The sequence below is a fragment of the Heteronotia binoei genome, chromosome 16 (assembly GCF_032191835.1).
Source record: "Heteronotia binoei isolate CCM8104 ecotype False Entrance Well chromosome 16, APGP_CSIRO_Hbin_v1, whole genome shotgun sequence".
NCBI lineage: Eukaryota > Metazoa > Chordata > Lepidosauria > Squamata > Gekkonidae > Heteronotia > Heteronotia binoei.
This window is the reverse complement of record NC_083238.1, coordinates 22,805,795-22,949,973: the sequence shown is the minus strand read 5'-3', so window position 1 is coordinate 22,949,973 and position 144,179 is coordinate 22,805,795. Positions and strand designations below refer to the sequence as shown.

The 144,179-nt window shown below is 42.4% G+C and overlaps 2 protein-coding genes across 5 annotated transcripts in view; both read left to right on the top strand.

The window, feature by feature from the left end:
- Positions 1–44,820, top strand: part of ITGB6 (integrin subunit beta 6) — a 76,948-nt gene extending 32,128 nt beyond the window's left edge. For all 4 annotated transcript variants that reach the window (XM_060257151.1, XM_060257150.1, XM_060257149.1 and 1 more), the window contains 8 exons: positions 10,045–10,134; positions 19,138–19,272; positions 25,052–25,469; positions 27,099–27,321; positions 29,764–29,861; positions 38,962–39,081; positions 41,581–41,747; positions 44,533–44,820. In XM_060257151.1, coding sequence (XP_060113134.1) covers positions 10,045–10,134; positions 19,138–19,272; positions 25,052–25,469; positions 27,099–27,321; positions 29,764–29,861; positions 38,962–39,081; positions 41,581–41,747; positions 44,533–44,631 — 1,350 coding nt within the window. In that variant the 3' untranslated portion in view covers positions 44,632–44,820. The remainder of the gene's footprint in view (positions 1–10,044; positions 10,135–19,137; positions 19,273–25,051; positions 25,470–27,098; positions 27,322–29,763; positions 29,862–38,961; positions 39,082–41,580; positions 41,748–44,532) is intronic.
- Positions 44,821–58,274: 13,454 nt separating this feature from the next.
- LOC132585202 (secretory phospholipase A2 receptor-like) lies at positions 58,275–143,954 on the top strand. The gene is given in 20 exon segments (XM_060257009.1): positions 58,275–58,652; positions 62,734–62,856; positions 64,042–64,180; positions 66,852–66,950; positions 66,953–67,030; positions 68,612–68,659; positions 73,884–73,992; positions 74,443–74,449; positions 80,092–80,281; positions 83,631–83,786; positions 95,450–95,543; positions 101,525–101,680; positions 104,457–104,470; positions 105,395–105,457; positions 105,718–105,825; positions 119,566–119,701; positions 123,447–123,574; positions 130,721–130,845; positions 138,712–138,802; positions 143,911–143,954. Coding segments are annotated over 20 exon segments (2,286 nt in total).
- Positions 143,955–144,179: the final 225 nt, after the last annotated feature.

The following is a 144,179-nucleotide window of genomic DNA, read 5'->3' as shown; positions in this document are numbered from 1 at the left end:
AGCGCAGATGGTGGGAAATCCGACTGGACGCTGCGGAGGGAACAGGATTGTGACTGCGAGGTAAGCTGTGTGCGAAAACGGTATTAGTGTGATATGCATATTTTACTGGCTCCAACCTCCAACTGAGCCAGGGTTTTGCACCACTGAGGCCTGCCAACTTCCAAGTGTGGCCTCCTGGAATTACAACTGATCTCCTGACTCTGGAGATTTGCTCTCCTAGATAAAATGGTTACTTTAGAGGATGGACTCTATGACATTATACCTGGCAGTAGTCTCTCCCTTCACCAAACCATGCCCTTCCCAGGATCCACCCTCCCCCCCCCCAAAAAAAATCTCCAGTTATTCCCCAACCAGGAGTTTGCAACCCTATGAAGATTCCAAGTAGTGTTCAAGGGTAGCCCCACATACAACATGTGACAGCACTCTGGTCTCAAGATTGCTGCGGCATGGGTCAATGTGGCCAGGATATCCCGAGAGCTTCAAGGGCAAGGGCAAAACATAACATCATGTGATGCATTGACATCTTATAGGGTTGCCAGTTCTGAGTAGGGAAATAACTGGCAATTTGGGGAGGAATTTGGGAAGGGTGAGGTTTAAGGAGGGATCTCAGCAGGGTACAATGCCATATAGTGCATCCTCCAAAGCAGCCATTTTTTCCAGGAGAACTGATCTCTGTCAGCTGGAGCTCAGCTGTAATAGCGAGAGATCTCCAGCAGGTTGCCAGGTCCAAATCCGGAAATATCTGGGGACTTTGAGGGTGGAGCCAGGACACTTTCCCATTCCCTAAAAATAAATAAATAACAATACGACAGTGCTGTTCCCCTGAATACAGTCTTAATTTCCTAATCCTCTTGTTTTGCCTTCAAAGGGCTCCCCAGCAGATGCAATTCCAGTGAAAGTGAGATTTCAGTGAAAGTGAAAGTCCCTTGTCAGGCTTTGGTAGCATTTCTAAGCATGGCTTTATTAAGGGACACACGCGCGTGCTCACAAAGCAGCCAAAATAGACACAAACAATTTGCAACCCCCACACTTTTGTGATCTCCCTGGGGCAATGGTATACATAGCTTTACTCACTGGAGTTGCTGGATGTAACAATCTGCTGTATATCAACCAAATGACACAGAGAGAGGGCTAGGAGGTGCAGTTTTCCCTGTATCCTATACTTAGGTTCTAGTTAACTTTTTACTGTCCCTTTTACTACACAGCCTCTGAAAGGAATACAAAACAAACAGGGGGATTGGGCTCAGCTTCCCCTCTCTCTCTCTCTCTCTCTCTCTCTCTCACACACACACACACACACACACACATGTGGCTCTTCCTGCTTGCCCTCCCACCCCCCACAGCTTCTGTCTTGTTGAAATTTTAGGGTACACACACACCTTCCAAAACAGAAACAGTTGCGAGCTTCTGAACCTGCCTGAGATCTAAAGGCACATTGTGGCTGATTGGGTGAGGTTTCCCCTTGCCAACCAGCTGGCTGGTGGCAGGGAGGAGCCTGCAAAACCAGGGGATTCCCCACCTGGACCTGAGGACTGGCAAGCCTACGCAACCTCTTGGAGGTTGGCAACCCTAAAACCAGGTAAAAACCTGGATGTGATGTCATTGCATCAAATGACACTCTAGAAATGCTATGGTGTTTTCTGCCTCCAGATATGATGCTGATATGTCACATGATGTCATTTCCTCCCCCCACACACCCTTTTTTCCCATTTCAGGGAGGCAAAAGTAGGTGATGGCAGGGAGCAGCTAGTGGGAAAATGCCTACCAGACAGGGCCAGATTGCCGGCTAGGCGATTCAGGCCATAGCCCAAGGTGCCAACCATCCAGGGACACAGAATTGGAAGTCTGGAGAGAAAGCTGCCTCCACTGAGGCTTTGGTGGGCTGGGATGAAGCTGGTAGCAGGCAGCGGTGGGGCAAGATAGCATCCCAAGGAGATGAAGGCAGGGCCAACGGCGGCTGCTATGGAGAGCAGGATGAGGCAGAGGAGGAGGGCGACGATGAGGTGGTGGTTGTCTGTGTTACTTTGTTCTGCTGCCGCCACCAGCAATGAGTGGCATTCTGGCCCACTGAGTGGCGGAGGAGTGGTGGCAGCTGGCAGAGGGATGGCTGCCCACCCCTCTGGACTACTTGCTGTCCGACCCAGCAATTGCAGTGCCAATTCGCCTCTGCCTGATGACAGCGCCTGTGGCAGCTCCTCCTTGGCTGGCCCCCAGACAGCCACTCAGGGGTGAGGAGCAGTTCTGTGTGGACAGGAAGGAACGGGAGGCCATGCTCCAAGGCAAGGGAGGGCCAGGAACAGAGGGTGGAGGTGGACAGGCAGGGGAGCTGGCTTGGCTTCCCTTGGGCCAAAGGGAGCCTGTCTCCTCCCAGGTGTGCTCGCTGCTTTTCCATGAGGCTTCCTACACGGCAGCAGGAGTTGCTGCAACATGTGCGATGGGCCATCTGCCTGAACTGGGTGGAAGAAAGAAGGAAAGCAAGAGCTGGAAGTACCCCCAAAGGTCATCTAGTCCATCCCCCTCCACAATGCAGGAAATTCACAGCTAATCCCCCCCACACACACACACACCCAGTGACCCTGCTCTGTGCCCATAGAGGAAAGCGCTCTTACTATGGGGCCGGAGAAATAGGGAGTTTGACCCCAAAGCAGACCCACAACAGCAAGCTGTGGCACTCTCTTTAGTTTTCACATGTGCTGTTTACCAGAACCTGGTGGGAGCAAAGCTGAAATGCCCCTTTCCCAGAGAACAGTTTGCCAATATCTGCTGAACCTTTCTCCTCTCCAGTCTTTACTCTCGGGCGAGATCCCGTCTGTTTCCAGACGTGCTCTCCCATTTACATGCCAGGCTTTACAGAACAAAAAAAAGTTCTCAGGAGTCCCTGGTTTGGATCTCAGGAGCATGACAGAACGGAGGGGGTTAGCCTGAAGAGATCCTTGGGTCCATGAGATCTAGTGGTGGAGGGGGAGAGAGAGTAAAGGATGCCCAAGGACTTCGCTCTCTCTCCCTCTCCCCACCCAGTTTTGATGACACTTTCTGTCAATGGCAGGGTGCAGAAGTTACAGAGTTTTTCCAGTGCCTTCAGGATGGCTTCCCTCACCCTTTATTATGAAGGACTCCTAGAAAAAGATAGATTCTAGTACAGTAGTACCTGAGAGACCAAAGGGATCTTGGTCTTGAATATGCTAACAGACTTGAATCTAACTGTTCTCCTGCAGACCAACACGGCTGTTTTCCGAAACCATCTTCTGGAAAAGAGTTTTTCAAATTTTGTGTGTTGTGGTTGAAGTCCTGGAGTTTACTCCGTTTAGTCCAAAAGACATCTTACAGAGTCAGGGGTGTCCAAGGGAGTTCAGCAAATGGGTAGGGCTTGCTTATAGCTGTCCTTGACCAATGGAATTGGATTGGTGGCTGAAAGGCAGGATCTCTACTGAGACTTGGCAGTCTCCATTACTTCTGTACAGCAGTGGGGAACTGGTGGGGTAAGAACATAAGAGAAGCCATGTTAGATCAGGCCAATGGCCCATCAAGTCCAACATTCTGTGTCACATAGCGGCCAAATATACACACACACACACACACACACTGTGGCTAATAGCCACTGATGGACCTGTGTTCCATATTTTTATCTAACCCCCTCTTGAAGGTGGCTATGCTTGTGGCCGCCACCACCTCCTGTAGCAGTGAATTCCACATGTTAATCACCCTTTGGGTGAAGAAGTACTTCCTTTTATCCGTTTTAACCTGTCTGTTCAGCAATTTCATCGAATGCCCACGAGTTCTTGTATTGTGAGAAAGGGAGAAAAGTATTTCTTTCTCTACTTTCTCCATCCCATGCATTATCTTGTAAACCTCTAAGGGTGCTAAGGTTTTGAGGCAAGGTTTTCCTTCCTGTTTGATTCCAAACGCGGGGTCAATTCCTCTGTTCTGGCTGTTGCAGCTGAAGTTGATTTGGTGCTCCAGGATGCTTCAAGTTCAGTGTCTTTGTCCTCAGCCAAAGTGCCAGCTAAAGCAGAAATGCCAGAAATAGGCTTCCCTGCACACACTGTTGGCTCTGTCTGGACCTTGCATTCTGTTTTCTGTCTCTCCTTCCTGATCCCCAGTCTTTGTGGCTTGTTTTCCAGAGATGTTTGATCTCCCAGATGTGGATGACTCTTCTTTCTACAGATGTGGGACTTGTAGCCTCAGCTGTTTTTAGGGGAAGTGCTTGTTCTTGGGTAGATTTTTCTGGAATCTAGCATCCCTTGTTCAGAGGCTTGATACAGAGTATTTCATTGGCCTCTTGTGCACTTTTCTTTAAAGTGTTTTAGTAATTAACACTGATGTTAAGTTCCGCCTCGCAACAGCCTGAGGCAGACAGGAAGGCTCTGACAAGACCTGGGCTATTCAGGTCGGGGAGCAATTTCAAATGTTGTGTTTTTCATTTTTCCCACAATGCATCTGTTTTTGAAAATTGGTTATCAGTGCGGAGGAGGGGGCGGGGTGCAAGCAGTTAGCTTTGCCTAGGGTGCCAAACAGTCTAGGTCTGGCCCAGCTACCAGAAGTGGGCAAATGACATGCCTGTCCCCACTTGAAATCTGAAGCGGTACATCCCACCTCAAAATTGTAAAAACTCCATGTATGTAGACAAGACCTGAAAGGGCTGCTGGGAGAACAGAATGCTGCTCTGAGTTTCTAGGAGGGTGCATAACAAACAACAGATCATGCCTGATGTTCTGAATTGGGAAATTTTAGTAAGTACGGTATTTTGAATGTTACATTTGCATCAGTATTTGATCAAGATGTTCTCCTCCACCACCCACCCTATGATTTTATGGTTCTGTACTGCTTCAAGGGGTATTACTTTTTTTCTTGACTAAGGAAAAAAATGCTAACATTGCAATTGTAAATAGAGGTACTTTTCAGGAGCTCAAATTCAGCCTTATATTACCGGCCAGTTTTATAGATTTATTTTTAGATGAATCAGATAAGGTACATAAAGCATTTTAAGCTAACTGAAATCATATTTTAAATATTTTTGTAATAAAAACACATTATACCTTATACTAAATATCACTGGTCCATCAAGGTCAATATCGTGTACTCTGTATAAGGATTTACATTCAAAAATATCGGTTCTACGTGGTCTTGGGTAGAGATCTTTCGCATCACCTATTACCTAATCCTTTTGGGTATATTTCTGTCAGTCAGTATCAAGAGGAAAGCAGACAGCTAAGGCATGGTAGCTCAGATTCTCGTTCGAAGAAGCAGATAGTGACAAAAAGATAGCAGTTTTTTTTTTTTTGTTATCTCTGTGGTCTGGTCACGAAAATGAATTAGAATTTTTACATCAAAGGAACCCAGGGTTACTTGAGCTATTTCTGTTCGTAAGCAACAAACGCTAAACACCCCTTTGCATTTGTGATATTATATCTTGTTGACAGATGGTGGTGTGCTGTAAAATCAGGAGCATGGTAGCCAGCAAACCTATCCATTATTTATGAGGTGGATTTGGGGACATTTTAATGAAAACTCTATGGGAAAATGAGGCCTTGGGAGCTCAGCCATTTAGACACAGGCTGTGATATTAAGAAACTGAAATCTATAACCCATTCTGCTACCAGGGATGAAGAACCTTTGCTGAATAAAGGACTCGTTATTCAGTAAAGGTACAGTAGCAGATGCAGTTAGACTATAGTTGTCACTCCAGATGTAAAGCGATACAATGGAAGCCCTCAGCGTATCTAGGTGAATGGATTTAGACCGCCATGTGTGAGTGCGTACTGTAATGCTTGCCCCCAAAAGCTCAGTTTCCAGTTGGTGTCAATCAATGTGTATTGTTCCATGGCAGGAGTATTGTACATAAAGAAGGCCATCTTTATAAAGAGCCAATGGTCCTTCCCATACAAATCTTCCCCAGCAACCAATGCAGACCAAAGCAGACTGAACACAGGTAGGGCCTCGAAGGGTCTTGAATCTCAACAGCTTGGAAATGCGCTATTCTGAACATGTTTTAAAGAAATTGTAACTGGAAGCACGGAGCGGATTTCGTTTTCTATAGAATGGTTGAGAGTGATGTGATAGTATAGGTGACACAGAATCCTTCACAATAGTCTGCACTCAAATCAAATGTCCAGTCACTACAACTGTTCCTTTCATTGAATGGCTGAGGCTGAATCAGTGCATTCAGATATTACAAACAAAAAGAAATGTGTTGTTCATAAAAGATGAGCCCTAGCTTGTTACTTGCTTGTTAGAAAACGCTGTACTTCTTTGTCATGCATACAGCATGACCGAAGGCTTCTGGTTGTGGAAATCTTCAGTCCAGCTCCAGTTTATGATGACATCAGACTGCAGGTGCTTGTACACATTTTTATCCCCCAAACTGGGAATTCTGAAGTAAGATTAAACCACAACTCCATTTGTAATTGTTTTTTTGGTACCTAATTGAAATCAAAACCTTGCATTTCAAACTGTCTTACAGGCTTCAGACTTGTTGAGATAAATCTAGTGATTCATATAGCTAGCTATTCTCCTGTGGTGGTCTTCAGTTGAAGTTGGGGAAGGGACTTCTCAAGCAAAGCACTCATTATAGACGATCTTATTTGCTGTGCTTTGTTCACAGAATAATTGTTTACCTGCCCAAGGCTGAGGTTGGAGGTATGAGGCATGGCTTAAGGTGTATTTCCCCCCTTTCTGTAGATTAATAGTTTAAATTGCATCCTTTTACCTTCCTACCCATTATTTATTAGCCTGCAGCTCAGGAGCCACATGTGGCTCTTTCACACATATTGTGCAGCTCTCAGAGGTTAAGGAGGAACTTAACACAGGCTTACTGTCAAGTAAGCATGCTTAGCATTGGGACCTCAGTCAGCATCTGACCACTGACCAATAGGTAGGCCACTATTTCCACCGTGTGTGAAGCAGGGAAGAAGGTGGAAACAGGCAAGCTTGCAAGCTCTTCTCCTCTATCACAGAGGTTGCCTGGAGACCTAGAGTGAGGGAAGAGAGTGCAAGAGCTGCTGGAGCCACTGGAAGGAGGGATGGAATTAAAGAGGGCTGTGCTGGATTCTCCCTTAGTTTCGTAGCTCTTAGAGGAGCTGTATTTACGTACTCACCTTGGTATCAAAGCAAAGAGAGGTGCATAATAATGCAAACAATGGCCAGTGATTTATATGGTACATGCATGTTTCCTTCTCTCACTGGTACCGAAAATAATGCCCTAACCGTTCCCTGTGCCGGTCTTATGGGGACTGTTATTCCCAGCTTTTGGTTTTTTAAAAAGTCTCCTTCCGTCATGATTGTGTTGTTAAAGTGCATACATATGTATTTTATCCTTCTGTGCAAAAAAAAAAATTAAGAGTTTTTATAAAAATGTATGTGTGGTATTTGTTCATGTCTTGGGGCTCTCAAAAATCTGACATTTATTCTATGTGACTCCTACATTAAGCAAGTTTGGCCACCCCTGCTTTAGACTATGTGCTTTCCATTCTTTGTTGCTGCTTTTTTAATCTGAGCTCCTCCACTCAGCTGTGATTAAGCATGACATCTTGGCTTATATTTAAAGAGAAGGAGAAAATATTGGTAGTATATTGGGTAAGTGAAGCTGACTTATATGCAGTTAGACCATTGGTCTAAGTTACTCTGACAGCACTCGGGGGTCTCAGATGGAGATCTTTCACATCACTTTCCTCCAGATCCTTTTAAATGGATATACTGAGAATTACTAAGCAGCTGCAGTACCACTGAGCGACAGCCCCCCCCCCCCCCCCCGCAATCCTGGTAGCCTCAGGATGCTATTCAGCAGGAGATTGCCACATAGGGTTCAAACAGGTAAGATGAAGATGAAAATCATGTGATGGTTCTGCCCATAAAATGCAAATTATAGAATCATGCAGTCTCCCATGTGTTTTGGGCCTATGTAGGGAAGGCATTCTTTCACTTTTCAAAACCAGGCTCCACAGTTGGTTATAAACATTTTAAAGGAGAAAAGAATAAAAACATGGATTCCTCCCTTTTAAAATGTTAATACAAGGAAGGAAGACTTGATTTAAATAGTAAAATCAAGTGGACATTGAAGGCTTAAAAACCCTCTACCATTTCTTCATGGCCCTGAGGTGCAGTGAGGCTGCAGTTTTCAAAGAGGTATTTTATGTCCAAATTTTTCACATATGCGGGGGAGATTGTTCTATTTTGAGGGTTTTTAAACCTAATTTTGAAATTCACTTCAAGCAGTTTTTCATGTAGTGTGTAAAAGCTATAGCTTAGGAAAGGTAGGGGTTTTTTGCCTCTGTTATACAAACGAAATTGACTGTGTGGTTCATTGGATCTCACCTTACAGATATAGAACAAGGTGGAACGTAGATGAAATGTTTAAGCCAGCTGTACAGTTTTCTCAGATGGCTTTCAATATGTCCAATAAGGGTATTTCAAATAGTGAATTCCTGTACAGTAACGCTTCAGCAATGTAAGTTAACTGTCCCTTATGAACAGCTGTATTTTGGAAAAGTACAAATAAAAGGCTACCATACTCTTGAGTCTAACTTCACAATTTATTTACAGTCAATCAAGTCACTGTCTATTTTTCAAAAATGCAATTCTAAGCAGAAGAATTGTCCTTCAGAGTACTAAGTGACAAGATTTTGAAGTGTACAATTCTTTTACCATATAATAATCCTTCAGAGTACTAAGTGACAAGATTTTGAAGTTTACAATTGTCTTTTAGCATATAAAATGTGTGTGATCATGCAAACTTAGCATAGCATTTTAGTAATGTAATGAATGTAAAGTATTTCATACCCTAGATTTACAGTGCAATCATAACACTGTCAGCTCTGTTAAGTAGGACTATGAGGAAATCAAGTATTTTTTTAGACATGTTTGGGGCATTTTCTCAGGCTTTTTGCATTGTATCTGAAATGTCAATATAGATCCTATATGAACTAACATGCACACTGGATTGTAGCCTACACTAACAGCATTCACATATGAACAAGTAGTATGCCAAAGGGCTCAAAATGTACAAGTTGTTTACTATTGTGTAAAAATTCTCTTAGAATGCCTACTTTCATTAGAAGCTTTCCAGTTTTTTAAAATAGCAAAATCTTTCCTTTGCCACAATATTGTATCAACCACTTTGGGCTGATAGAGATTAAATTCACTTCCATGTAACTACTGCTATTAGGGTTGCCTGGTCCACTTGTCTCACCAGCAGAGGGGATTTGGGGGGCTTTCCAGGATGTCATTGACACAATGATGTCACTTGGAAATGTTGTCATCATGTTTGAGATGTTGCATGGTGACACTGGTTTTTGGGCAAAACTCGATAGTAAAACCAGCTTCAAACCATACAATTTTGCCCTCAAACTAGAGCATGATCACCACACAATGTCCTCAACATGGTGATGTCACTTCTGGGTGATGTCATTGTGTCAGGGACATCATGCAGCAACATTGGGACCTGGAGACTGGCAACCCTAGCTGCTATACAGAAAAAATATACATTGGATCTGTAGATAAAAAGGGATGTGGGAGATTACTTGATGAATAGTCTTTACACCGTTATATAGAAGTTTATGTTAGTATGTTTTTACATGTTATCAATCCTAGCAATCCTAACATTCAGTCATGATGAAGTCTCCAACCATTTTTACTATGGAGCAAATCCAATTACCTTGAGAACACTGCATTAAATTTTCACTGACAGAAGGGAGTTTTGTTAGTACAGCTAATCTATCCTGCTTCTGCAGCCCAAAATGATCCTGGGATATAGGAGACATCTAGGAAAGCATGGGGGCCTCAGAAGTCTGTACTGCAAGGAAGGAATGGATGCAAATCACCTCCCTTCCATTTATGAAATTTTTCATGGGGCCCAACCAATTGACCTTAGTTGGACTTATTTGTGATTCAACATTTGTAAGATCAGATTCACATTCCATGGTACTTCTTGTGATTATTTTTCCCAGTTAGTTTCAGTGATTACTTCAAAAGTCAATTTTTAATCAAGTGATTTGTTCATACTCCCAGTACATTAATGTATCATTGATTTTTATCATTTTTAAAATGTAGAACTATGCTGATCTTATTCCTGGGGCTACTGTTGGACTACTTCAGCTGGATTCTGGAAATGTCCTCCAATTGATTATCGATGCATATAAGGTATGATAACAATACCAATGTTGTTTTGAATATGACTTTTGAAATGTAATGCAAACAAATTTGTTTGGTCATATTCCAGTTTTGTGTCTGAGCCATTCATTGTGCACAGATATCAAGCAAGGAAACCATGCAATGAAAAGTTTTAAGCTGGAAAAAGAATTTAATGTAAAAGAAAGCTAGCTAGCCACTACGATGAACTATTTTTTCTTGCTCAAGCTACATGATAACAATTCTATACACCTATTGTAATGTTTTTACTAGGCAGAATGCAGGCAGTTAATCAGGGCTTTGATAATGTTTGTATAGATAATACCAGGAAATGATTGAAAGACACACAAATATAAAACTGGTGCTATCTTTCAACCATCATTGCTGATACAACATGGTTTAATTTCGACTGCGTTTTATAGGCATTTAAGAATAAGTGAGCAGTGGTACAGCCCTAAGAGTTGCATCTATATCCTTCTAACCATCAATCTACCTATTTAATTGGAAAATTTATATGCTGCCTCTTGTCTATTGATCTTCCTCTTTATTTGAAAAATGTATATGCTGCCTCTGCAGAAAACCTGCTCAAGGTGACTAAGAAGGGTTTAACTCTTCATATAATAGCATTCTTGATGGGTTAAACAACCCTGCAGCCTAGAGACAAAATCTGAGAGGTATTGAAGGTCTTCTGTTCTGAAGAAAGGACTAAAGGGGTAGAAGACACCCCTTCCCCAAACAAGACTATAGTACGACTATTGCATTACAGCTGATGGAATAGTAGGATGGCAGTAATAAATTGTACTTAAACAAATTGTATGTAGCCGTTGTTTCATTCTTCCAGATCTGCCTGCTAAAAAGCAAAGGGAGATTTACAACTTTTCATCCTTCTACATTAAACCAGTGAAAGTGATAAACTTTGCAAGCATATCTTTGCCTGTATGTTCAGAATAAAGCTGGCCCAAGGGTTTTTGAATCCCTAGGTAAACTATGACTTTGCCAATTCAACATAAATATGCACAGCACATATTTAACTAAACATCAACCAGCTAATTGCTGGGGCTACAGTCCTAATCATGCTTACCTGGGAATAAATCCCATTGTACCTAGTGTGTGACGTAATTGCACCAGGGACATCCCCACATGTTTGAGGGTCTTTCGGAGTGGTCAGAGGCTAGGGTTGCCAGGCCCAACTCAGAAAATATCTGGGGACTTTAGGGGTTGAGTCAGGAGACTTTGAGCTGGAGCCAGGAAACTTTCCCATTCCCAAAATAAATAAATAAACTGCAGTGCAGTTCCCTGAATACAGTCATCTTTTCCTTGTCCCCCAGCAGCTGCACTTTCACTAAATGAAACTGAACACAGAGAGAGAGCAGGAGAGAGAGAGAGAGAGAAGACAAAATAAAACAGTTTTGCAAATCCACACTTTTGTGATCTCACTGGAACAATTTACTCACTAAAGTTGTTAAATGTAACCTCTGCAGTAATTTCACCAAGTTCTTCAGACTAACACTGGGATATGAAAGGTTCTAGCTTGTGTTTTACTATCTATTTTACTGTGCAAATGACTTCTGAAAAGAATGCAAAACAAACGGAAAGACTGGGTTCCTTCCTTTCCCACAGACTCAGCAGGAAGACCTATATCTCAGCAGAAGGATCTCAGCAGGAAGACCTACTTTGTTTGTTTGTTTGTTTGTTTGTTTGGCCACTGTGTGACACAGAGTGTTGGACTGAATGGGCCATTGGCCTGATCCAACATGGCTTCTCTTATGTTCTTATGTGACACAGAGTGTTGGACTGGATGGGCCACTGGCCTGATCCAACAGGGCTTCTCTTATGTTCTTATGTGACTCAGAGTGTTGGGCTGGATGGGCCATTGGCCTGATCCAACATGGCTTCTCTTATGTTCTTCTGTGACGGTTGGACTGGATGGGCCATTGGCCTGATCCAACATGGCTTCTCTTATGTGACTCAGAGTGTTGAGCTGGATGGGCCATTGGCCTGATCCAACATGGCTTCTCTTATGTTCTTCTGTGACACAGAGTGTTGGACTGGATGGGCCACTGGCCTGATCCAACATGGCTTCTCTTATGTTCTTATGTGACTCAGAGTGTTGAACTGGATGGGCCACTGGCCTGATCCAACATGGCTTCTCAGCCCAGCTCAACCCCAAGTGCTTGCAGGGAAGGGAAGGGAGTGTCTGCCCCTCAGTGCTTTCACTTCCCTTGCTGAGGTGAGCGATGGGGGACTGACTGGAGGGACCATGCATATGGAAAGGGGGGTACGGTGAAGGGGTCTGCCCCCCACCCTCCGTAGCTATGGCCCTGACCACGGATAGTATATTGGGCAATTTTATATCAATATTCTCCTTCCTTTCACTGAAGTTCAAATAGAAATATGTCGTCTTCTTCCTCCATCCCACCCCCACTTCTCCAGATCACTACCTGTCCTACCTAGTTCATGTAACATGATCTAAGGAAGACAAAATTACCATTTTTCCTTATCCCCCCCCCTTTTTATTACAAAAAGGAATTAAAATAATAATTTGCCCTCTAGAGAATAATCATGCAGAAGTTTCTTAAGTAGTTAGGGCTTTCCACTTCAAAACTGTGGCACAAATCCAAGCTATTATTATTCACAGATGTGCTAGCTTTTAAATTCTTCAGAGGAAGTAAGCATATGAGGGAACTCTGAGCTGTCACAATATTTGTTGTAAGATGTTCTCTCATATTCCCTTCTAACGTGACTCACAGCCTTCAGCGAGCGTGTCAGTACGTGCCGTGAGAGGTTAAAAGCTGTAAAATCCTAAATGAATGTTTTGTGTTTTGGAGCCTTCATTTCAATCAAAGTCGATGTGAGAGAAAGGCTGGAAAAACAAGACTCTATTAAATGTGGAAAGAGACTCATTCTTCAGCAGTGGTCCCTTCAGTAGTTCATGTATAAGGATGAAGAGAAATAAGTTAAACTGAAAACCAAAGCCTTCCATGTTGTTCATTCAAGAACTCTTTCAGCTACAGACAGCCCCCCAGGAATGCTGACAGGCTTCCTGAAGCAAAATTTTCCTGCTGTTTGATAACTTTGCAACCAGGAAGCCAGAAAAATTCCAGTGCCTTCCCCATGGGCCTGCTAAGGCTACTCAGAACTAACACATTTACATTCAAAATTGGTTTTCTGGCCTTTCTCACCATTAATATTTTAAAAAAAAATTCTTAGGATAGTAAACGCCCTCCCTGTGACCAAGGTATGATCTCTTTGAAAAGCCAAAGCAAGGACTTATAGCAGCAAAACAGAACCGTCCCAGTTAAAGGTATTTTTTAAAAATGATAATGCAACCACTGTTTAATTTTCCCAATGAAAGGTACCATCCTGGCCACAGTCTTCTGAATAAAAGCCTCTTATTTATTTATTATTCTCACCTTTATTATTTTATTATTATTTATTATACCCCACCTTTTCCCAAATGGGCTCTGGGTGGGTAACAACAGTCAATAATACAAGATTAAAATCAAGTTCATACAATAAAACAGGCATGTCCAACATTTAGGGTTGCCAAGTCCAATTAAAGAAAAATCTGGGGACTTTGAGGGTGGAGCCAGGAGACATTGGGGGTGGAGCCAAGAACAAGGATGTGACAAGCATAATTGAACTCCAAGGGAGTTCTGGCCATCACATTTAAAGGGACAGCACACCTTTTAAAATTCCTTTCTTCCATAGGAAATAATGAAGTATAGGGGCACCATCCTTTGGGGCTCATAGAATTGGACCCTCTGGTCCAATCGTTTTGAAACTTGGGGGGTATTTTGGGGAGAGGCACTAGATGTTATACTAAAAATTTGGTGCCTCTACCTCAAAAAATAGCCCCCCCAGAGCCCCCAATACCAACGGATGAATTCCCTATTATTCCCTATGGGAATCGTTCTCCATAGGGAATAATAGAATGCCCAGTAGACATTTCCCTCCCCCCCCCACGCTTTCTAAAAGGGGGGAGGGCCTCCAAACCAGGGAATCTCCTGCCCCCTCCCTCCCTCTCTCTCACACACACACACACACTTGCCAGATCTTCTTCCGGAGAACTCTTGCTGTGAAAGCGAAAGCAAAAGAAAGGGCGGGGCTGTTCTCCCAAGCCCTTCCTGCTCCCTGCCCAGCCTTAAAGGGGCAGACATTTTACAAACGGCTCAGGAGCTCTATAATGAAGCCTACAGGCATGTTCTCCCCCCCCTCCACCCCCCACCCCCCGCTTCCCACTTCTTGAAGACCAGGAGATGAGGCTGCAAACCCAGGGGACTCCCGCCAGAGCGGGAGGGTTGGGAAGCCTACCAACATTGAACAGGTTGTGATTTATTTTTTCAGGACAAAAGTGCTGGTGATCTACCACCATGAAAATTAAGTTTCAAATTAGTTTCGAATTAGATTTTAACCCACCAAAGTTGGGTTCCACTGCCCCCCCCCATTTACACTGCACCTTCTGTCATCTACTGGTAAGCAAAATAAGCAAAAACAAAATAGAGAGACAAAGATCCAGAAAGAACTGCGAACAGTTTTTCTTAAATTTTTATTGTTATAACTTTCTTTAACTGTCTTAATAACTTTTATTGAGTAATTTGTGTTAAATGTAGGTCAAGTATTGATTCAGGCTGATCTTGCGCAATCTTTAAAACTTCGCTCTTGCTAATTAGTGAGATGTCTGAGCCTGCATTTCATCCACCAGCTTTTTGAAGGGTCAGTGTGAGGGCCAGTCTCAGGGAATCCTGGAGATGTTCATCTGTCATGTTGGAACGCTGTGTACTCTTTGTCATTTTCAGATGAGAAAATGCAGATTCATAATAATAATAATAATAGATTTTATTTCTACCCCGCCCTCCCCGCCTAGGCGGCTCAGGGCGGCTCACAACAATAAGTTGAACCAAAACAGGAGTGTACAGCTTCACTGCATCTTCTCAAGTTGGGAAATTTGTCTCTAGGCACTAGCTTCCAGAACGATTCTTGCTCAGCACGGGTCTTGAGAAAAATGTCATTTTTAAGGGCTACTATTTTGTTTTCAAGAGATGCCTTGTTCAATGAGTGATTTTTACTGATAGCAGCTGCAGTTTCCTTAATGTCCAAATCTGCTTTGAATGGGTATGACAAGTACTCCACAACTTTTTCAATTCTTTGGAAGTCACAGAATCTTTTTTTGAATTCCTGGATAACAGAGCAGATTTCTGCCACATACTTCTCGTTCTGAAAAACAAAATTTGGATATTGTCCCAGATGGTCCTTTCATATTAGGAAAATGATCAAAAGTGTTGTTTGCAAGGTCAGGCATCATTAGCTCAAATTTGCTCTTGTAGGATGAAACTGTACTCATCTCGCCAATGCATTTGTTTTTACCTTGTAGTTCAAGGTTCATATCACTTAGTTCGCCTGTAAAGTCAGCGAGAAATGCCAGATCACATAACCACTCATCTTCCAACTCTGCTTTGTCATCTCCCCTCTCCTTCAAAAACCTTCTTATTTCATTCAGCAAATCATGAAATCTTTGCAGAAATTTGTACCTTCTTAGCCACCTTACATCTGTGTGCAAAATGATTTCCGCTGCCCCTTCATCAAAAGTAAGATTGAAAAGCCGTCTTTAAAGTGATCTTCCACGAACTGAATCTACAATTTTGAAAGTGATGTCCATGACAGTCTTTGTGGTGGCTGGGGTGCTAAGTTAACACTGGCTGAATCTGGTCCAAAACTGTCACTGTCCCAAAGTATTAAAGATCAACTGAAGACCTCTGGATGATGCCAAAACACCACATGCAGTTCTAAAAGTAAAAATAAGAATTCATCATACTGGCATCAATAATCAAATACCACCACACCAAACAATCATCAAAAAACCCCAAACACCTGTCCAGCAAACCATGAGACCAAGTGGGGCTGGTGATCTACCTCTGACCCCTCCGCAATCTACTGGTAGATTGTGATCTACCTGTTGGACATACCTGCAATAAAACAATATACAATCTAAAAGCAATATAACAATCTAAAAACAAACTCCAATTCTGCAGTTGGTGATATCAGTTGCCTCCACTCCTTCCATATATCCCCCAGCTGGTATAAGATAAATGGGTCAGCAGAAAATTATTTGTAATTCACAAGGCTTTTATTGAGCAAGAATGCACAGGAACGCAGTTCCGGCTGGCTTGGCATCAGGGGGTGTGGTCTAATATACAAATGAGTTCCTGCTGGGCTTTTTCTACAAAAAAAAGTCCTGGTAATTCATATGAGTGTTGTGGGTATCTGAGGCCATTTAAACATTTATTATCTATGCTAGGGTTGCCAATCCCCAGCTGGGGGCAGGGGATCTCCCAGTTTGGAAGTCCTCCCCCTACTTCAGGATTATCAGAGAGCAGAGTGGGAAGGGAAATGTCTGCTAGGTGCTCCATTATATCCTATGTAGGCCAGTTCACCATAGGGTGTAATGGAGATTTAATCCGTGGGTATCTGGAGTTCTGAAGGGGGCTTTTTTTTTTAGGCAGAAGCACCAAATTTTCAGCAGTAGCATCTGATGTCTCTCCTCAACCCCCGCCTCCTTCCCCAGTTTCAAAAAGATTGAATCAAGGGGGTCCAATTCTATGACCCCACAGAGAAGGTGCCACTATCCTCTGTTATTTCCAATGAAGGGGATGCATTTAAAAGGAGCATGGTCCTATCAAATGTGATGGCCAGAACTCCCTTTTATCCCACCCTTCCTCCAAGAAGCTCAAACCAGTAGAGACCGGGCTTTTCCACATTCTCACTTTACTAGTTGTTATTAAATTACTGTTTCGGGGGGGGGGGAGGTTTTCTGTTCTGAGTATGTTTTGCTCCCTCCAGTGGTCAATTCAAAATAAAACAGGTTTATTTCCAGTTTATCTCCCTGCAGGTTTAAATTGCAGGGAGGTAAGCTTGAAATAAACCTATTTTATGTCAAATCAACTACTAGAAGGAGCAAAACATGAGTGGAACAGGAATAACCCCCAAAGAATCAAGAACGTAACAAGGGGTAAACCGAGAATGCAAAAAAAGTCCATTGTTTCCTCCTCCTCTGTTTTATCCTCATAACAACCTTGTGAAGTAAGTTAGGCTGAGAGATTGGCCCCTTCCACCAAACTTCAAGCTAAAGGGAGATTTGAGGCTGGATATCCCAGATCTGGCACTCTAACCACTACCACACTGCCTTTTTCACGTGATTAACTCTTGTTTCTTCATATGTTCTTGAACTAAGTTCTGACATAGTGGAAGAGAGAGAACTCAACAGCTGTGATTCAACATAGGCCCTGACCACAATTCTACCCCCCCCAAAAAAACTATGTATTGTTAATTACTGTGAATGGTTTGGCCCAAAAAGATGGGGGTATGACAAAACACTCCATAATGACTATGGATATTCCTTAATGATCCTCAATGGGGGCCAGTTTTTAGGAGATTATACCCAACACAGATTGGGGAGAGTAACTCATCTCCTCTAAGGAAAGGAGGCAAATGAGTGTGAGTTAACAAAGTTGGAACTATGAGCAGAGAGAGAAGGAAGTAGAGCCAGCTTGTGTTCTGGTTGAAGAGGTGTAAGATCTCTTCCTCTGGGGATCTGATATGGAGAAGTGTATATGTTACCTTATAGCAGGGGTGGCCAATGGTAGCTCTCCAGATGCTTTTTGCCTACAACTCCCTTCAGCCCCAGCCAGCATGGCCAATAGCTGGGGTTGATGGGAGTTGTAGGCAAAAAACATCTGGAGAGCTAGCATTGGCCACCCCTGCCTTATAGGATTGTGCCTGTATATTTGTAAAAAGGTAAAGGTAGTCCCCTGCGCAAACACCTGTCGTTTCCAACTCTGGGGTGATGTTCCATCACAGCATTTTCATGGCAGACTTTTTACAGGGTGGTTTGCCATTGCCTTCCCCAGTCATCTACACTTTACCGCCAGCAAGCTGGGTACTCATTTTACCAGCCTTGGAAGGATGGAAGGCTGAGTCAACCTTGAGCCGGCTACCTGAACCCAGCTTCCACTGGGAAGTTGTAATCAGAGCTTGGACTGCAGTACTGCAGCTTACCACTTTGCGCCATGGGGCTCTTTATTTGTACTTTTGTATATTTGTACATAAATGCAATATTATAGAAATATTATAACACTCTGTTGCTGTCTCCTCTATTGACCACCTATCCAGATAGTGCTGCCCTTAGAACTTGTATTCATATAATTATTATATTTAATTCTAAACATTGGCCTCAGCATGTGAATTCTCAAAACCAGGCTATGTACAGATAGTGTCTTTCTACAAGCCTGTGGGAAACCCCAAGTTTGCAGAAAAATGGGATGTGTGTGCAAAAGAAAACATTAAAAATAGATATTGCTTCTGTTATTTTATAGTTTCAATTCCCCAGTGTTTACATATTTTACATTTCATATTTCTTTATGTTTTACATTTTATAATTTTTTAAAAAACAGAAAGCCATCAAGCTCTCACAAAACTTCACTGTAAGGTCTTGGTGGCCGGGGCCGGGGGGGGGGGGGCAGTGGGGGGAGCATTACTTGGCAGCTCCCAAGTAACATTGTTTCCCAGGCTTCAGTTAGTGTCATTGTGATGAAAGGAAAGAAATACGCAGACTGAAAAAAGGAAAAAATGTAAGTGGAAGGTGAAGCTGGAAGTGAGAGGAGCAGAAAAGGGGGAAAGGGAAAGTTGAAGGTGGGGGAGGGGAACAGAAAAGGTGGGGGAGGGATAGGCCTGGTGAAGAAAAAGTAAAATATAACTAGGGAGGAGACAGGGAGGGAGGGTTTGCATGTACTGCCAGGCTAGGCAAAGAAGAAAAGCTAAAAGAGAGCGGGGACATGAGATTCCTTTCCTCTCCTTAAGTCCTTGTGTGTTCTCCCCTTGTACTATAGCATTAGAAGTGTTTTTCTCTGATTTCATTCATTCAGGATAAATAGTTAAGACGGTAACTGCAGTTACTGTCAGACCAACTACAAAGCACTAATTTCCCACTAATATTTTGCCAACTATTTTGTCTTTAAGGCAATCCGATCTGAAATCGAGCTGGAAATGTTGGGAGATACAGATGGACTAAATCTTGCTTTCACTGCAATTTGTACCAATGGCACTGTGTTTCCACACCAAAAGCAATGTTCTCAAGTTAAAGTGGGAGAAACAGTAAGTAAATTCTACTTTCACATGTTTTCACACCATTTCTTATTATGAATAATTAACAGGTAGTTTTTGTAAACGTGTCTCCTACGAGGGAGCTACGCAAGCAATAATTTATCAAGCCAATCCAAAGAAAAACACATGCCGTTTTGTTCGGATCTGTGTTGAAGGACAGTCCTGTGCCATACTATACATCCCATGAGTTAAAATCCACCTCCCACAACCTGTTTTCTGTGCTCCCATCTTCAGACTGTGGTGGGTGGCAGTTAGATATGCAACTGCAATTTTAAAAAGGCAAATGCCATGCTGGGGATTATTAGGAAAGGGTCTGAAAACAAATCAGCCGGTATCATAATGTTCCTCATTTGGAAAAATGATGGTTGAGGGGTGATGTGATAGAGGTTTACAAAATTATCCACAGGATAGAGAAGGTAAAGAAATAAGTATTTTTCTCATTTTCTCATAAGTAGGGATGGGCATGAACTGGAAAAGTGGAGGTTCGTGCTTTGGGGTTTTTCAGAACCCCCAAAGCATGAACTTCCATGAACTTCTCCATTGCACAAACCGGTTCATGCTTCAGGAAGATTATGGAGGGGCCCACCCAGAAGTGAGCCACCACCCTCACCCAAATGAGCTCCAATGACATTTAAATGTCTTTGGAGTCCACTTCCAGGCATTTAAATCTTTTAACACAAAGGCTGAAAGCCATTTAAATTAACATGCAAGGTCTTGTTTCAAGCCTTGATACTCTCTTCTCCTCTGCATCCCCTCAGGTATGTGTAAGTACTCTTGCATGGCACTTCTGTTCTGGGAAAAAAGAGAATATTCTGGGGGTGAAAGAGAATGATCTGTTTTGAGGTGCCATGCATCCTTACAAAGCAGGAAGTGAAGATGGGTTTAAAGTCCTTTGTGTGAAAGTGGGAGGGGACAGCTAAAGCTTCCATCCAGAATGCTTTTTAGTCATTTCTTACCCAGTGGCATTCTGTGACATGAAGAAAACAGGTTTTAAAAGCTATTTGGGTGAGGGAGAAGGGTCACCTTCCTGCCTGCCTGCCTATGCTACACTTTAAATTTCCACATAGTCCCTCTCTCCATTTCCTAGGGATGTGGCAGGGTCTGGGTTGGGTCATAACACACAGTTGTATACCACCCTTCCTCCAACAGGATCAGAGCAGCAAGCACGGTTCTCTCTTCTCTGTTTTTTTATCCTCCCAAAAGCTCTGTGAGGTAGTCTAGGCTGACAGCGTGTTTGACCACTTCATGGCAGTGTGGGGATTTTAATTTGAACCTTGTCTAACACTACACAATAGGGTTGACAGGTCTGTCTCAGGGAATATCCGGGGACTTTGGAGATGGAGCCAGGAGACTTGGGGTAGGGGGGGGGGGGTTGTCAGAAGCAAGGTTGTGACAAGTATAATTCTACAAAGAGAGTTCTGCCCATCACATTTAAAGGGACCATACTCCTTTTAAATGCCTTCCCTCCACTGGAAATAATGGAAGATAGGGTGACCTTCTTTGGGGGCTCATAGGAATGGATCTTCTGGTCCAACCTTTTTGAAACTTGGGGGGAGGATTAGGAAAGGTTCCAGATGCTTTGCTTAAAATTTGGTGCCTCTACCTCAAAAAACAGCCCCCCTCAGAACCCCAGATACCCATGGATTGATTCTCCATTATACTCTATGGGGAACTGGTCTACATAGGGTATAATGGAGTACTGCCCAATAGACATTCAAACCCCCTGCTTTCTGATAGCCCTGAAGCAGAGCGAAGACCTCCAAACCAGAGGATCCCCTGCCTCCAACTGGGGATTGGGACCCTGCTACACAACACTGGGTGCATTTACATGGCAACCAGTTGCAGGTGGATTTTGCCATTCTTGCGCAGTAAAAATTCAGTTGCAAAGCACATTATTTAGCGTGTGTAAATACACTCACTGTCTCTCACCTTAACTCTGCTTACAGCTTGGTAATGGGAAAAGGGAAACCTTTTATGCACATAAATGTACAGAACATACAACAAAATACGTACCAAATATATATTATATATGAGCCTTTTGCCAACAAAATGTAATATAAGTTACTAAATAAATGTGAAGCAAATGCATTAATGTCTCGGGAAACTCCCGCTATCATAATTCCAATAACTTGATCCAATGTACACTGTTATTTTAAATTAACTATAGTGAAAAGACATCAGCTACTCATCACCTAGGAAATTTTTTCCATCCCAACTTGTAGCTACAAGTCAGTGATAGCTAGCAAGGAGTGCAGAACTTCTGCATGCAAGAAGAAAAGCTTCTAGAACTGAAAGGATATTTGTTGACTCAAGCTATAATAACTGCCTGCTGCCAGAGCCAGCAAAAAATATTTTTATATATTACACTTAAAGTAGCAATAAGACCATCTTAATAGGTTTCTGAGAATGCTGTCTCCCAGAGATGCCAGTCTCCAGGTGGGAACTGAGGAACCACAAGAATTACAGCTCATTTCTAGAATACAGAACAGTTTCCCTGGCCTAGAGAAAATGGAAGCTTTGGAGGGTGTCATAGCATTAGTGTGCCGCCTAAAGGTAAGTCCCCACTCTCCACAATCTGCCACTGGTTGCCCAGCCCTTGGTTTACAACCCTAGAAGAAAAGTTAATCCCCTCTTAATCCAGCACTATGATCCTGATCCAAAGTGGTTCCCTTGCTTCTTTAAAGCTTAAAGAGCCAAGATATCCAGTCTACAATGCCTTGCCTAATTTTGCCTTGAATGCTGGGATTTGGCAATGCAATTTTTAAAATAGAACATCTAGAAAAATCACAAGGACCACAGCATAAACTAAAAGTAGGAAATGCTCTGAGCTTAGGAAAACATGAAATGGCTGGGCATTGCAACCTTTCCCCTCCCCACCTCCACACACACACCCTGGTCTACTCAGATTAGCAACGGCTCTCCAGTGTAATATCCCCCTTTGGCTGTGGGTTCCGAGGTTAGAGTACTTACTAGGAACTAGTTCTCAGATCCATTCAGCAGAGACAAACTGGCTGCAAGGACACAACTCCAAGAAGCAGCAGCTTAAGCTGGCCATAGGAATGCTGGAAAATGAAACTGAGCTCCACTCCATTGAAACATATTGCAGCACAGATAAAGTTGCAAAGAAAACATGGAGTTGGTTTTCCATTAAGGTCTCTGGGCCCAGACAGACTTTAATGGAAACCCCATTCTGCATTTTCTTTGTAGCTTTGCAAGCTCAGAAAAGCTTCTTGCTGAAGCCAGCAAAGACAAGGCAGAAAGAGCTGGGAACTTTGGCAGCCCTGGAGCTTGAAAGGATGAGGACAGGAGGGGGAGAAAAGAGCCATGGGTCTGATTAAAGCCCTGGGTGGGATGGTTCTTTCCTGCAGGCTGGACATATGATACCCCTGTGGTAAATATTATTTCCACCTTACAAAAGGGCATGGGGGATGGGCTTATCCTTGACACAAATCACTGTTATTCAGGGCTGTTTTTTAAGCAGGAACACACAGGAATGCAGTTCCGGCTGGCTTGGTGTCAGGGAGTGTGGCCTAATATGCAAATAAGTTCCTGCTGGGTGTTTTCTGCAAAAAAATCCCTTCGCAAAACAATGGTGCCATTAGGGGGTGTGGCCTAATGTGCAAATGAATTCCTGCTGGACTTTTTCTACCAAAAAAGCTCTGCTGTTATTTATAGAGACAAGAAGCCCAATCACAAACATTCAACAGAGGATCTTCAGACATTGGATTAAGCTGGAATTGTTTTGAATATAATACATATAATTTTCTGACTTCCAAATTATAATTCCTCCTCTTAAGAAGTATTAACTTACACATTGGTTACCAAATACAACAATTTTTAAAATTATGAAACAGAACAACTTCCTCAAGTTTTCCATGTGTCACTCCTCAGAACTACCAGTGTTTCCTGCCTACTGAGTGCATTTGTTTAGTGTTTAAACAATCACCTTTGTAGTCCTTGATCTCACCACTCTGATTTAATTCACATTTTTTTTTAGTTTAGATTTTTAATTTTTATTTTTCTTTGTCTGCATCTTGTGTAGGGAGGCACAGACTGAACCATGGGCCTACTTTTTTCATAGACCAGGGCCCAGTTCATTATCTATATGAGTCTAGTGTGTGCCATCCCACCAAAACAAATTTTGCATGACCCCCTCCCCCCCCCGCAGGAGGTTCATAAGGTCTGTGCCAGTGGGGCTTGCAAAAGCAATTTAAATGGAATGCATTCTCTTTGAATGGTTTTTGCAAAGTTTCACAGCATGCAAGTGAAGGTTGAGTGGCAACTTAGGCTTCCCAACCCCCCCACCCTGGCGGGGGACCCCTGGATTTGCAGCCTCCTCCCCCACTCTCCAAAAATCTGGAAGCGGGGGGAGGGACAGCGCTTCCCCCTCACAGCGCCCGCCGCCGCCACCACCAGCGCCACCAGCCCGGACACAGGCACAGGCAGCAGCCGCCGTCATTGGCCTGAGCTACAGGCTGCCTGAGGAGAGCGGCAGAGGGTCTCCACTCCCTCCATCTCACCAGCCCCCAGTCACTCTACAATTCATCCTCCAGTATGAACTACAGACCCCAGCATGCTGCGCAACTTTAAGTCACGCCGGTCTATCTTGCGCCACCATAATCCACTTCAGACCACACTGGATGGATCACACCCCAGACTTCCTTGAGCCAACCCGCCCTTACCCCCTGCCTAGATGCATTCTGGGACTCGTAGGTCTGCGCTTCCCGACAAAGTTTCTCTCTTCTGTCGCCCATGAAGGAGGAAAAGTTTCCACACTCCTGTCACTTGCTGGGCTGGGCAGTTGCTAAGGGCAGCCGCGCGCCGACCAATAGCAAAGGTGCTCTCCAGAGCGGGAGGCGCGAAGAGCAGCTTGACGGGCCAATGGCGCGCTTGGCAGGGACCTTGAGGGCAGAGCGCGAGTCTCCTTGAGCCCCGTGCTGCTTTGCAGCGTAGTCGGGTGCTGCAGGTGACCGGCCGACCAACCTCAGGGCGATGGGAGGCAGCGGTAGCGCTTCGCAGAGAGTCACCTTTGAGGCGGAGGAGAACAACAACGTGACAGTGCTGAAGGGCATGCGGGTGAGCAGTGGGGAGGCTCCCCTTCAGCGCCTCCTGTCCCCTTTGGGTTGCCAATCCCCAGGTGGGGGCAGGGGATCCCCAAGGTTTGGAACCCCCTCTCCCCACGTCAGGGTCATCAGAAAGTGGGGGGGGAAGGGAACGGTCTGCTGGGCACTCATTATTCCCTATGGAGACTGATTCCCATAGGGTATAATGGAGAAGGATCTGTGGGGGTCTGGGGCTATGCTTGTCACAGCCTTGATCTTGGCTCCACCCCAATGTCTCCTGGCTCCACCCCCAAAGTCTCCTGGCTCCACCCCCAAAGTCCCCAGATATTTCTTGAATTGGACTTGGCAACCCTATGGCAGCTTCACCCATCCAGAAGTGGGTGAAGTTGCCACTCAGCCTTCATGCACTGTGCAGCTTTGCAAAAGTCATTTTAAGGGACCTTTAAATGGCTTTGTAGCAGCAGAAGTCATTCCCTTTAAATGGCTTTGTAGCAGCATCAGAAACCAAACAGACCATAACCCTGTCCATCAAACATGGAGGTTTGTGGTCTGGGAGTTCATAAACCTTGAACAGCCATTTTTCCAAACCATGCCCATCCCTAAACCTGTGTGCCAAAAGTCAACAGTGATTAAATACATATATTGCTCCCAATGGCTATACACAATAAATTTTTGACTGACATATATTGCTAATTTTCTCCTCTTAGGTGACTTTCAATGTGACATTGAGTCTCTCTGCTTGTGAGAAAAGTAGAAGGAAGATCATAATCAGGCCTGTTGGTTTGAGTGAAGCTGTGGAAATTGAACTTCAGCCAGAATGCAGCTGTAATTGTCAGAAGGAAGCTGAGACCAACAGTTCCATGTGCAGTGGGAGTGGCTCTCTGGAGTGTGGAGTGTGTGCTTGCAACCCTGGTTACATGGGTCCTCAATGCACATGTGGTGAAAATGACTCTCCGAGTTCAGATTTCTGTAGACATTCTCCAGAGCAGAGCTCTTGTAGTGGCAGAGGCGACTGCTATTGTGGACAGTGCATTTGCCACCTATCAGCATATGGACGTATTTATGGGCCATACTGTGAATGTGACAACTTCTCGTGTGTGAGATTTAGAGGACTGCTTTGTGGAGGTAGGTCACTTTATTTGTATTTTTTTTTAAATGTAAATGTATCTCATCATAGCAGTTCAGAATGTAAGTTGTATGGGTTAGGAGTGATGACCTTCTCCCCAGGCATCCGAAGAAGAGAAAGGAATTGACAGACACAGCTCTTCCTTACCACCATCAGCCTCTTTTCAAATCCTCCCCCTCTTTCTGCTTCTTAAAGGCAGTTCTAGAAGTATGTGCCTCTTCTACATCATCTTGTTCATAAGTACATATGAACATATGAAGCTGCCTTCCACTGAATCAGACCCTTGGTCCATCAAAGTCAGTATTGTCTTCTCAGACTGGCAGCGGCTCTCCAGGGTCTCAAGCTGAGGTTTTTAGTAATTAGTAATTGTTCATATTATTATTAAGAATGTAGCACATAAGGCACCTATCATACTTCTTTCAACCCTATCTTTTTAGTCTCTCCTTTAAGGTTACCAAACTGCAATTGGGGTCTCAAGTTCCCCTAGCATTATGGCTGATTGCTAGACTACAGAGATCAGTTTGATGTACCACAATCCTCCCCTCCCCCATCTCTGTCCTCCCCAGGCATTACCCTCAAATCTCCATGAGTTTCCCAAACTGGAGCTGGCAACTAGGGTTACCAATCCCCAGGTGGGGGCAGGGGATCCCCGATTTGGAGGCCCTCCTCCCGCTTCAGAGTCATCAGAAAGTGGTGGGGGGGAAATGTCTGCTGGGCACTCCATTATTCCCTATGGAGACTGATTACCATAGGGAATAATGGAGAATTGATCCACGGGTATCTGGAGCTCTGGGGGGGGGCTGTTTTTTGAGGTAGAGGCACCAAATTTTCTGCATAGCATCCAGTATCTCTCCTCAAAACACCCCCCACGTTTCAAAATGTTTGGACCAGGAGGTCCAATTCTATGAGCCCCAAAAGAAGGTGCCCCTATCTACTTAATTATTTCCAATGGAGGGAAGGCATTTAAAAGGTGTGCAGTCCCTTTAAATGTGATGACCAGAACTCCCTTTGGAGTTCAATTATGCTTGTCACAATCTTTCTCCTAGCTCCACCCCCAAAGTCTCCTGACTCCACCCCCAAAGTCCCCAGATATTTCTTGAATTGGACCTGGCAACCGTACCTTCCTCTCACTTTGTTACTTTGTTAACATTAGCTTAAGAAAGAGTTTTGTCAAACTCAAAATCCAGTTTATTTCCTTGTGGTATTGATACATGATACTTTTTCTGTTTGGATTTTGTCAAATAATGTATCTTCTTGGGCAACTAATTTTATAATTGTTTGCAAGGATAAAGGCCAATGTTCTCTCTAAGCTGCAGAGTCTCGTGAGCAAATATTCTACTTTGTGATGAGCTACTGGTATTAAAGTTTTGAGCTACTGGCATAATGGTCGTGAGCTACTGCATAAATTATTGTGCTCTGGCCATTTTTCCTGAGCTAAGACAAAAAGATGTGAGCTGGAGGCTAAAAATTTGTGAGCTAGCTCATGCAAACTCAGCTAAGAGGGAACACTGGTAAAGGTAACAGTTAAACAATCTGGAGGCCTCGTATATGAGAGAGGGATTGGGGACATCTGTGTCTTGGAAGGGACTAAGATAGAAATAATATGTAGTTTCTTTGGTTTTCTTCAGGCAATGGAGACTGTGACTGCAGTGAATGTATCTGCCACAGTGGCTGGACGGGTGAATACTGCAACTGTACTACTGACACTGAAGCATGTATTTCGGATGATGGCACTATGTGCAGTGGGAGAGGCAAATGCGTTTGTGGAAAATGTGTGTGCTCAAATCCTGGAGTTTCAGGCAGCACTTGTGAAAAATATACTACTTATGTTGATCCTTGTAATTCCAAAAGGTGAATGAATGTTCTAAGGAATACATATATATTTTGTTTGTCTTATGTTTAAAGGCCTAGTAATATTTTAGGGAAGCTCAGTTCGGTTTATTCCCCCTCCCTCTATTCTCCCTCTCTATTTTCTATGCAAATAGTATCTTTTCCCATAAATATTTTACACACTGAGCCATATAAACTTCTGCTATGTCTTCCATATGTGTACCTCACTTTCTCAACTCTTAAATGGAACGTGATGGGTTGATAACAACTTTTTTTTTTTTACTTGGCTAGATTATCAGTTGCACTCTTCTCCGTATTTAGCATTTAACACAGCAGGGTTGCTGCGAAGACAATTGCTCAGAAAGAAGTGAACAGTTCTTTCCAAATGTTAAAATTAGGTTTATAACACTTTTCGGTTATGTAAATAGTAATATTGAAAGTGGGTTATGATTTACTGTAACAGCAAAAAAGAAACAGCACTTACGTGTATGATCAAAAGACTATAAAACATAAATACTATAGCATGACTGCATTTTGCATGATTATGTTGTATAATGTGATAGGCAACCTTGAGCTGCATTCCCACACAAAACCATTTTGCTTGGCACTCAGAACCAGCTCTCCACCCAAGAAACATAGGTACTGATAGCAATATGCTGCCTATTTAGGTTAAAAGTAAGAGTAATTTTTCTCAAAGTGGTGTATGGCCAACCTCCGTACAAATTAAGGCTGTATCCATAGATGGCTGGCAAGTACACTATCATGCACTAGAAGCAATCATTAACAATGGTATTTTCTTCTCCACACAAGGTAATCAAGTTGTGAATGACTGCTATAGGGAGAGATCTTAGCAGGTCTACTGAGTAGAAAGTCCATTTTCTTCTTAGAATTGAAGCCATAGAGCGACAAGTCTCCAGTGCTCAGCCCAAAACTCCAAGAGGAATCAGCCCTGCCTTTCCCCTTAATACTTTGATCTGAGCATTTGATCGGCAAAGTTGGTCTTTGGGTGCAATCACACGAGAGATTTGGCCCAACCTAGCTATGCCTCCACATGCACACACCTGCCCCCCCACCCCGAGTCCTGCCCATACCTACCTTGTCTTAGGACAGGCTGGTATCAGATTAAATAGCTATTGGGAAGTTCCCTCTAAAACATATGCAGGGCACGTTTCCTGGATGTCAGAATGGCCAGGGCATGCGATGCACCTGCCCCACACTCACACAAGCAGTCTGAATGCTCCTCTTGTGTGAGTGCAGCCCATGCCTCTCCTGGCAACAGGGCGGGGGCTGTGTGAATGCCATGGCGTGGATCAAAGAGAACTGGCTTTTTCAGAGCTGGGATACCGCCATGCCAAATCTCTCATGTGATCACAATCACAGTCAGCAACTATCACTGCAATACCATGATCTGCAATAATTAGGCAATGACTCAAATAATGATGTTTTGTGAGCCAATCAGTCATTGTGCCTTGTATGAAACATGTTTGCTGGAATCGTTACTCATAGAGTGAAGCTGAACAGCTTGAACTCTACTTGAATTTGAACTTCCACACAACTTATTGAGGTATTAGTCATTTTTTCTAGTACATGGTATGAAAATAACTTTCTTATATTAATGCCATTGATTATTTTCCTTTACTAGGGAGCCGGAGCTGGCTTCTATCTCAGATGAATCATTCAGTACCTTTCTACTAACTTATGCGGATATTAGAACAATTCATAGTTTTGTTTATCTTTTAGGCATTCGGTGAATTAAATTATGCTGTTCCAGAGTCACTTAAATCCCTTTTTTTTTTACTGACAAATATAACATACATAATATCTTAGTGAGATCTATTAAGAGAACCATACAATTTTCTTGAAAACACTATGGCATTATTCCAGTGATGTTACACTTGAGTAAATTAGGTTTGATGCTAAGTAAATCAGAAGCTATGTTCCATAAGGAAAATTAGGTGCAGTTAACCCCTTTCATTTCCAGTGGGACTTAAGTAGGCAGAAATGTGGGAAAGATTATCAATGTAATCCTAAAAACACTTTCCTGGGAGTAGAACATACTAGGAATTGGAGTAGATCAGCTTATGATTGCTCTCTGTGGGTGCAATGAAATTTGGAAGAAATATATTCCACTTTAGCTACCTTCGGTTTCATTGAAGACTTCTGTATAAACCAGTTAATAATACAAAAATATAATGCAAATTAAAAACGGGTGTTATTTTCCTATAACCACATTCATGAATGATGTTGCCATGAGTTTGTTTTATATCTAATGGGAGCCTGGAGAGACAGAAAGAACATAGAACATCTGGACCACACAACATTTATTCTGCTTCTTAAATACAGTTCATGTATTTAAGATCTTTTGCAAAATACTTCTTAAAGATGGAGACTGCATATTTATTCTCTCTTTGTTCCTGCGGCCTTATAACTGAGATTGATGAGCTGTTGGATCATTTTTCACAGGAGCTGTGTAGAATGTTATTTAGCTACTAATGATAAGTCACAGGAAGAATGCACTGAAAAATGTAAACTGGTTGATGTGACCATCAGCAGCAATGAAGGTTAGTATATTTATTTATTTATTGCTCTGGCTATGATAATTTAGATTTTTTTAAAAAAATGAAGCCTTGAAACATTTCTTAATATCTCGTCAGATTGTTGAGCATTCATTTGGTCCACCCCACACAGACTTATTCTTTGCTTAGTATGTTAGTTAGAAAACTGCATGTGTGTCCCATGTACAACCCAAAGATTAAATTAAGAGCCTGAATTTGTATTATTTCTTTGATAACTTTTTGAGTTGCTTTAGCTTGCTTCATATTCGTGCTTAAACTGATATACAAATATAAGAATACACATTAGAAATATAAAGCATGAAATCTATTAAAACAATGAAAAGCACAAGCTGTAGCAAGGGAACTACACCCTCCCACATCCCTCAGAAAGTCCTTAATCTATAAATATCCTGAGTAGTAGTGCTAAATTCTGGCCACAAAACAATTAAGCTGCAACTCAGAAGTAGGGATGCCAATTTTTACTGGTCCTGTTTCTGTCTCTAATGGCTGCCCAACAAATAGAAATTAACCCAGCTCTGAATCTGTTCCTGTTATTTTCTTCCATGTCGTAAAAGTATTACTTGTTTCATAGCATTACTGACTCTTATTTTGGACATACATTTTTTTTTCACCAAGAGAAAAGGCTATCTTGCCTATTACACCTCATTTTTGTTGAAGTGCACCTATATGGAATACCTGAACACCTTTTTCTAGAGGTCTCCCGGCAATCTTACTACTTTGGCATATTTCCACATTTCAAGAACTATGCCACCTGCTTAGAAGCATAAGTAGTAATTCTGGATCAGCTGGAATCCCTGTGGTCATGTTAATGGATATTCTGGCCACTGGACTGGAAAAAGAACATATTCTGATTCCTCTTCTACCGCTTTCTCTATTTTGACCAATATCTCATAGATACAAGGATCTCCAGGCCATTCCATACTCACAGGTTGGTAATAGTATATATATTGCAGGTAGTTGTACCTCCAAGGAGACCACCAGTTACACCAGGAGTGTCCTATAAATGTTCGACAGAAGGGTATATAGCCATCGCACTTAGGTCAGTAAGAACAACTCTGTTTCTGTTGCTAACAACTGTGAACACAAAACATTACTGTTATGCAGTCAAGGATGCTATTAATGCTGCACAGACATGACCTCATCTTTATATCAGACAGATATAATAAAGTTATTAAAAATTCTATGTACTTAGCATGTTAAAGATGGCTGCCCAGAATTACTAAGAGATATATACCAAAGGCATCACAAATATAAGCACATCTTCAGTGGTATTTATAGTCTGTTCCAATGTCATTATTAAAAACAAAATATTTAACAATATTGTTTTTGAAGGTCAAGGTATATCTGGGTGAAGGAGGGACATGTATCAAGTTTTAAATATCGTGTTCTAGATTTCTTTTGTATGCCTAAATAAAGACAATGGTTAGTTTTAAAATTTAAAATGTTACAAAGTTTAAATGTTACAACATTTAAAATATTATACCAACTAATATTTGTTTAACAGACTTTAGATTTGCTTATGAATCTAGTTTGCTGTCTTGTGGTTACCTGCAACCTTCTTCCTAATTTCTGGGAAGCTAAGGGCACTGCTTTGGTCATTTTAATTTGCTTCCTAGATACAATATTAATAAGGATGGTGGCCAGGATTTGTTCTTTGAGTAATACCAACTTTGTGGCATGCTCTGCTAGAAAGAACCATCTAGATAACATCCTTACTTTTCTTCCCAAAGCATTTGAAAACACTTACTCCTATTATCTCTGCTATTTGCTGACCTGTTTAATTTTTATCTTTTATTTCATGGTCTTCAAGTATTTTATATTTTATGTAGGTTACAGTGAATATTCTATAGAGTAATTACTAATGATGATAATGATTGGAGAAATAATGGGTTTAATCCAATGCTTTCCTGTGATGAAGGTTTTAAATTTTTTTATTTTATTGTTGTTTTAAAAACCCCACATGTGAAACCCCAGTGCATAAAATTACAATAGTTACTCAAGTTAAACATTAATAGATATCAGAAAGAAGAACATCAACCTAACTTTCATATAGTGAATACAAGAAAAGTAAAGCGATACAGTTTACAACGATATCAAATCAAATCAGCTAAACATTCATCATTTGCATAAATGGACTCCAAATCTCATTAAAACGACACATTTGTCTACGACCAGAAAACGATATTTTTTCAAAAGCTGCAAGTTTCAATAAGTCATCTTCCCAAAGAAGAATTGGAATTACATCATTTTGTTTCCAGTGTTTAAGAATTTGGCGTTTTGCTATCAACAGAGCCCTTCCTAACCATAATTTTTGCCCCTTCTTTAATTTCCATTCTTTCGGAAAAAAGTTTAGTATTAAGTGACTATCTTGCCATGGTAGTTGACGTTTAATTGTATCCTTTATTTTCAATAACACCTGTTGCCAAAAATTCTGAATCACCTCACAGTTAAATAGCATATGTGTAAGATTCGCCTCTCTACTCTTACATCTCCAACACTCTGCTGAGGATAGCATTGCTCTCTTAAACATACGAAGTGGGGTCCAATAAACTCTATGCAATACTTTCTGTTGTATAGTTATCAACCTGATGTCCAGAGTGGACTTCCTAATTTTATTACAACAATCTTCCCATTGGTCCAAGTTCACGTGACATTGAACCTCTAGATTCCATTTTTGATTTAGTGCAGATAGGTCGGGTATTGTAATCTCCTTCAGTATATTATACAACACTAAATTGGATTTCTTCTGCTCAAATGCCTCAGACAGTTGACCAAACAATGGCGGGCACTGTGATGCCGCCAACGCATCAGGCCCGAACACAGTTCGCAAGGCTTGTTTCATTTGCATAAAATTCCACTGATATAATGGTAAAGATGTTATTTGAGTTGGAAGTTCATAGTGTGCAATAAACTCATCCTCTTGATTTTTTAACTGATCCAAAGAAACAATACCGGCGTGCATTCACCGAAGCCAAAAAAACGGCTTATTGCCTATCTTAATTAAAGGATTGCCCCACAAAGAGGCTTTTTCATGCGAGAAAGGGTCAGCGTTAACCAGTTTCAGTGTCAGCTCCCATACTTTTCTAGCTGAAGTAATTGATCTCAGTGGGTGTTTTATCACAGAGAACGTCGAACCTAGTGCATAGCATCCCTCCAATGGAAATATCATTGCGCCCTCAAGCGATGCCCAGGTCGGTGCGTTATCCAAGCTGACAAGATTCCACCATTTAACTGCAGCTAATAAAAGGGCTCTGTGATATAATAACAGGTTCGGAACCCCAAAACCACCTTCCTTCACCTCTCTCTGAAGCTTAAGCATAGAGATCTTAGGTCGACTGGAGCCCCAAATAAACTTAGATAAGATCCCATCGATTTTATTGAACCATTTCTTAGGGATTAGAATAGGAATGCCTCTCAAAATATAAATTAATTTTGGAAATATGCACATTTTTAAAGTATTAATTTTCCCCCATAATGACAGGGTCAAGCCCTTCCACCTTTCTAGATCTGTCGTTATATTGGTTAATACCCTATCTAAATTAATCTTAACTAGCTGCGATAGATCGTTGGGCAAAAAAAGGCCTAAATATTTCACCTGCCCTGTTGTAACTGCTAACTGGAAAGAGCTATAATCTAAACTTCCACGCCCTAATGGCATCAGCTCAGATTTAGACCAGTTTATTTTATACCCAGCTAACTTGCCGAAATTGTCAATTATTGTCATTACAGCTGGGATAGAATGCTCAGGGTTCGACACAAACAGCAATAGATCATCTGCGTATAAAGCAAGTTTATATTCCAAACTCTTAAATTTAATCCCTATGACGTCCTTAGATTTTCTAATGGCTGCCACTAAAGGTTCAATACACAAATTGAAAATAAGAGGTGAGAGAGGACACCCCTGTCTCACACCGCGATTTAATCGAATAGGAGGTGATAAATTATCATTAATTTTTAATCGGGATGATGGATTATGATATAGTAATTTAATCCATTTTATCAATGATTGAGGAAAATTCAAATGTGATAAAACCGAAAAAATAAAGTTCTTATGGATTGAATCGAACGCTTTTTCAGCATCCAAAGAGATTAGTGCTGAGTTTTCCATAGAATCTCTTTGCAGATCAATTATGTCTAATGCCAACCGGATATTGTCTTGCCCATTTCTGCCGTACATAAATCCTGTTTGGTCTTTGTGTATCAAAGATCCCGCTACTCTCTTAACCCGATTAGCCAAAATTATTGCTAAGATTTTTATATCAAGATTAATTAGAGAAATTGGTCTGTAACTAGTACATTCCAACCGATCTTTATTGGGTTTCGGGATCACGATTATCAAAGACTCATTCATTACTTCTGGTATAGAGTCATTTTGATACCAAGAGTTATATAACTGATGTAACTTAGGAATCAGCACATCCTGAAATTCAAGGTACCATTCAGATATAAAACCATCTGGGCCAGGGGCTGTACGGCGTTTTAAAGAATCAATTGCGACCTTAATCTCTAGACTAGTTATTTTTTGCGCAAGATCCACTTTTTGTTCACTATTTAATTTACTTAGTTCTACCCATTTCAGAAAGCTAGATATTTGTGACTCTTCTGCTATCTGTGGGATATTATATAATTGTTGATAGAACTCAAAGAAAGAATTAACAATCTCCTGTGAATCTATGCAGATCTTATTCTGTCTATTTTTAATCGCAATGATTTTTTTATCAGCTTTTTCCCTTTTTAATTTATTTGATAATATTCTTCCTATTCTATCACCTGACTCCCAGTGCTGATGACGAGATTTGTACATGATTTGCTCAAGTGTATGATATTTTAATAAATTAATTTGATAATTCAAATTTTGAATCAATTTATAGGATAGCACATTTGGGCTTTGATACATTATTGTCCAAGCCTGAGTTAACTCATTCTCCAGAGATACAAGCCGCTCTTCGCTTGTTCTTTTTTTATGTGCAGTATAGGCAATAACTTTCCCACGGATCACTGCTTTAAATGCTTCCCATTCTATAGATCTAGAAGATGACGAGCCTTCATTTATCTCAAAGAACTCATTGATTTCACTTCGCATTTGTGATACAAATGTGTCATCCGCTAACAAAGTAGCATTAAAGCACCAAGCTGTTTTTGGTTTTTCTTGAAGAGCCAAGTGAATATCTAACAGGACCATATTGTGGTCAGAGATTGTTGAATGGATTATCTCGCAAGTATTCACCTTTGAAATTAAATCGGGAGATAACAAGAAGAAATCAAGTCTAGACATCAGGTTATGAACCCTTGAATAAAATGTGTATTCCCTGAGTGTAGGATGTAACAATCTCCATATATCAGTCAACCTCAAATCCTTCATATAGCCACCCAACACTGCTCTAACTTGTGGGAGTCTATTTATATTAGCGTCGCTCCTATCCAGAAGCGGGTCCATAGTTACGTTGAAGTCACCACCAAAAACAATGTCATCCCACTCCATATTCTGGATACTTTCTCCTATTTTATGAAGAACAGCAGGTTGATCACGGTTTGAACCATATATTGAAATCAATAAAACCTTTTTTCCATACATATGAGTATGCAACACAATATATCTTCCTTCTGGATCTGAGATGACTTGTTGAACTGACACATTAGCAATCTTGCGTATTAGAATTGCCACACCACGTGAATTAATATTATAATCGGTGGAATAAACCTGAGTTCCTTTCTCCTGACAGAACCAACTACATTCCGAACTTAAGGTATGGGTTTCTTGAATAAATATTATCCCTACACCCATGGACTTACACGTTTGCCAGAGCAACATTCTCTTTTTTGTAGTCCTAGCGCCATGTATATTAACCGTTAGAATCTTTACCATCTTAAATCACCCTTATTCTTAATTATGAAACATGTAAACAAAGAAACAATACTTTCAACTTAATCTTGTATATACCATAAATTATAATATTAGATGAGTGCCTTCTTTCTTGTTTCTGTCCATTTCTAGAACTTAAAGCTAACCATATAGTGTTTAAGCCTATCAATTTCATTTTGTTTAATACATGTGTGTTTTTCCCCCCCACCCCTGACCCACCCCTGTGATACTCCCAAGGACTTCCGATTATATGGGGTGCTTCCGGGATCTCTGCCACTCCCTACCCCCTTAGAGAAGTATCTATAAAACCTCCAGCTGTTTAGCTGTTTTTTGCTGCCCAACTCATACACAGAAAAACAGTTCACACCATATATATGTATATTTCCCCGCTACTAGATCTGCCACACTCCATTTTAAATTAGAAATCTGCTTTCATAAATACCCATTTTCTTTTACCCAACCGGCAACTTAAATGCTTAATTAATTTAATTCATTTGCCCTCCACATATATATACATATAACAGTTTTTACACTTAATAACAAATCCCTAGAGACTCAGAAACTCAAATAATTAATAGATTAATAAATTAATAAATGAATTAATACTCTCATTAGTTAGACTAAGGACATGTTAAGACTGGTCCTTAATCTGTTGCAGGTACTTTTCTGCTTTTCTAGGACTGGAGAAGCGCCTAGTCTCTTCTGCATGTGTGATTGATAGGACTGCTGGGAAGCCCAGATAATATTCCAGTCGCAACTGACGGGCCATGTCCTTCGCTAGTTTGAATCTTTTCCTGGCCTCCACAATATGTTTTGCATAATCAGGAAAGATCATAATTTTCCGTTCATTTGCCCCCCAGCACAGAGGCTCCTTAGCAGTATACTGTCAAAACTTAGCCAAAATATCGTCTCGGGTTGTAATTTTGAGAAATTGGACTGAAATAACTTGTATTCCCTCCCCCTCACGATGGGGGGAGAAGAATCTATTTACTTTTTCAATGTCCAAGGGGTATGCTTGGTCCAACTTGAAGACTTGCCTGAAAAAAAGGTCCATGAAGTCTACCCACTCGGCGTTGGTTCTTGCCTCCACACCAATCAACCCGAGTACCTTGAGAGAACGGCGCCTCAGTGCAGAGTCAAATTGATCCACCCGACTAGTTAATGAGGCAATTTTTTCATTGCATGATGTCTCGTGGGTGGCAAGTCTTTCCTCCACTTCAATGCATTTGGCACTCACTGACTGGAATTTTTCTTGCATGGCAGAAAGTTCAATTTTTAGCTCTCTGATATCAGCTCGAAGCTGTGTAATATAGACTGGTATATCTTTCAAAGGCTTGAGTTCTTGCCGCATAGTTTCTAACATGGCCGCTAATGAGTCAAGTGTAGCAGAAGGAGCTTCAGCCGCCTCCCCAGGCTTATCTTTGTTGTTTTTCCCCATTCTGGCTGCGCTCCTAGTTCCAGACGCCACCTTTCCAAGTTCTTTCCAGGTTCTTCTCAAAACCAAGAACAGAAACAGAAACAGCCACCTCACTGGGTCTTAACTCCAACAAGGACGAGTCAAACAGCACAAACGGCCAGCTCAGAACACAGGAGCACAGAAGCACCAGAGGAAATTTAACAGCTCACAACTTAAACAGGTTGCCAGGCGGCTATAAATCACCAAATAAGCGCAACTAGGCACTTAAGCAATTCATCACTTGTAAACTGTGAGCAAAAAAGTTCAATGTTTTCTTTTCGGGCAGTACAGCTGGAGAAAGCTTTAAACTTTACCGGAGCAGGGAGTAGACGCGTCCTTCTCAGCCCGCCATAGACCGGAAGTCCTGTGATGAAGGTTATGTTAAAGGAAGAACTTCTCTAGCTGAAGATTCCTTGTGGTATTAGTGCAAAGGGTCCCTTCTGCTACGTAACGAGTTTTCTACTGGAGAAGACCAAATTAGTTCTTTCTTTTATAGACAATTCCACACAGAAGGAACTACTGGAACTAACCCACCTTTCCCCCCAAAGCTTGCACAATACATTTTCCTTCAGTTACATATGTAGAGAGAAAACTAATTTTGGAAACAGGTAGTATTTTCCTCAAGTAAAAATTTAATTTTCGTAATCAGTTTGACTTCTGTTCCCTGCTCCAAAAATTAACTGATACAGACTCTGAAAAATAATTATATCTTAACTAATGTTCTATCAAAAACTTTATTAGAACACTAAATTTTATGAGACATAATATTTTCAGAAGTCTTTATAATGTAACTAACTATTTTCTGTGGAATTACCCTAGTAAGGCACCTTCCTGAGTTTAGCTATAGATTTCACAGGAACTTTCAGTGATGGCTGCTATCTGAAAAGGAGTTTGTGAGCCGGAGCCTCAGACAAGACATTGTGGCTCTGGTATTCCTAGCATTAGAGCCAGCAGTTTCAGATTCCATATGGCCTTCTCGTTTCCTTTTTGTAGTCTATTATGGTTTCCTCTCATATACACCACCCCTTAAACGGCCTCTTGAATAAACATCAAAGATTCTCTACCTGGGAAAGTTCAATGAAAAGTTTTCTTTGCAGAACTACATCCAATTCAGTGAAAAACTAAAACTGGGAAGTTTGTCATCCTTCATTCCTTTTTATCTATAATTTGCCAAATAATATCATGATTATCCAGTGGTTCTCATTTTAATTCCAAAAGTATATTTAATTATTATGAGAATCCACGTAGCATTTCCCTTTTTAACAGCATTTTGGACTCAATAAGCGGCAGATCTTTTGAAAGGGATCAGTATCCATTTTATGTGGGAATATGCGACATTGAAACACGGTCTAGACATTCTAAGAGTACCAAAAAGACAAAGAGAACATATAGTTTACTTTGTACTATAATCACGGCTATTATATTCCTTAGACAGCAATGACAACTCTTTTGGAAGTATTTCTAATTCATTGAATTTCAAATTACTGCAGACTTGATGGGTACTCTTGATGGTCAACATAGATTGACAACACCTGGACCTTCTCATCTGAAACTTAAGTACAAAGTCTAACAAAAAACCAAAACAAAACCCTGAGGCAAACCCTTTTAGGGATAGAAATTCTTTTAGGTATTTTACCTCTCCCTCCCCCTGCCACCTTTTACTGTCTGTTGAACACAAACCCCATGTTATAAATCCTTTCATCTTCATGGTTACTGCTTGATGAATTGAGCTTGACCTACAGGATGGGTTTCTTCCTCCTTCACAGATAGCATGAAAGATAAATCTGTCCAGTGTTTGTTACAAGGGGAGAATGAATGTGTTATCACATTTGTAATGGAAGATGATGAACAAGGAAAAACAACCATTCACAGCATAACCCAGAAAGGTAGGTTGCTTGGCCTTGGTAAATAATCTCTTATATACTCTACCAACATGCAACAGTCAGGCTGATGTGTTCCATGTTATCTGATCTTAAATTTTAGAGGCAAAACACTCCTGAAATAGTTGTTTTTGTAACCCTTCATGAACAAGAGTGAATAACTTGCATTGGATTTCCACAGATGCAGGGGAGGATTTTCAACAATTTTCTTCTGCTGTGGAAGACCTCTGATTCCTCCCATCCCCTAGGAGCAGCATTTGGTAGAAGGGATATTGGGTTACCACAGGATGGAGAAATCACCAACTTCCCCCCCACCACCACCACCACATAATGCACATAGAAATTCCAGGTGTGATCCAAGCCAAGTGAGGTAGTGGTTAGTATGTCAGATTAGGATCCAGAAACCTGGGTTTGAACTCCTCCATCAAGGTCAGCCCAAGGATCTATGGTGCCCAAGGCAAATTAATTTGCCACTCATCTGGGGGACCATGAGAAAGCTGCTGCAGGCCTTCCTTTTTCCCCCACAGCAAGGGCTGTGGCTTGCTATGGCACTCTCTCTCTCAAACTGAACTGACTGGGAAGCAAAAATGCCCACCTCCGGCTCACCCCCATGGCTGGTGTGTGGGTGTAGGCCAAGTAGGCAGCCGCCTAGGGTGCTACACACTCAGCGTGTGTGCTCCTTGAAGCCTGCCTTCCCCAATGGAAAGCGGGTTCCATGGAGCGCAAATGCTGCCCCACTAGTTTTGCGTTCCCCAGGACTGTTACAGACCCAGGAGACACGAAAGCCGATGGCGCTTGCCCAATGTGCCCCTCGGAGCCCAGCGGGGATAAATTAACCAATTGTAAAAGCTGAAGAAGAGCCAATTACAGTTTCTAAAAATTGGCTCCTGTTGAAGTTGTATCTGCCACTCATCCTTCCTACTCTGCTTTAATAGAGCCATGGGGTGGGAGCCGTAGCTCAGTGGTAGAGCATCTTTCTCGCATGCACAAGGTCTTGTCCCTGGCACCTCCGACTAAAAGGATGAAGTAGAAATGGTCGTGTGAAGTTGTCCCTGGCATGTCCAGCTAAAAAAGATCAAGTAGTATTTTCACAATTGTTATTGCTAATTTTTTTTAAAAAAAAAAATTAAAATTTAATCAATTTAATAAAAAAAACCCCTGTAAATTAAAAATGTAAATAGTTTCAAGTTTCTTCATTTCTCCTACAATTCTCTGTTGTTGTTTTTTAATTTCTGGAGAAGGCTCTAGTGGGCAGCCCGCCTAGGGCACCAAAAACCCTAGTACCAGCCCTGCTCACCCCTGCCCTTTCTCCCCAGCAGAGGGAGGTGAGAAGAACAAAGAAAGCCTACATTTCCCAATGTAAGGCAGTAGAGTGAGAAGGGGCAGTCTCAATGCAAGCTGCCAGCTGGGGCTGGGGTTATCACCCAGATCTGCTGTTTGCTGTGCCAGACCCTGATGTAAGAGGTTGAATGGGGGAAAAAGGACTCATTTGAGCCCCCTCTTCCATGGCTGGGCAGACCCTGGTTGCTGGTTGATGTTGGCCAATCACTCTCTGTGAACCTAGTCGCAGTTTTGTTTCGAAGATTAAATGGTACAGTGAGAAGTATGTGTGCTGACCTAAGCTCCTTGGAGGACCAATGGGATACAATACAGTATCAATCAATCAATCAATCAATCAATCAACCTTTAATGGCATATAAAACAGAATAAGAAACAATGGACTGAGGAACAATAAAAGGTAAAGAGACTGTATCAGAATTAAAACACAGGTTACATAAGATCACAGTTAAATGAAACAACAGGACTATTCCTTGTCTTGACGAATCTTTTTGGCCCAATACAGAAATGAGGCAGTATTCACAGTTATGTCAGGAATAACATCCTTCAGGACAAGCTGGACCTTATCTAGATCAGCCAGACCCATCTTATCTAGAAGAATAGGATCCAAAAATCGGCAGCGAATACTTACAATACAGTAGACAGAAAATGCACTGAGTTGAAAGCAATATGGAGAAGAAATGCAGATGATGCCAAATTTATTTATTGTCATCTATTACAAAGATACTACTATCAATGTGTGTGGTACTTAATATAATACAAGAATATAGGTTGCTTTCCTGTGGCACTTGCTATCTATAATTTGACATCAGGGAGACAAGAAAGGGAGGAAAGGAAGGCGAGATTTCAGTCATGTGTGCTCAGTTTCAGGAGGTAGTGCCACTGGCTGTATTCTGTTCTGATTATTTCCTGTGGGTCCCTTCGAGGGTTTTTCCATTGGACATGCTTGCAGAATTTTCCTCTCCACTGAAATTAATGAAGCAGTCAGCGTGTGTGACAGTCCTGGGGACAAAACATGCAGGGCACAGGAATATAGATAAAGGTGTGTTTCTATAAATGAAAATAATCTAGAATTTCTGGTCTGTTCTGAAGAAATTCTGTCGTTCCTTTTGAACTTGGACTCACGTTTGGACTCCACTATCGCAGCTTTTCCTTTCCTTTCCACAGACTGCCCACAACCTCCAAACATTCCAATGATTATGCTGGGTGTTTCTATCGCAATCTTTCTCATTGGGGTAGTCTTGCTTTGCATATGGAAATTGTTCATTTCATTTCAAGATCGCAAGGAAGTCGCTAAGTTTGAAGCGGAGAGATCAAAGGCCAGATGGCAAACAGTATGTAAAATCTCGTGTTCTTTTATATTGGGTCAAAAACTCATGACTACCACATATTTAGCTGAGATTTTGTCTTCTGGAAAATATCTACATGTTCTGCGTGGTAAGCAATTGACTTTTTAAGCAGTAATCCAGTTTGGTAGTATTGTAACTCTAATTTATGGGAAAGAACAACTCCTGCCTGATGCACAAGTCTTTTGAGCAGGATTGCACAGGAAGGTAGTTCCGGCTAGCTTGGTGTCAGGGGTGTGGCCTAATATGCAAATGAGTTCTCACTGGGCTTTTTCTACAAAAAAAACCCTGTGTGAAACAATGGTGACATCAGGGGGTGGGGTCTAATATGCAAATAAGCTTCTGTTGGGCTTTTTCTACCAAAAAAAAAAACCCTGCTGATGTTCACCATATAGTGGGAAATAAAATTAGGAATACCTGAGGGCACGTCAGAGTTTCCTCCTGAATCCCTTGAGTATGTATAAAATATATTTATGATTAAGAGATTATGATGAGTTTCTCGTTAATAGGGATGGACACAAACCAGCTCATGGACTAAAGTTTGTGACGAACATTAGCCGGTTTTCGGTTTGCAACAATGTCACTGGATCTCACAGGGAGATAATAGGAGCCAAGAATGCCAATTGACTTGTGGAAAGTTCCTGATGGTTCACCTACCATAATAATAAATAATAATAAAATTTTATTTATATCCCGCCCTCCCCCGTCAAGGCAGGCTCAGGGCGGCTAACAACATTCATAAGCATACAATATAATAAGTATAAAACTTTAAATTAACATTATTTAAAAACCAGTCAATACATAATTAAACTTAACTTAATCTGACAGTAACTATGATGTTCCTGACGCTATTTCTGTCAGTTTGCATGGTAACAAGGGTCCTTAAACAGAGCCATATTGGCGGATTCCTTTATTAAACAACCATAAATCAGCAGTCCGTGAACGCCAGCTTGAAAAGGGTGGTCTTGCAGGCCCTGCAGAACTGATCAAGGCTCCGCAGGGCCCGCACCTCCTCCGGCAGCTGATTCCATAGGCATGGGGCCGCGATGGAAAAGGCCCGTGCACGAGTGTCTAGAGCTGTGGACCAAATGGCTGGATATAGATTGCCTGATCTTGTTGCTTTGCATAGGTGGCGAGAGGTTTGTGTACCATGAATTTCAGTTCATTAACCACAAACCGGCCAAAATTCATCGCAGACTTTAGTTTGTGAGCCGGTTCGTGCCCATCCCTAGTTTTTCTTGATTACAATTGCACTTCGCATAAATGATGTCTGTGGCTTTCCAGGGACCAGTAGCTGGCCAGCATAGCAAAGCTAGCTTTCTTCGTTAAACAAATTGAGTGATTACACCCAGACTAGAGCTGTAGACCAAATGGCTGGATATAGATTGCCTGATCTTGTTGCTTTGCATTGGTGGTGAGAGGTTTGTGTCTTATGCAGTGCTTCTGTTTTTGAAAATGCACTTGTGCAGTTTTTTCTTAGATACTCCTTTAGACCAGTGGTCTTCGACTTGTGGGTCAGCTGGGCCACAGTCCCTATAGAGCCTTCGGTTCTTTTGCTAACCTTTTGCTAACTTTTGGAAGGACCTCCTACAAATGTGCACACATAACAATTGAGCCATTTCTCTTTTGCACCTATGTTGAGGCAGCAGCAAAATTAGTCTTGCCAACCTCCATGTGGAGCCTGGAGACATCCAGGAGTTGCAGTTGATCTCCAGACTACAGAGATCAGTTCCCCTGGAGAAAATGACTGCTTTGGAGGATGGACATTAAGGCTGTATATCCTGCAGATGTCCCTCCCCTCCCTAAACCACATCTTTACCAGCTCCACCCCCAAATCCCCAGGAATTTCCCAACCCTAAATTTGTAACCCTAAGCAGAATGGCAAGGCAATGTCACACAGTGATTTGAGATTTTTCCATGTCTCTGACTCTTTGTTTGTACCTTGCTCAGGCCTCAGATTCAGCAGGAACTCACAGGATTGCAGCTCCTGAACCTTCCTGAGGGTTCCCTCTCTTCCTTCCCACCTACCTTGTTCATTTAATAGTAGATGCAGTTGCATAACAATCCCTGGATTAGGAGAGCGAGCAACTAGCCAGCCACCAGGGGTTTTGCCACACCCCCAGCAGCCCTCATTAACCCCTGGAGAAGTCTGCACCACCCTTTCTCTACTTCTTATGTAATTTTTGGCAATGGGTGGCTTGCTGACCTTCTGACTGGCGGGGGAGGGGGAGAACGGTGGCCCAGGAGAGCCCCAGGTGAGCAAGGCCTGCTTGGGCTGGCTGGATCTCTAACCAGCCCAAGAAAGCCTCGCTCACCTGGGGCTCTCCTTTCTTCCATAGGGTTGCTTTTGGCTGGGGGGGGGCAGCATATGCTAATGAGTTATGCTAATGAGCTCCACCACCTATTTTTCTGCAAAATGACCCCTGACCTTGCTACAGAATTCCCTTCCTTGTCTTTGAATTGTATTTCTAGTCCTGGCACTTTTGATTTGCTGCCCACAGTCCCTGTAATCCTGGCTTTGACACTATGCAGTTATGACTCTAATGCCAGATGACTGCCTGACACATGCTTTGGATTCCAGGTCTGAAAAGAAACCGCTGCTTTAGACAGTTTACTGGGATCTATAGAAGCAATTATTAAACATTTAGTCTGCGTATTATGAATGAGTGAGGCCATATACGTTTATTCTTCACAAAAAGCGTAGCAAGTCTTATTGAAAGCTGCTGGAATATGCTGGAATAATCTGTTTAACATTGTTTATTGCCTTTTTTAGGGAACAAACCCACTGTACAGAGGCTCGACAACAACATTTAAAAATGTGACATACAAGCACAAAGAAAAACAAACGGGATCCGCCACGAATCTTTACTAGCACTCAGGGCAATTCAGTTCTGAACTATCAATTCCAGGCGGAAAATAGGTTCCGAAATAGTGAAATATTCAACTGATTCTTTTAAACAAACGTTAGTTAGCATACTGTGGATGGTACTATAGCTCAGGCTCAAACACTGCATGACTGGAAGGCTATTGGAGCCAGGACATCATCTGAGGTGGGGAGACAATTTTAAGGGGGTTGATACAGCGGGGTGGGAGGGAGATGAAGATCAGAGTTTGGCACTACAAGAACAAGCCTGGAAAGAATTCTCCTTCTCTAAAATGCTTCAATCTAGTTACTTTCTGGATTGCAGCGAAGCTTAACTTGCCAGTGTGGTGTAGTAATTACTGTATCAGATTAGGATCAGAGAGACATGGGTTCAAATCCCACTTTGCCATGGAAGGTTGCTGGGTGACCTTGGGCCAGTCACACTCTCTCAGTCTCCACCTCACAGGGTTGTTGTGAGGAAAAATAGAGGAGAGAATAATGTATGCTCCTTTGAGTCCCCATTGGGGAGAAAGAGAAGGTATAAATTCAGTTTAAAACATTCAATCCAAAATTGCAAACAATAGCTTGTGCTTGCTCTGAAAATGTAACAGATTGGGCAGCTGCTCACTATGGCAGATACACTCATGTCATTTGAAGGCCTACTAAGAAACATGTTAATTAAAAACTGTATAAATCTCAGTAGTGGATAACTTAAACAGGATGCAGCTTTACCCAGACCATTTCTGCAGTAGTGAAATTTCCCGCATTGATGGTTTTAAATCTGTGAGTTATGTAAAATTTTCCACAGTAGATTTTTCCTCACCAGGTACAGACTTGAAGTTTTCTCCTTCTTATCTCATGTTTTTGGAATCCCTAATTTTAGCAAGTTTTTTTTTTTAACCTCAGGTCTGAACTTGCATTTTTCTAGTGGCCTGCAAAGTTATTTTCCTACTGTGCCACCATTTCCTATTTCATTTTTGTATACTCGCTGCACCCACCTCATTCACATCACCACCCTAGTTTTTTTGGCAGCATAACCCCACATTCCACACTGAGTCATCCCCCATTTGTCCCGGATATATTCTGCTTTTCTCGTGTAATTTTTTTAAAAGCATAACATTAATTGCATTGTAATGTTGTAATAAATAGGAAGCACAACATTATTTTGAAGGGGGGAACCACCATGGAATGCTGGGGGGGGGGATGTAGTGGGAGAGCAATACCCATTTATCCACCAATTCATTGGAAAGAGAGACTAGATACTTGAGCAGGCTGTGGAAGCCACCTGACTCTAAATCCATTCTCTTCAATAAAATTGCTTAATATGTTTTTTTTTTCCCAGAAGTAGGTATTTAAATAGTCAAGCTGGGAGTGGGGAGAGTGCCTTGTTTACATTGGAAAATTGAGCAGCTTCCCTCATAGAACCTTTGTTAGCAAAGTAGTCTTTGTATCAGTCCCATAATGTGAAGGCAGTGAGTTTGAACCTCAGAGGTAGGGTTGCCAATCCCCAGGTGGGGGCAGGGGATCCCCTGATTTGGAGGCTCTCCCCCCGCTTCAGGGTCATCAGAAAGCGAGGGGAGGGGAGGGAAATGTCTGCTGGGAACTCTGTTATTCCCTATGGAGATTTATTCCCATAGAAAATCATGGAGAATTGATCTGCGGGTATCTGGGGCTCTGGGGGGGGGCTGTTATTTGGGGTAAAGGCACCAAATTTTCAGTATAGCATCTAGTGCCTCTCCCCAAAATACTCCCCAAGTTTCAAAAAGATTGGACCAGGAGGTCCAATTCTATGAGCCCCAAAAGAAGGTGCCCCTATCCTTCATTATTTCCTATGGAAGGAAGGCATTGAAAAGGTGTGCCGTCCCTTTAAATGTGATGGCCAGAATTCCCTTTGGAGTTCAATTATGCTTGTCACAGCCTTGATCTTGGCTCCACCCCCAAAGTCTCCTGGCTCCACCCCCAAAGTCCCCAGATATTTCTTGAATTGGACTTGGCAACCCTACTCAGAGGGGGAATTAAAAAAAAAAAAAAGCAATAACCATCTCTCTCCGGATTAATGTTGCTGTTGGCAAAAATCATAATCCACAGAGAATTGCTTGTTTGAAATATCTTTGAACAGAGACCTGGAACAATCAGTGGATTATAATTTTGCCAATAGCAGCATTAACAAAGAAAGAGCGGGGTGTTGCTTTTTTAAAAAAATGCCCATTTAAAAAAAAATTGTTCTCTTTGAGGTTAAAACTCACAACCTTCACAGAATGAGACTGACATGCAGACCACTTCGCTAATAGAGGCAGTTGGAATTATTGAAATAGATTTTTAGAGCTTTGAGTTTTATGAACGTATGATGATTTTAAGAGATGTTGTGACTTTAGGTGGTCTTTGAGCATCATAAATATTGACTGACCGGTTAACAAAGGCTCCATGCAGAAATCTGCTCAAATGTCCAGTGTGAACAAGGCACCGCTATAAACAAGGGACCCTCCTGCTTGGTTATTTAAATACCCACTTCTGAAGAAAAAACGGCACTAAGTAAGTTTATTTGGGAAATTTGATTTAGAGCGAGGTGGCTACAGCAGCCATTGGGAATTTATTATTTCTCTTTTTAATGAATTGGTGGATATATATGTGTATTGTCCCCCCCACTAGGGTTGCCAATCCCCAGGTGGGGGCAGGGGATCCCCCGGTTTGAAGGCCCTCCCCCCGCTTCAGGGTCGTCAGAAAGCGGGGGGAGGGGAGGGAAATGTTTGCTGGGAACTCTGTTATTCCCTATGGAGATTTATTCCCATAGAAAATCATGGAGAATTGATCCGTGGGTTTCTGGGGCTCTGGGGGAGCTGTTTTTTCGGGTAGAGGCACCAAATTTTCCGTATAGCATCTAGTGACTCCCCCCAAAATACCCCCCAAGTTTCAAAAAGATTGGACCAGGGGGTCCAATTCTATGCACCCCAAAAGAAGGTACCCCTATCCTTCATTATTTCCTATGGAAGGAAGGCATTGAAAAGGTGTGCCGTCCCTTTAAATGTGAGGCCAGAACTCCCTTTGGAGTTCAGTTATGCTTGTCACAGCCTTGATCTTGGCTCCACCCCTAATGTCTCCTGGCTCCACCCCCAAAGTCTCCTGGCTCCACCCCCAAAGTCCCCAGATATTTCTGGAATTGGACTTGGCAACCCTACCCCCCAACCCCCTGCATAGGAACATGTACTGCAAATCAAGTCAGTGTTTCTGTGTTGCGATTGTGTTGCCAGGGCTTACTTCAGGACATCCGGTGCCTGAGACGAGGCCCTGTCTGCACCTTTCCTCCTCCCACCCTCACCCCTGGCGAAGGCGAGCACCACGGCGGTGGTATGGGTCCTGTACCTCGGAGCACATGCACTGCCTAGCCACCATCGCTCAGCCTCCCAGGTCTGTGCTTCCAGAAGCAAAGACCTAGGAGGCTGAGTGATGATAGCTGGGTGGTGCGTACGCTCTGAGGCACAGGAGCCATGTTGCACTGCCACACTCGCTTGCTTCCCTCACTATGGAGTCGAGGGTGGGAGGAAGGGTCCAAATCGCCCCCCTTGGCCTCACCCTAGACAGCCACCTAGGGCTGCCCCATGTGCTGCCCCATTACTACCCCATGTGCATATAAAAATTAGAAAAACTTGGCTTTGTTAGTGGCCAATGTGTGACAGGAGAACACCAATCAGAGTTACTGCAGAAGGCATGCAGTGGGTTGAAGCTTTGTCTAAAACACAAGAAAAACAATGCGGGGAAAGTCCTGCTGCAGAATGAGGGTCACAGACTCGCAGCATCAAGTGGGAGTTCAAACTGATGCTTATGAGGGGTAAAATCATACTGTGGAAATAGTCCCAGAAAGAACAGTGGCCTTGATAGCCGTATGTTGGGCACTTTTTATTGGCAGGATTTCTATGGCTTTTAAAGCCGTATAACGTTACTGTATCTCCAACCCTAGAAAATAATGCATTGCGGAATGTTTGTGTCTTATGTATCGTTAAATCCTGCTAAAGCAACTGCTAAAAGCAACCAGTTTCAACAAAGGCAGGTTTTATTGAGTTTTAATACCGTGGAAGATTTCCATGCGTGCAACTGGAAACACTAAAAATTACTTTCTTTGCTTGCACTAAGTGAAAATAATTGTATCCCCGATTACTTCCTGGTGTGCACAAACACAGCACAATAAAATTTCGAAACCGAATTGAAATCATAGGAGCTATCTGCTGTACATTCCGTTGCTCCATATTCACATTGTTATTTCGTTAGAATTTAGGTTTAAGTGTTATTGTTAGTGCAAGAGGGACTGTGTTAAGTACATTTCCTTTCTACTGACATATCACTGGATCCATCCCTATGAGTCACTGATTAACTCTCCAGCAATTAACTGTTGTTTTTAATTGTTGCAAGCTGCCCTGAACCCGCTTGTGGGATAGGGCGGGATATAAATCTAAAAAATTAAATTAAATTATTTTCACTAAAACCCCCGGTGCACTTTAGAACACATTGGCCAGAGAGGAGGCCCATCTAACTTAAATTTAGCTAAAAGGATAATACATGGTTTTTAGCCAGATACTAATATTTCATACTATGAAGATATTTTAAGGCAAACTTTCACTGTAAAGTTACTCAAGTGATGAATGTATGCGCTGGAGACACTGGAAAAGTTTTTTTGGTTATTTTTATTGAACTTTTTTTTTTTTTAATCTAAGGCTGGACCTTAAATACAGGGCAAAACATTGTCAGTAAATATATTGTTACTCACTGGAATCTTGGGCATTGTTTTGAAGAACAAAAGGAAGTTCATGTGTGACTGGCATGTATTAAATAAAAATAAAAACTGATGTGTAAAGTAATCTTTTATTGTAAGAAAAGTTATATACAACCAACTGCTTTAATTGAATGTGTCACATAGATTTTTTTTTTGTTAAATCTTAATAGCAACCCTGCGCTGGATAGCCCAGGCAACCCTGATCTCATCAGATCTTGGAAGCAAAGCAGGGCTGACCCTGTACTTGGATGGGAGACCTCCAAGGAATACCAGGGCCAGAATGCAGGGGCAGGCAATAGCATGCCACTTCTCTGAATGTCCAAGCCCCACTAGGGGTTGCCAGAAGTCAACCACGATTTCCAGGCATGCGCATACACTATACACACACACAAACACTCACAACAAAGTCAATAGCCATAAAAGGACCAGAAAGGCAATCCACTAACAACTCCTAATACATTACAAGCCTATGTCCAATTTTGTCCTCTTCCTGTTACGTTGTAAACAGTTTTGTGGGCCTGCTTCTGACAATGCTAAAGGGCCGAACAAATGACATTTACTATGTGAATGCCACCTTTGCAGTGAGGGATCTTGGTCGTGGCCATAATATACATTACTTAATGCTGGATTGTCACCATTGGCCGGGCAACACGGACCCAGGCCCAGTGCCGATGAGCTGAAAGGGTGATCAGACTTCCACCCAAATCCACTCTGACCCAGCAAGGCTTTTCAGCATAGGTTAGGGAAGGAGACAGAGAGAAAGCCAAGTAGTAAATTCTTGAATGCCGAAGTATTCAAGGAAATTGAAAAGCACCTCATTGTATTCCACTCACACATAGGTGCCTCCATATGTACCTTTTGCATTTTTGTATTTTGTGTATGTGTCTGTACCTGGAAGTCACGGTGACCTCTGGTGACTGACCCTTACTGGGGCCTGGAAGATATTCAAAGAGGTGGCTGAATAAAGCCTGCCCCTGTCCTCCCAACTGGGTTCTTCAAGGAGGTCTCCCATTCAAGAACTTGCCAGAGTTGACCCTGCTTAGTTTCTGTGATCTGATGAGATTGGTCTTGCCTGGGCTATCCAAGTCAGGGCTTACCATACATACTTAAACCAGTTTTAGATGCAACGGATAAAATTTGAATTGGAGAATCCACCAATTCAAATTTTATCAGTTACATCTAACACTGGTAAAAGAGATTCTGCTCTCCAATTGCCCTATGCTGGTTTTATACTTCTTTGTGTCTCAGGCCCTGCATGGTTGCTGCCTCCTCTTTACTAGGACCAGGGCAGGAATCAGCCAGATACAGTTGAGTGGTGTTACGGCTTTGTTGGGAGAACAGCCCTTCTGATTGGGACAGTCTGATCATGAAAACTTCTTTCCCTGCAAACAAGAAGTGCCTCCTGCTTTTGTAGCTTGTGTTCATTGCAAACAACTGAACTGACTACTCATCTTGTCATAGCTTGCCTTTGCACAGGTGGACAAAATTACACCCAGACATACCCACGTTTATGCCTTCAGCTTAACATTCCATCAGGCAAGGATCAGTTAATAAGTACAAAGTACATAACGTTCGGTGCCAGCTAACATTGCATGTTGGTCAAAAGAAAACACAAGAAAATCCCATACAGAGCTTATAAAAAATCATAAATTCAGTAAGCCATATATTCGAAATTCCTTCTAGGTTCTCACATCATTAGTTAGATCTCTGTACCCTGCTTCAGGAACATGTAGCAGGGATATGAAGATTCCTACACAACAGGGGTGGGAAACTGTCACTGAACTGTGACAGTAACTTTTCCAGGTCCTGCAGCTATTCTGGCCAGCCAGCCAGGCCCCGGGGAGGCTGCCGCACAGTACATCTGGGGCCTGTGATCCCTGCCTGGCCTTGGGGAGGCTGCTGCACAGTGCAGCTGGGCCCCATGATCCTTGCTGGCCAGCCAGGCCCCAGGAAGGCTGCCACATGGCTCGGTTCGGCCCAGAAATCCACGAGGGCTACACCCTCAAGGGGCGTACATGGTCCTCGGGACAGAGGTTCCCCACCCCTGCTCTGTGGTGATACAGAAAAGATCAGATCAGCCATAGAGCTTGCAGATCCCCTGTAAACAATGGACAGCTTTCAAATGCGTCTCTTATTGCTGAAGTATACTTCAAAGGAACTTGCTTGCTCAGAAGTATGTTTCAGAATTCTGGCTACAGACCATTTGAATTTGCACTGGATTATCTAAAATGGGTGGGGAACCTTTTTTTCTGCCAAGGGCCATATGGATATTTGTAACATCATTCCAGGGCCATACAAAATTATCAACTTAAAAAACAGTGCTCACCGCCGAGGGAGAATGATTCAGGCCAGCAAAATTAATGCAAATAATTGTTTTTCTATTTGAAGGCATGTGAGAAGAGCTTAATCTGGCACACACACACACACAGCCTGCCGCCCTAGGCAAATGCATAGGTCCAGGGCTTTTTTGTAGGAAAAACCCAGCAGGAACTCAGTTGCATATTAGACCACATCCCCTAATATTAGCATATCAGGTCACACCATCTGGGATAATCAAGTGCAAACTGAACTGTGACAGTAACTTTTCCAGGCCCTGCAGCAATTCTGGCCGGCCAGCCAGGCCCCAGGGAGGCTGCTGCACAGTACATCTGGGCCCTGTGATCCCTGCCTGGCCCTGGGGGGGGGGGGCTGCTGCATAATGCAGCTGGGCCCCACAATCCTTGCTGGTCAGCCAGGCCCCAGGAAGGCTGCTACATGGCTCAGTTCGGCCCAGCAATCCCTGAGGGCCACACCAAGTGACCTCGAGGGCCATATACGGCCCTCGGGACAGAGGTTCCTCACCCCTGCTATACAAGATGGTCATCTTCAGAAGCCATTGATTCTACAGGTAATTTCAAGTACATTTATCACTTGCCGCAGGAAGGTTGGTATTAGTAGAATACTCATGAGAATACTCAGGGCTTTTGTTGTAGAAAAAGCCCAGCAGGAACTCATTTGCATATTAGGCTACATCCCCTGACATCACCATTGTTCCACACAGGGCTTTTTTGTAGAAAAAGCCCAGTAGGAACTCATTTGCATATTAGGCTACATCCCCTGACATCACCATTGTTCCACACAGGGCTTTTTTGTAGAAAAGGCCCAGCAAGTACTCATTTGCATCTTAGGCCACACCCCCTGTTGCCAAGCCAGCCAGAACTGTGTTCCTGAGCATTCCTGCTCAAAAAAAAAAGCCCTGAGAATACTCAAGGGAATGACACGGAACCAACGCGTTGCATCTAGTGATCGTGGACAACTCACTCACTTTCTTTCAGACTAACCTAACCTAACTCGAAATCTCCTAGTTATCCCCGGGCCAAAAGAAGCCCACTTAAAATCCACCAGGGACCAGGCCTTTTCTGTGGCGGCCCCCTCCTGGTGGAACCAGTTGCCGGAGGAGGTGAGGGCCCTGCGAGACCTTGCCCAGTTCCGCAGGGCCTGTAAGACAACCCGGCTGGCCTATGACTAGCTGGTACAAGAAATCCAGGTGTAGTTATATTAGAAGTTGCTGTCCCTAATGTTTTAAATGGTTTAAATGTCTTATAATTTTAAATATTTTATAATTTTAAATGTATTAATTAATTTTAACTGTTTTATGCTTAAATGTTATTACGTGGAATTTTATGCTGTGAGCCGCCCTGAGCCCCTTGTTGGGAAGGGCGGGATATAAATTAATAAATTAAATAAATAAATAAATAAATAAAAATAACCACTAGTTAAGAATAAAACATATACCTTGGCAAAAAGTCTGGTGAGTTAGGCACAGCAGCCATTTCCATGATGGTGATAGCTGGAAATAGTTCAGCAGTTATCACATGAGTAACTGCCAACTGCTGCTGGTTGATCAGCTGATTTGCAGAAAGGTTTCGCCATGAAATCCCACGAGCAAGAAAATCACAAAAACAAAATGGCCTCCTCCAGCCCATCCAAGTGCTTACTTCCCAGGTGGCGACAGTCACTGCAAGAGGAAAGATGAGGATCAGCCTTGCTGTTAAACAGGGTGAGGTACTTTGTCTCAGGTGGTGGATTTGGGGTGATGTGATTAAAAAGTAATTTATTTATTATCGCATCTGTGCCAAATGATCTTTATTTACTGCTCCTGGAATTGGGCAATCTCCATGGACCTGTGATATGAGCCCCAACCTCTGCAAAGTATACAACTTAATGTATAATGTAGATGCTGCATATGGAGACCTGTTCACACCACTCTTCACCTCAAAAAGGGAAGAGGAAACATTAGGCAAATTTGGGTTTCATACATGAGGAGTGCCCTTATAATGAGCTACTAGGGCTCTTTTTGGTAGAAGAAGAAGAAGATATTGGATTTATATCCCGCCCTCCACTCCGAAGAGTCTCAGAGCGGCTCACAATCTCCTTTACCTTCCTCCCCCACAACAGACACCCTGTGAGGTGGGTGGGGCTGGAGAGGGCTCTCGCAGCAGCTGCCCTTTCAAGGACAACCTCTGCCAAAGCTATGGCTGACCCAAGGCCATGCTAGCAGGTGCAAGTGGAGGAGTGGGGAATCAAACCCAGTTCTCCCAGATAAGAGTCCGCACACTTAACCACTACACCAAACTGGCTCTCCTTTTTTGTAGCAGGAACACATTTGCATATTAGGCCATGCCCCCTGATGTAGCCAATCCTCCACGAACTTACAGTAGGCCCTGTAATGAGCCTTGTAAGCTCTTGGAAAATTGGCTACATAAGAGGGGTGTGGCCTAATATGCAAAGGAGTTCCTGCTACAAAAAAAGCCCTGGTAACTCATTGCACAATATGAGGTTACAATATGAGGTAGGGTTACGTGTATTTCTCTATAACAAAGAAAGTCCAGGGAATGGTTCAGAATGAATCATTCCCCCATACTGGCATCAAAATATTCACCGCAGCTCCTCTACCGAATATTTCATTCCATCTTCTTACTAAAAAGGAATTCAACCTTGAGTTAACTGAAGGTTCTATTGTTTCTAGTGCTTAATTTTTCGACATATATTGTCAATTTCAGGCAGTGTTGTCTGAGGACAGAAAAGAATTTCCTAATCGATCAACACTCCTCCACATTTCAACAGGTTTCTGTCCTAAAGGGTATTGATTTTTTTTTCCTTCCCCCAACCCCTGCTTCATATCTAAGAGTTTACACCTGTGATTCCCAAACTTTGTGGAGTGGAATCCAGCTCTAAACTTAGTACACTTTTCAGGAGCCACATGCAAAGTAACTCCATGTTATTTTCCCCTATTAGTTTCCTAGAACAATCTAGCAGTAACAAACACTGACCAAGTTTTATTTATTTATTTATTTATTTATTTATTACATTTAACTTATATCCCGCCCTCTCCGCAAGCGGACTCAGGGCGGCTCACAGTATCATCTACACAATTAAACCAATAAAATATATAAAACCATAATTTACATTTTCCAGTTTAAAAACATATTACAATTACAAATTTTTAAAACCATTATATAGTTTGTTTTCATTTTTCATAAATAGCTAATATTACTGAGCAACAGTTTGTATTTCATGGCCATTTTGCACATTGTGCAGAGTGGCAAAGCTGATTTTGCCATAGGCTTCTCTCCCAGCTCACCGGCGTTTCCCCTTTTTTCCTAGCTTCACAATCCACCTGTGAGGGAATGGCAATTCACTTTTGGATCCCAACCTACAATTTCACAACCACTAGCGTACACTATGGATTACTTTAGACAGCCCTGAAATTGATACCTGCTTAATTTTTTTTTTCACTATTGCTACTTATTTCTTATCTACTTTATGAAGGTTTTTCAAATAAATTTAGATTTATGTCATTGACTTTCTTTTCCACGTTAATGCCCAATTATGTGTAATTGCCAGCTAGAGAGGACACTGAATCACAATAATAATTTCTACAAAGTTATACAATCCTGGAGAAATTACTTTTTTTTTCTTTTGCATGTTGACTCTCATTTTTCTTTTATAATATGAATTCATATATATGGTTATCTTTCTTGCTAATACCCTGCTGTGATGAAGAGCACATTCCTTCTCTTTCTTTGACAGGGCCTATATTGCCACTTTATCATACTCCGCAAGCGCACTATGAGAATGTCTGCTTATATTTCACAGTGGGATGTGAAAGCTGAAATTGATTTGGCTCTATAGTGGCTATCTGCAGTGTATAATTTATAGCAAATCCTGCCTCTATCAACTTCTCTGTAAATCTTCATTTTCTACATTTCCAGAAAATGGTCCATACTTTAAAATCTTTTCTCTGTCTTTACATTTTGTCAAAGATTGGTAAAGGTGGATAGATACCTGCAAAAAAAACCCCCATGATTATATATGTCAAGGGTGATGAAAAAGAATACGCTTGACAAAGAATCTGGAACTTCTAATGTTTAGCCGCAAGGAGAAAACATAGCCCGTTCAGATCAAGGTTAGCGATTTCAGTGAAAATCTGCCAGAAAAATCTTCGTAACAGCCATCCCTGCTTTACCCACTTCATAGTATTTCCATGAGGAGATCCAAGAGAACCACCAGAGAGAGCTTCTATCTGTCAACTGAGTGACATAGATCACCCATCAGGATAACCAAGGTCAGGGCTTTTTTTGAGCAGGAACACACAGGAATGCAGTTCCGGCTGGCTTGGCATCAGGGAGTGGGGCCTAATATGCAAATGAGTTCCTGCTGGGCTTTTTCTGCCAAAAAAAAAAAAAGCCCTGACCAAGGCTATTTCTGTGCCATGCCAAGGCCAGCAACCAGATACAAAATAATATCGAGAGAATTTATATCATTCTTACATACTTGGGAGTTCAGCAACCTCCACTTTTTCAATAATTTTGCCTCTAAAAGGCTGATTGGACACTAGTTGATAATTACTGAGACCAGATATATCCAAGAATTCCACCCCCCCCCAAAAAAAGCACTTCTTATAAAGCCTTTTTGAGGAGGTATTAATAATTTGTACCATACATTGGTGTAGCTGTCCTCTAATAGATTTATCAGTCAGCATAGGCGTGATTCCAAAAGATAGGTGCATAAGCACAGTATCTCCAAGAGTTCTGTACACATCCTCAGTGAGAACTAACTGCAAAGTATCCAGTTGTGTACGTTGGGAACCCCAGGAACATTCAGTTTATATGTTATTAATACAGAATCCAAGTCAAATAAGATATGATCAATTGTATTGGCAAAGGCTTAGTTAACTGGTCACAGAGCATTGCTTTGTCTGCTATTTCTTTACAGGGCCAAGTTACGTAATAAAAAGGCTTATTACCATCATGCAAAATAGTGCTGCTGGACAGCACCGTGCTGAATTGGTGGTGGAAAAGCACCTATTGGGTTGCCATTCCCACCATACAGCAGGCTCTAAAACGACCTTTGCTGTATATTGAATCTGAGTCAACATGAGACTTCTTCCACCATTTCTCTAGAGTGCCAAATGTACTCCTGCATTTGGGCGAGAGTACTGAGGACCAATCAAATCTACCGCATGCAAGGTCTTCTGATTCCAGAAGCCCAGCAGATTAGCAACACAATTGCCAGTCATTTAAACAGAAAACTTCCCAAGTCATCAGGAGGCCATTCAGATAATTTTTCTGCAGGGGTACACCATTCTTATTAGTTCCACACCACTGCAGGTGCCCTGTGGACCAACCCCACCCACAGTATAAACCCCGTCATATAAAGGTCTATTGATGATGATAGATTTACACTGAACACTTTAACATCTCGATCAAAATCTCCACATTTCCCACAGCTGATCCTTATATGTCCTGCTATATGTACTGAATTACTGAATCTGAGACAGTCATATTTGTCATGGTAGCTACATGATAGCTACACGGGGGGGGGGGGGGGATGCTGATTCCCTCCTTCCTGTTGCAGAGCTCTAGCTTCCCCCTCATGCTATTATTGGGGGTTCTTAGAAGCAGGAGGTCCTTCTTGGGTGTCCTTAGAAGGAAAAAAGTCACACTCTGTGGATGGAAATCCCTTAAATCCTCCATGGGATCCAACCCAATGATTGCATAGAGCAGGGGTGGCCAAACTTGCTTTACATAAGAGCCCGATAGAATACATGACACATGTTTGAGAGCCGCAAAACATGAACATCAGATGTTTGAGAGCCACAAGATGGATGGATGGATGGATGGATGGATGGAAGGGAGGGGAAGGGGAGGGGAGGGGAGGGAGGGAGGGAGGAAGGAAGGAAGGAAGGAAGGAAGGAAGGAAGGAAGGAAGGAAGGAAGGAAGGAAGGAAGGAAGGAAGGAAGGAAGGAAGGAACTTTAACTTTAAATGCATTCTCCAAGCCGCCAGCTAGCTTCGCTTGGCAAAGTGATTTAAAGAGGCAGTTGTCTACTCCAAGCTGGCCAACAGGGCAGTGGGGGGGCTTCAAGAGCCACACAATATGTACAAAAAAGCCACATGTGGCTCCCGAGCCCCACTTTGGCCACCCCTGGCATAGAGCCTGCATGCCTACAATTCTATATGCTTAGGGCTCTCTGGGAACAAGGAGACCCGTAGGTACCAGAGAACACTGTGGATTTGTTTGCTACTTGCCTATGTTCACCTTCAGCTCTGACTGTGTCATTGGAACAGAAGATTCAAGGGTTTGCACTTCAATGTCAGGAATTGTAATCTGCCCGGTTGTAATCCACCCCTAACACTGTTCGTGGGGAGGGTGGAATGAAGATCCACTACAACAAAATAAATAAAGCTGCGTTAGTCGCCTAAAGCCAAATCACCAAGAGTTAAGCCTAACAACACTTATTCCAACATGAAGTTGAGATAAAGTCCATTTAACATCCAAACAAGTGGGTTCTAGTCTCCGGGAGCTAATTTTGGAATGCCATCTGGCTCGTTTGCCCCCAGATCATGACTTGTTATTTCTGTTGCTACATCGTAAGAATCAGACGTCAACGCCGGCGCGAGACTCCCCCGGGGCCTCCCCAGTTTCCCCCGGCTGCTGCAAAAAGTCACGAAGTTGACGCGGAAGCCCCGGGACGGCTCCGTCTTCCCTTAAGCAGGCTTTCGAGGGAAACGCCCCCCTCCTTTCGCCTCCCCGAGGAACCAGAGAAGGGCAGACTCGCCTCCCGCGTCCCTCGCCAGCCAGCCAGCCCAGGGAAACAGCTGCTCCCCCCCCCCCTCCCCGGAGCTGACATTCCCTCCCCGACGGCTGCTGCGATCCCTTTGCCGTCTCCCCAGCCAAAGCGTGGGAAAGCTCGACGGAAAGCGCCTCCAGCTCTTCTCTTGGTGCGCTCTGCTCGTTGGCTCCCGCCGGGCTGAAGACAAAGCGGCTGCATGGGCACAGGAGTCCGACCAAGCGCCCTCCTTGTTGAGTAAGTCAGTCGGGCCTGCGGGAGGGGAACGCTGCTCTGTCCCTGCACCCCTTGGACGGCGCCGGGTGGCCTGCCGCCCGCGCTCGCTTCCTCTTTTAACGCCTCCCTTTTTATCTCGGAGTCGCCTCTCTTTGCATTGCACGCCTTAATCTGTGGCATGATCATCTGGTTATAGTTAATCGGATCTGTTAAGCCCCAGCTCCAGAGGGTTCCTAGCAGGCCCCCAAGCAACTGGCTGCCCTCTGCTTCCTTCTCCCTCTCTTTTGCTTCCTTCTGCATCTCAGCTTGCATTGCCAGGCTTGCTCAATCGCACAGGAGCTAAAGAGCAAAGCCTCTATTTTCTCCATTGGCTGAGGCTCCTCCCTTGGGGAGGAGGGATAGTTTGCTTTGCCAGGCTCTCTCGATAGCACAGCAGGGCCAAGCCTCTCGTCCTCTATTGGCTGAGGCTCCTCCCCATCCTCATTCCCTGGAGAAGGAAGGAAACAGCCAGCACTTCCTTTGCCCAGTTCCCTGAATAGCATGGGAGAAATACAAAGAAAGCACCTTTAAGACCAATGAGTGCTAATGTTTTGAGCATGTTTTTAAAAAATGTATTGTGTTTATAAAGTTTATATCTTTGCTACCTAATCTTAAATAGGTACACACATTTATGTCAGATTGGCCCTCATAACAAATGAGTTTGACACCCCTGCTCTAGAGGCCGAATGCTGCATGTCGGCTAAGCATTTGTTTATAGGTGCCCAGCACCAGCGGTCTCACTCCAGAAACAAGTTGGCTACTAGACATTTTTTCCTTATGCAGGACATGTTCTCTCATCAGGTGGTGCAAAGACATCCTGACATTTTCTCCTTAAAATAGCTCCCCTTTTACAGGAAAAAAATATCATTTTCCTTTCATTCAACCGCAGCATTTGTCACTCACTGGGAAAATACAAACAACCTCCACCCCCTTGCACTTGGGTTGCTGGAATGCCCTTTCTTGCATCACCACCTACCTAGCTTCAAATGGCAGGGTCAGCGTCCAGGAATTTCCACTCCCAGAGTTGGGAGCCCTATTTGAGAATGCTTTACTCTCTGTAGCTGCTCGAGAGACACAATAAGCTATTGGATAGCATCTGTGATATTATTGGTGACATATGACATGCTCTGCAAAAACATCTTTCCCAGTTTGAAAACTTTTTTAAATCTAGGCATTCTGTGATATTTTATGTTAATTTTAAATTTGCAAATGCCAGTAGGCTGAGTCTTCCTTTTCACCGCTCTCTCACATTTTGTATTTTTTTTTATTTTTTGTGTAAATATATATATATATTAAAAAATGTGGCAAATAGATCATTCCTTTTCCACAGTATAACTTCTTGAGATACTAATGCCCTCCATTTAAACCCACAACTAAGAAGCCAGAATGACACCCAGATTTATGGCACTTCAGGCCTATGACATGTCTGCTTTTTATCACCCTCCACTGCTGTTACCGCCCAGTTAACTATACTAAACAAACACAGACCCCCAATTTGTGATTCTTTTAATTTGCTAAAAACATTCCCGTGACTCTACATACCAACTCACTGCCCACTTTCTCTATACTTAAAGATGGCTTGCCATTCCATTTTGTCTGATGAAGTCTGCTTCACCAGAAGAATGCTACGGTCACCTCAAGAATAGATCACTGTAATGCTCTCTACATGGGGCTACCCTTGACGCTAACCCAGAGACTACAGCTAGTGCAGAATGCTGCGGCACGGCTGTTAATGAGGCTGCCACGATGGGAGCACATTCAGCCAGTACTGAAAGAGCTGCACTGGCTACCTGTTGTGTTCCGAGTTCGCTTCAAGGTGTTGGTATTGACCTTTAAAGCCCTTTATGGTCAGGGACCTGCCTATCTACGGGACCGCCTTTCTCCATATATTCCCCAGAGAGCACTGTGTTCAGGGGCAAAAAACTTACTGTCCGCCCCCGGACCAAAAGAAGCCAGGTTATGTGTGACAAGATCTAGGGCTTTTTCAGTGGCAGCACCAGAACTTTGGAATACCCTTCCAGAAACCATAAGGGCCCTGCGGGATCTGTCTGCTTTCCGCAGGGCCTGTAAGACCGAATTGTTCAAGCAGGCCTTCGATGCTTGACGGAAGGAGGGCTGCCACCGGGACATCACATAGAATGCCGGTGATCACTGTTCGAAAATTCAATGCTGCCTATACTGTACTGATGCAGCACCACAGAATGGTTTTAAAAATTGAAATATGTTTTAAAAATTGAAATATGTAAATTATGGTTTTATATGTTTTATTGATTTAATTGTATTGATATGATGTTGTGAGCCGCCCTGAGTCCGCTTGCGAAGAGGGCGGGATATAAGTTGAACGTAATAAATAATAATAAGTAAATAAATGCTTAAGAGCATGCGAAAGCTTACATTCTGAATAAAACTTAGCTGGCCTTAATGCAGCAACTTGTCTACTTCTTTGTTCTATTGCTTCAGACCAACACGGCTGCCCACTTGGGTCTATTCTTCCCACTGTACTGTCAATTGGTCTCCTAAGAAATGCATGACAACTGATCATATGGAAGGGCCACAACGAAATAAATACCACCCTTTCTTGTCAGACTGTGCAACCTCTTGTTTAGCGTAGAAAAACTGGTAAAACTGTTCTCGTGTAAATCCAGCTTTTGGAGCTGTGACATTTCCAAATAATGTGTTCTTGCTTTCTCCTGATATGATTACAAATTCCAGACAAGTAGCCAGTCACTGAAATTAGTTTTCCTGTTGCAGCGAAATAAAGAGGAGCCCTTTTCAAATCTTGTAGACTGACAAATTTATTGTAATGTAGGGTTTTGTGGGCTAGAGCTTCATATCGTGCAGCAAATGATTTTAAGGAGCTGCAAGTCATCTTATCAGGATATTTGAGGCTGCGTCTTCCTAATGATTCAAACAAGCAACATTCGTCAATCTCTGATCCAGATGAATCTTTGGAAAGACAGATTGCGTGCACGCTGACATTTATTTCAAGAAATGTGCCCAAGTTGGATTCATCTGTAGGTGTTTCCCAATTTTAGTTTCAGAGAAAGAAATGGAAACTGAGAGAGAAAACTCATAAAAAAAAAAACTCACTCTGGAAACAAATAACCAGTTGGCTGCTGGAAATTTTAAAAAATGGCTCAGGCAAGAAATGCAGTAAACAAATCTGACTACAATTATCACAAGCCTTAGCAAATCTAATATTAATACAAAAAAGACATATTCATATTTAGTACATGAGTATATCACGTATTTTCAAACAGTGGGTGTTCATCACTGACAAAATACATAAATAAAATGTTAAAACGTACACATTTAACATTAAAAATAATTAGATAATTACAATTAAATCAAAGCAACCAAGTATAAATGATCAACATAAGAGTAAAAATCTAATAACTAGAAATTATGAGCACCATATAGTACAAGCTAACAGACACTCTTATGAAGGAGCCTAACACTGCACTGAACAAAATGGTACTCGATACTGTGTAAATCTGCCTAGGATTGCTTCAAAGAGGACCATATGCGACAAAATATCCACAGAAAGATTATAGGAACCTAAACGTACAAATAGCAAAAGAGAATGAGAAAGAAAATTATTGAATTATTTTGGTTTGCTTTCACAACTTCAGTTTGTCAGTTATCACTGGATGCTTTGCTTGTGCTTGTCTTAAATAGTTGGTTTGTTTGTTTTTCTTATCAGAAGTGCCTGATGAATTTTAAAATGAATGTAAAATCTGGATTGAAACCTAAGGTCAATATTGGTGACATTAGAAAAGCCACTGCTAGTCATGCCAGTTTGGATGTGTGTTTGAACAAGACAAGAATGATAGAACATATTACTGCACGAAGTATTTTTTAGTCATTTCAAAGAACTAAAGTGAGCCTTTTTTGTTCTAGGACAAGGAATTTTTATTTTCCAAAGTGAACATACCAACACACGCATTAGAGTTGATATATCCAAGCTCATTCTTCAGAATTGCACTCAACTTTCCAAATACATATTGTGGAAATGGGGTTCTCAGCAGCACCTTTTCAGCATTGGTGGAAGCACTTGCCTAGGAATCAACATCACTAATGAAAAACAGCAATTGAGCATAGTTAGAATCCAGTGACACTTTTAAGACCAACAAAGTTTTATTCAAGGTATGAACTTTCACATGCACACTTCCTCAGATACATAGAAATGAAGATAACCAAATTTATAGACAGAGTCTGAACAGCAGATTAACATGTAACATGATGACCATATTTTAAGATATGCGGAGACAAATGAATAACGTGAAGTTTATAGGGTCACCATCTGTTTGGATTTAATTAAAGAGGAACAATAGTGAAGAATACATATGTCAAAATAGGAGATAAATGTGTAAAATAATCCTTTCTAATTGTGCAAAGTTGTGTTGGAAAGGCTGCGGGCAGACTGGTACTTTCCTCCATTGCTGGTGGGAGTGTCTGACGATTAAGGCTTTTTGGGAAAACATTTTGGGAAAAATATCAGAAATAGTTGGGAGCATTGTTCCATTGACACCTGAGGTGGTATTGTTGAACTTATGGCCTGATGCGGAGCTCTCATCTCTAAAACAAGAATTAGTGGCTTTATTGATTTTGGCTGGAAAGATCGTTATTGCCAGTTGTTGGAAACAAAATAAAAGTCCTACGTTTCAAAGTTGGAGTAATAAAGTATGGGACATATTAATTCACGATAAATTAGCTACCTGTATTTCCTTACTGGATAATGCAAAAGCGGGAGACTTGTTCTTAGAAAGATGGTTTTGCTTTCTTGAATATGTTAACAATAAGAACACTGCATCTGGTAAAATTCCGGAAAAATATATGAATTTTTTGATTTATTAATTTCAGTTTAATGGATTGCTTTCCCCTTATCTCAATGGTGGCTGGTATATTGTCATTTATGTACTGGTATAGAGTGTCCCTCTGATATGGTTGGTGATGTATGTATAACACTTACGTATTCGTGATGACTGTTTTGTATGGTTTTCTTTTTTACACTGGTTAGTTGCTATGTTTTATAAAAATGTTCTTAATAAAAATTTAAATTATAAAAAAAAAATTGTGCAAAGTTAACTGAGACTCCTTTGTGGCGCTCCATTGGTCTTCTCTCAAGCATGAAAGTATTGGGGTGGGATACAGTGTTATGTAGGGAAAGGGGCCACTGGACTCTGTTCTATTGCTTCAAACCAACATGGCTACCCCCCTGGATCTAGCCATTGAGCATTGTGGAGTTCAATTCAGCTCAAAGTTTGCTGTCATGGAAATTCCAGAGGAAAGTGTTGGTTGGTACTTCACACTACAAATTAGCACTGGAACATGGGAAATTATTGCGGCCAAAAAGAAAATCCACCTACAGCTGGAAACAGTTTATGTCATATGATGAAGATGTTTGTGAACAAGCATTTGAAGGTAAGAAAAAACAAAGGGGGAAGAAACCCAACCACAAAAACAACGTGGGTACTCAGAAGGTTGAGTATAACAAACTTAAAAAATATAACAAAGTATGTATTACATAGCATGACAATTAACAAATAAAAACAAGATAGATAAATAGAAATGCTAAAGTCCAACCTATAGAAATTATGCATCAGCTGAACATGAATCACATAACAGATTATTTCATAAAAAGCCACTAGATTAGATGCATTTCAACTCTGAGAGCCTTCTTCTGTGGCCTAAAACCATATATGATTTCTTCTTATAGTCAGAAGACGGAATGCCTCTGTGACGGAAACAGCCTGCTTTGCCTGGCAGACCTTGTTCTGTTGGGTTGCCTACTCCTGGAGTGAGCTATTCCACTTCTAGCCGCTTAGGATATCACTGCCACCACTGTCCTTTTGGGGTCTTCCTTCCAGGAGGGACAGACTCCTGACCCCCTTTACAACTTGAGGCTCCTCCTCTGGTCTCCTGTTACCTAGCACCTAGTTAATACAAGGACCAAACTTCTTCTTTTGAGGCTCCCATCTGGAGGATCGGCAAAAGCTGCCATGACCACTTCCTTCTCAATCTGGTACTGCCTCTGGCAAATGAATAGCATGCCCAAGCAGTAGGGGAACAATATGGCCCAGAGAACGCTGCTAGAATCAAAAGGTAATAATATCAAAAAGAAAAAGTCTATATGTGCACTTTTAACCTAGTACCTGTTCAGCAAAACGGAAACAAAAGAAATTTGGAATAAACACAATCCTCCTTTCCCTCCTCTAATACATACTCTAGTTAGATGTTACAACCAGAGTAGGCATAAGAAGTCTTAAAAAGTTGCAAGTTTGGTCTGTATCCCTTTACATCACCAGATAGACCTGCAGCTTCCAAACAGGTTGCTTGGTCTCTCAAAATGGCCACCATGTAGCCTGCCTAGCCCAGTCAGAAGTCTGCTGTCCTCAAGGCCCAGAAGTCCACCCCCTTTCTCCCTCAGTGGGGAACATCTCCATACTCTCCTTCCAGCACAGAAACTAGTCATGGTTTACCTAGAGAACTCTGGAAAGACGAGTGCCAAAGCACATATGGAACTTCCTGTTTTCATCTTGCTTCTCTAGCAAATGACACTCTCTTCTGTGGAGGGAAGAGAGCAGTCCGCTTCCTTTGTGAGCTGTAAACTGACTCTCTCCCACAGAATTAAAACAGCCCTTTTCAAAATGTGAGTTCCAGCAAGGCAGGCATTTCATCATAGTTCTGGGCAGACCAATAGTCTCAGTTTGCAGTTCTATTTTAGAACCTTTGACCATGTATTTTTTCTAAAACCTCTAATCCCCATTATTGACTCCTATGTGAAGGATACCATGGACTTCTTGAATTGACTCTTGAAAGCTTATACCCTGAAATAGAGCTTTTGTTCTGGGGGAACGCATTGGAATGGAGTTCCAGAACTTCTGTGGAAACAAAATTATAAAAACAAAACATTTAAAAGTTAATGAGGGGCACCTGTGTGTTTCTCCTTCATTTCCCTCTTCTTCTTTTTTTTAAAAAAGCACTGCCCTGAAGATATATTTGGTCTCTAAGGTGCTACTGAACTCAGATCTAGCTCTGGCTAGGTGTTATATTTCGGTAAATATATACACACATCAGTGGTCTGACATGGCTGTCTTCTTCTCTGTATATTATTTTTTATACTTATTTATAGCCCACCTTTCTCACTACTCAGGGTGTATTACGGGGGGGCGGGGGAGAGATGATGATAATGATGTAGTAGTAGTATAGAAAATTGGATGGACAATGCAGTAGCCTACATCTAGGATTTAACACTCAATGAATTAGATAGTTCAACTATGGAACTACCACCAGTGCTTATCAGGTACTAGCTAGAAGACTATGGGTTGCATTCAACCAGTTTTTCTGCTGATGAAGATGAAAGGAAGAGGTCCCCCTTGACTGCTCCACCCAACCCCTAAAATAGTATTTACTAAAATGTAGGGGTGGGGGCTGTTCTAGGTATGCCGTCAAAAAAGTGAATGGGTAGTCTTATACATTTCATAGTTGCATCCAGTAAACAAAAATGGGAGGAGTGTATAACTTTTTGGGGGGAAGGGAAGGCAGCACGATGTAGCCTGATTTTGGAAGTTAAGCAGGTTCAGTACTTGGAAGGGTGATAAGGTTGTGAGGTTTGTGTTGGAAAATACCTTTTCTCCAGGGGAACTGATCTCTGCCAGCTGGACATCAGTCGTAAAAGCGGGATATATCCAAGCCCCACCTGGAGGCTGGCAGCAGAGACCACCAAGGAGACTATGCAGATAAAGGTAATGGCAAACCACTTCTGCCTCTCGCTTGCCTTGAGAGCCTCTTGCTGGGGTCTCCAGGCTATTACTTGACTACCCTTTACATGCAGTTTAAAAGAAAAAATTGTTTCAGTAACACAGGTATTCAACAAAAGTTTGCATTATTGGCATTTGAGTACCCCTATCCCAAGCATGTCAGCTTTGAAATCAATCATGCTTACGTGACTCTAAATGTACTTAGTATTGCAGCCCGAATCAGATCTGGAGGAGGTTGTTGAAAATAAAAATTAGAATGGGTTTATTTGAGGAAGCAGAGATATTTGTATTTTCTTTCCGGTGTTTTATATTCAGTATTTTACTTTGTACAGAAACATATACCCTGCTGGGAAAATCTCTTGGTTTGCCTTGTGTTTTTCCATTTAAGTACAACAACAAATGGCACCATGAGTGTATCAGAGATTCCAGAGAAGGTGGCTAATCCATCCCTCGTGTGCCACAACAAGTCAGTATGAGCGAGATGAGAAATGGGGGTTTTGCCCAAGTTCTAGTATGTGGTGGTGTTCTTCAATAGATTGGACAAAATAAAAAGCTGTCTCTTAAGTCTTGCATTCCATATTCAAAATGCTTCTTACTTTATAGCGTCAGAAATTCAAACTGAGCAGTTTTGCCATGTTCTTCTGTTTTTCCTTGTGTTCAAAAGAGATAATACAGCCTTATACTGTTTTTATATGAAAATAATTTAACAAAGTGTTTACACATTTTGTGTTTACAGTGGGAAAGGGCACAGTAGATGCTTAAATCCTACTAACGTTTATGTAAATACTGGATCATGCCTTTTGATTTACAGAATATGGTCATTTTTATTGCTATCACAATGGACATTTAACGTTATTCCATCTGCTCATCTCATTAAGATATGTACCATAATTCTACTTCAAAATATAAAAGTTGATTCTTGTTCATTTATTTATTAAATTGCATCTCACTGTGCAAATGATAAAACTGCCCCAAAGGGTTCTTTGTGTGTGTAATATTTACACTAAATGGCAAAACAGAATATGATAGCATAGTTTAAAAAATAGTAGCACATAATTAAAACAAGGGGGAAAACTGTCACAGCAAAATAACAAAAGTTAATCCAATCTAATTGAATATCTAATCTAGTTTAATAATTAAATCTTGACTCAGCTTTTGTTCAGATGACTGGTGGAGGCCTTGATAGCCCTGCAGGGCAAAAAAAGAAGAGATGGTCTTTCAAGTATTCTGATCACAGAGGATTTAGGCCATTACAGATCAAAGTCAGCACTTTGAATTGAATCTAGAAATCAGAGCAGATCTTTCCTGCCAGAGTCATTTGAGGTTAGCCCTTGAGGCAGTGCTTTGCACCAGAGGCAATTTGCGCAAAAAGCACATGCCAGAAATCAAGCCTCCTTTCTTAATCTGATTTTATGTCATCATTTCCAATAATCCAGAAAATTGTTCTTGACAACATGCAGAAAAGTTGCCTTTACCTTTGTATAAAGTTCACTATTTCACTTTATGAACTGCTTCTGTCAATGTACATGCACATTTCTGCTTGCTATAGATGTATAACACAGCAATGTAATAAGAATTCTGAATTCTGAAGGGGAGTCCCAGGGCTTTCTTAGACTGTGTATTTTTCATAATTTATTTATTATTATTCCATTTCAATTTATAATTTATAAAACTTCAGAACTCGTAATTGTTCTGTGAATACCAGGATAATAACTGATGTTCTACTTAGACTGTGGTGAGAAAAAGAAACAGCAAGGTATTTAGTCAGATCCCGCTCATCAATTCAAGACACAGATTGGGTTTGTGTGTGTGTTTTAAATTCGTATGACTCACTGACATTATTGAGACGTGCATATTTCACTTCGATGTGTGAAGTTGGTTTTCCTTTTCCTTTTAAATTTCAGATTGCATCCTATTTCCTGATGTAGTTTTGACACCCGAACATTGAAAGCGAATTCATAATCATATCATCACAGCACTTCCATTTGTTCATTCAGTGTTAATTAAGCTAGATTGTTATGCTAGAGTGTTATCTTCTTTAATTGCTTTGTAATATCACGCTGTGTTTAACTGATTTTTTTTTTCCACACAGAAACCGGCTATGACATTTTTTGGAAGAAGAACCCTAACGCTCAAATTTGTTAACCAGTTCAGCCTTTTCCCCCCTATTCTCTCTTAGAATGAGGCACATCATGTTGCATTTGTGTTTTGCCTCGGTTTCTGAGCGCATCGAAGTCTTTCCTTCTACACTGTACCCCACTTTCACATCCGTCTTGCTGCACTCCTAAGGTCGAGATTTGCTGAGTGTCACAGACATAACAGAAGTGCATTGGTGATCTAAGCAGTGAATTTAAAACCCACATTGTTAAGCAAATTTTTTTCCATTTAACTCTGAACAGAATAGGACTTCAGTCAGTTGCGGCAAAAGTCTACTGCAAAGGTGTAGTAGCAGTGTTGACCTAGCAAAAACTTTTTAAAGTCCTTTGTCACCTTAGACTACATTCCAGTGTAAGGTTTTATGAGTTGCAGCCCACACTTCTTCAGATAGATTTGTGAAGGGAATATCATACAGGGAAGTCTTATGAGGTAGATTTGGGGGGGAAGAGCCAAGATTTGGTGTGTATTATTTACTTCCTTTACACCCTGTCTTTCTCCCCAATGGGGAGGGGACCCAAAGTTGCTTCACAGTTGTGCTGTCCTCCAGTTGAACCGCACAACAACTCTGCGAGTAGGTTAGTCTGACACTATGTGACTGACCCGAGGTCACCCATGAGCTTCCTCGGCATGAATGGGGATTCAAACCTGGGTCTCCAGGATACTAGTCCAACATTCTTAATCACTAACTACACCACACCACGTCTTTCACATGTAAATCTTAATGTAAGATAGAAGAGAAGGAACTGATGTAGAAAAGTAAGAAGGTACACGTACTGGATGATGATTGGGGGTTGGGGGTGTCAAAGAGTAGGGCAGATAAACAAATAGTTTAAGTGAATATTAATGGATATTGGTACAAGGTTATAGTCTGACAGTCTAGTCACTCTTGCCCGGATGCAAAACTTAGTGTGATCCTAGTTGACTGCTGGTTCACAAGGAGAATATCATATCTGTTTCTCAGAGCCTTTCAACCACCAATGCCTTCTAAACTTACTTTTATCTTCTGTACAAACCACCCTACATAGTATCAGCCTTTGGTTTGATGGGTAACTCCATGGACAGGAATCTATGCTATTGCAATCCACAGTTGTGGTTGAGATGGAATGCAATTCCTTCCCTTGTTCCTCTTACATTCTCTGCACTCTTTCATTGTGTTTCAGTCCCCATTCATTTCCACACTCACCCACAGAGTCCAGCTTTGGAGAGAATACACAAAAGGCTGGGTGCAGTTGGCACTGATACCGGACAAGATCTTAGCACTGATAAACATTTTAAAAACTCTTTTAATCTGTGACATCAATCAAGCTCTAAGTTCTCTTTCCTTTTACTTCACTCCATAGCTGGCAGGGTCAACAATTGGCTTGCAGGGTGGGGCTCAAGGAAAGGGAGATTCGAGGAAGCCACCTGATTCTGTGTCTTCTGGCATTGGTAGCTATCGATCGCTTATACTTGTACCCCACCATATTTAGGCAAAAAAGATATTTACATTAATAGGCACAGATTGTTTGATTAGCCTTTTCTGTTTGTTTGTTTATAAATTTGATTTTAAACTGCCCTCCCCCATATTTGTTGCAGAACAGCTGGTCACAAAAGCAGTTCTCCTGTGGACAGGCTTAAACCAACTGAATGAAGCTTCTGGCTAGCATGGAGCAGAAGAAGAAGAAGATATTGGATTTATATCCTGCCCTCCACTCCGAAGAGTCTCAGAGTGGCTCACAATCTCCTTTACCTTCCTCCCCCACAACAAACACCCTGTGAGGTGGGTGGGGCTGGAGAGGGCTCTCACAGCAGCTGCCCTTTCAAGGACAACCTCTGCCAGAGCTACGGCTGCCCCAAGGCCATTCCAGCAGCTGCAAGTGGAGGAGTGGGGAATCAAACCCGGTTCTCCCAGATAAGAGTCCACACACTTAACCACTACACCAAACTGGAGCACCCCTTGGCACCGGTGAATCAGGCGGCAGGTATTTGATTTTTCTCTTTGTTTCACTGGTAGTGGAAAGTTCTGTCAAGTCACAGCTGACTTATAATGACCCCTAGTGGGGTTTTCAAGGCAAGAGATTTCAGAGGTGGTTACCTGGTATTCCTTGGATGTCTCCCATCCAAATACTACCCACAGCTGACCCTGCTTAACTTTAAAGATCTGACAAGATTGGGGTATTCTGGGCTATATAGGTCAGGGTGTGGTTAAACTACAGCACTGTTATCCTATGACCTTTGCAGGGCTTTTGGGGTAGAAAAAAGCCCAGCATGAACTCATTTGCCTATTAGGCTACACCCCCTGATGTCACAATTGTTTCACATAGGGCTTTTTGTAGAAAAAGCCCAACAGGAACTCATTGGCATATTAGGCCACACCCCTGACATCAAGCCAGCCGGAAACTGCATTCCTACTCAAAAAAAGCCCTGGGCCTTTGTAACTGAAGTCAAAATATGAGTAGAGTTTGTAATGTATTCTCATAACTGAGTATTCCTCATAACTGAGGTTTAAAAAAACTTCATCACATTACATGGAGAGACAACAGTTTAATATGATTTAGGATGTAACAGAATTCAGGCCAGGAACCTGCTTTCCTTATATAGAAAATACTAACATTAGAATGTGTGAAATACTGATGTGTTTGCCTGTCCTATCTTGTGCAAAAAAGAAAGTGATATCGCAGGACCTGAAAGTATCCAAGCCAGGCACTGATGCATATATTCTGTATTTATTATGAATTATTCATTACTATTGAACAGTTATGCAATGTCTGTATTGAATGCGAAGAAACATACATTTGTAAGAGATCCAGAAACAAGAAGCTTGGCGTTTCCAGATTTTCTCATAGAGCAGAAAACTGATTTTACACTAAAGCTTTTAACCTTTTTACCATTCTTATATAGTAGTCAACTGGCTGGCCTTTATACAAATAATGAAGCCAAGATAGTTGTGTTTACTTACTTAGTGGTATACCAAAAAATCTGACCTTGTAAATGAACCCCCCTCCCAAAAAAAACCCCTCCCCAAAATGGTTTGGTAAGAACTAAAAATGCTCTGGAATTGATGGAATGTTGATAGAGGTTGGGTATCAGTTAAGCGGGGAAAAGGAGGGACCTTATAATTATAGTTCTGGAGGATGATTTTGGAGGTGGGTCCCAAATCCTTCCCTCCACACTGTTCCTTAATTTGTACGTCCATGTCGCACCTCCCTTTCTCCACCATGATCTGTTTGCCTTCTGCTGTCTTGTCTCATCCCCCAAGGAGGGTTCACAAGGCCCATAGAATGGCAAAGGGTGGGGATTGCACCATTTTGTTCCTCTCTCTGCCCAGGATTCCTAATCTCTGTACTACAGAGCTGGGTCCATACTTCCACCCTGGCCTGCTTCTCAACCCTTCTAAAGAGGGATTTTGCCTCACAGCTCCTCACTGGGCCCTTCCTCTTGCCAGTTTGCTTGCCCAACGCAACTACCAAGCCCACCCACAAACAGCTGGGCTGTTGGAAGGTAATGCCCTACTTTTTAACTTTCTCTGTGGTTGGCTGTTGGCTCTGTTACTTGCATTTGCCTAGCCGAGCCAGTGGGCTGGCTGGGTTACCCTGTTCCCCACTCCTGCCTGTTCTGAGCACTGTCACCAGTGTTGGGCATTCTTGTGGAAGATGTGGTGTCAGCTGTGCCTGGCATTGTTATCAGCACCATGTATGCCACTGCCACTACTGATGACATGTCCTTCAGCTCCCCTTGGGCTGCCCACACTAGGGTTACTTATTTTGCTGTAGCCAGTGCCTCCCGCTGACAAGGTGCTGGGATGGCTGTTGTTGCACAGGTTACTCTCTGGTTGGCTCCGCCACAATACAATCCCAGTGGTGAACTTGCCAGATACAGAGACGCATTACAAGGCTTGCACAATACCTGATGTTGAACTTGAATTAAGCTACATGCCTTGTAGAAGTTCAGATAGCATAGGTGCTGGTTATCTGTGTGGCTTTTATCAAAGATTTCAGGTTTTCACGGCTGGTAACATCATTAGGGTTTGTAGAATCTTTCGGGATCAAGTGCCGTGTTCTACTGGAGAAAGTTTTCCTTCCAGACATTTCGTTCTCAGCTGCGGAGAACCAGCACAATTTTAAAAGAAAGGAAGAAGTCATTTTCATCCACCAATCTTGGTACCCAGCTCTGCAAAACACCCTACAGACTATAAATTGCAGAAAGTCTCAGAACAACCAGCAAATTCCACAGAACAATCAGCACAGTCAACAACCATCTTCCTTATCTTCAAACCCCTTCCAACCTTCCCAGCAATTAACACAGAACAATGGTCACTTTCAACAGCCAGTTTCCTTATCACTACCCTTCCAGGAAGCCCCACCAAACAATGGGCACATCCACAAACCAATTGCCCTTTCATCACACCCCCTCCAGCCTACAAATAGCAGCTCTCCAGCAGCCCTGGCCCCACTCAATGCACAGCAGCCAAGAAGGTCTGAGCGCCTGCTCCGGCTGCAACGCCACTGAGGATGTTCTCCGCAGCTGAGAACGAAACGTCTGGAAGGAAAACTTTCTCCAGTAGAACACGGCACTTGATCCCGAAAGATTCTACAAACCCTAATGTGTGGCTTTTGTTTACACTCAATACTCTGTTATGTAGGGGATTATAAAAGAAGCCTAGTTGCTATTTGGGCATATGTATGCCAACCTATTGCCTGTTTCTGATGCATGGGTCCTTTTAAGCACAGAAATCACTTGAACGTAACTTGCGTTGCCTGAACTAGTGCAGCAGCCATCATTATCACAAGCAAGATATGTATAGAAAGTGGCTTCACACCCACACATATACAACATGGCCTATCTGACAATGAGGACCACCTAAAGTCATGTTTTGGAGACTACCCTCATTGCAACAATTTCCCATAGAAATGAATTAAAATAGTTCACTTACGGAAGAAATAAAGTGATGTGTTCAGGGACATGTTTGGATTGAGTGATATGTCTACTTCCTAACTATTTGAAAGAAACCTGCTAGTCCATGCTAGTCCATCCTTGTTTTTGTTTCTTGGTAAGGCTGGAGTGTTGGAATGTTAGGAAAATGAGACAGAATGTCAGGAACTATAAAAAGATAAATGTGTGTTGGAGAGATTTGGTGCTTGGAATGCTTTTGCTACACATGTTACTGTAATTAAAAATCGTGTTTACAGATCTCACTGACAGTTCTCATGGGCAACATCGTTGTTGAGCATTTAACTCAGAAGGGCAGCATGACTGGCAAAGCTACTCCTGTGAATCTGGATTAGCATATGTATGCAAAAAATATTTAAGTGCTACCAAACACTAAGCATTTGGTGAGTTTCAGTGCAGCCGTAACATGACCCCCCCCTTTTTTTTTTAACTAGCTGGTTCTTCTTTAGAAATGGTTCTGAACACCCATATAATGCAGTAAATTATAAATATTAATTAATTAATTATTGTATGGCATTCTTTATAGAATAGCCAGGAGATCTGAAGATTATCTAGCAGGCACAAGCTTTAGCTCTTAGCATTTTGCTTGTGGGGAGCTAGACTTGTTTTTAGGGGCTGGGAGAGCTCTGAGAGAACTGTGACTGACCCAAGATCACCCAGCTGGCTTCATGTGGAGGAGTGGGGAATTGAAACTGGTTCTCTAGATTTGAATTCACCACTCTTAACAACTACACCAGACTGGCTCTTTTAAATACAAATTATTGTCCAGACTTGTTTTTTAATTAAAAACAAGTAAGCTTTAAAAGCATAAAAAGCAGTCCAGTTGATGGTAAGAAGCACATTCGTTGATTTTAGATGTTTAAAATGAGTCCTGTTTACTCTATGAAATAACTTTTCCCATGTAGTGCATAACAAAATTCCATGGGGGTGTATCCTACCCTTATCCTACCAAACAGGGGTTGTTTGTTCATTCATTTATTTATTGCAATATGTATCCCCAGTCATTCCTTTTGGCTCAAGTTTCAAGCTTTCCTCCAACTTAAGCCTTCTTCCAAGGTGGCTCTTCCATTGGAGCCTTTGAGGCTTGAGAAAGACTACTTGGAGGAATGTTGGGTCCATTGTCATGATTTAATAGTAATAGGAAGTAATAGTAATAGGAAGTAGAGAGTGAGTATAAATGGGCAGTCTTCGCAGTGGAGGACCGTAAGCAGTGGGGTGCCGCAGGGCTCTGTACTGGGTCCCATGCTCTTTAACTTGTTCATAAATGATTTAGAGTTGGGAGTGAGCAGTGAAGTGGCCAAGTTTGCCGATGACACTAAATTGTTCAGGGTGGTGAGAACCAGAGAGGATTGTGAGGAACTCCAAAGGGATCTGTTGAGGCTGGGTGAGTGGGCGTCAACGTGGCAGATGCGGTTCAATGTGGCCAAGTGCAAAGTAATGCACATTGGGGCCAAGAATCCCAGCTACAAATACAAGTTGATGGGGTGTGAACTGGCAGAGACTGACCAAGAGAGAGATCTTGGGGTCGTGGTAGATAACTCACTGAAAATGTCAAGACAGTGAGCGTTTGCAATAAAAAAGGCCAACGCCATGCTGGGAATTATTAGGAAGGGAATTGAAAACAAATCAGCCGGTATCATAATGGCCCTGTATAAATCGATGGTGCGGTCTCATTTGGAGTACTGTGTGCAGTTCTGGTCGCCGCACCTCAAAAAGGATATTATAGCATTGGAGAAAGTCCAGAGAAGGGCAACTAGAATGATTAAAGGGCTGGAGCACTTTCCCTATGAAGAAAGGTTGAAACGCTTGGGATTCTTTAGCTTGGAGAAACGTCGACTGCGGGGTGACATGATAGAGGTTTACAAGATAATGCATGGGATGGAGAAAGTAGAGAAAGAAGTCCTTTTCTCCCTTTCTCACAATACAAGAACTCGTGGGCATTCGATGAAATTGCTGAGCAGACAGGTTAAAACGGATAAAAGGAAGTACTTCTTCACCCAAAGGGTGATTAACATGTGGAATTCACTGCCACAGGAGGTGGTGGCGGCCACAAGTATGGCCACCTTCAAGAGGGGTTTAGATAGAAATATGGAACACAGGTCCATCGGTGGCTATTAGCCACAGTGTATGTGTGTATATAAAATTTTTTGCCACTGTGTGACACAGAGTGTTGGACTTGATGGGCCGTTGGCCTGATCCAACATGGCTTCTCTTATGTTCTTATTTAGTTTAGATAATCCAGTGCAAATTCAAATGGTCTATAGTCAGAATTCTGAAACATACTTCTTAGCAAGCAAGTTCCTTTGAAGTATACTTCAGCAATAAGAGACGCATTCGAAAGCTGTCCGTTATTTACAGGGGATCTGCAAGCTCCACGGCTGATCTGATCTTTTCTGTGTCACCATAGAGGAACCAGCAGGAACTTCATTCTCTGTGCTGTTACACACATTAAAGCAAATTGGCGAGCTTACATTTAGAACTGAGTTGTAAGCAATAACACAAATACTTCTTGAACGCACAAAGCTGCCTTACACCATCTGCAGTCCATCTGGCTCAGTATTTTGCACTATGAAAGGCAGCATTTTTTCAGGTAGATCTTAACTGGAGATGCCACGGATTGGCCCTCTGACCTTTTGCCCATAGAGTGTGTACTGAATTTTTACCCCACTTAACCTTATTGGTAGCTAACTGCTCGGGGTAAAAATATATAACAATTGCAAATGAACAGAAATGCACCATGTCCCCCTCCCCCCGGATTCCTGCAGTCTGCAAATCCACAAGCACCCATGGTGTCCTGATGTTTTGCTGTTAAGAATGATAAATGTTCTACTTAGCCGTTAGATCGTGGTTCATGACTATGATGGATTTTTCTTTCTTTCTTTCTTTTTTGCCTCGAGTAGTTTCCTATAGCTCATCTTTAAAACGAGTCAATAGTTAATTAAATTAAAATAATTAGTATATGCAAAACACCAACCAGGTTTTGTTTTGTTTGCTTTAACGAAGTGAGGAAACTTTATAGCGCATTCGATCTGATTTCTCTAAAACCAATTGTAAAGATTTCACAAGACTTTTAGGCTTGGTTCAGAAGCAGCAATCCGTTTGGGACTACATGAAGTAGCTTCATGAACCAGTTTGTAAAATCTCTCTTCCCCACCCCCCCTTCTCTTTTTTGGTGCACAGCAAACTAATTAGTTGCTTTGGTTTTCATGGCAAACAAAAGCTTGCTATAGTGTGGTTTCAGTTGATCTAAAAATAGGTTGCCAAGCACAAATCATACTTTGCCAGTCCAAATCTAGTTTGCCACCACATTAAAAGTTTGCCATGAACGAGGGGAGGAGGGATTGTATGAAGGAACATGAACCTCCCTCAAGGAACTTGAGCAAAACTGTGCATTGGCATTACCAGGGCTTTTTTTTTTGTAGAAAAGGCCCAACAGGAACTCATTTGCATATTAGGCCACACACCCCTGACACCAAGCCAAATGGAACTGCGTTCCTGTCGTTCCTGCTCAAAAAAAAAAGTCCTGGGCAGTACATCTAAATCAAGTTAGTATAATCATGAAGCAGTATGTTATTAAATTTTAAAAATAGTGTCCAAAATTAGGACCACACACACATCACTTTAGTTAATTCTAGAACAGATATTAATTTCTGTCCCAGTATTTTGCATTCCATTACTTACTATGAGAACGTAGCTAGGTGCTCTGAAGGTGGTGATGAATCTGCTCCTTGCTTCTAGCTACATCAGCTATTAATAATCCTGCTTGCCTGGCATCTCAAAGAAATTATCATGGGTTCTGTTTCTTGATCATCCATGATACCTGTCAATGAGACCCAGACCACTCAGTCAAGAATGCAGAATTTGGTCCATCTCTGTGTAATCTGTGCACAGATATATACACGCCCCCTCCCTCCCTCCAGAATCCTTGGTACTGTTAATCCAGATAGCATTAGAAGTGGTAGATACACTTTACCCTCTCAGCATTTAATTTTTCCTTTTGGAAAAAATATAAACTCTGTATGTGTGTGTAAAGTGCCATCTGTCATAGAAGCTTATTCTCAGCACAATCTACCTTGCAGGGTTGTTGTTCTTCTTATCAAAGATTAAGTGAACGAGAGGCGAACAGTGTATCCCCCTTTGGGTAAATAAAGTAAAATAGAAAGTAGAAATATCCTCCAGGAAACCTTGAAACTGCTCTGCCACCGCTTTCTCAATTACCTTACACAGGAACTGTAAGTTCGAAACTGGGCAGGACCGTCGGGTCCAAAAATGGCTTTTTCAAAAGTGGACGGACCACTGCCTCTTTAAGTTTAGCTGGAAAAGTCCATGTTTCCAAGGAAAGGTTAATAATACCAGCTAAAGAGTCTTGGATGCCCCCGCCACCTGCCTTAATAAGCCAGGATGGACATGGTCCAATGGGCAAGTGGTCGGCTTCACTGCAGCCAAGATCCTGTCCACATCTTCCTGAGTAAGACGGCTGAAGTGGTCCAAAATGGGACCCATAGATGGGCAATGGGCTTCCAGCTCCCGTACTGTATCAACTGTGGCAGGAAGACTCTGGCGGAGAGTCAAGACGTTATCTGCGAAATAGGTCGCAAAAGCCTCAAAGCCTATATCCAATTCTCTAACTTTTGGATTGCCTGTTGGCAATGTAGACAATGTTTGAATCGTTCTAAATAATTGGGCCGGGCGCAACTTCGCTGACGCAATGGAGGCCGCATAGAATTCCTTCTTAGCGGACGTCACTGCCTTCTCATAGGCCTTCATAAATGCTCTATAAGAAGTTCTAGACTCCTCGTCATCAGATCTCCACCACACTCGCTCAAGCTGTCTAAATTGTTGTTTCATACTTTTCAGCTTCAAGGTATACCATGGGGCTGATTTGGTACAGCGACGTAGAGGGCGCTGGGGAGTGATGTCGTCGGTGGCAGCAGAGAATCAGGAGTACTAGTCCTCAACTAGCTCATCTAACGACCCACCAGGGGGCATTGGATCCCGCAGAGCTTCTTGAAGCCGCTCCGGGTTCAATTGGCTCCGTGGGTGAGCATAAATCTGCCCGTCGCCAAAACAGAAGGAGGGCTGCAGGTCAACTCGGACTTTCAGGGCATAATGATCTGACCACGGAACTGGAGGGGCAGCTATCAGATCGGGTGTTATCCCAGCCCCAAAAACCAAATCCAGTGTATGACCAGCCTGGTGAGTGGGGGTTGATATAATCTGGCTGAGTCCCAGTGACTCCATGGGGGACACTAGGTCCTGCGCCTGCACGGACGCTGCATCGTCAACGTGGACATTGAAATCCCCCAGGACCAATAACCTGGGGAAGTCCAATGCCCAGGCCAATACCGCGTCCAGCAGGGCAGGCAGGCTCTCTGGGGGTGCATTAGGCAACCAGTACACCACCCAGATTGCCAAACTCTCCTCAGCCTCCCACACCAGGCCGACACATTCAATATTGGTTATGTTTGGGGCAGGGAGTGCCCTGAATGAAAGAGTCACGAGTGACTAATGCAAACCACCACCACCACCACCACCACCACCCCGGCTCAGTCATCTGGGATTGGTGAAGGACCAAGAACCCGGGTGAGGCAAGTTGGTTCCAAGTTACAGTTTCCCCATCACATACCCAGGTCTCAGTCACACATTCCAGATCTATCTCTTGCTCTACGAAATAATCCCGTAGAGTATGGGTCTTGTTGTTGATAGATCTGGCATTAATCAACACCAATGTCGGAACCAGGTAATTTGTCCTAGCCCCACAACCCACATGCCTTGGGATGGGACACAGGTGGGAAGGGGTCCGAGCATTACTGTATCTCTGACCCCTTCCAAGACACAAAGACCTGGGCCCACTGCCATATCTCCCCCACCCCCGTATAACCGGAATCCCTGACCCAGCCATATCCTTCCCCCACAGTGTTATCGGGTCAAGTCAGTCCACTTAACATACACCCAGCACTAACCTAATCTAATTTATACCACTCCATAAGTCCTCAATGGTTTATTTCTATCTACTAATTTAACTAAACTAAGTTCCAATAAATAAATTGATCCCAACTACCTATATTTTACCTTAGCCAATTAATTGCAAATCTAATTAACCACTACACCAAACTGGCTCTCTCGCTTAAAGCTTAAAACTTTGCTTCGCAGAGTTGTAGGATAAGTATAGAATCCATCTCTAAACACAGGACTTTTTTTGCAGCAAGAACTCCTTTGCATATTAGGCCACACACCGCTGATGTAGCCAGTCCTCCAGAAGCTTACAGAAGACCCTGTAAGCTCTTGGAGGAAGGCTACATCAGGGGTGTGTGGCCTAATATGCAAAGGGGTTCCTGCTACAAAAAAAAAAAGCCTTGCCTAAACACGGACACACACACATGTGCATATATGTATTTACATATTTATGCTAAATACAGGAATGCAGAAATGCAAAATGATTCATTTGATTCATACCCCTATGTTTTTATATGTTGAATGGAAAAGGATTCGTGGAAACTTCACACTAATGACTATGACTCTAATTGGTATCCGGACAACTGGTATTGCTATAAACTTCATAAAGAAGAAAAGAACTGGAATCAAGCTTTACTCTCCTGCCAGGAAGATAATAGCACACTAATTAGCATAAAATCTTTGGCTGACACAGAGATACTCATTAACCTTCTAGAATATGGCGAGTTCTTATAATTAGTTCATGTTGAACTGTGTTTTAATGTACAGGTAGCTTGGAGTTTTTAACAGTCAATATGGATTGCTCTGTGTGAACGTCGAGAATCCACATTGAGGTCTAGATTTCCGATGACCTTTGTCTGGTTGTTTTGTCCCATATCGTACATTAATTTCCTGGCTACAAGAAACATGAAGAAGACACAGAAGCAAAAATAGCCAAGGCAAAGCCTCTGCCATGCAGGGAATGTTTCATTTATTAAAAGCTTCAGTGTGCAAAAATGATCAGAACAAGCACAGGTCATGGTTTTTTTATTTTTCCTCTCTTCTCTGCCTCCTCCCTTCAAAGCATTTAGGATTATAAGATTTACTCCACACTAACCGTTGTGCAAGCAGAAAGCATTTCTGAAAATCTGTGTGGGTTTCCCTCAAACTACAGTTCCCCATGCCATTGCAATCGTCCATACCCCTACCCCAGGGGCCCCCAACCCCCGGGCCGGGGACCGGTAGTGGGCCGCAGCCTGTTTTCCATGGGCTGCGCAGCCTCACCGTTCCTCCGAGGCACCTCCCCCCCCCCCGTTTCCTCCTCCCTCCTTCGCCCCCGCACAGCCTCCCCGCCTCCTGCCCTACCCCGTACTCAACAGCAGCTTTTGAGGACTGTGGGGAGGGAGATGGGAAAGATTTGTTTCACTAGTAGAGCTCCTTCTGCCAACACATAAATATCACTCTTTCTTTCATTCTTTTCTTGCATTCCACTTTTAAAAATCTAAATGACTAAAGTGACCTGAGCATATTTATCTGAGAGCAAGCCCCTTTGAACATGGCGGGGCTTACTTCCAAGAAGACGCACTTAGGATTGCTCTATGATCCTAAGGAAGTCTGCTTAGAATCCAAGTCAGGTCTCTTCAATGGAACTTATTCCAAGACAAGGTTGCGTTATAGCTGTGCAGTCCTAAACAGAGTTACACCCTTCTAAGCCCATTGACTTCACTGGACTTATACAAGTGTAGCTCTGTTTTGGATTGTGTTGTAGCACCGCCATTTTGTCCACAGAATGTAAAGCAGACTAGGATAAGATATTTCCCCTCAAACCAGCATACCACATATCTACATGGTTGTTGTCTGTTTCAGGACTGTAAAACATAGCAGCATGGAAAACATTACTATCATGGCTTTTTCCTTGGAGAACTGCTAATGTCACTGTAAGAAATTGACTTACTGCATGTAAATTACCTCTGAGCATTGGTTCCAGATTATCAAAGTATATTGATCAGAAGAAGTTACTAATCGAAACACGAAATTTTACCTGGGAATCGTGATATCAATAGTACTTCTCTTCAATATCTGAATCCTTCTACAGAACATTCATAGCATCATTGAATATCCTATCTATTGTTGCAAGGAGAAGTCTGCGTGTCAACGAAAAACTACTTTTGAGTAGTGCATCCTTATGCACTCTTATGTGATGGACTTTTCTATCTTATCCTGAATTCTTTATTGTTGTTTTGTTTATGTAAAGATATTTGCTTTGTGAATGACTCGAAGTGCTCTATTGAAAGAGTGGTTTAGTTCTCGAAGTAATTTTCACTTTATAAATAAGATTGGTGAATTTGAAAGTCTTCTTTAAGTGTTGTGATTAATTTTCAAAGAACACATTTTTCTTTGTTTGCAACTTCCTGTTTTCTTCCCTTGTGGTTTACACAACCTCTAGGTGGTACCTGGAGATCTAGAATTGTACGTGATCTCCAGACTACAGAGATCAGTTCCCCTGGAGAAAATGGTCGCTTTGAAGGGTGAACTTTGTGGCATAGGGTTGCCAAGTCCAATTCAAGAAATATCTGGGGACTTTGGGGGTGGAGCCAGGAGACATTGGGGCGGAGCCAGGAACAAGAGTGTGACAAGCATAATTGAACTCCAAGAGAGTTCTGGCCATCACATTTAAAGGGACAGCACACCTTTTTAAATGTCTTCCTTCCATAGGAAATAATGAAGGATAAGGGCACCTTCTTTGGGGGCTCATAGAATTGGACCCCCTGGTCCAATCGTTTTGAAATTTGGGGGATACTTTGGGGAGAGGCACTAGATACTATATTGAAAATTTGGTGCCTCTACCTCAAAAAACAGCTCCCCCAGAGCCCCCGAAACCTCCAGATCAATTCCCCATTATACCCTATGAGAAGACGTTTCCCTCTCCACCCCCCTTCCCCCCGCCCCCCCCCCTTTCTGGGAAATCTGATGCAGGAGACAGAACTCACTCACCTCTGGAGGTGCAAAGGCACATGGTCCTTTGGGGGCGTGGCTGGGCTCCCCTCCCTTCACCAGCCAGCTGACTGGGGGCCGGAAGCAGCCTGAGAAAACAGAAGAGCTCTGGCTGCTGCGATCGGGGCTGGGTGGGAAGGGCTGCCGTTCTCCCCCTCCCCCCCCCCCCGCTTTCCCTTTTATGGCCAGCGGGAGGAGGAGGCTCCAAATCGGGGGTCTCCAGGCCTAGCGGGGGATTTGGGACCCCTATTGTGGCATTATGCTCACTAGGGTTGCTAGGTCTTGCCTGGCTTCGAATGGGGGGTTCCCAGGGTCTATTTTGGGATGTTCTTCTGCATGGGGCACAATGATATCATCCAAAAGTGATGTCATCACACTGAGCATGTTGTGTATGGATGTTCTAGCATTTTGGCCTAAGGCTCTAGGATTACCATGGAGTTTGGGCCGAAATGATGTTGATGCAGGAGGAGGCTGTTTGGGGATGGGGCTTCCCCCACCAGCCAGCTAGCCAGTGGCAGATTGAAGCCCCCAAAATTGGGGAAAACCTCTCCTAGACTGGAGGACTGGCAACCCTATGCCTCACTGGGATCTCTTCTCTCTCCAATCTCCACCCCAAAATTTTCAGGAATTTCTTAACAGAGAGCTGGCATCCCTAATACCACCTTTCCTGCACTCAGATAGCAAAATTTAGAGCTGAAAATCTTACTACCTCTTAGGAAAACCAGACAGTATCTTGGGTTTGGAAAGAATTAGCTAGCCCAGCAAAATACCTTCTGCTTCCAAGTAATTAGAGCAAGTAGACCAGGGAAGCAACCCCCCAAGGCTAAATTTCTGACGGATTACACTCTATGCCATTCAAAATTTCTACATGCTGTGAAATTATTGAACACAGGAGAAGCAAGGGCACTCATGCATGTCTGGACAGTTTAGAGAGTTGGTGCGCTGAAGTAAATGGCTGACTAGAGTGAAATCTAAACTTTGGCGGGCAGAATATTTTTTAACAGTGCTTTTAACAGAAAAAATATTAGCTGACTTGGCCAACATAATTAATTGTATGCTACTATATACTGTAAAATGTACTTAATTGTATATTATAGAAAATACAACAGAAACTTGGATTGGATTGAGTAGTACTAAAACTCCAGTTGAGTTTCAGTGGTCTGATGGATCCTTGGTGACATTCACTAACTGGCACAGAGGAGAACTGAATGTCCACTGGAAGAAAAGCCAATGTGTTTCCTCTCAAAACCTAGGTTTGTTTGTTTGTTTAACATTTTATAAATAGTTCTGTTCTACCATTTGAGGTCCCCACTCACCCTCACAGCCTTCCACTCACCGACACATCTCTTCCAGTACTTAAACCCAGTGTGAGATGTTTCCTCAGCCAAATTAACCCCTTTCTTCTCTCACCAAAATCCATTGTTTGTAAGTATTTTGTTGGTCACACTTTAACCTTGATGAGTTAAAATGCTGGCACTGTTAGTCATTGGAAGAATTAAGATGAAAGGTGATCAGAGTTACAGGTGCGGTTGCCAATCCCCAGGTAGGGTCAGGGGATCCCCAGTTTGGAGGCTTCAGGGTCATCAGAAAGCGGAGGACAGGAGGGAAATGTTTGCTGGACACTCCATTGTCCCTTTGGAGACCAGTTCCCATAGGGTATAATGGAGAATTGATCCATGGGTATCTGGGGCTCTGGGTGGGCTGTGTTTTGAGGTAGAGGCACTAAATTTTCAGCATAGCATCCAGTGCCTCTTCCCAAAATACCACCCAAGTTTCAAACAGATTGAACCAGGGGGTCCTATTCTATGAGCCTCAAAATAAGGTGCCCCTATCCTTCATTATTTCCTATGGAAGGAAGGCATTTAAAAGGTGTGCGGTCCCTTTAAATGTGACGGCCAGAACTCCCTTGAAGTTCATTTATGCTTGTCAGAACCTTGCTCCTGGCTCCACCCCCTAAGTCCCCAGATATTTCTTGAATTGGACTTGGCAACCCTAGTTATGAGTCCTTTATAGGTAAAATGTGTGACAGGTTAATGAAGAAACATTTTGTCATATTTCATTCCAGTTATTTCAGTCCTTTCTTTCAATATGTAGAAAAATGAAATGATTTAAGGACACCTCTACCAAGCATTTACTTATGGATACAGAAGCTATTTGCCATTGGAAGTGCTTGGTGTGATGTCCCTGTGTCTCAAGCCTCCAAAAGCAAGTGACCACACAGTAGGGCAGGGCAGACAGGCACACCCAAAGCTTCTTCCTGTTTAATCTCTATTCTCACAGTGCCCCTTTGATATGCAAATGAACACTCCTAGGGAAAAATAACTTATTTCCTCTCTCCCTCTCTCTTCCTGCTTCCATACACACAAGATAGGGAATCAGGTGCTCCTCTCTGTATCCATCCCCATCTGTCAGATAGATAGTTTAGAATCTGTCTCTTCCTCATAATCTACACTATCAACATGTATTTCTGTAATAAGAAGATGAAGATGAAGAAGATATTGGATTTATATCCCGCCCTCCACTCCGAAGAGTCTCAGAGCGGCTCACAATCTCCTTTACCTTCCTCCCCCACAACAGACACCCTGTGAGGTGGGTGGGGCTGGAGAGGGCTCTCACAGCAGCTGCCCTTTCAAGGACAACTCCTACCACAGCTATGGCTGACCCAAGGCCATGCTAGCAGGTGCAAGTGGAGGAGTGGGGCTCTCCCAGATAAGAGTCCGCACACTTAACCACTACACCAAACTGGCTCTAGTTACTGTTTAACTAGAAACTGGAAACGGTGGCTGTGTGTATTAGGGTTGCCAGGTCCCTTAATTATACATTATATAGAGAAAATATTTTGTATACAGAGAGAGTTTGTTGTGTTTTTTTGTTTTTTCCAGGAGAGCTGATCTCTGTCAGCTGAAGATCAATTGTAAAAGCAGATCTCCAGGCCACACATGGAGGATGGCAACCCTACGACTTTGCAACCACATGCAGCCGCAAGGTCTGTTCAGACTCAATACAAGCAGCTGCTGCATTAAAGCTTTGTGCACTCTGCTAACTCAAGAAGGATCTGGACCTACCAGAACCAGTACCCTTCCAAGCATTTACACACTTTGTGGTACATACAGGCCAGTCTGCATACTCAAGAGTAAACATTTGAATATATCTGATTTGATTTATTCAATTTTTAGCCTGCCCTTCCTGTGAACAGGCTCGGGGCAGGGTACAACATAGCCATAACAATAAGATACACATGTAAGTAGATTGAAAAATTTTAAAGAAAATTTAAAACCACAATTGAATATATAACGATGGCAACCAAACTTAAGCATCGTATATTCTACGCAATCCGGTAAGGCCTAGTTTAACTCCAGCTCTTGAGGGACCAAGTCTACCTAATTAAGCTCATCTACAGAGAAAGCAACAGGAGGGAATAAATGGTGAATAAATGATGCCCACTGCCTCATTCAAAAGCCTGGTGGAAGAACTCAGTCCTGCAGATCGTGCAGAAATTCAAAAGGTCCTACAAGGCCATAGCCTCTAGGTGAAGCTCATTCCACCAGGCTGGGGGCAAGGCTGAGAATGTCCTGGCCCTAATTGAGGCTAGTTGGATGTCTTTTGGGCCAGCGATTGCCAGAATATGTTGATCTGCTGAGTGCAAGGCTCGACAGGGCATATCTGGATGGAGAACAAGCATTTTTAGGATTTCATACTTTCTTTCTCACCGAACAAATTAAAATTCCTGTTTCCTCAATGAGTTTTGTTGTTGTGGATTTCTTACATGTACATATTTTTTTTAAAAAAACCCCACAGAATTAATATTTCAGTCAAGTACGGTAGGTCTTTGTGTGGGGACAGTGAATGCATGTGTCTCACAATCTGGGCGTCTCTCAGCTCACCCGCAGGGCCAGTGGCCGTAGCAGGCTGGGTAGGGGTCACCCATCCATGCCTTCAAGTCAAGTTCCAGTCTGCTCGAACCGTTTCCAGTCTTTAACCACCCACTTTGTGACACAGTTATAATTCACTTGTCCCCAGTTACAGGGTATTCTATCCTTCCTTTGTGGTGGCCACTCCCAGGCCCGCCTAATCTCTTCCACTGAGGCTACAATCCATCTCTGGCAATCCTGACTGCCCATTTCACTACTTAGGTACCCAGGCCAACTTTCTCAGGGTTCTTTCCTCTGCCATGGTCTCCCTGCCTGCCCCTGAGAGGCCCTCCTATCACAGCACGTATATGATTTTTCTATTCAGTTCAGTGAACTGTGTATTGAAGGAGACGACCATACATTTAAATTAATGGGGAAGCCTATATGCGCAGCGGAGCACTTGCAGAACTATGACTTGAAGTTACAAAGTTTTCCTCTTTTGTGGCCCATTTGCTTTGTCAGTGTTCTGTCTCAAATTACTGTGTCTTCCTCCATCAAACGCCAAAGTGTTTGTAATGACGATATGTTTGAATAATGGCTTGATATTTCTGCAGGTGCGAGGATTACACCCCTTGTGGCAACTTGAAATGTCCCCTGAAATTCTATTTTTGGAGGTCCCCTCTCCCCCAGCAACAGGCTTGGGCAGGGGTGGAATTCTAGCAGGAGCTCCTTTACATATTAGGCCACACACCCCTGATGTAGTCAATCCTCCAAGAGCTTAAGCTTTGTGTGGGGACAGTGTGGGGACAATTAATCTGAACGTAACCCAGTTACTTTGTACATAATGAACATATATGAACATATGAAGCTGCCTTATACTGAATCAGACCCTTGGTCCATCAAAGTCAGTATTGTCTTCTCAGACCGGCAGCGGCTCTCCAGGGTCTCAAACTGAGGTTTTTCACACCTATTTGCCTGGACCCTTTTTTGGAGATGCCAGGGATTGAACCTGGGACCTTATGCTTCCCAAGCAGATGCTCTACCACTGAGCCACCGTCCCTCCCCAATGCCAAGACATACATGTGTATTTTATAGGGTTTTTGAAGAGGAATTTTTGGATTGAAAGCATATATATCTTCAACACAGAGAAATAACTTTACATCCCTTCACTAACATTCCCTTAATTAAAAAAAAAAGGAGTGTGATTGTGATATTCCAGATTTGCAGCCTATTATGTGCATGTTTGATATCATAAAAGTTAAATACTATTTGATACATTTTAGCACCAAACAGGTGATTGGGGAGAAACAGCCAGTTCCATGGTTTTCTACATGCACACAACAGCTGCTATAGCACTCGGATTTTCTAATTCGCTGTGGTTTGGGGGCCGATCCAACATTCTAAATGTGAGAACCACTAAACATGACAAGATACCATGTCAGTACCAGTGTGCATATGAAGCCTGTGAGCTTGGGTGGAAGTTTTCTCTCCATTTGTACTAAAGGACATTAAATGAGTGCTGCTATACCAAACTGTGCTTGTGAACTGAAACAGTAAAGGTAGTCCGCTGTGCAAGCACTGAGTCATTACTGACCTATGGGGTGATGTTACATCATGATGTTTTCTTGGCAGACTTCTTGTTATGGGGTGGTTTGCCATTGCCTTCCCCAGTCATTTACACTTTTCCCCCAGCAAACTGGGTACTCATTTTACTGACCTCCGAAGGATGGGAGGCTGAGTCAACCTTGAGCTGACTACCTGAACCCAGCTTCCGCCGGGATCGAACTCAGGTCGTGAGCAGAGCTTGGATTGCAGTACTGCAGCTTTCCACTCTGTGCCACAGGGCTCCTATTGAAACAGTAGCTTCCCTTAAACTATTAAAAAGTCACTGCGCTGCTGCCTAGGAGTTTTGTTGAATTTTTGTTTGTTCGTTTCAAAAATCCAATATTCAGATTTAGAGACTTTTTATTGGTGATGCTGAGAGGTACTTCATTACATCTTTTGATTCTCTCCTTATTTGTAGCATATGGATCCCCATCAGTTCTTGGCTTCCATCGTCAGTTCTTGGCTTCCAGCGAATATATGCTTGGAAAATTATCCTGCTTTATTTGTCTTTTTTTAAAAAAAAAATCATTCCCATCTCTCTCAAAATCTGATGAGTCCCTCTATTACTAGACATTGTAGAAAAGTGCTTTTTACTCAGTTGGCCCTGTGCCATATTTTATTACTAACTCAACAACTGTTTTTCGCTCCTAATCTGTAAACTGCTAACAGAGGGCAAATGGTTGGTAACTCAGGTCAAATTCCTTAAGCTAGCTGTCTAAACACTAAAGCAGTGATTATCTAAGCACTTTCCCTAAGCAGGCTTTTGGAATGGCATTATGAAGCTGTCAGCTGCTTGAATAGGAAGAAAGGACGCAGTATTGCTTATGAAGTCATCCATGTTTGGGTTATACTAGGGTCACAATACCTCTATATAGTATCATTTGAAATGTCAAGAGGGTTTGGGGTTTTTTTAAAAAAAACAAACAAACCAATAACCCAGGTCACAATCAGTTAGATTGCTTTAGTCCTGTTGATTTCAAAGAAAAGAAATTAGTTGATTGGAGTTAACTGAAAAAAAATTAAATTTGGTGGACGATCCATTTTTCAGCAGAAGGAAGGGAATGTGATTTTAAGCTGTTTTGAGATTCCTTAAGGAAGAGAAAAGCAGGGTGTAAAAAACTATGGCCGTTTTTGCACTAGCGTTTACTCCGGCGTAGCACCCCATTTACCTCCGGATCTTTTCCTGGTTTTCCCACCTGTTGCTCCGGCGCTGCGGTTTGCTCCGGCGCTGCAGGGGTTTCACGCCGGAGTATCTAGATCCACCTCCTTCCGGAGTTTTTGAAAACCTCCGGATCCACACCGGATCCACTCCTCGGAGTTTGCTGTGGGAAATCCATCCACGCCGGATCGACTGCTTTGTGGGCGTCACCCTCTCCCTTTCCGTCCTCCCACCCCATCCACCCCCTTGGCCAATCATCAGCCTTTCGCGGCGCTTCCCCAAAGTGCCAGCACAGCCATTTTTTTTTAAACTTCACAGTTTTGCGTAATAGCGATATTTCGAAATTAACAAATAGAAAAAAAAAACCCTCCTGGAATAGCCTCAATTGCCACTTCAATTGGTTTCGTTAGAATTTTTTATTATTATTATTGACTTTAGTTGCGTTATTTCGCTGTTGCGTTATCTCGATAATGCGAAAACGACCATTGTTGGGGGGGGGAATCTAGTGCCGGTGCGGGCCAAAGCGTTCATGTGTGTGTGTGTTTTAAAAAGGAAATGCCTCCCTCAGCTGTGCCACCAGGATTTCTGGACCTGCACAAAATCGCCATGTATAAAATGGGAAGTTGGAGTCCTGCATTCTTCTCCCTGGCTACATTCCGCTCGGTTAGAAAATAGACGCGAGCTCGCTCTTCACACGCGCCACAGAAGGGGAAGGAGAGAATGGGGTGGGGGGGGGAGCTCTGGCAGCAGGAATCAGTCAGGTCCCCGTTGCAAGCGCCAGCCGGGGAGGGGAAAGAGAGCGGAGGAAATCCCAGCTTCGCCACCCGGGAGGGAGCGAGGCTGGGAAAGGAAGAAGCTGCCACACACACACACACACACAAACCCCTCGATTTTTCTCTCTTCGTTATTGCGATATTTCGCAACTTCAGAATTTGGGGGGGGAATCTAGTGCTAGGATTCTCCACTGTGAATGCTTCTGTTAATACATAAAGGGCTGTGGAGGATTCTACAGCTGCAGCCAATCCATAAGCAGCAGCAGCACACGTGATGCGGTTTGTCCACGAAAAGAAGGGGAGGGAACAGCTGTGCCTGCTCGATGTTACGTTAGTACGTTAGTACGTCCTTACGCAACCAGACTTGCGCTTAAAAAAAAAATGATTGACAGGGCATCGAACTCAAGTCGATGCCAGTGGGAAAACGATTTGAGCTGGGGCTTCAGGGAAGGCAACTCCGCAAAGAGTCACTAGTGCGAAAATGAGAAAAATGATCCGGACATAATTGCGCTGCGGAATAAGGGGAGCAAACGCTAAGTGCGAAAACGACCTATGTCTCTTCTTTTGCTGCTGCAAAAGTTCTAATATCCACAATCATGGCTAGCTCTTAAACAGCATAGAGAGAGAGACCATGAAGACTGGATTTCTGTTTTGTTTTTCTATGAAATGGGCTCTTTACAGACTTGCCTTATACTGAGTCAAATTGAAGTCTAGTGCAATATTTGTTATTGTTCTCAGTCTGGGTTTTTGTTTTTTAGGCACAGAAACAGGAATTTTGCTAGAACACCATTGCCAGGAGATGCAAAGGAATGCTAGAAATTAAATCATGTGCCCTATGATTACATATTTGGCTTCTGTAAAATGCAGAGGCTTACATTACTCTTCAAAGCGGTTGTTCTCCCATGGATTGTTGCATGCAAGTGTGCCATGAATGTATGGTACAAAAATGTAAATCGCTTCCACTCATTGTTACAACCACATGATGGAGCATGTTGAATCTTGTTGTATGAACTGATAAAGGATATTTCCAACAGGCTGTCCCTTCTCACTCACCTTTTGCTTTATACTGATACTCAGCTGCATTTTTAAAAACTTTTCTAGCCATCCTCATGTTATTGCCACTTACTCATGCATTTTTCTTTGTGAATCTAGCAGACGGAACTGAGAGAAACATAACAGTATTTCTTTCTTAAATTACAAGTACCTTGGGCACTATGCTTCTGTGTTTGGCAGTCTATAATCTGGAAGATAAACAAACAAAAGAACAGTCTTTTCCTTCCACAAATCAGCATCTAAGTGAACAGAAGAAAATATATTCACTTTTAAATTTTAAAGCATGTATCAACTTTACTTCATCCATCCGGGTGCTAATTTGTGGGAATAAAAACCAGACGTACTTTAAATGATACTTTCATTAGACGTGATTGATTTGTTCAGTCATTGGATACATATGATGTAATGTGAGACGAATCTGCAGGATTGTCAAGCCAAAAGGCACTGGTGTAGGAAAGGAGTTAAGCAGGTATGTCAGCTGGGAGGTAGATTGAAGAAATTCGTCCATCAGCTGGGAGAGTGAAGCAAACCAGCAGGGCAAGAAATCAGCGTCTGAGATAGTAATGTTTAAAGGTAGCCCAAAGGGTAAGGAAGACAAGCTGGAATTTTATTATTCCTGCATTTATTCTCATGTGCTTGAAGGCAATCAATAACAGGTCATCAGTGGAAAGTTCACAGACAGTACTCTGCAGTGACAGGATGTTTATCTAGACACTATAATCAATTGGGATATCAGGCTAGGAGCAGATCTAAATACTGGAAATGCAGAAAGAAGAGTTGAAGGGTGAGTTTAGTGATGTCAGGTAAACTTACGTTTAAGGCTTCCATCCCCGGAAAAGGGTATCCTTTTCCCTTAGCGCTTGAAATACTGTAAACAAAAATGCAACCCATATCCAGGGCTTTTTTGAGCAAGAACGCACAGGAACACAGTTCTGACTGGCTTGGAATTAGGGGGTGTTGCCTGATATTCAAATGAGTTTCTACTGGGCTTTTTCTTCAAAAAAGCTCTGTGTGAAACAGTGGTGATGCTGGGGGTATAGCCTATTATGTAACTGAGTTGCTGCTGGGCTTTTTCTACAAAGAAAAGCCCTGCCCATATCAATTTGAAGCTCATGCAGTAGTTGCAAAGATGTGTAAGCATTAATTTTCCAAGAACACAAAATACCAACAAGTTCAGCTTAAATCACCCTTCTATTATAATATGAATTTGAGCAGATTTAGGAGGATGGTGGAAGACAGGAGGGCCTGGCGTGACTTGGTCCACGGGGTCACAAAGAGTCGGATTCGACTGTGCGACTGAACAACAACAAAATATTTTGGTATTGAACTGTTATTGAAAAGTGCTGATGCCTTCTCTTTGAATTTTGGCTTTGAGTTAGGTTTGCTTCAGTGTTTGAGGTGGTGGTAAATTGGCTGTGGTATAATACCAATCCTTTGCATTGGTTTTCTTTAGCAGAAAAGTTACAAGTGTTGGTAACTGTGCCCATTGTTACTTACATTATTTCTATTATCACCTTTGGGAAAACCCAGCTCTTAAACTTTGTATAGTTCTTTCAGTGTTCAAAGTGCTTCATGAACATTAACTTGTAACTGTCATGGCAACCCACTATAAGCGAATGTTTATATACATGAATTGTTAGAATAGGGATGAGTGATTTGTCCAAGACAATATTCCTCACAGTGGTGTCCCTCGATAATGTGGAACCCACCACTGTATTTTCTGGAGCCCAGTGGCTTTTTCTCCAAAGTGAAAAGCTAGTCCTGGTGTTCCTGTACTTCAGAGGTCCCCACCTTTACTGGTTCCTACCAAGTACTTTTAGAAAGTGGGCAGGGAAGGTAGGAATTGGCTTTGTGGATTAAAAGGTTTCCTTTTAAACAGAGCTTTTGCCTGAAATGTTGAAGATATACTATTAGGGTTATATACAGGCCTCAGATTCAGTGGGAGCTCGCAGGAGTGCAGTTCCTGCACCTTTCTGAGAGTTCCTCCTCCTCCTTCTGAGAATTCCACCTCCTTGTCCATTGAATAGTATGTGCAGCTGCATAACAATCCCTGGATGAGCTCCACCACCTATTTTCCTACAAAAAGATCCCTGGTTATATATAGCCTCACTCCCTCACATATTATGGTTGGCACTGCCTCCCGTGACAGCCATTTTGTGGTTGTGCTAGGGTTGCCAGATCCGAATGCTGCCCTGTCAAGGGGGTGGGAGGGAGCTTTCAGAGAGTGGGGCGGAGTGATGAAGGCATGCTGACATCACGCAGAAGTGGTGCCAGTATCTTAAGGAAGTCATCCCAAGGCTGCAAAGAGAGGGACAGTCAGATTTTTTTTCCCTGGTGCTTGCTATACTTACCTTCAGCAGCAGCTGAGCTCTGTGACTGGTGACACTTCTCCTCCTTCACCCTCACCACCCAGCTGTCTTCTGTCCCTTGCTGGAGGAAAGGGAGGCTGGCAGAACTGATTGGTTTTGCTTTAATTTCATGGCCAGGAAAGGCTCCTCACCTTTTCAGAGGCTAGGAAAGCTCCAACAGTCTGGGGAGGGCAGCCCTGCCTCCCTCCCCACCACATGTGGCACAGGGGTGCAGGCGCTGCAAGCTAAGTGAGAGAGCATCTACCCCACAGGAGGCTGACCAGGAAGGCTGGCCTGCTCGATCACCCAATCCAAGGCATGCTTGCCCAGGAGCAAGGAGTTCCATTGCACTTCCAAGCAAGCCTGCATGTAGTTGCAATCTGCACGATATCCTCAACATGCTGATGTCACTTTTACATGACATCAACACATTGAGCGGGGATGGGATTTCCTCCCACCAGCAAAATTAGTTGGCTTTGGGCTGGAACTCAAAAATCACAGGATCCCTCACCCCCAACTGGGGAATGGCATCCCCAGATTGTGCCCACCACCCCGTGTCAGAGTTCTCACAGGTTGGGGAGCCCAGTTCTACTTCACTGGCATAGGACAGGGGTAGCCAATGGTAGCTGTCAGATGTTGTTTGCCTACAACTCCCATCAGCCCCAGCCATTGGCCGTGCTGGCTGGGGCTGATGGGAGTTGTAGGCAAAAAACATCTGGAGCGCTACCGTTGGCCACCCCTGGCATAGGAGATGCTTTAGAAGAGCCCCAGGAGGCTTCTCCTTTGTGTGTGAATGGAGCAATCTCTTGAAAACAGCTGCTTCCTTCACAGGAGGGTACTTGGCTTGGAATCTTGTAATATTCTGGAGAACCTTCTAACATTCTGTGATTAGACTTAGCCCCATGGTGATAGGCATTTTGTAATTGTTCTCACACACACACACCACACACATGGCAGCCATTTTGTTGTGACATCCTGTAACTGTTCCCAGAGTGCCCACAAGTTCAACAAAGTCAGGAACTCTTGGCCTAAGGCCACCTAGTAAGTTTGTGACTTATAAGAGATTTTAACTGGTAACCAGATAACACTTATACAGCTTCTACATTATATTGTTTCCTAAATTGCACGGGTTTGCTCTGCAGAGACTTGACATGGCACTACTGCATAAGAATCTTTTTAAGAAGGTAATATTTCCAATTATTGTATATTATTCATTGGTGTGGTTAGCTGCAATATATGAACATTAAATTTAAATGACTTTAATCGGTGAAACTTGACACTCTTTGTTATTGGAATTATTTGGGAAAATACTGTACTGAGTTACTTTGGTAAGTCTAATTTTGGGACTGAAAATCCTCAGAGGACCTTCATTTTCAAAGTTCCGTTCTAGGCCTGCTTGATTCATGTTCCCCAGGGGGCTCCAGTCATCACCAGAGTGCAGCCAGATGCAAATTCCACAGTCTTTCATTTAAACTAGCATCTGTCTTAAAATATACAAAGTGTGATGTCTAATTTAATAATGGGCCTCCTGTTATTATAAAGTGAGGTTGAGTGCATACTGCACTGAACACAGTTCCCCCACAAGGTCTTCCTCTATGAATTTGGTGAGATCCAATAACATTTCATTTGACATATTTAGTTATACTTTGGTTTGGGGCTGTTTCAGATTATAGAATTTTTTTACTGAACGGAGGTCATGACCTGGCAGACACAATCTAAGGCATGCTGGGATTGCAGTCTTTCATACTCCATAAGTGTTCACGTGTCTTTAAGCACTTAACAAAATAAACTCTTAAGAGTGAATTCTACCTGTGCTGAATGATATTTTAAGCAATATGAATAATCCTTATATCATGTCTATCCAATTTTGATAACCTTGCCCAGGATGTAAATGAGATCACAGTCTAGTCAAAGGTAGATTATGTTTAGTGATACCTGCATTTTAACTCTTCCACTGAAATAACTGGAAACCTAAAAGTGCTTAATATTTTGTTGGAGCACATGTTGTATATGAATTACAGTTGTGTGACGAGCGTATGTGAAGGGAAAAAAACATTCTAGGGCATCTGAGAGTGACCTCTGAGTAATATATATAATAATTATAATATTTCTTTTTGAAGGGATGAGAAAGGCACAGTGGGTATTATTGGAGTATCAATAAAAACCCTCAACGCTTTGAACACTCATCCAGTTGCCCATCACTTGCAGCAATACAAAGCAGGTAGCTACTTCTGCTAGAAAATACAAACGCTATACACAGATGCGCACGCACACACTGTCAAGTTGCATTGGAGGAGATGAAGGGACTGTCAGGTATCATGCTACTTTAAATCTCAGACCAATTGTTTAAGGCTGGTTGAAGTCAAAGCTTTCAGTTTATGATGAGTCAAGAGAGAACGCTGAATGGAATTTATCAGTTGGATACTGGCTGGATTGGAATGTTCAGTGACAGGCATTTATTTGTGGATGCAAGAGATTCTGACATTTCAATTCTGTCTGGATGTACAGAGTCTGCATTACAGAAATCAACAGATTGCTTGCTAACTATATACTGACAGACACGTCCTCAATCATTCTACATGCAGCCATTAAGTAGACTGTTAGAATGATTAGCATCCACTTGTTAAGCATGTGAAAACAATAAGAGAAAAATAAAACGTTTCTGTGCGCTTGAATTGGCTCTCTAGAAAGAAGATTTTGTGTTTACTGCGGTCAGTTGTGAACGATAGCACAGTGATGTTGTGAGGATCCCTGCCCCACCCCAAGTTGCAGTTTGCAAAAGAACAGAGTAAAATGTCTGTGTGGAAGAAACTATAACATACTTAAGAGGGTGCTCTGTTACTTTTAGACAGGGCTTTTTTTGTAGAAAGAGCCCAGCACGGACTCATTTGCATATTAGGCCACACCCCGATGCCAAGCCAGCCAGAACTGTATTCTTATGCATTCCTGCTCAAAAAAAAAAAAAAAAAGCCCTGCTTTTAGAAATCATAACAAGCCATACAGAAATACTTGGCCTTGGATCCTAACTTAGGATTCCTAAGCAGTGTTGAGTGGATTTGAACTAGAGAAAGGCAATATCCCTGCCTCCCCACTTAGATTTGCCAACCTCCAGGTGGTGTCTGGAGATGTCCTGGGATTCCACCTGGAGATCAGTTCACCTCTGCCACCTGGAGAAAGTAGCTGCTTTGGAAGGTGAACTCTATGGCATTCTACCCCATTGAAGTCCCTCCTCTCCCCAAACTCTGCTTTTCTCAGGCTCCATCCCAAAAATCTCTAGGTATTTCCACCCGTAGCTGGCAAACTTACAGTCTCACTACAGCTTTCTGCAACCCCCCCCCCCTCCAGTTGTGCTCCTGTTGGTTAGTAGACTAGAAGGAACAATATCGGAACCAGGAATCTGCAGTGATTGTAAGGAGATGGCAAACATATCCCTTTGTTTCCTTCACAAAGCTGTTCTGTAGGAGGATTATCTTGTGCACATGGTCTTTTAATGTGTAAACAGTTACTTATAGCCTGATAGCTCAACTCCAACCTTTTCTATGAAATGAGCATCTTAGGAAGGGCTCTAAACAAGCCACAGTACATGTCATTTAAGCTTATGAGGAACAAAGTCACCCTGGTGATCTGTGGTGTGTGGGTTTTATGGCAGAAAGGGGCTGATTTGGTCATTTCCTCCAGCTTGTTTCCTTACTGCACCTAGGAGTCCATGCTTTTTGGACTACAACCCAACTATAATCAGAGTAGTAAATGTTTGAACATAAGAACATAAGAGAAGCCATGTTGGATCAGGCCAATGGCCCATCCAGTCCAACACTCTGTGTCACACAGTGGCCAATACACACACACTGTGGCTAATAGCCACTGGTGGACCTCTGCTCCATATTTTTATCCAATCCCTTCTTGAAGCTGGCTATGCTAGTAGCCGCCGCCACCTCCTGTGGCAGTGAATTCCACATGTTAATCACCCTTTGAGTGAAGAAGTACTTCCTTTTATCCATTTTAACCTGACTGCTCAGCAATTTAATTGAATGCCCACAAGTTCTTGTATTGTGAGAAAGGGAGAAAAGTACTTCTTTCTCTACTTTCTCCATCCCATGCATAATCTTGTAAACCTCTATCATGTCACCCCGCAGTCAACGTTTCTCTAAGCTAAAGAGCCCCAAGCGTTTTAACCTTTCATCATAGGGAAAGTGTTCCAACCCTTTAATCATTCTAGTTGCTCTTTTCTGCACTCTTTCCAATGCTATAATATACTTTTTGAGGTGCGGTGACCAGAATTGCACACAGTACTCCAAATGAGATTGCACCATCGATTTATACAAGGGCATTATGATACTGGCTGATTTGTTTTCAATTCCCTTCCTAATAATTCCCAGCATGGCGTTGGCCTTTTTTATTGCAATCGCACACTGTCTTGACGTTTTCAGTGAGTTATCTACCATGACCCCAAGATCTCTTTCTTGGTCAGTCTCTGCCAGTTCACAACCCATCAACTTGTATTTGTAGCTGGGATTCTTGGCCCCAATGTGCATTACTTTGCACTTGGCCACATTGAACCTCATCTGCCACGTTGATGCCCACTCACCCAGCCTCAACAGATCCCTTTGGAGTGCCTCACAATCCTCTCTGGTTCTCACCACCCTGAACAATTTAGTGTCATCTGCAAACTTGGCCACTTCACTGCTTACTCCCAACTCCAGATCATTAATGAACAAGTTAAAGAGCATGGGACCCAGTACTGAACCCTGCGGCACCCCACTGCTTACCGTCTTCCACTGCGAAGACTGCCCATTTATACTCACTCTCTGCTTCCTATTAATTAGCCAGTTTTTGATCCACAAGAGGACCTGTCCTTTTACTCCATGACTCTCGAGCTTACTAAGGAGCCTTTGATGAGGAACTTTATCAAAAGCTTTCTGGAAGTCAAGGTAAACAACATCTATTGGGTCCCCTTTGTCCACATGCTTGTTCACCCCCTCAAAGAACTGTAACAGGTTAGTGAGACAAGATCTTCCTTTACAGAACCCATGCTGAGTCTTCCTCAATAACTTGTGTTCATCAATGTGCCTTCTCATTCTGTCCTTGATAATGCTTTCTACAAATTTTCCCGGTATTGAAGTCAGACTGACTGGCCTGTAATTTCCTGGATCTCCTCTGGAACCCTTTTTAAAGATGGTACCTTCCAGTCCTCAGGAACGGAGGCAGATTTCAATGAAAGATTACATATTTTTGTCAGGAGATCCACAAGTTCAACTCTGAGTTCTTTCAGAACTCTTGGATGTATGCCATCCGGACCCGGTGACTTAGTAGTTTTTAATTCATCAATCAGCTGTAGGACCTCCTGTCTTGTCACCTCAATCTGACTCAGGTCTTTCAACACCCCTTCCAAAATTAGTGGTTCTAGAGTGGGAAACACTTCTCATCTTCCACAGTGAAGACGGAGGCAAAAAATGCATTCAGCTTCTCAGCCATTTCCCTATCCTCCTTCAGTAATCCTTTGACCCCTTGGTCATCCAAGGGCCCACTGCCTCCCTGGCTGGTTTCCTGCTTCTAATATATTTGAAGAAATTTTTATTGTTGGTCTTTATGTTTTTTGCAATACGCTCCTCATAGTCCCTTTTTGCCTGCCTGATCACAGTCTTGGATTTGATTTGCCACAGCCTGTGTTCCCTTTTATTAATCTCACTTGGACTAGCTTTCCACCACTTAAAGGAGTCCTTCTTACCTTTTACAGCTTCCATTACTTTGTTTGTTAACCATGCAGGCCTTCTCTTATACCTGTTTGTGCCTTTCCTAACTTGTGGTATATATTTTATCTGAGCTTCGATTGTAGTTCCAAGCTTCCCCAAGGGTTTTGACTGTATTTACCTTTCCTTTCAGTTTCCTCTTCACATGCCTCCTCATCTCAGAGAATTTACCCCTTTTAAAGTTAAACGTGGTTGTGCTGGTCTTTAGGGGCAACTCCCTAGCTATACAAATGGTGAAATCAATATCATTATGGTCACTGCTCCCAAGCGGTGTGATCACTTTTACATCTCTCACCAAGTCTTGGGCATTACTTAGGACCAAATCCAGGATCGCCCTACCCCTGGTAGGTTCTGAGACCATCTGCTCCATAGCACAGTCATTGAGAGCATCAAGAAACTCAATCTCTTTCTCTCGACCTGAACACATATTAACCCAATTAATCTGCGGGTAGTTAAAATCACCTATTACGACACAGTTTTTACATTTAGCCACAGTCTTTAATCCTTCCATCATATTATAGTCGTCCTCTATCTTTTGATTTGGTGGGCGATAACAAACTCCCATAGTTACATTTCCTTTTGGGCCCTCTATTTCAACCCAAAGCATTTCTAGAAGGGAATCTAATTCTTTGACCTCAGTCTTACTGGACTGTATACCCTCTCTGACATACAGAGCCACCCCACCTCCAACCCTTCCCTCCCTATCCTTCCGATATAACATATCCAGGAATCACCGTGTCCCACTGATTCTCCTCATTCCACCAAGTTTCTGAAATTCCCACAATGTCTATGTTTTCCCCCAACACTAAACATTGCAACTCACCAATTTTACTTTGAACACTTCTAGCATTTGTATACAAACATCTATAATTTCCCAGACAAGTTAGGCCCACAACCTTCCTCCTGCTGCCTCGAGACTTTGGCAGGCAGCCCATACTGTTTGTCACCATCTCAGTGGACAACTCTGATCCATTACCCTGTAGAAAAGTAACAGCTAACCCTTCATCTCTTTGAGATGAGTCCTCCCAAACCAGAGACATTTCATCTCCTGTCGGCTTTCCCCCAAGATTTAGTTTAAAAACTGCTCTGCCACCTTTTTGATTTTAAGCACCAGCAGCTTGGTTCCATCTGGGGAGACGGTCTCTTTTGTACAGCTCCCGCTTATTCCAGAAAGCATCCCATTGCCTAACAACCTTAAAGCCTTCCTCCCTACACCATCGTCTCATCCACACATTGAGACTTCTAATTTGTGCCTGTCTCTCCAGCCCTGCACGTGGAACAGGTAGCACTTCTGAGAAGGCTACTTAGGAGGTCCTGGCCTTAAGTCTCCTCCCCAGCAGCCTACATTTTTCCTCCAGGACCTCACGACTGCATTTCCCCACATCGTTGGTGCCAACATGCACCATAACCACTGGCTCCTCCCCAGCACTGTCTATCAGCCTATCTACAACACTCATAATGTCCACCACCTTCGCACCAGGCAGGCAAGCCACCATACAGTCAGTACACGGTTTTGCCACCCAGTTGTCTACTTGCCTAAGTATCGAATCACCAACTACCAAGACCCCCCCCCTCTCTCTGCCCAGGGATGGTTCCTTGGTGCGAAAGGATACCCACTTACCAACTGAAGAAGAGGTCCCTACTGAGGGCACATTCCCCTTATCCTCAGTCCTGTGCCCTGTTCCCTCTCGACCCTCATGCTCCCTGGCAGCAACGGGGCTGCCACGTTCAAGGTGAGGCTCATCTAATATGTCCCCGAGAGTCTTCTCCAAGTGCCTAACTGACTGTCTCTGCTTCTCCAGGTCAGTCACCTCGACCTCAAGGGTACAAACTCGTTCCCTGAGGACCAGGAGCTCCTTGCATCGAGCACACACCCAAGACTTCTGTCCTGTGGCCAGATAGTCATACATGTGACACTCAGTGCAAAACACTGGAAAGCCCCTGCTGCCCTGCTGGCATTCTACCTTCATGATAGCTTTTTTCAAAAATATACAGTCCCCTTTTAAATCCTGTTTGTTTATGTGGCTCTCCTTCTGGAGGGTCTACTTTCCTTATTGGGAACACAAGAAAAATAGGAATCTGGGTTCCTCATCCTTACAGAGCCCCCAGGCTAAGAGCCACAGGCCATGAGCCCTCGGCTCGCGCCAAAGGCTCACGCCTCTGGCAAAGCGCAGCTTAATAATGCAAAGAGGGTGCGGAACACAGCCACTCCTAATCAATCAGCAACAATCACCTTCAGCTCACTCAAACCAAACAAACAGCAGTTCCCCTGCAACCACAAACTTATTCTAATGGAATAATTCTAATGGAATTCTAATATTCTAATGGAATTCTTTCCATTTCAAAAGGCCATTATTAGAAAAGGCTCTCATTCCTGCATTCTTTTGCTTTGATTTTTTTAAAAAAAATTGTGAACATTTTATGTAAGGAATCTACAGACTACATTTCTTCAAAGGTTTGAACAAAGTTTTCTCAACAGCATGATTCATGGCTCCATGGAAACGAGTTATGCTTATTGCTGGATAGCCCCACAAGATCTGAACAATACAGGATATACTTGGCTAACTGAAGGTGGAAAGCTTGGTCTTATGCCCTATGTGAACTGGAACAAGTATTAGCCCAGTAAGTTGTAGCTTTTATTGCTCGTTGCCTTTTGAAGTCACTGTTTATGCTTTCTGTCTGTCCCTATAATTTCTAATACCAGCCTGTCTGACAAGAAGCCTGATTGTACCATGAACATTTACTATTGCAACACCTGGGGAAATAAATATTTCCTAATAAGCAACCTCTTGTGAATGGCTTCTACTAGAACAACGTGTTAGCAATGCTATTGTTCAGATAACTTCTCAGGGAGTTAAATGGGATTTACTTCCAAAGAAGCATAGGATTACAGTTGAACAGTCCCATTTTAGCATTTAAGGTTAAGCATTGGGGTGGGGGGGAGAATAGTTTTTTAATCATCCAGTACAGTTACTCAAGTTCACCAGTTTTTGAGTATTGTTATGTATTTTTAAATTGAGCCTGCTTTGGCAGGGAGCACGGGATATAAATCGAACAAATAAACTATCTGCCCATCTCTTGGAGACTGACTAATGGTTAACAAAAATGGACTCTCTGTAGAAGAGGAGGAGACTGAACTTATAAACTGCCCTTTACTTGGAGTCTTAGAGTGGCTGACAATTTTTTCCCCTTCCTCACCCCACAATAGACACCTGTGAGGTAAGTGGGGCTGAGAGAATTCTTTTGAGAACTGCTGTTGAGAAAACTGTGGTTTGCCCAAGATCATCTGCATGTGGAAGAGTGCATGCAGCAGCTGCATGTGGAAGAGTGGAGAATCAATCGCAGTTCTCCCACATTAGAGTCCGCGCTCCTTAACCACTACACCAAACTGGCTCTCAGTTTACCCTTATTACAACTGTACCCTTATTACAACTAAAAGTCTCATATTACAACACTGAAAAGATAAAAGCCCACCTCCAGTGATCAATGAATTGAGGACCTTAGAACATTTGAACACATGGCACATAGATGACAATTTCACATGGCCTTATTTTTAGATATTTGGAAACTGTTTCTAGAAACTTACATGTAGATCCATCACGACGTTATATTTTTCTCTGATCTTTACGTATATATATATATTTCTTTTTTTAAAAAACAAACTTATTTTGTTGCTGGATTATTCTGTTTTTAAAAAAATAAACACTTTTTTTTTAAAGTTCACCAATTTCAGTGGGAAAGGAGCCCCAAGGCACAGAATGATTAGCTACAATACTAAAGCCCAAGCTCTCCTCATGACCTGAGTTAAATCCTGAGGGAAGCTGGGTTCAGGTAGCCGGCTCAAGGTTGACTCAACCTTCCATCCTTCCAAGATCGGTAAAATGAGTACCCAGCTTGCTGGGGGTAAAGTATAGATGACTGGGGAAGGCAATGGCAAACCACCCCGTTAACAAGTCTGCCATAAAAACATCATAATGCAACGTCACCCCAGAGTCAGAAATGACTGGTGCTTGCACAGTGGACTTCCTTTACCTTTTTTTAATTTCAGTGGAGAGGGCATATTTTTGTCCCAATCTTTTGTGGAAGAGTTCAGGGTGAAGTACTTGTTTCACCCATCCTCATTTTATTATCAGTGGTAGGTTAAACTGGAGTAGCAAGTCCAAGGTCATTCCAGGGAGTCCCAAGACAGACTGGGGGTTTGAACCCCAGTTACCCAAATCCTATTCTGATTTTTTTACTGCTATACCATACTGGATCTTGGATAGATCTGTTTCTCCTTTTGCAATTGTCTATGATTCCCTCACTCTTTTACTAGTAGCTAAAAGGATAAACTCTAATCTGGGAGGTCCTCCTCATCCCTGGCATGAACTTCACTAGCCTCAGCCTTTGTTTCCTGCCTCTGTCCCCAATATGGGCATAACCCTGGTCTGTCTTTCAGAGCTATTATAAGATTTATTGCAATGAAATGTTTAACATACCTTTAATACTGAAAGCATGAGGAGGAGGATTTGACTTTTGGATAGAATAGCGGATTTTGAGCACATAACCCACATCGTTTACCTCCTGAATCAGTCATACAATTAGATAGATCCAAGTGGGTAGCCGTGTTGGTCTGAAGCAATTGAACAAAGCAGTAGACAAGTTTCCCCTTTAAGACCAACTAAGTTTTATTCAGAATGTAAGCTTTCGTATGCTCTAAGCAGATTTCATCAGACAAAATTGCAATGGCAAGCAGCAGTTCTTAATATAAGTGGGCAGTGAGTTGGTACGCGGAATCATGGGAATGTTTTTAGCGGATTAAAAGAATCACAAATTGGGGTCTGTGTTTGTTAGTTAATGCTGTTAACTGGGCTGAAACAACATTGGAGGGAGATAAAAAGCAGATTGATTTCGTAGGTGTGAATCTGCTTTTTATTACCCTCCAGTGTTGTTTCAGCCCTGCTTTGTTCTAACTAACAAACACAGACCCCCAATTTGTGATTCTTTTAATCCGCTAAAAACATTCCCATGATTCTACGTACCAACTCACTGCCCACTTATATTAAGAACTTGCCATTCCAGTTTTGTCTGACGAAGTCTGCTTAGATCATACAGAAGCTTAAATTCTGAATCAAACTTAGCTGGTCTTAAAGATGCAGCTAGTCTACTGCTTAGTCATACAATTAGTAAGGAGTGCAGTTACCTGTATTCAACTCCTTCAGTACAGCTGTTGCTTATCTTACTTTATAAGTCTCTTGAGTTGCTAGGCTAATGGCAAAAACTTGCTTGTAGGAACGTTCACAAGCAATAGGCTTTTGGTATTTATCTGTAAGGCTTTATACGCACTTGTTTATTTGCATCTATTCGCTTTAGAGAGCCAGTGTGATTATCTTTTCCTTTCTTTTCAGCCTGCAAGAGTATGGTATTCCTCTTTTGAGGTCGCCTCAGTCATCTTGTCGTATTATTTACTATTTCGTATGGACTATAAGGACAACCCTGCCTGGCTTCTAAGGAGCATGATTCCTCTTGTCCTTCAACAGTGACCTCTACTGGTTGAATAAAGAGAAAGTATTATCAGGCTTTAACAGCACAGTGAGAGAGATTTCTTCAGATGTTGCTGAATGTCTGATGAGAAGGAATGTGCCATAAGAATTGCTTGGAATCCGAGAAACCCAAATGTAAAATACAACAAATTGATCTATTTCGACATTATTAGAACATGACTGGCAGTACTGTGCTAACGTGTTTACAGTGCAGCCCTAAATCCGTTGAAGTCAGTGGTGTTATAAGGGCGAAACTTTATTTAGAATAGCACTGTTAGACCCAAACAATGCATGACAGATGCAGGGCTTTTTTTGTAGCAGGGACTCCTTTGCATATTAGGCAGTAAGAAGAGCCCTGTAAGCTCTTGGAGGATTGGCTACATCAGGGCTGCAGCCTAATATGCAAAGGGTGTTTGGAAGGTGAAAAAGTATACTAGTTTCAAGGGTGTGTCATTGTGCAAGGAGGAGGAAGTGGAGGAGGAAGAAGAAGAAGACTGCAGATTTATACCCTGTCCTTCTCTCTGAATCAGAGACTCAGAGCAGCTTACAATCTCCTATATCTTCTCCCTGCCCCTGTGAGGTAGCTGGGGCTGAGAGGGTTCTCACAGTAGCTGCCCTATCAAGGACAACTCCTATGATAGCTATGGCTAACCCAAGGTCATTCCAGCAGCTGTAAGTAGAGGAGTGGGGAATCAAACCCGGTTCTCCCAGATAAGAGTCCGCGCACTTAAACACTACACCAAACTGGCTCTCCAATTTCCATAGGCAAAAATGAATGTGATTTTGAGGGACCACATTTAAAGAGCCTTTTAATACCTATGTTGCTGAATGGAAATCAGACTGCAGTCTGTTCAGTTGCTACAAGATGAAAAATGGGGGGGGGGGGGGGGGAGGTTGTCTTATTGAGAAGTCCAGTGATTTGGATCTAGGATTCCATTACTATTATCTTGTTGCATTGTAACATTATAATATAATGTAAATCAAAACAAAGCTGGCAAAATATGTTTCTTTTAGATAGGAACCTGGCGGGGTTTGAACATATGTAGTACTATTACAAAATCTTATTTTGTATGATGCTTAGAGGAAGTGCAATTCGAACTGATTTTTGTGGCACTTATTGCACAGGTATTTCACAGCGGAAAAGCATTGAGGAAAATATCTTGGGATGAAGCGGAAGCATCGTGTCAAGATTTTGGAGCCCATCTTGCCAGTTTTAAAAATGCCCCTGCCTCTGGTATTGCAAGGAGGTCTGCCATCCAAGTACTTGCCAGAGTCAACCCCGCTTAAGCGTCTGAGATCTGATGAGATCGGGCTTGCCTGGGCTATCTAGGTCAGGGCACATCTACTTACTTCACTGACAATACTGGGTTCAGTTTATATGTTCTGCCATACTATTGTTGGTAAATTATAGTCAGGTTTTAAATAAATGATATTTGAAAGAAATTCGCACTGTCATAAAATAATTAAAACCCATGGGAAGGAGCTAATTATCACCCAACCACTAAAACATTATGGAATTATGGCTGCAATACTCAAGCCACTCATTCTGAAATTATTTCACTGATTACATCCGACATGATCGCATTTTTTTTTCTGGGCTACCATAAAGTAACACGTCTAAGGGCAACAATATAAATGCTTTAGATGGCAGTCTGTGTGCCCACAACAAGTTATAAGTCATTGAGATCTATGCATTACTATTATTGCTGCCCGGGGTGGAGTGCTGGTACTATTGCTGGAGCAGATCCTACTTTTTTCATTCATTCATTCAAAATCAGAATTAAAGCAAGTATACAGTATACCCGCTGATTACATCCCGACATACTTGATTAAAACAAGCAAATGTACAGACTTTTAAAATTGATAAAATAATTAAAATTGGATTAAGTTAAAACTATTTTTCTCTGCCTAATTAAAACAGCCCAAGCACAAAATCTTGCCACCTTGACAGTAGTTTCTTTACAGCAGTCTCCTAGGAGAAGGGCAGAGTAGAATTGGTTTGTCCCAACCAGGTAAGGTGCTATAATTTTGGCAATATATTTTTTTCCTGATTCTCTTGATAAAAGTGGCAGTATAGAAGAACATGCTCAGTGGTCTCTGTCAGACCTGAATGGCATGGACAGAGGTGGGAAATACTATTATCCTATAAATCCACTGAGCAAGTTTTGCAGCTTTCCTCCAGTCAAAGGAACCTTCTTCCAACTGAAGTAACTCTTGCATTGGAGGAAGAATCGAGTCAGAGATCAAACCTGAACTTAAGTCCAAGGTCATAAATACTGTGCTCTTCACTACCAGTGAGGGAGGGAGGGGAGGGACGGTGGCTCAGTGGTAGAGCATCTTCTTGGGTAGCAGAAGGTCCCAGGTTCAATCCCTGGCATCTCCAAAAAAGGGTCCAGGCAAATAGGTGTGAAAAACCTCAGCTTGAGACCCTGGAGAGCTGCTGCCAGTCTGAGAAGACAATACTGACTTTGATGGACCGAGGGTCTGATTCAGTATAAGGCAGCTTCATATGTTCATATATGTTCATATGTGCTATTTTCTGTTTTTTCATTGTGTACAAATGCAGTGTGAGAAACCAGCATTAGAATGGCCAGAAATAATCACGAATGGTGTACCTGCAGCTCCGTAGCATGCTTTGCATGTAGAAAGTTTTCAAATTTGATCTCTGGAATCTCCATTTGAAAGGATCTTGGGTCATAGGTGTTGAGAGTTCCTTCTCTGCCTGAGACCTTTGAGAGTTGCTGTCAATCAGAGTAGACAGTACTGATCTAGATAGACTACTAGTGTGACTCAGTGTAAGGCAATTTTGCATGTTCATTCCCCCCCCCCTCCCCAAAGATGCACCATGTATTTCTCTTTCAAAGCTTTTGTTATATCTGAATTATAATTCAGATTAATACCCTGTTCTGTGGCAGGTTTCATCATTTATCTCTCCCTCCCCCACAAGCAGAGCTCAAAGCGGGTTAGAACATATAAATATAACAGTTTAAAAATTAAAATACAGTAAGTTCTATGCAAGATGCTTAAAGGTAGAACAGCTTATTCTATTAATTGTTTGTGCAGTTCCTAGAACAGCAAATGTAAGCAAAGTAAGTGAGCAAATGTAAGTGAGCATGACATACTGGTCTGGTCCTAAGGCCAAATACCTGCTCACTTAATGCATATGATAAAGCATAGCTATCAGAACTTGAACAACATGTGGTGGTTTATTTATTTTGAATTTAGTGTCAGAATATTTCATTCAGTAGTTAAGATTCATATCTGACATAATATAGTTGTTCTTTGCTTATGACAAAGCCTATTGCTTGGTTAGTATAAATTCTGCAAATTAATTTCTGTCTCAGGTATAAAACCAAAAAGGAAAAAACCCTCAAAAGATTCCACTGTGGTGTATTAATGGTATGTACATACTCTAGACCAGTTTGATTTTAACAGATGTTCATAAGAGCAATTCAAAAGCATATAACCAGTCATTTTTGGTAGCTGCAAATTTTACTTGGATTACCAACGTATTTTAGAATATCACTTCAAAATAAAATTGCAGAGAAAATCTTGACGCTGAAATTTCATAGATAACTCCTTTTACCACTAGAGGGCACCTTGTTAACCATAAACCCTGTATAATTAAAAAAAACAAAACCCTTTCAGAATTATGTTGCCAAGCAGAGATGGGCTGAAAAGAGCTCTTGAAGAATAAGGGCAGAAGGGCTGATTCTGACAACCATTTTTCTCATGATGGTCAGTTGTGGTTTTCTTAGCGTGTGTTACCTATTGGTTGCATTTTATCCACAATGACGTGATCATCAGTGTTAAGAAAAGTGCATTTAAGAATTGTAACCTTGAATGTTTGTTTCTCATGGCCAGGGTCAGCCTTAGACTGTCTGACACCCTTGGCAAGGCTTTTGATGCCCCACCTCTGCACTGATAACATCACTGAGTCACATAGGAGGCACCCAGTTTGGTTCCCCCAGAAGGCCAGAACCCTAGGTAATTGCCTACTTTGTCTAGTGGCACGGCCGGCCCTGTTCATGGCTGTTCTTTAAATGTGACATAATCTTTACAAATGAACTGACCTTGAGCCAATTTACAGGTCCTTTATGGTAAATAACAACTAGAGAAGCAAGTCCCATTGCAGAGTAGCTGATGACCAGTGTTCCCTCTAAGCTGAGTTAGTGTGAGCTAGCTTATAGGGTTTTTTAGCCTCCAGCTCACACATTTGGGGAGGGACAGTGGCTCAGTGGTAGAGCATCTGCTTGGGAAGCAGAAGGTCCCAGGTTCAATCCCTGGCATCTCCAAAAAAGGGTCCAGGCAAATAGATGTGAAAAACCTCAGCTTGAGACCCTGGAGAGCCGCTGCCAGTCTGAGAAGACAATACTGACTTTGATGGACCGAGGGTCTGATTCGGTATAAGGCAGCTTCATATGTTCATATATGTTCATATGTTCATTTCTTGTCCTAGCTCAGGAGAAATGGTTCCCAGAGCAAACTAATTTATTCAGTAGCTTGCAACTTTGATGCCAGTAGCTCACAAAATATAATTTTTGCTCATAAGGCTCCACAGCTTAGGGAGAGCTTTGCTGACGACCTAAACTTCAACCATGGGAGGGACAACAGAGGCTGAGGATAGGATAGGAAAAGACAAGGGTAACAACCGATAAACAACAGAGACAATGCAGTTACACCCATTCAAGTTTCATTATTTCAAGCTCATATCTAATATGTAATATCTGGAAAAAATCTTCCAAAAGGTAGTTGCGTCAGGACTTGGGGAATATATATTTTCACATAAACAACAAAATTGTTTCAGCACATCAAAATTTGATTTATTGACTTGAATGCACAGTATTTAGGGCACAATCTGTCCACAGGGCAGCACATTGAAGTCCAGCTGATTTTAATGAGAACATGTAGATAACATCTCCACGGAACAATTCTTTTTAGAATGTAAGTCCCATGCCTGGAGAAAAGCAACCATTATTGTGCTAATTCCCTCATATACACTTTTCCTTTCATTTTTATTTATCTATCTATCAGAAGTTCTCAATGGCATTCTCATGTTGGATTGCTCTGTAGCACAATCCACTAAATCTGAAGCTTCTGACACAAAGCCAGTTCAGGCTTGAGTTGTTGTGATATGCCTGTAAGTTGTGATCAAGTTTTAAACATACAAATAAAGCCAAGTATAAAAATATTTGCCCTGACCTGGATAGATAGCCCAGGCTAGCCTGATGTCAACAGATCTCTGAAGCTAAGTTAACTTTTAAAGACTTGAGCGTAGGGTTGCCAAGTCCAATTCAAGAAATATCTGGGGACTTTGGGGGTGGAGCCAGGAGACTTTGGGGGTGGAGCCAGGAACAAGGGTGTGACAAGCATAATTGAACTCCAAGGGAGTTCTGGCCATCACATTTAAAGGGACAGCACACCTTTTTAAATGTCTTCCTTCCATAGGAAATAATGGAGGATGGGGGCACCTTCTTTCGGGGCTCATAGAATTGGACCCCCTGGTCCAATCGTTTTGAAACTTGGGGGGTACTTTGGGGAGAGGCACTAGATACTGTATTGGAAATTTGGTGCCTCTACCAAACAGCTCCCCCAGAGCCCCCGAAACCTCCAGATTAATTCCCCATTATACCCTATGAGAATCGATCTCCACATAGGGAATAATGAAGTGCTCAGCAGACGTTTCCCTCCCTCTCCCCCTCTCTCCCCCTCCCCCCGTTTCTGGCGACTGAAGCGAGGGATTGGCAAATTGCTGTCAACTTCTCCAAAGTAACACAGACACACCATCCCAAGAGGAAGCCTTTCAATCAGAGACTGAAGCCTCCAGAGCTGGAAATGTACATGGCCCTCTGGGGGCGGGGCCTCCCCCCACCGGCCAGCTGACTGGAGGCGGGAAATAGCCTGGGAAAGCAGAAGAACCCCCGCTGGGACCTGGGGATTGGCAAGCCTACTTGAGCGGTCAGGGACCAAGGTATCTGCAGGACTACCTCCTCTGGTATGTCCCAGGGAGAGCATTATGGTCCCTGGATAACAATCTGCTGGTGATCTCTGGCCCCAAATATATCTGGCTGTCCTTGACCAGGGGCAGGGCCTTTTCAGCCCTGGCCCCAACCTGGTGGAACTTTCTGCCAAATACCATCAGGGCCCTGTGGGGTCTTATGCAATTTCGCAGGGCCTGCAAGGCAGCGATGTTCTGCCAGGCCTTTGCTTGAAGGCAGCAACAGTTTCCATTCTGGCTGGCACCCTCTTATATTCTCCTTTCCCTTCAGACTGTGTTCCCCTCTCTATACCCATGAGGCAGTCACAGTCTGGAATTAGGAGATAATTGTAATTCCTGCTTTTGCCACTTGACCATTTTAGATTGCTGTAGTAATATTTTTATGTACGTTTAAAAAAATTATAATGTTTTTTATTATATTGTATATTGCCCAGAGCCATGCAATAGCTGGGATTAGGCGATTCATGACTAGTATAATAAATGAATAAATCATAAATAGGGTAAGCCTTGGTCAGTATTTGGAAGGGAGACCACCAAAGAATACCAGGGTCATGACGCAGAGGTAGAGAATGGCAAACTACCTCTGAGCAGTGTCAGCCTGGGAGGGAGAGAGCCTACCAAGGATGGGAGACCGCCAAGGAAGTCTAAGGTTGCTATGCAGAGGCAGGCCAATGGCAAACCACCCCGAATGCCTCTTGCCTTGAAAACTGTATAGGGTCACCATACGTTGTCTGCAGTTTGATGGCAAAAGCAAACAAAAACCCTCGCATCAGGGAGTCTGTTCCACAGAGTGGAAACCACAATAGAAAGGAACAGGCTCTAACTGATAACCAGGCTGGCAACTTTAAGTGATGGAACAGCCAGTAGGTGGCAGTCTAAAGCCATAGCTGGCCCACACATGGGGACATGTGGAAAGAGACAGTCCTTTAGGGGCCCTAGATTGTGAAGGGTTTTTAGGGCTATAACCAGCACCTTGAATAGAACTTGGAAACAAATTGGCAGATCATGTAGTTGTTTTAGACATGTTCCTATTGAATAGCCCTGACTGGAAGTCGGTGTGGTCAGTAGTTAAGAGTGTTGGACTTGGTTCTGGGAGACCCAGGTTTGAATCTTCACTCTGCTATGGAAACTTGTGGGGTTACTTTGGGCCAGTCATGTACTCTCAGCCTAACCTACCTCACAGGGTTGTTGTAAGGATACAGTTGAGTAGAGAGGAACAATATAAGCCACTTTGGATCCCTTTTGGGGGGAAAGGTGGGATATAAATTAAATTAATAAACATTTTAAAATACAGTACTTGTTATTCTGCATCTTGGGTCAGCTGCAGTTTAGGAACTGTCTTCAGTCTTGAAAGGAAAAGATCCTTTGTGCTTATTGCAAGGAGAAACAGAATATTGTTGAATATCTCCTGTTGCTTTTTAGCCATTTCAGCCTGAGGAAATAAGGTGAAATAGAAACACTATAAATAAATACATTTACATTAAACTTGGGTATGTCATATCATTGTGAAGAATTTAGTGTTTGATGTTAGATAAATAGCAAAAGCATTATTCACAATAGAGGGTCTCTAATGTATGTTTTCAAATGGATTGTATTTTACAAACTTTTAGAATTGTATTTTACTAATTTTTAGCTCCGGCTGCAACGCCACTGAGGATGTTCTCCGCAGCTGAGAACAAAACGTCTGGAAGAAAAACTTTCTCCAGTAGAACACGGCACTTGAGCCTGAAAGATTCTACAAACCCTAATGATGATGCCAGCCGTGAAAACCTGAAATCTTTGATAATTTTTAGAACCATCGTGGTATTATTATAAAGGAGCAGAATACATTTTCATTGCTGTTGCTTTTGACTGGGCTACTTCCCAGCTTGTTTGTGGTTGGTTCTGTAAGGATGTAACAACGATATATTCCTCTGCAGAACAAGAATTAATGTAAAACAGAATTTAAAAGGTAACAGGCAACTTTCTGTTTTTTCTCCCCGAAGTTCATTTTCAGAAGACAAGGATTTTTTTTCCTTTTCACATAAATCTTGGACACTATGTAGGGAACATAAATTATTTTATTTAAGAAAAAAAAACCCAAGTCAGTTGTAGTACCATGCTTAGACTGTTGCTATCCAGTTGTGTGTGACCTTGCTGTTAAACAACAGTTTCTTCAGATTCCAAAAGCCTAATCAGAGTTAATGGTCTTGTAGCAGCCAGGATTAGACAGCTGTAATTAATGGAGGAAATTTTGGCTTCCATCAGTCAGTTATCCCTTGGCTACTAATGCATGTGGTTTTGGGGTGCTTTTAGCTTAAGGTCTGTTGCTTAATTGCAAAGTGAACGCACCGGTGAAAAAATTCCTTTTAGTCTTGTGCATGTTATGACTGTTGCTCTTGAACATCATTCTAGCCAGTTTTTCATGCCTTTGTAATCATCTACTTATACTATTTTATTCAACAGAACCATTTAAACATCCATGCGTCAACTGATAAGAAGAAGGAATGACCCCCCCACACACACACACACCATCACCACCACAAAATCCCTCTTCCCTGACAGTGAGATTCTTGGAGCAGTTCTTGCTACACCATTATCAGAGATTAAATTGATAATCAAGAATTGGATTGATGATCAACAAGGTTGATTATCAACAGCCTGTTCAGCTGTGATGTTCCCATCATAGATTTGCCTGCTTTGGGAATCCTATAAGACCATCTCTGCCTTTACCTTGTTGGCTACTCTGAGGACCTTTGCAGAGTATGTTTGCCAGGATACAGACTGCAAAATTAATACTACAGTTTAAATTAAAGCGGAAGAAAAAAAGAATACTGTTCCTTGCCACTGACCCTCTTGCCTGCTGGCAGGCCTCTAAATCCAAAACTGCATTGTGTAAGCAGCAAAACGCTTGTATTTTCAGGAGATGAAGGGTGATCTCCACACTCACCATCGCCACTGAAGCCTGCTGTGGATCATCCACACTTGTTCTTTGACCATCAGGAGACACATGTGACTGCTCTATGAGGGGCAAGAGGGAAAAGATCCATTCTGTGTTCTTAATCCACTTTTAATTCCTTTATATAATTGATAGGGCTTTTTTGAGCAGGAACGCACAGGAATGCAATTCCGTCTGGCTTGACATCGGGAGGTATGGCCTAATATGCAAATGAGTTCCTACTGGCCTTTTTCTTTAAAAGTCCCTGTGTGAAACAATGGTGATGTCAGTGGGTGTGGCCTAATATGCAAATGAGCTCCTGCTGGGCTTTTTCTACCAAAAAAGCCCTGATAATTGATATCTTTACAAAAGCAAAATAAATTCGTATGCAGTGTCTGGAACATAACGTGAAAACCCAATGTGCCTGTTTTGTACAGTTTGATAAATTATGTCTTATTTCTTAGAATGGTGCATACAATTTTTGATCTGCAGATCTTTTTAAAATGGTATTCACAATCGCATGCAGTACTATCCTGTTTCTACTGTTCTTTTTCTGTTTCATTTATTAATTCGTATTCATGTGTTGAGCCATATAAATAACAAAGACTCATAGGCCAACATTTGAGAAATTCAGACTTTTTAATTACAGAACTCTAAAAAAATACTTTAAAAAAACTTACAGTTGTCAAAAACTAATAAGAATTGGTAGATTGCATTGCATTCAGAATTATGTGCTAAAGAATTTCAGTAAGAATGTACTGTCAGTCATATACATTTGATTTTCACTAACCATGCCAATATTAAAATTTACTCTTCAGTTTGACACAAAGGATGTGAGACTTGAATAATTTCAAAGTATTTTCCATAGAGTTATATTTATAATGTAGAATGTATTGCATTCATTTTTATTATTTATTTTGGCAAAAAAGTGAATTCCAAAAAAGACCAAGCAAGTTCTTTTACTCTTGAAATAATTACTGTTTCTTGTACAAAGACTTTTTATGCCCTAGGTACTATTTTTGTATTTCCGATTTTCTTTTTAAAAGCTCTCATTTTAATATACATGCTGTGGTTTAGTTGTGGGCTGCCTATTAGTCCAAATAAATTGTATCATTATAGAGTATATTGGAGGTGTCTTGTAGAGTATATTGATAGTTTGTTATAGTTTATTTTATTTCATTGGATTTTAGACCACCCTCCTCCTGCTCATGGAGGTGTACAACCAGTGTTCCCTCTAAGATGAGTTAGTGTGAGCTAGCTCACAGTTTTTTAGCCTCTGGCTCACACATTTTTCTCTTGGCTCAGGAAAAATGGACACAGCGCAAGCTAATTTATGGCACTGAAATTTCCCATAGTGCCACTGCCTCATCAGGGCGGGGGGGGGGAGGCAGGGAATGGGAGTGCCAGAAGGGTGAGACCATCACTGTCCTCTACCAAATACCTGGTGGAACTTTTCTGCCATGCCAGCCCTGCGGAAATGCATCAAATCCCAAATGGCACTGATGCTATTTGGTAGAGAATTCCATCAGGCTAGAGCCATGATGGAAAATGATCAGTACGGGTGATCAGTTCTGGTTTTGAATACTGCTCTGCTTTACAGATTTCCTGAAAATAAGAAGCTAGTTCAGTAATGACAAAGTTTCTATTCATTCTGTTAACCAACTGTGCATATTTTATATCTTCTATGTGATCACTCACCAGTGGAACAATCGAGCCTATCAGTAGTCTACCATTCAGTTCCCACATTATTCCCATATCGTTCTAATGCATGCATAGACTAGGTCTAGGTTTGACTTTTATTATCTACTGCTCTAGCATGAAGTAGAAAGAAGCCCTTTCTTAAGGAGAAGGCACTTTCTGCAAGTTAAAAAAAAAAGAGTATCTTCTCACTAGGGTTGCCAAGTCCAATTCAAGAAATATCTGGGGACTTTGGGGGTGGAGCCAGGAGACTTTGGGGTGGAGCCAGGAGACATTGGGGGCGGAGCCAGGAGCAAGGGTGTGACAAGCATAATTGAACTCCAAGGGAGTTCTGGCCATCACATTTAAAGGGACAGCACACCTTTTAGAATGCCTTCCTTCCATAGAAAATAATGAAGGATAGGGGTACCTTCTTTTGGGGCTCATAAAATTGGACCCCCTGGTCCAATCCTTTTGAAACTTAGGAGGTATTTTGGGGAGAGGCACTAGATGCTATATGGAAAATTTGGCACCTCTACCTCAAAAAACAGCCCCCCCCCCAGAGCCCCTGACACCCGCGGATCAATTCCCCATCATTCCCTATGGGAATCGTTCCTGGAGGTGCATAATGGCTGTGGGGGGTGGGGCTTCCCCCGCCGGCCAGCTGGCTGGGGGAGGGGGGACGCCTGTAAAACCAGGGGATCCCCCGCTGGGACCTGGGGATTGGGAAGCCTACTTCTCACTGAGAAAAAAAAGTTCACTGAACAGTATCATATTGACCTCTCTCAGGTCATTTTTTAAACTTCTGGTGCTCATTTATTAAAATAGGTGACACATTTTGGAAAGAAAACCATGTTCTTAATACTTCAAGTTAAGTTTATTACAATCAGAGATCAGAATTCGGAATCAAAGTCATCAGCAAACATTTACATGGGTTCCATATCTTAAATACCCCTTAGATACACTTAACATAAAATGCAATAGTGGATTAAAATATTAAGACTGCTTTTGTCTAATTACACATGCCTGAGCACAAAATCTGGCTTCTTTAAGGGTCATTTCATTACAACAATCTCTAAAAAGGAGAAAAATATAAAACTCATTGGTTCTATCTGGGAAACTGGATAAAATTGGAGTAATATAAATATTTCAAATGTTCTGGTAAAATCAACAGTGTAATAAAACATAATCATTTGTTTCTACTATACTTGAGTGGTATGGGCAGAGAATTCTCTTACAGAATTCTCATACAGAATTCGAGCAAATCTCCCTTCAAGAAGGGCAGATGGAAGGACATTCAATCAGGGCAATGGCAGATGTTTGGGGTATTCCAGCATATAGAGGGTGGACTGAAGTTTTGATTGCAATTCCTAACAGTTCTGTCCAATTGAAGGGAGATATCCCATAATTTATTTATTTATTTATTTATTTAAGATTTATATCCCGCCCTTCCCACAAGTGGCTCAGGGCGGCTTCCAATAGTAGATCCAATCTCTGCTTGATTGTAGTTTTAGGTCCTTGATAGCCAAGATGCGAGAGAGCTATGCTGGAAAAACCTAAACATTGAGGTTTGTCCTCTATTGCCTCCAGCCACCTTGAACAAAAACTCTCTTCCAGAATTAAGGAAATTAATCTAGAGGGGTAAAGATTTCATTTCAGCTAAAAACAAATGACTTGTAGATCTTAATACTTAAGATATTTCCTTATAAGCAGATCCAGTGAAGCTAAGATAATTGTTCTGGGGAAAGAATTTTGGCTGTCATTTCCCATAGCTAAAGTATTTCACATTTCTTCAGAGATGGAGTCCCCACTATTTGAACTGGAAAGGAGAGGGAGAGGGCTTGCGTATGAAAGACTTGTGCATTATTGTGGAGAAACATGTGGTTTTATCTCTTCACAAACAGGTATATTTTACATTTTGTATATTCATAGAAATTAAAACTTTTAGTAAGAATCGTTTGTGTCTCAAGCTAGAACAACTGTGGCAGCATATCTGTCTGTTAATGATACAGAACTACCACAACAGCAGTATAACATGATTTTTGATGTGTCACTGTGCCCTGTCTCGATATTTACATACTGATTTACAATTGGGCTATTAAGATCCCTGCTTTCTGTGTCACTTCCCATAGAGGTGAGGTGGGTTGCAACTACAGACAGATCGTTTCAATAACAACATCTTTTCTTCAAAATGTCTTCCCCTTTGAGGCTCATCTGGTGTCTCCTTCAGGTTCAGAATATTCCTCTTTACCCAGGCTTTTAAATTGAGGGGATTGAATCACAAGCTGTACAAGTGGAACTCTGTTTGCTTTTCTGTATCTTACTTCTTGCTGCAGCACTCTACACCCCTCCTTTAAAAATAGTTATTATCTTGGGCGGGGGGGTGGCTATATGGATTACAGTGTGGTCAGCTGCAACTGGAAAGGGTACCTGTGGGAAGTTAAGATGTCTCCTCTTCTGTGAGACATGCCTAAAATTCCAGATCTAATATATGTAGGCTTAATCCCACTGAAATCAATTAGACCTGTTTCCTGTAAGCAGGGCTTTTTTAGAGCAGGAACACACAGGAACGCAGTTCCAGCTGGCTAGGTGTCAGGAGGTGTGGCCTAATATGCAAGTAAGTTCCTGCTGGGCTTTTCCTACAAAAAAGCCCTGTATTGAACAATGGTGATATCAGGGGTATGCAGATGAGTTCCTGCTGGGCTTTTTCTGCAAAAAAAGCCCTACCTGTAAGTAAAATATATATTTCTGTTGTGCAATATACATTTCTGCTGTGTAATAGCTTATATTTGGAGCATTACATGGTCTCTCTTGCCAAAGACCTTTTTTTCAATATGAAAATAATACATTTTCAGATAATGCAGTACATATTTATGAAGAACATTTTGCCAAGTTTTTCAAACAGACTGAAAATGACTTTGCAATAAATAATGCATACACACTGCATTAACCAAAGATCTGTTTCTCTAGCCAGAGCTATAGTGAGAGTAATGGAAAATATGACCTTGTAATTTGGTGTAGACTGCAAATCCTTGGGGTGCCATATGCTTTTGTGTTCCCCCCTTGTCTCTTTGTAACCCTGTTATGTTTGCCTCTCCCTATAATCAGTTGATTGCTTAGCAATCCATATTTATTAAATAGGCTTTTTAACTGATAGATGGAGGTTCTGTCTATAAAAATTACTTGGCAAACTATTTTTCTGGACTATAGTAAGTTTTGGCACAGGGCCTTCTGAAGATCAAACTAGGTGAGATGCTGGAAGATTCATGGTCCAGCATATTATTGATAACTTGTGGCTACAGGGACCCCAACTCCAACTGGGGCAGCAGTGTAAGGCAGTATTTACTTCTTTGCTTTTACACCATTTTTATAACTTGGTAATTCTATTAGCTTGGGGGGGACCTATATGTTGACTATATTGTTGCCTAAGTGTTGCTTTGGCAGTCCTATGTGTTGCTTTGGCACAGCTGAGGCTGTGAAAATGGTATAGGGAGAGATAGTTACCCTCCTCCTTGCGCTCTAACCTTGATCCAAACACAAACACCATACTTGATTTTTAAAGTGCAGCAGATTCAATCAGGCATCTTCCAGTCTTGTCTAGTTTTTCCTCAGTGTGCTGAAAATACTGTCAGAATGATCTGACATTCCTTTGACATAAGATAAAAAGGTCATGTGCAGACATTTGTGGAAATCCAGTTTTTACACCCATAGTCCACATAGTTTCAGTTCAATCCTAAGAAGAATTATATGCTTCTAAACTATGTCCTTAAACATGGCTTCTAAGGATATAATTCTGCTTAGGACTGCACTGTTTATAAGAAGAAGAAGAAGATATTGGATTTATATCCCGCCCTCCACTCCGAAGAGTCTCAGAGTGGCTCACAATCTCCTTTACCTTCCTCCCCCACAACAGACACCCTGTGAGGTGGGTGGGGCTGGAGAGGGCTCTCCCAGCAGCTGCCCTTTCAAGGACAACCTCTGCCAGGGCTATGGCTGACCCAAGGCCATTCCAGCAGGTGCAAGTGGAGGAGTGGGGAATCAAACCCGGTTCTCCCAGATAAGAGTCCGCACCCTTAACCACTACACCAAACTGGCTCTCCAGCAATACCCACCAATTCCATGAAAGAGAAGTGTGCATTGAACTCGCTCTACTTCTTAAACTGTTATCAAAAAAGCTCACTATTCCTTGGTTAGCATTACACTGAGTGTCATGGCAACGTAGTTGATAGCAAATGACCTGGAACTCCACAGCGTAGTCCACTCTCCTGACAAAGGTGTGTTTCCCAATTATTGCCTATAAACAATAACATTGTGAATAATATATGACACATAAATTAATGCAATTATAAATTGTGAGATCAGTCTTTATGTGGCAACTTCAGTTTTTAAAAAAATAAGAATAGAATTGTGTTTCTGGAATTTCACAAACTGTACTATTTCTCTGCCTTGCATGTGCAAACAGATAACAACTATTGACAGAGAAATTCCAAAAGAAGAGAAACATAATGGAATATGGACGTATTTTGCATTCAAGGTTAAAAAAAATTGTTTGTTTTCAACTTTCTAAAAGGTACAAATATATATATATTATTTATTGAGATATCTTCAGAAAAATAATATATTTTCATTCATTAGTTTACATGGCTTTATAGGAAAATCTCATTTGGTTGCGTCTGCAAGAAAACAAATATTGGAAGTGTGTGGCATACCTGTCATTATCACCAATTACTGCAACTGAATAGTCTCTGTACTTTTCTTGATTATTTATTCATTTATTTATATTTCTAGCACAGCAGGGCTCAGGGTGGGTTACAACAATAAATATATACAACAAATTTAAAACAGTCTATAGTAATAATTCTCTTATTGCCATGGTCAAATCGAGAATGGCCATTGGCTAATATTTTTGGAACAAACGATTGGCCCATCACACATCAGTCAGTGTCTCTGGCTTCCCATTGGTTGACTTCCCTCCCCCACCTACTCAGGCCCAGGAATGTTGAACAAACTGCCAGAAGCAGTCTTCCCTCATAGACAGCCAAATCTCCAACTCTTCACTGCATCCTCTTTGACAATCAGCCTCAGAAAGAGCTATAGAGCTACTGTGGCCTCATGAAAGGCCTCTCAGCTTCCAAAGGCTGCAGAAATAGCCAGAGAGGCCTGACCCTGCTGGGAGTGTTTCCTGCCACCTGGAAAGTGCTAACCAGAGACTGTTGCTAGGCAACACAGGCTGTTGGTCACCAAAGGGAGAGACCTGTGCCTACATTCTGCATCTTTTTCTCTCTCTTCAATTTCTACTGAGAATTGTGATGTATATATTCTGCATACCAATGAGAAAACTCAGGTAGTGTTGTGGGGTTGGTTTCTCCTGATTGGTTAGTTTCTCACTGAGCATGTCTTTTGAAATAGGAGATTCTTCCAGCTGAATTTATTGTAGGATGACTATTAGTGTTCTTTCCCCGCCCCCCCCATCAATAGTCAAGGAGTTTAACACTAATCTGGGATAGCTGGAAGAAAAAAATCTGTGGCGGGTGATTCATGAGGGTGGGGGAGGTGGAGGTATCAATGCTTTGCAGCCTGAGTCCTCCCCATTGTTATTTAGAAATGAAATGACAAAAGGGGAAGACGTAATGTTGAGATGGACCAGACTTAAAAAAAAAAAACAGGCTGCTTCTGCCCCAAAGTAGGTTTCAAAAGATATGCCTAGTTCAAAACTGACCAATAAGGAGAGACCAACTAGCCTGCCGAGGGGGGAGGAAGTCCAAGGGAATGTGTCTTCTTTTAAAGGCTTGAAAGCAGACTTTTAAGGGAAATACTCCTCTAAAAAAACACTCTTGGAAACTAAAGACAAACAGCGATGTGTCCGCAGAATGCTTGAAAAAAGATGTGGCAGGAAAACTAAAATCTGACTGGAAAGTGAGGTGAATGTGGAAGTGTATCTGGTAACAGATTTTTGAAGCAATTAAAATGCAGGGAGAGATGGGCAGTAAAAAGAAATGCAGAAAGGGCCTGAGTCAAAGAAGAACAACAAATACAACTCTTATACTCTACTGCGCCATGCTGGCTCTCATGCTATCACTAGCCTTTTCCCACTTCCCTGTGATACAGGCTGCTGGAAGAGTGGAGCCAGGAAAGCCTGATGACCTGAAGGGAATCTGTATTTGAAGATATAGCAGGGTAGAGGGTGAATGACTCATTCCCAAAAGTCTCACTTCCCATTCAGAGTTTGTGGTTCACTTTATTTCATGAACCAAACGAACCACAACAACAAAACTGCCATTTTCCTGAACCATTTATGGTTCATTATGGCTGGGGAAAGCAAAGAAAAATTGGGGAGACCTCTTCCCATGGACTCAGCTGAGGCTCTGCTGGACTGCCCAGCTTCTACCAGGCAGCCCAGCAAAGCCCACTAAAGAGCTGATCCTGTGGGGAGAGGTCTCCCTGCCAGCTCAACTGGGACTCTGTTGGGCTGCCCAGTTTAAACCAGGCAGCACAGCAGAACCTGCAAAATAGCTGCGCTGGTGGGGATTGCTCTGCTGCAACCAGATACCTCAGCAGAGGCAGGAAAGCAGCTGATCCTGTGGGGAGACCTCTCCCCCCTGGACTCAGCTAGGGCTCTGAGGGAAAACAATTTAAACTGCCTCTCCTCCCAGGGATTGACTTCCACAGGCACCCCACAGCTGCGCCCCAATGGTTAGGGATAGGGGGTGGTGCTTGGAGAGGAAGTGTCCCAGCAACACCCACTTGAATGTGGTGTGTTGCAGAGGGCAATCCTCTACCTTGTGGTGTGCTGCAGGGGCCAATCCTTGACATCAACATGTGTCCCCTAGCTCAGCTGGTCCAAGGGTATGGACTGGGTTGTCATCAGTATCTTGATGACAACTCTATCTGTTGATGGATGGACAGCTGGACTCCACCCCAGAGGTGTTAGCCAAGGTGTCACAAGCCATGTCAGGCTTGATTTAAACAGAGCCAACTGAAATTCAGTCCAATGAAGATAGATGTCCTGTACCTGGATCATGAGGATCTGGGATTGGGAATATGACTACCAATGTTCAATGGGGTGTCTTTAGTGCTGGCCCCAAGGGTGAAGAATTTAGGGGTTATCCTGGATTGTTCCCTTTCCATGGAGACCCAGGTTGCCACTGTTGCTTTGATAGATGAATCAGCCTGTGTAAACTTAAAGCCTGCGCTATTGCTTTAAAAAGCCAATTAAGAGCCATATTAGGTGTGAACCTAAAGCTTGCACTATTATCTCAAACGCCAATTTAAGAGTCATATTTAGCCATGCTTTGTACAGAGAATCACACTTGAATAAGGAAATATATTAAGTTTGATATATTTTATATTAAGGCCTGCATTTTATATTCAGATTCCTATTTTTCCTAAACAATTCTTTAAATAAGGGAAAGATCAAACCATTGGCTCAGGGGAAGTGCTGAACAGTTAAAAAGGAGTTTTCATAGGTACACTCCTGGGAAGGGAGCCAAAAAACAAAAAGCAAAATGTTATCACAGCCTGGCTATCCCAGAATAAGATCCACATTTCCATGGCAATGAGCCTCCTATCTGGCTATACTTATCTCTGGATGGAAGAGAGTTTACAGAACGTATGCAAAAATATTTTTTGTTTCAGAAAATAAATTACTAAAAAAGACACCTGGGCATCAGCTCCTGTAACTAGAGGGGGAAATAGCCCAATAGGATTGGGGCAGAGTCATGAAGTCATGACTAATTAGCCAATTAAAAATAATTGTACCACACTGGTCACGCTATCAAACTGTGTGTGAACTCTTGCAATGGACCTGATTCTTTGAAACACCGATAAACACTTTGGAACAGAAAGATCTGTTTCTGCACATGTTTGTCTCCTGGTTTTATCGATAAACCATATGCCCGCCATCTGGATCACAGTGACTCTGCGACCTCATAGTTCTCTCATAGATTGGTGGAGGGAACACGAGCACAAGTTTGTGTGTATCAGCTTGGTCGGCCTTTATCATCTATGGCTGGCTAAGCAACAGGTTCCCCATCACACTTCCCAGGACCTAAGTACAATGATCCATGCAATGGTCACTTCCAGACTTGATTATTGTAACTTGATCTACATGGGGCTCTGAGCCTGACCCCCCTGCCTCACGCTTATACAGACATCATGATTCCTGGCTCTGTTGCCAGGGTGTCTGGACTTCCAACTTACACACATCTACACTGGGGCATAGCCCTAGCTACCGGCTTGTTACTGGCTTATGAATGAGGCTTAGAACCCAGCCACTAGCAAAATGCTTTTGGAATGGGCTCACGCCCAGCAAGGGGGCCTTCCAGCCTGCTATCATGCGCCAGTCCCCAGCTCTGAAGATCAAGAAGTCGCACTGCCGCCATGAGCTGTCCAGTGATGTGGTTTTCAACCCACCTGAAGGAAGCTATTATGTGGGCTAACAGTACCAGCAATTATCTTTCTGCATATTTAGGACATCATAACAGCTAAACGGGAGCCCCACGTACTCATAGCTCACCTGGACATTTCCATAAAGCAATCAAGTTTATCTACCTTGTGCATCCTGCCAGACGTTCCAAGCTATACATCTTACAAAAGACTGTGCCAGTCAAGATGGGAAGACGACAAAGACCCAGTCCAACCCGGAGACCAACACCATTGTGTATGTTGGGTGTCACTTTAGATAACAATTTGGCTCTATATTGTCACCATAGATAACTTTGTTAAGTGTAGTTAATCCCTTCATCCCCTGTTACTTTCCAAACGTCACCCAGGAGTCTCCCCTTTTCTGAAGTCACATACCACATGTCCCCGCATCATAGCCCAACTGACCAGGTGTCATAGGTCATCTGACCCCCATCCCCATAAGGGTACAGGATAGTCCTTAAAAGGTCTAACCCGTGTTCCTCAGGTGTGCATTTGACAGTATACCTACCCTGCTGTTTAGACTCACCCCCAAAACCTGATCAGTTTTGGGTCCCCAATAGTAAGATACGCAGGCCGTGTCTTGCTCCCCCTTTCCCTTTTTCATCACCATTGGAGCTTCACTGGAAGACTATGATAGGTAAAGTATCACCTTGTCTGTATTTTCCCTTATATGTACCCCTATCTATTTCATATCTATTTTTCCTAGAAATGTATGAATGTTGGGTGAATTTATTTACTTGTATGCTTGACTAATTTTCCTAATAAAACAATTTTATATTTTATCCAAAGATCCTACTCGTTATTTTAAGGGAAATTCTGGAGGTCATCTCCTGTATATATAGATTCTGTATTCTGCTGAGCCATTGTTGCCCACCACTTAAATTCACCAACCTCTCATTGAGGGCAATTTGCCCTTGAACATGACATGAAAACTGCAGCTGGTGCAGAATATGGCAGCACTGTTGCTGACAGTGACACCAATATGGGCTCGCATTCAGCCAGTGCTCCGCCAACTGCAGAGCTGCCTGTAGAGTACCGAATGCAGTTCAATGTGTTAGTGTTACTGTAATGCCCTCTACATGGGGCTGCCTCTGTGCTGAACCCAGAAGCTGCAGCTGGTGCAGAACGCAGCGGCTAGGCTGTTATTAGGGCTCCCGAAATGGGAGCACATACAGCCAGGGCTGCGCAGACTGCACTGACTGCCAGTTGTATACCGGGTTCATTACAAAGTGCTGGTTATCACCTTTAAAGCCCTATATGGTCGAGGACCTGCCTACCTGAAGGACCGTCTCTCCCCATATGAACCCCAGAGAGCACTGAGGTCAGCTGGGAAGAACCAGCTGACTATCCCCGGGCCGAAGGAGGCAAAATTAAAGAATACCCGTACACGGGCCTTCTCCATTGCAACCAGCTCCCGGAAGAAGTGCAGGCCCTGCGGAGCCTTGAACAGTTCCGCAGGGCCTGCAAGACCATCCTTTTTAGGATGGCCTTTACCTGACTGAATGACTGATGATTCGCCTTAAGTGATTCCGCCATAATATTTACACCTAATAGAGTAGCACCAGGAATGTTAATTTTAATTGGAATGTTTTTAAGTGAATGTGATTTTAAAAACCTGTTGTATAATTTATTGTATGGATTGAGATGTTGTTAGCCACCCTGAGCCTGCTTCGGCGGGGAGGGCGGGATATAAATAAAATATTATTATTATTATTATTATTATTATTATTATTATTATTATTATTATTATTATTATTATTATTATTATTATTATTACTATTACTATTATTAGTGTTGACTTTTAAAGCCCTATACAGCCAGAGACCTACATATCTCAAGGACCATCTCTCCCTATATGTGCCTTGTACAGCGTTGCACTCAGTGGAGCAACATATTCTGGTTTTCCCTGGCCTTAAGGAACCTGACTAGCCTCAACTCGGGCTAGGACCTTTTCAGCCCTGGCTCCAGCCTGGTGGAACAAGCTACTAGCTGAGATCAGGACCCTGTGGGATCTGTTGAAGTTCCGCAGGGCCTGTAAGGCTATAAGAAAGGGGAACCCAATGTAACCTCAGCGTTTATTTTTGTTAACTGAGGCTCAGTATTCACTTTCATTTGGAAAGTTCGTAACAACTGGGAAGAAGCCGAGTTTCAGTTTATAAACAGAAGTATTCCACACAAGATCTTGTAAAATGCTTTATTTTCTATTAAATAAAAATTTGTTCTTCTTCTGTATCTTGTCTGTCCATTCAGTTGTCTATGGAATTCCTACTTACCTCATAAATAGGGTGGCCAGACCGTCCCGGTCTCCCGGGAAAGTCCCGGTTCTGGCCCCCAATTCCCGGCTCCCGGGCTGGCTATACCGGGACCATTAGAGGTCCCGGTTTAGCCAGCCAGAGAGCCGGTGGGCCGCGTGCGCGGGCAGGGAAGGCGGCGAGTGAGGGAGCCTGAAGCAGCCTGTCGGTCACTTCCGGGTTCCTGTCCTGCATCTCGACCTGTATTATTAGTGACAGGCTGCTTCGGCGTGCCGCTGCGCCAGCCCCCTGGGTCCCACAATGATGGGACCGATGCCACAGGGACGGGCTCGAAACACTCTATAACCCCTCAAAAGAACAGCAGTCTAGCTCGCTTCCCCCGAGCCCTGCCGTCATAAGCCTCAGGGGGGCTCATTTTGCGGCATCTCCCGGCGGGAGGGTGGCACCCGCACGGGACACATATCAAATGAAAGAGGGGGCGCAGGGCTATCAGAAACAGATGGCGGAGGGAGTAGGGAGACCACCCCACTGGGGGATCCACACCCCGAAAGTGATGAAGGTGGCGCAGATAGAGCCAACAGAGCAAACAGGACAAAATAAATAGGCTGCATTATGCAGCACAGTCTCACTGGAATCTCACTGGAATCTGACTGGCTTCTCAGCGTGGAACCCGTTCTCTCTAGTCTTCTCACTTTGAAAAAAGTAAAAAGTTTTATTTAACTTTATTTCCCCCTTTCCCTCTCTATAAATAATCTTGGTGTTTCCGGCGGTGATATTTGGGGGATTTTTGGGGACGTCACAGGAAGTGCTGTGAAGTCACTTCCTGTTTCCAGCAGTGGCATTTGGGGGAAATGATGTCATTTGGGGGAAATGATGTCACAGGAAGTGATGTCACTTCCTGCTTCCGGCAGGTGGCGCGGGGGAAATGATGTCACAGGAAGTGATGTCACTTCCTGTTTCCGGCAGGTGGCATGTCACAGGATGTGATGCCACAGGAAATGATGTCACAGGAAGTGATGTCACTTCCTGTTTCCGGCGGTGGCATGACATCACCGGAAGTGACGTCACTTCCTGTTTCCGGCGGCGCACGCACACACACATTCCTTCCCCCCTCAAGGTGTCCCTGGCTGGCCTGCAGAAATTATGGCCACCCTACTCATAAATAATTACAATATCAGTCTAATAGAGTCCTAATAAGAGATCTGTAGTCAGTGTCCCCTCTAAACCGTGTGCATGAGTGGCCGCTCATTAACACAGGAAGTCCCACTCAGCAGCAATCTGGATACAGTCTTGCACTGCCCATTTTAAGATTACAGCAGTTATATTCTGTTCTACTAAGTGTGTGTGTGTGTGTGTGTGCGGGGGCGGGGGGTGTGGATTAGAGGGCACATTGCCTGTAGAGGCATGCAGCTTATTTACTTGATTGTGGGCAGTAGAGTTTGCGGGACTGGACATTTTAAGAAAAGGATCCATGCACCTGCAGATGTACCTTTGTAAAAATATATAAATTTATTTTATTTTATTCGATTTCTAAAGGTTTACTGAACAGTTTTTAAAAAGAATATCACTGTGCAGTACAGTCTCTATAGCTTAGTAACAGAGCAAGTTTAAAAGTTAACTTTGTATCAGATATATTTTGTACTCGATATTAGATGCCAAGAAAACGTTGTGATGTGATGTCACTCCATGGGTCGGGAACAACATAGTGCTTGCACAGGGGACTACCTTTACATTTTTTATTAGATGGCAAACATTCTTGCAGCATTAGAGTCCAAACGGTAGCCTATAGCATTCTATACATAGTGATCCATCATGATGTAGCATAACATATCAAAACATAGTTGCATGGCACAAGTATAAAGTTCCCTCTGGACTGTACCATCAGTATAGCCTTTTGCCCCCAGAGACCAGACGGTCTTAACGATCCAATCATAGGTCCCCCTTGATCGAACTTTCCAGAGGCTGTTAGCAACCACTCCTAATTCCCCCCTCCCTTCTAGCCATATGTCCAACACAGGTTCTTGTAATTAACCAATTGTCTCATTTTTTAATCTAGCCTTGAAAGAGATAAGATTGGTAATTGTATGAAGGTCCAAATTATGAACACCTGCAGGCCAAACTAGGAATCACATTAACCCTTGAGAGAAACTGGTGCTTTGCCTCACATCTGTTTCTCTAAAAGTTGGACTCGGTTTTTTTCCAGATGTGTAAAACAGGGACATTCTTAAATTTCCATGCAAGTTACAGTTATATACAATAATTTTAAAAACTTTGTATATAACCATTTTAAAGAGGGATCATCTTACATTCAAGGTTGTCTTCCTAATAGGGTAAATATGATCTATAGACTTTATACTTGGGTTGGCCTTTTGTCTTCTAATCTATTGATAAATACATGGTCATTTTGAGAATGCATTTTGATAAACATGGATCTTGTTTGATCAATAGAAATTGAAAGTGAATCTCTTTTGTTTCATGACCTGTTTTGAATTCACCCTTATTCAGAGGATTTTTTTAAAAAAAATATACATTCTCTTTTGAAAGCCTACTCTAGGGATGCCAGCCTCCAGATGGGACCTGGGGATCCCCCAAAATTACAGTTCATCTATAGAGATCGGTTTCCCCAGAGAAAATGGCTGCTTTGGAGGGTGGACTCTGTTAAAACTATTTCTGTTTGAAATCCAATTTATATGACTCAAATAAGATTGTGAGAGCCTTTTGTATGGAAACAAAATCATAAGTTTATTACTACAGGGAGGGGGAACTGGGATAGAAAATAACAACCTCTAAGACCTACATCCTAACAGATTGAGAGACACATGCTTAATGGAGGATACTTCCCCTTTCTCCTTGACCTCTCTACTGGGACAAAGGAAGTCACCTGACTAACTGGCCCGTTAACACAGAAAAACAAATAGTCTTTCCCAAGCTTTCTTTCTACTGGCAGAGAGCCAAGTTCTTCTTCCTGGGTCAGGCAGACAATAAAGAAACAGGTCAACAGTATTAACTCTATAATGACTGGAACTTAGAACATTGCAAATTCCAACAGACTCTATGGCATTGTACCCCACTGAGGTCCCTGTGCTCCCCAGGGTCCATCTCCAAATCTCTAGAAGTTTCCCAACCTTGCTCTAACAACCCCGCCCCCGTCCCCTGCCAGTGGAAGAGGGGCTAGGAAACCTGTCACTAATTCTTACAAGCCTGTAAGGTAGGTCAATATTATTAGCCTCATATTGAAGATGGGGATTAAGTCTGAAAGAGAGAGTGTTTTACCTAAGGCTGGGTTATCTGGTAAATTTGTGAGTAAGTGCCTACTTCAGCAGCACATATACTAAAATCTGTGATTGAGAAGAGGTTTGAACTGGAGACATTACAGATCACTTTTCTGGGTCTCTGTGCTATACCAGCTTCCAAGAAAACAGAGAAGTTCCCTGCTGCTTTCTTAATGTTGATTATCCATTCAGGTTTCTGAACCAACAGCCTCCATTCTCTACTAGTTATTATAGATTAAAAATACTATAATCTGGTATTTGCTGAGCATTGAGTCAAGCTATACCTGTTGCTTCTTCCTGAGGAATTCTAAACCTCACCAGCAGTCACTATGGCAGAAATTAACTGTTCCTCACAGAAAGTAATGATATTAGTATTACTGTGTATAGTTACTGCCAGAACAATAACACTATTTGCAGAGCGTTCAGAGCACTTTGCATATATTGTCATGGATCCTTACAACAAGCCTCTAAAGCAGGGGTAGAGGTCTAGAGAAGATAATTTGCTGGACAAACAGTCTAGGAAGGATCACTTGACCCTTTGATAGTTTGGCACAGTGGCTGGAAGCCCACTGTACTTGTGGACAAAAGTGGGGAACGAGAGAAAAGTACAAATGGAATACTCGCTACAAAGTTTCAAAAAATGCAAAAGGAAAAATTTGTAAAGCTACCCATACTCATGGTCATTATAAATTCAGACTTAAATTTCTAGAAATGTGTGGATCAGGTTGTAAGCCTCTCTCCTATGGCATTTGTGAGAAAGGCGGGGGACATGGGTTAGAACCAGACTAAAGGGGTAATTTCCATCAATTCCCCCCTCCTACTGCAGAATCCCCTCAAGTTGCTCCACAGGGTTCCTTATCTCTCAGGGGTACCATTTTGTGGAGGTCAGTGGACTATAGTGGGAGGGTGGAGTTCTGTTCCACTAGTAAAAATTTGGTCAGGATCTCACCTAGAAGTTAAAAACGAGAGTAAAAAAGACAAAGTTTCCCAGCCATAAATGTTGGTTGCCAGTTTTTTTTAATCTGGAAATTCTTGCTGACTGCTTCTCTAATGTTACTTTTCTCACTTTCTCTCAATGTTACTTTTCTCACTGAAGAAGAGGAAGAACATCTTCACCCAGAGCCAAATAAACCAAATAAAAGGGAATTGAGAAAAGTAGCATTAGAGAAGCACTCTTTGATAGGCTATGTCCCTGTGGGCTGAAGGAAATTGAAGGAATGGACCACGTACTTTTATCCTGTAGATTCTACTGTGATTTACATGCATCCTATCTGGATCCTGTATTGCAATCCCTAGAGGTTAAATCTGATGAAAGCAAGATAGTGAGTTTACAAGCCTCAAATAAGGCTGAAATCATCAAAGTGGTGGCAAATTTCCTTTACTGTGCTTAGAGGAGGAGGAGTCTGTTTAAAATGTCTAATTAACCAACTTTGCCCGCTGCTTCCTTGATTTGATACTGTTGTTGTTATGCCAATAAAGGTTCTGTGACTGTGATTAGATACTAGCTATCCATTTATTCTCTTAATTTTCTTGAATTGTTCGATATATACTTTGACGTAAGTTATGTCAATTTGTTTTGTTTTTTTCAGCTTTTGTAACAGTGAACCTAAATGGACATAAATCAAATATCTGGATTGGCCTAAGTAGCAATGATTTTTTAAACTGGATTAATGGACAAAAAGTGAACTATTCCAACTGGTCTCCAATAGAAGTTGTGAGAAAAAGACCCCTAATTTCAGAACATCGTAGTCACCCATTTGGTTGCCAGTGTGCCTGGAGACTCAACTCACACACATCTGCCAGGAGAACGTGGGTTTTGTCTACCAGACTGGAAGGGACTTATGTGAGTACTAACAGCCACAACATTGCAGCAGCACTCCGTGTCTCTGGAGGAGTGCTAACCAGGAGAACAGATGGGTTTCCAGTCGCTCCGTGCGATCCCTATCTTGGCCGTTGCAGCGGAAGAAGTTGCGCCGCCAGGAACTGTCCAGGCAAGCGGTTTCCAGCCTTGACCATAGAATCCATATTGGAAGGCTAACATCACCAGCAGCTATCTTCCTGCAGTGCCAGACTCCATTACAGCGAAGCGGGAGGCTCACGTACTCAACAGATGTCACCTATGCATAAGGCAATCAAGCTTATCTTAGGCGTGGATCCTGTCAGACCGCCTAAGGCTTTGTCCAACGGAACCCAAGACAAAGGATGGTGCCAGTAGAGGAATGAAGAAGACGAAGAACATCTTCACCCAGAGCCAAGTTTCTTTGTATAGATCGGGTGTTACCTTAGGTAGCAATTTGGCCATCTGTTGTCACCTTTTTAGATAAGTTTTGATAGCCACACAGTGGAGACAGTCATGACTACTATTTAGAGTTCTGCAAACCTGACTGGGAAGCAGTGCTTTATATGGCGGCGGCAGTAGCCAAAGCAATGTTTAAAAAAAATATCTGTACAGCCACTCTGATTTCCAGTGGCCAATCAGAAGCCCTGCTGGGCAAAAGCCCCCATCTAGTCCTACTTTCTAAAAAAACACTTGGTGTATGCCAGGAAAGGTGTTGTTGTGCACCCTAGCACCCTCAGGCACTACACTGGGGACCATGCTCTTTTCCATAAGATCATAAGAGTTCTGCTGCATTGGAACAGTGATCTGTGTACCCCCACCTCAGCATCCTATTTCATGCAGCAGCCAACCAGTTGCTTTAGAGAGGTGGCAAAAAGGAAATAGAGGTCAATGTTTTTCCTTGCTTTTGTCTCCAAGCACTAATATTTAGCAGCTCACCACCTCTGTATGTTGAAGTATCCTTTAAGTACCACAAACTGCACCCATTGATAGACCTATCTTGCATGAATCCAGTTCTCCACTTTAGATTTCATTTCTCCCACCCCGCCTCCCCTTTCTCTCTCTCTCTCTCTCTCTCTCTCTCTCTCTCTCTCTCTCTCTCTCTCTCTATCTATCTATCTCTCTCTATCTCTTTTGCTGTCAAGGTCTCAGGTGATTTATGGCAACCCAGGAGGGTTTTCAAGGCAAGAGGGGTTTAGAGGTACCGTTTGCCTGATCTGCCTCCCAACCCTGGTCTGCCTTCGTGGTCTCCCATCCAAATACTAGCCAGGGCTGACCTTGCTTAGCCTCCAAGATCTGACAAGAGCAGGCTAGCCTGGGCTATCCAGGTCGAGGCAGATTGTATTTCTAATACAAGCATATTCAGTTACTGCATGAACATCTTAACATGCTGTGATTTCAGAAGTCTTTAGTTTTGGCACCGTGCATGAGATAGAAGGGAGTAGGGTTGCCAATCCCCAGGTGAGGGCAGGGGATCCCCCGGTTTAGAGGCCCTCCCCCTGCTTCAGGGTCATCAGAAAGCGGGGGGAGGGGAGGGAAATGTCTGCTGGGAACTCTGTTATTCCCTATGGAGATTTATTCCCATAGAAAATAATGGAGAATTGATCCGTGGGTATCTGGGGCTCTGGGGGGGGCTGTTTTTTGAGGTAGAGGCACCAAATTTTCAGTATAGAATCTAGTGTCTCTCCCCAAAATACCCCCCCCCAAGTTTCAAAAATATTGGACCAGGGGATCAAATTCTATGAGCCCCAAAAGAAGGTACCCCTATCCTTCATTATTTCCTATGGAAGGAATTGAAAAGGTGTGCAGTCCCTTTAAATGTGATGGCCAGAACTCCCTTTGGAGTTCAATTATGCTTGTCACAGCCTTGATCTTGGCTCCACCCCTAATGTCTCCTGGCTGCACCCCCAAAATCTCCTGGCTCCACCCCCAAAGTCCCCAGATATTTCTTGAATTGGACTTGGCAACCCTAGAAGGGAGGGTGTGCACAAACCCAAGGCCCATTCTTACCAGAAAGTTTGTTTACAATATCTGAATACACTCAATAGTTTTCAACCTTCGCTAAGTGGTGATAGTGACCACAGTATGACGTTTTTGTTAAATATGTAATCTGTGTCATACTTAGGGCCCTAATACCACTGCATTGTAAAGAACCGTCGACTTTCCTTAGGAAATGCATAAGAAAAACTCATTTCCCCTTTCTTTGAGCAAGTGAAGGATATTTTTAGTTTCAGGGGTTTTTTAAAACCAGAATTCTGTCTTTTTTTTTGTATTAGCGCATTCTCTTTGGAAGGAATCGAAATGATATGCATGTAAGGGTTCTGCTTTTACGACTGTGTTCTTTTATAACGACAGCGTGCTATCGATAGCTGTCATGACTCACTCCCCCCAGGCTGTCTGGTGTTTTAAATTCATCCTGCCTCAGAAGAGATCACTTCATGTTGTTAAAGAGCAAAGGCTTATTCATAAGTTGATGGAGATATTTATATTAGTGCTGCCCTGGCACAAAAAGACTGCGGCTATTTTTAGTTGAGTCATAGCTCTCTTTATGAGACCTTTTGGGCCTGTAATTATAAGAGAAGAATATGATGCCTAATAGTGCAAGAAATGACCTGTTAAAATGTGCTGAGCCAAAGACACTTGATTTCCACAGTAACCTTTAATCAAGCCACCAAGGTTTTCTTTCTAATTACATAACCTGTGAAATGGGCTATTAGCACTTCCTGGCATTACAGGGGTTTAGTGCCGTTTATTTGGCAATAACCCAGAACCACTCCTAACAGCAGGTCAACTTCAAGGGAGTTCTGTGTGCATTATAGGTTCACAAGCAAGTTGCATACCAAGTGGTAGAACTGTACTATGAATATCATTGTTACTAAGTAGCTGGGTGAGTCCCAGCCCCAATTTAACTTCCCAGTTGGATTAAACTTCCTTTTTCCCCCTCCAGATTTCTCTCTTCATTCATCTATTTGGGCATTACTTCTGTCCATTGCCTCAACTGCACTCTTATCTGAGGCCCAGCCTTTTCTGTATTGTCATATTCATGTTTAGCCTTTCCTAGTGGCAATATCAGCAAAATGGCCACCAATGTATAGAAATAGTTGATATAAAGCTGGAGTTCTGAAAAGTGGTGATGTATACTATGTATACATTAATTCGCTTCTCAGTAGGCTTTGTCTGTTGTTTGTTTCATTTGGTCCTTTCTTTCTATAGGTTAGTGGCTCCGTGGCACAGTGTGGAAAAGCAGCAGTACTGCAGTACTGTGGTCTGAACTCTCTGCTCATGACCTGAGTTCGATTCTGGCGGAAGCTGGATTCAGGTAGCCAGCCCAAGGTTGACTCAGGCTTCCATCCTTCCAAGGTCAGTAAAATTAATACCCAGGTTGCTGGGGGGAAAGTGTAAAAGACTGGGGAAGGCAATGGCAAACCACCCCGTAAAAAGTCTGCCATGAAAACATTGTGAAAGCAACGTCACCCCAGAGTCAGAAATGACTGGTGCTTGCACAGGGGACCTTTCCTTTTTCTATAGGTTAGTCACCTTTTTCTGGTTGATGCCATAAGTTTCTGTTGTGCACATTGCATCATGGCCCACCTTAGCAGGTGATCTCAGATTTTTGGGATATGCATATGAGACATAGAAAAAAGAAATAATTGGGCTACTGGCTTTTGTTACCATAGTAGCTATGACAGCCCTGCACCCGCAAGGCGACTTATGGCAACTTATGGCGACCCCAGCCCCTCTTTCAGCCTTTGTTTCTTCCTTTGTAAATACAGTGTTTCACAGAGTTTCACTGAGGTATCTCAGGGTCCACAGTTCTTATATTCTTCACTCTCCAAACTCTAATTAGGTTGGCCTCTTGGGCTTTACGTGTCTGGTCTCTTGAGTCAATTGGTGTGTCTGCTCCCAGCCCTCCTGACTCCCTCAGACCCACACCTCTCCCTCAGCAACCTTATTAGTTCTTAAGAGTAGTGTAAATATTTCTGTGACCACTCGATTGTCACTCTTAGCCTCCTGGCTGTCTCCACAGAGCTAACAGCGAGCTTCACTTCACCAGAAGTCTCTTCACCGCTCTCTGTATCCGCTCTCTCCTCAACTCTCCTGCTGACCATATACTGCCCACTTCAACTGTCTCTTTCTGACAGTTGCTGACAGTTGACTCTCCAGCCATTATCTGTCACTCGCTCATCCTGAGAGTTCCGAGCACTTCGGCCCCCACCCTCAGATCACATGACTCAGACTCCCTGAGTCCTTAGCTTTTCTATTAACCCTTCCAATTCCGTCACAGTAGCCCTTCAGTTTGTATGGGGGAACCTCTGTGTTCCTGATGTTTTATGGGGGTGATGAGGGCCAGTTTGATGTAGTGGGTAAGTGTGTAGACTCTCATCTGGGAGAACTGGGTTTGACTCCCCACTCCTCCACTTGCAGCTGCTGGAATGGCCTTGGGTCAGCAGAGTTATCCTTGAAAGGGCAGCTTCTGTGAGAGCTCTCTCAGCCCCACCCACTTCACAAGGTGTCTGTTGTGGGGGAGGAAGGTAAAGGACATTGTAAGATTCAGAGTGGAGGGCAAGATATAAATCTGATATTTTCTTCGGTTTTCACTCACAGCTCTTAACTTCCTGTCTTTTTGAACTTTTTAAGGGGAAGGTAGAGGAAGTGACCCAGGCCTCATATATCTGCTTAGCTATCAATACAGTTTTGTCCCACTATCATTTGATTACCCCAACTTGGATAGCCCAGGCTAGCCCAATATCATCACATCTTGAAAGCTAACCCCAGCCCTGGCTAGTAGTCAGATGGGTGACCTCCAAGGAACATCATGGGTGTGGCACAGAGGCGGACAATGGCAAACCACCTTTTAAATGTCTCTTGCATTAAAAACAAGAATAGCTTCCACCTAGTGGTGCATAATACAAAAAAGAACTAGAACTTCTAGCTGCCAGACAATCTTAGGATCTCCTGACTATACTTCACACATTGCCATATGATAATTAGTTAAATTAATTGCTCAATTTCTCTCACCCTTTTTATCTCCCATATCCAAGTCTAAGACCCTGCCTTCTGCACCACATGAGAGATATATTAGAGCTGAAAAAATTATTATATTTACATTTTAGTGTAACTCCAGGACCAGGAATAATTTCAATATTTGGATTTTCTACATGCTCCATTGGATGGGCCATTGACTTCAGTCACTGTTGTCCAATTCAATTGGCAAGTTTAATCAAAATATAGCCCATGAATGGGGGAAGGCAATATTTGCCAATTCTCATCTCCCAGTGCGCACTCCCACTTGATCGCTTATACCATTTCTGAGATCCATTGACTTGAAGGGCAAAGAAGCATGTACTGGGAGGCAGAAGCAAGGAAATTGCCTTCCTGAACCATGATTCCTCTCACTCTACTTAGAATCAAAGTCATAGACATATTTTGAAAAGAATATGTTTTTCACTGATGCTCCCTCAATTCCTTATTACATCTCCTGTCCCATATAGCTCTTATATATACAGATCCCATAATCCTCAGCATAGGGTTTTTGGTGAGAACTGCCTCCTTCCATGTCCTTTTCCCCCTAACTGAGGGGGGAAATGATAGCACAGCGTATAGTGAAAACGGAAGGGCCCTCATTCTTAAAAGGAGCTTTGGTGCTTTTCCAGCCCATGTCAATGAAATAATGGACAAACCACTACATGTGCACACAGCTGGAACAGGATTATAGAAAATATGTGGTGAAGCAGTAATTTCATTGATGTATCATATGCCTGGATCATGGTTGAATGCATGAGACATCAGGGTCCCTCTCCCATCACCTTATTGCATACTGTAAAGTTAACCAGTTGACTGAGCAATAAAACTAGCACATGTTTTCTTTCTTTCTTTCTTTCTTTCTTTCTTTCTTTCTTTCTTTCTTTCTTTCTTTCTTTCTTTCTTTCTTTCTTTCTTTCTTTCTTTCTTTCTTTCTTTCTTTCTTTCTTTCTTTCTCTCTCTCTCTCTCTTTCTCTCTCTCTCTTCCTTCCTTCCTTCTTTCCTTCCTTCCTTCCTTCCTTCCTTCCTTGTTTATTTATTAAATAGCTTTATTAATGCTATTAAAATATACATAAAAGACAAGACTGCAAAAAATGCATTAGAGAAGCTGAATAATAATAATAATTATTATTATTATTTTAAAAATGTAACAATGCATAACTAAGTTTTCCCATTTCTATTATAGGTAAGTTAGCATAACCCAATGATCCGTAGCATAAGTCATAAGGTAAGTAGACTTTGATTGGATTTTCCCCTTTCCATTTGTTTTCCCCCTAAAAAATATAACAAAAGTTTTATATACTCATTTGCTGGTAGTACACCTTGTTGAAAGAGTACACCTGTGATTGGATACCATAGCAGGGAACTCCACAAGGAGGACTGGGATAAGATTTGGACATCCTCAGTTAACTCTTCAAAAATTTTCAATATTTGATTCCAATCTTATAAAATATTGGCACGTTGGTACAAGACACCTAAGACTCTACATAAAATACATCCAATTATAGACCCTCACTGCTGGAAGGGCTGTTGCTGTATAGCAGATTTTAAACACTGTTGGTGGGATTACCCACGGGCAGGCCTCGGATTCAGCAGGAGCTCACAGGAGCACAGCTCCTGAACCTTTCTGATAGTTCCACCTCTTCCTTCCCACCTTGTCCATTGAATAGTAGGTGCAGCTGCGTAACTATCCCTGGATGAGCTCTGCCACCTTTTTTTCTACAAAATGACCCCTGCCCGCAGGTTAAATATTACTGGGCACAAATTTGGGAGGAAACAAAACTGATCATAACTCATAATTTGCCCCTTACACTGGAGTCAGCAATTTTGAGCTATTGGGACTTTGATAAATACACTAAGCAAATAAATATGATAATGACAACTTTACTTTCAGTTGCGAGGATGCTACTCGTTTATCACCGGAAAGACAAAACATTGCCATCTATACCACAATGGCAAAAGAAGCTAGGGGACCACTTTATTCTAGGAAAAATAGCTGAAAATCCTTATATGACCCAGTCAACAAAGCAACAAGATGTGATCACTTTCTATGGGAATTGTCGTGGACATAGGTTCCACTTAAACCAATGGCACTTACTCCATGTAATATGTTTGGGGTTGGAATGTCAGTTATATACATAGATGCTTTCATAAATGGGGTAAACATTAAAAAAAAAACAGGTTTGATGTTAGAAGAATGTATACCTTTATGGCAACTTTACAACATTTCCTGAAACTGATCCATCTTTGAGTTAAAGCATGAGAGTTATTTTCTGGTTAAATTGCCCTATTTGCTCTCTACTTGCCATCCTATACAGAGTTATTCCAGTCTACTCATTGGTTTAAATTGTTTTAGAACAGTGCATGGGATTACATTGTACTTAAGTGGATTTTGATGTATTAAAATAATTGGAGAATTTCATTTGTTGGTCACAGGCAGTGCAATCCCAAACATACTCTTGTAAGACCATTGACTCCAGTGGATTTAGCTGTTGAGGATTGTACTGATTCCTGAGATTAACATCTTCTCTGTATAGCTGTTTAAACTGTGCAAGAGTTGAAATGGCTAGCTCTGAATTCTCTTTCAGATTATCATGACATTACAGTACAGTCAGTGACAGTAATGTTTTACCGTGATTTTGCTATATTTTAAGAATTGAAGATTAAATGTCTAATTTTAGTTGCTTTTTATTTTTATTCTGCCTCTCTTTTTTCTTGTAGTGTCTTATTTTCGTCTTGGTGCTACAAATGATTGCTGTTAGTGTCATAGCTGTACGTATGTGGTGCTTGAAGAGTCCTGCAGCGCAGAGCGGTAAGCTGCAGTACTGCAGTCCAAGCTCTGCTCACGACCTAAGTTTGATCCCAGCAGAAGCTGGGTTCAGGTAGCCAGCTCAAGGTTGACTCAGCCTTCCATCTTTCCAAGGCTGGTAAAATGAGTACCCAACTTGCTGGGGGGAAAGTGTAGATGACTGGGGAAGGCAAACCACCCTGTAAAAAGTCTGCTGTGAAAACACTGTGATGCGACGTCACCCCAGAGTCGGAAACAACTGGTGCCCCTAAAGGGGACTACCTTTACCTTTATGTGGTGCCTACACATACCAAGCTATCTTTTGATAAAGATGTTATGGTTTAGAAATGTCAGCAGATGCTAACTCTGAAGATCCTGCCATCGAAAAAGAACATCCTGATTTCTGAACTTGAGGGCAGAATTGACAGTTAATGAAATGGTGCAATAATAAGGACCAAGGACAAATTCATTTATTGGACATGGTTTAAAAATACATACATGGTACATACTTACATACATGCACTACATAATTTCATTAACTGATTACAGTTTAGGCTCCTCATCATATGCATCATCCAGTATTAAAATTTAAAATGGTCTCTTTATTCAGCCCTGCTGCAAACTTAACATATCTGTTCCACACGAAACTGAAAATCATGGAGGCCAGTATATGCCTAGAAATTAGATGCTACTAATATATGCACTTGAAATCTTTTAATGTTTTTTATGATTTTATGTTTTTTATGTCTTAATGTATTTTTCATGTCTATACATGACCATGTCAGCTGCCCTGAGCCTGCTTCGGCGGGGAGGGTGGGATATAAATAGAAATAAATAAATATGCTATCTTGTGAACCTACTGGAAGAGTCATTTTTGTAAGAACAAAGTTACTTAGAAGCTTACCTTTGAACAAATTGTCATGGCTATCTGTGAGGCTGCTTGGAACAAAAGGATTCATTAATTTCCATTCAAGGAATCCAAGTGCCTTGTTTCTGTTTTACTTGGATAGAACAAAAATGCATATCGGAATGCAACTCAAAGGACACATATCTTCTAAAATGAGGGCATATCCATTCTCAAATAAACTTCCCTGCTCTACCCATTTCTACCCATAATTTAGACTTGTCACATTTTTTAGGCTCTTCACCCTTCTCCAAAAGCCACAGATGCATGACTCAGCCCAATTTGCACATACAGATTAGGTCTGAGGTCCCCACCCTGTGTTACAGTTAGATTTCAGTTCCAAGTTCACTTCAGTTCCTGTGTGCATAGTGCTCACTCTGGATTGGGACTGAAGAAAAAGCCTGTTGGGGAAACTCATATATTCCTTGGGGTCCATGTGGAATTTTTTTCCAGTGGACCAAACAGCATCAGCATATTGCTGTTTCAGGTTCACAAACAGGGGTGGAATTCTAGCAGGAGCTCCTTTACATATTAGGCCACACACCCCTGATGTAGCCAATCCTCCAAGAGCTTACAAGACACTTTTTTTGTAAGCTCTTGGAGAATTGGCTACATCAGGGGGTGTGGCCTAATATGCAAAGAAGCTCCTGCTAGAATTCCAACCCTGTTCACAAGGCAGTAGAAAACCCCATTACGTGCTCATTACAGTTTTAATCTGAATTGGGCACCATTCACATAGAAACTGAGGAGAACCCCAACTCACTGATGGTTACACAATACCCCAGATCCAACCTGTATGCTCAGTAATGTGTGAATCAGACTGTAGGACAGAATTCACAATCAGATTGTTCTCACCTCTGGGATCTGGTGATGTTACATTAAACAACAGTATTAATGGAGCCTTCTTTTATCTGTGAATATATGTGGTCACAATCAGGTGGCTTTGAAAAGGTGGATCCAATACATGATGTAATACCTCATGGAAATAAACAGAATGATAAACAAATGCATATTGTTGAGATATTAGTGTCAGAGTATTGCCTCCTATCTCCAGTTTACATGTGCAGTAGCTACCATAAGCATACGTCTTAAAATAAGCTATCAAGTGTTTTTGGCTAGCCACAATCTAGAGATTTTGTCTCAGAGCCTGAAACATGGCAACCCCATGTCCTTCGTTTTGAACACAATTATTTGTCTTAGATGAAAAGGAGATGTAAGGATACTGCCAGACAAGATATCCCCTTTTGTAGTTGTTCAAGATTGGGTAGGGCTTGACTATTAGCTGTTTCACTTTTACTGTTATGTTTCACATCACCACAACCACCAATTTAATTGCATATTTCTGTGCAATTTCTTACATGCTTAAACGTTTATGACAATAACACATTAATTCAATCATGTATGAGCTGTAAAACCAGTATTAAAAAAGCAAAGTGTTTGTTTTTTGAACTAAGGAACTCTCTGCCATTTCAAGCATTCCCCAGGAAGCAAAGTTTCTTTAAATTTAGAAGAATGGTCTCAGTTCATTGTTCATAGCGTGTAGTGACATAATAGAAATAATAGAATTGTGTAATTCTGAATCACCATTTGACTGATCAAGATTGTCATATAATAAAGGTCCTCACAAATCCCCTAATCCCCACAAAACTTGGGGATTAAAGAGTTCCTTTCTCAGTTGTTATCTCCTTCATGACAATATTTTTCCAAGTTAAAGAAGATATGATAGACTTATCTGTGCAATTAAGAATAGTTGGGCTATCAGATAGCAACATTTTAAACAGACTGTCGCATGAAATTAAAGTTATATGCATTCATTGGTAATGGGGAAAGAACTAATGAAGTAGCCCTCCAAGCAGGAGAGTTTTTGTCAGGAGGTGGGAGGGGCAGAAACTGTAGACTGATCTTTATTTTTCTGACCCACTAAAGTAAATTTCACTAGCTGAGCGATTAAACTGCTGACCTGCTTGTTTCAACTTTCATTATTTACAAATAAAGCTGACCGATGAACATATGAAGCTGCCTTATACTGAATCAGACCCTTGGTCCATCAAAGTCAGTATTGTCTTCTCAGACTGGCAGTGGCTCTCCAGGGTCTCAAGCTGAGGTTTTTCACACCTATTTGCCTGGACCCTTTTTTGGAGATGCCAGGGATTGAACCTGGGACCTTCTGCTTCCCAAGCAGATGCTCTACCACTGAGCCACCGTCCCTCCCTAATAGGCCATAGCTTGATAGTCAGGCTTTCTATGGAGAAGATCCCAGGTTCAGTCCCTGGCATCTCCAGTTACAAGGATCAGGTAGGTGATAATATGAAGCACCTCCACCTGAGAATATGGAGAACTGCTGCCACTAAGAATACACAATGCTCTGACTTCCATGTGTGGAATGTGGACTGAAGCCCATTTGGCTACATTGTCAAAGGGAAAGGAATATCAGAATGACAGATACTTGAATCCCTTGGTACATTTCTGCTGATGGAAGCAATTTCTGTCAGCTGAGTGAGACTTCCTAGCCTCCTCCACGAATGCCATGTCTAGGGGAGAAGGGACTAGAGATGTACATTTTCCATAATGGAGACTTAACAGAGTTAGTGTTTTCTAGCTCATTAAAATAAAATAATAGGGCTTTCTTCCAGTTCTCCCCAATGTTTCCCTTTTTTTCTTCATGGTGAAAATTGGAAGAAGTCCTCATTTTCATGCTACTGAGTATGAAAAATCTTGCCTCAAGGAGCATCACACTCATTCTAACAGAGAAAATATTTCAGAGGAGTATTTCCAGCACTCCCTGAAATTTCTGAATTTCCCCCTCCAATTAAAAAGGTCCTCAGGAAAAAGGGGGGTTGTTTTTCCCAAAAATTTTGCAGGTTTTTTTTTTTATTTTCTGGGACTTTGTATGTCTAGAAAGGACCCCCAGGAACAGCATTTGGAGACAGCTGAAGGTCTCTAGCAAGCACAAGGAATCAGTCAAAATCACCCTCCTTCCATTAGCAGAAAATATCTGCTGGATCCAACCCATAAATTACTCATGGGCTTAATAAAGACATCATGTGAAACCATGGCTTCATAGTTAACTTAAAATGGTTTTACAATGATTATTAAAAAGCCACAGGCTATTCAGAGTAATTACAAGAGTGGGCAGATTTTTAATTTCTTTAACATGTACTGCTTAGACTCTGCATGCACAATTAGAAGCATTTTCAGAATCAATATAAAGCTTAATATTTATTCTTGCACATTATACTTTTTTCCCTTCCTCGCCTTGCGTTTCTGTAATTACAGAGTGATACCTTTTCCTCTATTCTTAATTGGATTGCTACTGCGGGGAAAAATCAATTACATTTATACCATTAAGGATATTTCATACAAGTTGTTTTATTCTATTTAATTTGGAAAATAAATAATAGAGAATGTACGTCTTTTAATCAAGCCTTTTAATCCCACACATTCATTTTATTTTTATGTTTATTTAGGCAAAATTCTTTACAAGTTCACTTTTCTTGCAATGAAATAGCAAAATTTTAAACACGTAATAGTGACTATTAGACATTATATGCTTGGACTTTCAAAAGGCTTTTAACAAGGTACATCGCCAAAGACACCTGAGGAAACTTAGCAGTCATGAGATAAGAGGATAGGTTCGCCTATGGATTAAAAATTGGTTAAATTACAGGAAGCAAAGAGTAGAAATAAATGGACAGTTCTCACAATGGAAAGAAATAAGCAGTGGGGTCACAAAAGGATCAATATTGGTGGTGATACGATTTAATTTATTCATAAATGACCTGGAACTAGGGGTGAGTAGCACAATGGCCAAGTTTGCAGATGACACAAAATTATTCAGATGGTGAAAACTGTGGCTGATTGTGAAAAGCTCCAAGAGGATCTCCACAAATTGGATGAGCAGGTGACAATGTGGCAAACGAAGCTCAGTGTTGGTAAGTGTAAGGTGATGCACACTGGAACAAAAAACCCCAGGATCAAGTATAGGCTAGTGAGATCTGAACTTGCTGAGACCGAGAGGGGGAAAGATCTTTGAATTGTGGTGAAGAGCTCAATGAAAGTGTCAACTAGGGGTGTGCACGAATTGAAGAACAAACTGCGATTTGTGCTTGAAATGACCATTTCGTGGTTCATTCCAAACTGGTTCAGCTGATCCTGCTGAACACAAACATAAACTGGCTTTTTTTTTTCTTGTTGTGTTGTTTGGTTTGTGTTTGCCTCATTTTCCCAGACAGCCTGGAGCCAGCCCTTGTGCCTCTCATCAGTTTCCAGTGAAACGACTAGACCCCAACCTCCTCAGCTCCACTCTCACTGGCAGCCTGCATTTCTAGTCAGTTTCCAGTGAAACTGATTAGAAGTGCAGGGGCTGGGAGAGTGGAGCTGCTGTATAGTCAGTTTCCAAGCTTAGGGGGGGGGGGTGAAACTGACAGAAGCTGAAGGGTGGCTTCCCTTTCTTTCCCCAGCTCCTAGGAGAGCAGTTTACTGGGGCACCTGCTATAG